At 39.0% G+C, this 128,876-nt stretch overlaps 5 protein-coding genes across 8 annotated transcripts; 2 read left to right on the forward strand and 3 right to left on the reverse strand.

The window, feature by feature from the left end:
* Window positions 1-5,571: 5,571 nt before the first annotated feature.
* Window positions 5,572-18,195, reverse strand: LOC309878806 (acyl-CoA (8-3)-desaturase-like; the record flags this gene model as incomplete). Its single annotated transcript, XM_082761760.1, has 12 exons — window positions 5,572-5,623; window positions 6,425-6,550; window positions 6,744-6,823; window positions 7,992-8,088; window positions 8,596-8,693; window positions 9,683-9,759; window positions 10,163-10,220; window positions 12,023-12,151; window positions 12,342-12,443; window positions 13,378-13,575; window positions 14,054-14,164; window positions 17,977-18,195. The coding sequence occupies 12 exons, from the start codon at window positions 18,193-18,195 to the stop codon at window positions 5,572-5,574; spliced, it is 1,347 nt and encodes a 448-aa protein (XP_082617886.1).
* Window positions 18,196-22,476: 4,281 nt separating this feature from the next.
* Window positions 22,477-36,322, reverse strand: ZDHHC13 (zDHHC palmitoyltransferase 13). 2 transcript variants are annotated; one of them, XM_082762443.1, is made up of 17 exons: window positions 36,279-36,322; window positions 35,579-35,721; window positions 35,063-35,185; window positions 34,517-34,594; window positions 33,273-33,417; window positions 31,934-31,998; window positions 31,227-31,389; window positions 30,114-30,239; window positions 29,642-29,775; window positions 28,835-28,938; window positions 27,991-28,112; window positions 26,877-26,939; window positions 26,409-26,502; window positions 25,885-25,968; window positions 24,718-24,875; window positions 23,517-23,614; window positions 22,477-22,924 (listed from the first exon to the last, which is right to left on the reverse strand). In XM_082762443.1, the coding sequence occupies exons 1-17, from the start codon at window positions 36,300-36,302 to the stop codon at window positions 22,789-22,791; spliced, it is 1,860 nt and encodes a 619-aa protein (XP_082618569.1). In that variant the 5' UTR covers window positions 36,303-36,322; the 3' UTR covers window positions 22,477-22,788. The 2 variants fall into 2 exon arrangements, with proteins under 2 accessions (XP_082618569.1, XP_082618570.1); XM_082762444.1 differs by lacking the exon at window positions 36,279-36,322 and adding an exon at window positions 36,110-36,214.
* A 9,092-nt stretch (window positions 36,323-45,414) lies between these two features.
* On the reverse strand, window positions 45,415-53,340 carry DHCR7 (7-dehydrocholesterol reductase). Its single transcript, XM_082760424.1, has 8 exons — window positions 53,288-53,340; window positions 51,918-52,020; window positions 50,813-51,035; window positions 49,840-49,930; window positions 48,931-49,144; window positions 48,322-48,526; window positions 47,327-47,458; window positions 45,415-46,771 (listed from the first exon to the last, which is right to left on the reverse strand). Exons 2-8 carry the CDS (start codon window positions 52,010-52,012, stop codon window positions 46,307-46,309), a joined length of 1,425 nt encoding a protein of 474 aa, XP_082616550.1. The 5' UTR covers window positions 52,013-52,020; window positions 53,288-53,340; the 3' UTR covers window positions 45,415-46,306.
* A 1,163-nt stretch (window positions 53,341-54,503) lies between these two features.
* NADSYN1 (NAD synthetase 1) lies at window positions 54,504-74,611 on the forward strand. 3 transcript variants are annotated; one of them, XM_082762233.1, is made up of 21 exons: window positions 54,504-54,591; window positions 54,710-54,770; window positions 55,286-55,402; window positions 56,373-56,426; window positions 56,845-56,934; window positions 58,142-58,193; window positions 58,552-58,640; window positions 60,610-60,727; window positions 62,093-62,224; window positions 63,010-63,084; window positions 63,252-63,376; window positions 63,533-63,581; window positions 64,260-64,362; window positions 64,986-65,154; window positions 65,524-65,659; window positions 67,280-67,386; window positions 68,137-68,268; window positions 68,703-68,772; window positions 69,489-69,617; window positions 70,272-70,448; window positions 73,273-74,610. In XM_082762233.1, the coding sequence occupies exons 1-21, from the start codon at window positions 54,507-54,509 to the stop codon at window positions 73,327-73,329; spliced, it is 2,127 nt and encodes a 708-aa protein (XP_082618359.1). In that variant the 5' UTR covers window positions 54,504-54,506; the 3' UTR covers window positions 73,330-74,610. The 3 variants fall into 3 exon arrangements, with proteins under 3 accessions (XP_082618359.1, XP_082618360.1, XP_082618361.1); XM_082762234.1 differs by lacking the exons at window positions 54,504-54,591; window positions 54,710-54,770 and adding an exon at window positions 55,703-55,745 and having other exon boundaries at window positions 55,287-55,402; window positions 73,273-74,611; XM_082762235.1 differs by lacking the exons at window positions 54,504-54,591; window positions 54,710-54,770; window positions 55,286-55,402 and adding an exon at window positions 55,812-55,871 and having other exon boundaries at window positions 73,273-74,611.
* Window positions 74,612-75,693: 1,082 nt separating this feature from the next.
* TPCN2 (two pore segment channel 2) lies at window positions 75,694-104,124 on the forward strand. The gene is made up of 25 exons (XM_082760608.1): window positions 75,694-75,854; window positions 77,558-77,622; window positions 78,736-78,812; window positions 79,255-79,432; window positions 80,091-80,207; window positions 81,268-81,374; window positions 82,308-82,380; window positions 85,480-85,579; window positions 85,897-85,962; window positions 86,653-86,717; window positions 89,937-90,034; window positions 90,345-90,426; window positions 91,614-91,700; window positions 92,288-92,407; window positions 92,750-92,809; window positions 92,919-93,047; window positions 93,693-93,742; window positions 95,220-95,319; window positions 96,220-96,291; window positions 98,990-99,063; window positions 99,427-99,517; window positions 99,643-99,725; window positions 100,619-100,700; window positions 102,327-102,412; window positions 103,128-104,124. The coding sequence occupies exons 1-25, from the start codon at window positions 75,782-75,784 to the stop codon at window positions 103,204-103,206; spliced, it is 2,214 nt and encodes a 737-aa protein (XP_082616734.1). The 5' UTR covers window positions 75,694-75,781; the 3' UTR covers window positions 103,207-104,124.
* The last annotated feature ends 24,752 nt before the right edge of the window (window positions 104,125-128,876 follow it).

Here is a 128,876-nt window from a genome sequence, read left to right on the forward strand (position 1 = left end):
TACACTCTCTTCACTCTTCCCTTTCTGGCTAATGTACCTGTAGAATACCTTCCTGTTATTCTTTGCATATTGAACTTTGCCAAGTTCAGCTACATCTGTGCCTTGGTTTTCCTGATCCCATCCCTGTACTCTTCCCAGGACATATGTCCCTGCTCCCACTGCTTATGCGTTTCCTTCTTACACTTCAGTTTGACCAGTAGGTGATTACTCAGCCATACTGGTTTCCTGTCTTCTCTGCTTGATTTGTTGCACGTTGGAACCGATACCTCTTGTGCTCTATGAAAAGTGTCCTTAAAGAGCTGCCATCAGTTAATTTATCTCTAAGGACAATTTCCCAGGGAATATCATCCACTAGTTCTTTAAACTACTGAAAGTTTGCTATCCTAAAATTCAGGATCCTGACTCTTTGCCAGGCCCATATCTCTCAAGGTTACACACTCCACCCATGGAGTAATCACTGCAGCCCAGCCTGCATCTAATCTTGATCTCTTTAATCAGTTCACCTGATGGTGATCACCAGGTCCAGTAATACTTCTCCTCTGGCTGTTGCATGACATATCACACAAAAAGCCAAATCATCACTCTAGCATCTTCCCCACTTTATTCCCCTGTGTCCATGTGACCACTTGCACTCAAAAGTTCGTTAGAAAGCTCCTTCCTGGCTCTTGATTTTGCTGCAAACAGGCAAAGCTGTCATATTCAGTACCAAACACATTGTTGAGAACCAGGGAATTAGCAAGTTGGCTTCGTTCAGCCTCTACTCCAGCTTTTACATTTCAGAGTCTACCAGGTAGTTGACAGAATGAGCACTGTGTAAGAGTGGAAGCACTAAGACATCACATACCAGTTTCCAGCTGGCTCTTACAGCAGTATCATAAAAGTTGCCACTTTCTATTGCACAAGCATCTGTAGTCTTTTCAACAATTTCATTGTTTCTCAGTCAGAGTTTGTCTGACTTCTGCATACAAGTATCCAGCCTCTAGTACTCAAGGCACATTGTTGTCTTATTTTAGGTGGCAGTAATGACCACAGAGGGGGAACAGAGCACTTTCATCATTTTAAAATGCTTTGTTCTGGCCCCAGAGACATATCACCAATCTTCTCAAACTCTACAGCATATGCACAAGGCATGTTCCTTAAGAGCAATTTCCTCAAGAAGGATGTCAAGAAACAGCATCAGAACAATTGACTTAGGCTTGGCACACCATTTTCTCGCACCTGGTTGAGACTGAAGCAAGAACAGGCTCAGAAGTACAACTTAACGGTGCCTAAGGTAATGGTTTAGATATTATATCAATCTTGTTCTTGCAATTATCACTAAACATTGTATCTGAGATTTAGAAAGGACAACTAAAATGGGGATAGAACTCCTACTCAAGGAGTAAGCTGAGAACCCAGCAAGAAACCCCCTAAATTAGAGGCCAGCTCTGTCACTCTTGAATTCTTTTTAGCACTGTGGTACAACTTCCAAGGAGAGAGGAACACGACACCACCCAGACCGCAGGTAGGAGAGGGGTGGGCATCATAGCTTTGAATCCCTTTGGCTAGGGAGAGAATTGAACCTAGGCAATTCTTGTGGCATAGCAACTGCATATTGGTTCACACATAACCACTCTCATGAAAAAGTGGAGAAACACCTCTTTTATCCATTTTAGAAAGAAAACAAACATACACATTATTTGAAAAGCACAGAATGTCAAGGTTGTTTCAAGCATGCCTATGGGATTAGGCCCCTCAGGCAATATGGCAGAGAGGAAAAACTAATATGCTCCACCCTTAAGTGGATGATAAGAGGAAAATTGCTTGGTGAGACACTTCTGTACATGCACAGAAGTATAACTCAGCATTTGAAGAGCTTTAGAATAACAGCAGAACCTACTGAGCCAGATACAAGCAACACTTGAAGATATTTTAGGTGGGAGACTAGGACATAGCTCCATATGGCATCCAACTTTATTGGAAAAGTTGTCTATTTCTTGTTGATTGCCCCATAACAGATATTTATTATATATACTTTGTGACTTCCTTCATGTCAAAGTTGTCCTCCAGTCAATTATTTAAGAGTTTATGAAATAACACTGAAGAACTCCAGTAATATTTTGCAAGGGCAGGTGGAAAGAGGAGTCAATGAACAAGTCTAATATGGGACTATTTTTTTCCTTTGGAAGAGAGAGGTCAGGGCTTTCATTTTTTATTTTTTCCCCCCCTCAAAAGTCTCTGGACTCCATAGTTTCAGTTATTCAGGAGGGCAACACCTTGAAACAAACATTTTTGTTTAACAACAAATCAAATAACTACGAATTTAAATCTACCAGAAATGACTGGAATAAGGCAAAGAAACTTTGAGGATGCAGAAACAGTGGGGTGTACAAGCTGAACTCTGTCAGGCTTTTAGTTCCCATTATTTCAATTAAACTTTGAAACCCTATGAGAATCTGGGAATAGGATTGTTGTATAACAAAAAGCACACTACATAACCTGCATGACACATCATATTTAAATGAGCACAATTCATTTCCTAACAAATGTGTCACGTTTCTTTGGCTCTACAGTTCTTGCAACCCTCCTTGCTGTTAGAGCCCTCTGAAGGCTGATATTTGTTTACTGTATAACAGGGTGGCCATCATTGACTTGTGGGGAAAGGATCCTCTGAGATACCCCTGGGAATCTGACAATTTTGGTGTATCTGTATAAGAAAAAACAGTACTAGCAAAATCTTAGCATAAACTCATGAAGAAAGCAGTATTCTGCAAACTGCTTCCCCGATTTCCTTCCTTCTTCGAGGCATTCCAGATTACACACAGTGCCTTTCGGGGAACATTAAGTTTATGAAGAACTTTGAATGCCAAACTAAGTGGCTTGCCAACTGCTCACCAGGAATTGCCCCAAACTCCTGAAGTTTGTGAACTATGTTAGAACTAGGCAAAGCTACACCAGCTTCATGCATGTTAATAGCCTTTACGAAACAGGTAAAGAGCGAAATCAATATTGACACAGAGCCCACTACAGGATCAGTTAAGGAGACAAATATTTTAATTAAAAGGAGGTTGCAAGACTGACTCAATCAATTAATACATTCAGACAAGTAGAACACTACCAAAATGAAATGAATAATCACATTGATTCAGAGACTGAAATGAGGAAGAACTGTTTTGTGCCAGTCTTGTCTTTAGAGAATTTCAGCAGGACCCAAGATCACCACGGCTTTTAAGTCTCACTAGTAATACAGCATAGGGATCCTTAATACTTAAATTACCTTCACCAGGACGTGCATTTTATGATGTCTTCATATTTTAACAAGTAGAGGAGGCACAGAAACCCCTGCATTCATCTTAAGACGTTGCTATCTCTTAAACACTTCTTATAAAATGTTACTGCTGTTACACATAACTGTGGATAACTGACCTAGGCTTTAGAAAAACAGAATTATTTTAGGTAGTAGTTAAAAGGGATTTTCAAATTACACTCAAAGCAGTTTCTGAGTAACTGTATGTTTTAATCTAAATCCTTTTCAATGATATCTGTTGGCTATTTTTAGGAAATAAACAAATGAGTGCTATTAGTACCTGCACACGCAAGTTGTAAATAAATAAAAAAAGCGGAAATGTTCTTAAAAAAAAAGTCCAAACTCCTTCTGCTTTTTCCTCTTGGAATCTTTAACTTATGGACTTGGTAATATTTGTCACTTAGAAGAACACTGACATTGTCTGTAGCTTGTAATGCATACAATTTGTTCCTCAATGGGTTGCAGATGTGTCTGCTTGTCCACAGTGATATTTCACTTTAAGGTCTTTTATGTTTTCCTCTTCTGAGTGGTTAGTCCACTGAGAACCTGAGGCACAGAGTTCTGGATTTGAATGGCAGAAGAGAAGAATTCCTTTTCTTCCACTTGGTCTTTGCTCTTGCAGGTATGTTGTCTACTTATTTGGCATTACAGACTGCATTCACAGTTTTAGGTCAGTTAGGTAAATACACTACAGTACAGGTTCTTCTAGTGTGGCTCAGTTGTCTCATAATAGACTATATTTGTTATAATTCATTTTAGAAAGTGACATCATTCAATAGTTCCTTTGCAAGGTCAGCAAGAATAATCAGAGGTCATATGCTCTTTCTAAAGCAGATATGAGCAATCTAAAAATCATGAGGTAATTAATTGTTATTCTTAGATTTCTTTTTCCCTTTATTCTAGCTTTTCCAAATAACCATGTCATCATTGCTCAGCTGTTATTGCCTTCTTTTTGTTTTTGTCCTGCTACTAACTGATGTCCACCTCTGTTCTTTCATACATCCTCTATTTTGTCTCAGCTCTAGACCTACTGTGCCTTCCACACAGGTTGTCATTAAGCATTCCACTAGCAGAAAATGCACAGGACCATACGTAGGGAGGGGCTAGGTCCTTCTTGGGGCCAAGCAGCTAAGTACAGGGTACAAAACCTGTTTTGTTTGGAAGTTTGGAAGGGAGAGATGAGCTGGTTCCTGGAGATGCTGAAGTAGAGGAAAGTTTTGTGAGAACCAGAGAGGCCTGCATGGAATGAGAGTTTGATTTACAGGTATGATTTAATTGTTTTTTCTGGATACAGGAAACTTAGTTGCCTAACAGCCTAGGTATGCAGATTCCCATATGTCCTTGAAATCACTTGGAAATAAGTATTTTGATAAAAATTAATACATATAAAAGTCAATAAAAGCAAATATAGGACCCTATATAACCTTGTTACCTGGAACCACTCCTCAATGCCTAGGTTCCTGAGTCTCATGCAGAGCTGGTCTACTGAAATTAAGTTTTAGAAGTAGTCTAACATCAGCAAAAATGTATAAAGCATCAAATCAGAAAGCTAATCAGACAGCACAGTCACCACTCAATTAAATACATGTATTTATACATATAAATAATACATACTATACAGACTTTTTGGACTGTATTTGAACTAGCTATTTTAGGTGTGAAACTTAGCATCCAGTTATCTACTTCCCTATGCAATCCATGAGCAGTACAATTTATAACACTAAATTTCACTAGTTAGAACAAGTAGTGCACATATGATCACTAGTGCTGGCAACATACCCCGGACCATCTTGTTTTTTGTATACCTATTTTATCTGTTCTAGAACATCCTCTAAAGATCATCCCTAATGTGTTCTGACTTCCTGCAGTTTGATTTGTCCTATCCATTTTCACTGAGCCACTAAGCCAAAACCACTATGAATTTCCATTTAAATTTTCCCATAAGCAAGAAGCTGGGCGGCTTTTATCCCCCACCTACACAGTAAATTGGCCAAGCTGATTCAAGAGCTACTTCTCCCAAATTTAAATAGCTACTTCAACATGACTCTGAATGCTGAGTTTGAGAGCAGTACAAAATAGAAATATTGTGGTTCAGAAAAAAAAAAAAAAAAAAAAAAAAAAAAAAAAAAGGTATCTTTAATCCATTCCCCACCCCTTTCTTTCTGAAAGTAGCTTTGCCCAGCTCCCAGGTTCCTATGCCAAAAGCCACAGACACTCTGTTTGTCTGCACTGACTCTTTGCAGCAGCTGTCTGGTGAAGAGGTTCCCTCTGAGAGCTGCCAGTTTCTATCCATGCAGATAGGCTTCAAGCCAGTGTTCCCCAGACTCCTTCAGTGAGCTGCCAGAAGAGAAATTAAAACACAACACTTACGGAGAAGCACTATTCGGCTTCAGGGAGACAAATTGCAAACAGTAGCAGTTCGGAGGGGAAGAATATACTTGCTAAAGGAATTAAGATGGTTTGAAATGGGGAAAACATGGAAAAATAGATTAAAATTGCATTGAGAGACTTCTTCTAGAAACAGGAGAACTGGGAAGAATATAGTTATTACAACATATGAGTGGAATAAGCTGTGTCAGAGACAGCAGCAGTGCCTGGAAAGGCTCTAATATACTGTGCCTGAGCTAACAAAGCAGAATCTGGGCTCTGGATAACACCAGACATTTCTCCTGTTCCTGACAGGTGGCATATGCAGCAAGGTGTGGTGGAAGGGGAGCTCAAACAATTCCTTCCTATTAAGGGAGTATCTCTCCTGGCTTCCCTGAGTGGGCTTGACAGTTTTAATCCCAGGCATTATGCTAAATACCTAGCAAACATTTTTAAACAGAATAAAAAAGCACATGACATATACATGGAATGTTGTTTCCTTAACAGAAACAGCACTTCTATATGTAAGGATGCCTGTACCACGGCTGAGGGCTGAAACATTGTATGATTGGACCTAATACTGGGCATTCTCTCAATGAGATCATGGCCTCTCTCTTCATCTTATCAGCTGAAGTTAAAAGTGCTTTAAGGAAAAAATAAATATGTTTGATCACTCCACGGATATCAATTTAAAATGGTTGCTTATGTGCACGTCCCTCACTTGCATGCTATTACAGAGCAAAACTCTTGTGTTAGTTAATTGATACTTACTGCAAAATATCTACAAAGGCTCCAAGTAAAGTCTTGCTTTTATACTCAATGCCATGCTTGTCACAAAGGGCTTTCACAAGAGGAGCTGCTTTCCAGTAGTTATGTCGAGGCATTGTGGGGAAAAGGCTGCAGAATTGAATAAGATACAGCTATTGTAGGGCTTAGCTTGCACCATGCCCTGGTCACACTGTTCAAAGCACTTCCCAGCCATCCCCCAAAATGAGAGCAAAGGATCTTCTGATGAATATGGTTTCACGTGAGACTACAAGACTTTTATCACTTCTAAGTGCCCCATATTATTCCCACTAATCATACTCACTGGTGTTCAATTTGAAAGTTCAAGTGCCCAGTGAACCAGTCATTGAACAGAGATTGGTTCACATTGCACGTTGCATGGAGCTGGGAGGAAAAGAGACATGATTTAGCTATAATATTATTTTTCTGAAAATCCAGATAATTGAACCCCAGCAATCATTTCCCATCCTTATCTAGCATAAAAGGCAACTCAGTGTCAGGGATCATTACCTTCATTGCCCTTAAGAATTAAAGAAAGTCTAGATTGAAATGGATCATTAAGATATAGGTTAATTTGGTTCTTGGCTCAGGAATAGCTTCTTCACTGACATGCACATAGGCCTGAATGTGATTCTTTTAAGAGCTTCTCCTCGCTTCTTTCATTTGGATAGAAAGAAAAGATGCCTAAGAAGAAGAAACAAAAAACACTCTTCTGGACTCCTCCAACTCGTACAAGTGGAATCAAATTGAAAAATATGAGGACAAAATCTGTGTACACATGGCAGATGAGCTTCTTCTCCAATAACTTACACATCTTCAGTCTGAAATCTGCACCTGAGCTCTTCAGTTAAGAATCCCTTTGGCATCAATGGAGAAAAATAGAAATTTCTGTGGTGCCATTACTCTGATCTGTTTTAGATGTATATTTCAGGGCAAGATGAATCATGCTGTAGAAATGCTCATTTTCTTCAATTAATGTTACAAGTATTCAGATGTAGACATTCAGGACAGGTCAGATGAATACCAATCTTTGTCTTTTCCCCTTATTGTATGCTTAAAACCCATTCTGTGGGATTATACTGCTTTAAGCAGCATAGATGCCTTGTATAAATAAGTTGTATTTACATACTCATTTTTATCAGACCTAAATTTTGTCAGATTTATCTGCAGAAGACCTGTTACCTGCATATTCAAAAATAAAAGGTATCTAATTACAGTTTGCTTCTCTTTAGCTGGCCTAAAAAGATTGATTCAAAGTTCTGTCACTGTCAGCACTTTTTCATGATGTTACCAAAGGGAAAAGTGTTGTGAAAGATGTGTCAAAAGCATTCAGTGGGGGGGGGGGAAAGATGTTTCTTAAATCTATATGTCCTATTTTCCATCTTAAGAGTTTGAAAGTTTTTGACTACTACAGAAATATACAGCTGAATGCAGAAAACAGCAATGACAAACTTCATTAAGAAAGCATTAATGTTAGCTATGAGAAGAACAATATTATCTTTGTCCTATAATTCAGAACAGATCGAGTTTCCAGAAGAAAGGAGATTCTCACCTGAGTAGATACCCAGTCTTTGTTCTTATCATAATCAATGTTCATTGGAATGTGATTCATCTGCGAGACCCAAATAAACCACGTACTCTCTAGATACCTGACCAGATAAACACAGGGACACATTTATAGTACCTCTAATCCCATCCAAACTTGTCATTAAAATACAGTTAGGCAACTGACACAAAAGGGCCAGGGAGGAGGGTGGGGGGGAGAAGCTTGCCTTCCACTGGCAGTTACTAAGAAGGCCCCAAAAATCAGTTGCCTGAAAATACTTATCTATCTAGCCTCTTAGGTCTTGTCTTATGTAACAGGGCACTTATACATAATTCAGTATTTTCTGTTCCCTTCCTTTCCCTCCTCTTAGGAGTTGCCTCCCAACTTTTGAGAGCTACTAAATCTGTAGTTGCAGACGGCCCTGAGCAGCCTTCCCTCCACCTCCAATTTGTAGTGTTTTTCTTGGCTCACTATTTGTTTCTGTGAAAAAATACAATTTCGTGAAGCCTGACTAGTATGCATAGTATGACTAAGGTTTATTGATTTCCATTCGTGCTCATTATTATTTACTGATATTAGTTGTGGGGACTTTGGGTATGCTGTGTGTTACCTGGACATCCAGTAATACACCATGAAATTGCTAAATCCCATTAAAGGAACATACATGAGACAAACTCGGATGTTGAAAGACACAACCAATAACAGTTCCTGTATTAAAAGAAAAAAAAAAAAGTCTTTGTTGAGGAAGTCCCTCTGTCCCTCCAATTCCTCCTCTTCTCTTCACTTGAACTGCAGCATTAAATACATTCTTTGTGCAATCAAGAAGTAACATCATCATTCTGCCTCCTGAGTGTATCCCCGAAATATTCCCATATCCCCCACTTTACCATCAGTAACTAAACACCAGCAAACAGACCTGTAATCCCACTCTATCTAGGTCTGATAACTTTCTGCTATCTTTTATTCTGCTGCAGAAAGCCTCAACCCAAAAAGTCACTCCAGACTTGTTGAGAGAGTGGCATTCCTGCTGCAGCAAGTCTCATATCAGCCTTTTCTACCCCAGACCCCACAGTCACCTCAGCTGAAGGGTGATGTAGCCGCATAGCAGTGTTGTAGGTCAACACTAAGGGGCAGCTAAGCACCACACAGCCCCTTGCTCACTCCCAGTAGATGGGGTAAGAGGAAAGGAAGAATAAAAGCAAGAAAACTTGTATGTAGAGATAAATATTGCTTAATATATGAAGAATTGGTAGACAGAAAAAATACAACACAAAGCAAGTGATGCAAAAACAATCACTCGCTATCTCCTACAGGTAGCCTGACATCCAGCCTGTTCCCAAGCAAAAGATGGCTAAGCCTCTAAGCCCCTTCTTCTCCCTTTTATTGCTGAGCATAACATTTTATGGCATGGAATATCTCTTTGGTTAGTTTGGGTGATCTGCCTGGTTATCTTGCACTAGTCACTGGTGGGTGTGGGGGGATGAGGGGCAGATTGAGAAACAGAGAAATCCCTGATGCTGTGCAGAAGCTGTTTAGCCATAGCTAAAAATGTTAGTGTGTTATCAGCATTTTTGTCACAAATCTAAAACACAGTACTACATGATCTGCTATGAAGAAAATTAACTCCATCCCAATCAAATACAGTACAAGTGGCAACATTGGTTGAAAGATTTCTAGTCAGTGCAAGCAGTGCTTACCAACCACTTTTTCCTCTTGATTGCGAAGTAGAATATAGACAGCTGGAAGAAGGGTACAAGGGCAAGTGGGGCCAGTACTGAAGGAAAGAATGAAAGCAGAAAATCTTTTATAACACTCTATCATAAATCTTACAGAAAGCCTTTTTTCTTTCACTGCAAAGAAGGATCTTTCTCCCATTTATGCTAACCTTTCTGTTCCTATATAATCTGTTCCTCTTCTCATTCCAGCATCCATCACCTCTTCTTTTCTTTCCCATCCAGTTTTCTTTCCCATCCCTTTCTTCCTCACACCTGATTAACCCTTTTATGGTACTCAACATCACATAATCAGGGGCAGTTACTCCTTACATGAAGTGTCCTTAATGTGATTATCCCTGAAGCTGTGACTTTAATGGGAGTATCTTTAATTTTGGGAAGGAAATGCAGGTGTGATAATTGGGTGGGGTTCCTACAGCACTCCAAGAAAGCAGAAATACTCACAGATGAAATATTTATGCTGATAATTGTAAGGCATGAACTTCTTCTTTTTTTTTCCAAGCTGGGAAAAAAAAAAAAAAAAGACATAAAAGACATTGTAGTGGGCTAGTTTGAGAACTGAGACACTTCATGAGATATTCCTTATTCCTGTATAACAAACTTATTTAACATACCACTTAAATCTGCCTAATCCTACCTCTCTTATTGAAAAGCAGGTACTGAACTCCCAAAGCAGTACCTCAGCAGGAGAGAAACAGATTTCATCTGAGCCTCTACATTCAGATATCAATACATGCAGATATCAGAACACAGCAATTTTTTTAGGAAGAGTTCCAAAACTCATGATAGGATAGAAAAATACTCAAAAATAACAAAAATGCTCAGAAGGCATTTGAACTTTGCAAGGGAAGTTTTTGGTGATGGTGATGAACGTCCCAGGTTTTTGAGTGGTAAAGAAGATAGTGGTCAGAAAATACATAAGAATTAGGATGTTATCCTATAATGACTAAAATAATTTCTACAAGATCCAAGTAGTAAATACTCCATAAAGGCATCTGCCTTTTTGTCGAATACTTTAACTTCATGAAACAGCAAAGAGATTAAATATTTGTATAGCATAAGTACTTCTACTGCTTAACAGTGTTTTTTCTTCCACTATTCACACAAAAGGCTTCTTGACATCATCTGCAATTTTTGTGCTCCTTATTCTTTGAAGGACAAAATAATGAGGTAGAGCAAACTATTTCCATAGCTCCCCTGTTACTGAGAAAAAAAAAAAACAAAAATATTTACACTAGATCCAAGCAACTGAAACCAACCAAATTGAACTCAATTAAACCACTGAAATCCATTTTGCCCATCCACAGCGTCTGACTCATTTCTGTTAAAAGCAGAAAGAGATGAGAACTAATTTCCTACACTTTCATTCTAGATACTGCATGTTCATGCTAATATACAGCCATGAGAGATCTTTCAGAAGATAACTGACTAAATTCTTCCAGGTTTCAGCTAACAGTTTTCTATGAATAAATACTTTGTATAAGCTCTCTTCCCAGGAGCCTGTCTGAGACAGTGGAGCTGGAATTTTCTACATGCATTGGAGAACTGCAATTTCTTTGCTTATTACTAGCCGAAGGAGAAAGACACATAATTTAAAGAGGATGTTTTAAGTTTAGCTAACCAAGAGGTCCTTTCTTCACCCTGTGAGTAAACAGAATTGCTGGGAAAGAAAAGATAAAGAGACCTTATTTATCCTAATGATATCTCAAATCACAGGAATGAGGGGGAGCAGTGTTCATGTTTTTAATTTTTATGAAAGTAAAAAATTTATTATTAAGAAAGAATTTGCTATAGTGGTGCAAAGCAGCTCCCACAACCAAAAAGACCACCACAAGGGAACATCTGACTATCTACAATATCACTGACAACATCTAACAATAATCAAGTGGACTGATTCATTCTTTGGAAGTGTTTCAAGGTGCTTACCATACTCTTCTAGCAACATAGAGAACTTAAGTACTGATTTTAAGACTTTACTTCCCAGGACCTAGTGCCTAAGCACCATGATAACCAGGTCTGAGGTAGGTGCTTAAGTTAGATACATCAAACTGGAACCTTGGCATGAAGGATAGACCAACAGATAGAACGGATAGACCATGAGACTGTCAGACCTTCAAACATTTTGGAAATTATCACAGGTTTAGGCAGAAAGTGACAATCCATGTTTTTATCCATGTTTTTAATCCATGTTTTTATACTTCAGTCTATAGCTTTCTGTCTTTAAAATCTTTTATGGCATAGTCTTTTTGACTATTTGCTTCTCCAGGCTATAACTTAGCATTGTCCAGATTCCCCCACGCTCACCTCCACTGAGAGTGTCTTTCCCAAGCTGAACAAGAGAGGGTGCATATTGAGATCAGGGTCTTTGCGGAAGCAGTTGGGCTTGGCATGGTGCTGGTTGTGGAGATGATTCCACCAGCTAGCAGGTAACCCCTGCAGGAAAAGTCAAAGACCAGGAATTCAAATTCAAACAGTATCAGCAATTCCATCACTATTTATTCACCTGTTATTGAATGTTGCACTGCACTTTCCTCACAAGTAGTGCTGCCTGAAAGCAGGGACACTCCCATTCATTGCTTCGACCAGATTAGCCCCAGAGAATATTCCCACAGTGAGGCAATACCTTCAGAACATTTATCACAATGATCTGCAGCAGACGATTCCATTTAGGCTTCCTGAAGACAGAGCAGTGTCCCAGATCATGTTGGAACCAGCCCATCTGGATCTAGAAGACAATAGGATAACCAGAGAAACTGAATCACAGCAGTGTTGTATTAATTTGCTCATGGGAGCCTCTGTAACTCCACAGCGTTGGTTCATCTCCCTTCTGCTTTGAGGAAGAAACACCACTTGCAGTCTTATCTGCTCAGTGCTGAGAACTTCCTTTCTGGCCACTGTCCATCAAAGCTGCTCAATGCCAGATATGGATTTTATTGTAGCAGCAAAGCAACATTACAATTAATTACATTACAAATAATTACATTAATATGGCTGTTACAGCATATGCATATGACTACCGTTGCAAATATATACAATTTACAAGTAACCATCTAGAAAGTGTAAGACTTTCTAAATCCAGAGCTTCCACTCATTTCATGAATGGATGGACAAACAGAGGGTTTCAGCACTACTAAGGAAGTCTTGCTTTCCTCTCACCCTCCAACTTCTCTCACCCAAGGGCCATAGAGTCCTGTTTCCTCCTTTCCCACTCTGACCCTGGCATGTTTCATGCCTTTCTATGAATTGAATTAGTTTAGTAATCCAGCAGAAAACTCTTCAGGGCTAGCAAGTGGAGTCAGCTCCTGAAGGACCCAACAAACACCAGAGCCATCAGACAATAAGCAGAACATGGAGCCGGAAGAGGAACTGGGAATGAATGCTGCCTCTTCTCTCTAGTGTGAGTGATTAGATCAGCTCATCTCATCTTGTGAAACTGCCAGCTCAACCTCACAGCACCCCACCAGCCATGGTGAGCAGCTTGTCAGCAAACCTAGACTTGCTTGAAGCAATGAAAATTGTGATGTAGAACATGGCTGTTGTCTTCAGACAGCTTATTAGATCTAAGAGGAGGCAATAAAGTGATGACTGGAATCTATTTCATTCTCTCCATCTTGAATAAATGACATATCTGCGCTGATGAACTGCTGTCAGTGTTTTACCTGAGCAATGGTGAAGAATGCCATGCCAACAAGGAAGGGCACTAAGGATATCCCAAAGTACCAGATCATGAGCCAGGATGCAATGTCCAATACCAGGAGGTGAAGAAAAATCATGAAGAAAAAGGTGTAATTTGGCTTCAGAAGTCCCATCTTCTCAATAGTGCAGCGCAGCTCACGGAAGTCCTCTAGAAGTGATTTCTGTGGGTAAAGTGAGTATTAATGGACTAGCTACTTTAAAAACATAATGCAGCAGACACAGGAATCCCAGAGTAGCAATGGAACTCAGTGGAGATCTCTACCAGAAGGGTCTCTGCACAAGAATGAGCACGAGATCAATAGATATCAGCTTTGCTTTGGAATTGGAAAACAAGTTGCTGACGGGCTCTGTTAGTGAGACATCAGAGTAGGAAGAACCGAGAAGACTTTGGCCATTTGTCACACCCAGGTGTGGATCTAGCTTTTCTGGAATAGCGCTGCATGTTTCCATGCGTGACTACTGGCAGCTACCTCCCCACCACCCAGCCTATGGCGCTGTGTCAGTTATGCCGTTTCAGAAATTATATCTGCTAGTCTGCTAGTCCTCTTTTTTTTTTTTTTTTTTTTTTTTTTTCTTTTCAGTTTCTCCTCCCCTCCTGAACCGCAATCCATTCCCACAGCTAGATTCTAGGACACTCACTTTTTTATTAGACTCAAAGCTGGGTTGATCTGGTGCCAGCTCCCCGATCAGCAGCGATTTCAAGTATTTTCTCACCAGAGCCTTGTCACTGTGAAATGCTATAAAGGCATCCTGATAAATACACAAACAAATGCAATAAGAAAAGTATACTGTTAAATGCCAGATGCTAAGCTTTTTTTTTTTTTTTTTTTTTTTTCCCCAGATCAGTGATATAATACATGATCCTGATTTCATTATTTTTTTTTTTCAGAGACCTTCAGATAGTTGTTCCTTTAGTTCCTTGCCATCAACAGGAGCTAGGTCCAAGTAAGCTGGAAAAGTTTCAAGAAACTAGATGGCATAAAATCATCTGGGTGAGGCTGGTAATAAGCATGAACATGTTTGATGAAAAACTATTTGCAGAGGGAACATGCTCTTTCATCTGTTAGTTTCAACACAGTCCTTCCTTAGAAGGCTTCAGCCAGCAGCCCTGCCCTATGGATAGGACTCAGGAATATGAAAACACATCAGTGAATGATGTGTCTCTTTGCCATGCTTAGAATACAATGATGTTTTTGAAATCCTGTCTTTATTACACTAGGGCCAAATGAAATGTATGCTGAAGTTCCATACACAGCAGGAATAACTGGTTATCTCTTACAGTTCCTTCTTTTCAGGATAATTGATATCCTGGGCAATTGAATTACACCAGTGACGCCAACTGATCTGTTCAAGAACCATTCGTAGTACCAGTTTCAAAATAAAATATAAAATATAGAATATTAATTAAAAAAAAAAAAAAATCACAGGAAACTCCAAACAAACCACTGCTCTTCTGTAACTCATCTCCTCAGTGAATGTTCTGGAAGAAAAGTGAAGACACTGACTGCACTCCTTTATCTTCCAGAAAGAGTAGCTACAGCAAAACCCTCAGTGTCTGACCACCCATGCTCATGCTTATTTTAGCTTTGATAATAAACGGGGGTGGTTGGTTAGTCAGGACAAAAACAAATCTGCACACTTCTGGACAAGAATAGGATTTCCCTCATGCAGTCATTCCTCTTGACTCTCTATTCACATAAGGTCCATCTTTGAGCATTATAGTCTAGAAGTCAGAGAAAAGTGACGTTTTGAACCAATGAGCTTTCAACAGACACCTAGTGGCCCTTTGTCAAGTTGAATAATCAGAAACCCTGTCCAGACCCATAGGTCTGGGGAAATCTTTCTGTTGTTTTTGTGCTCTTCATCCTGCAGTTTTTTGTATGTTTTTATGTAGGTTCCTCTTCCCAGGAATTCTAAAACTGAATAAAGCATTAAATATCTATACGGGAGCTTAAAAAAGGTGCCAGAGGCCTTTTATGTATAAGCTCCTATACACAATTTCATTATTACAGATCTGTATCAGAGAAATTAAAGTTTTTCTATCCTGCAACATGTTGTTTATCCTCTTTGCTCTTGGGTTCTGATTAACATCTTATGAGAGGTTAACTTTTAGGAAATCATTGGCAAGGCACCTGACCCCCAACATTTGACATCCACGTAATGCTCTGCAAAGCATATTGTCTATACATGCAAAGTAATGCATATAGTGGAAGATAATTCTCACCATGTATATAAGATTATGAACTGTATTGGTCAACAGTACTTGGTAAAAAAATAAATAAATAAAAACCCTGGACTTTAGGCAATGTCATATACTAGATGAACTGTTGAGACATTTCCAGTCCTACTTTTATGTAGAAGTGTATATTTCTCAGAATATATGAACAATGGATTCAGTAGCATTTTAAAAACAAAGATAATAATAAAGTTTAGCTGAATAAAAAAAATCAAAAACATGACAGAATGTCATCAAAATTAATAAATCCATGGTGCTGGATGACTGCATGTAGTTCTGGTCCTTCTGTCTTCAAAACAGTGTAGTATAACTATACACAGGCAACAAAGATGGTGAGAGTTCTGGAACAGATTTCTTACTGGAAGACTACCTTGGAAAAGAGGTAACAGGTTAAAGAGTTTTCAAAATCATGAGTAGCATTGAGAAAAGAATGGAAATATATTCACAATTTCAAAACATAAAATGATCAGGAATAGGGTTTAAAATGTACGAAAGTGAGGCACAATGAGGAAAAAACAGATTGTACTATTGTCACAAGAAATACCACAAGATCAAGGGTCATTCTTTGAACTCATTCGTACCAGAAAAATTCACTGTTGATAACACCTATGTGTGTCTATAAAGCATGATAATCTAAACACAGTCTTGAGCTAGAGGTCCCTAGCAGTGGTGGCTGTAAAAGCTGGGAGCGCACAGCTTGGGGAAAAAAGCATTCTAAGTATTCCGTATTCCTAAGGGTGTATTCCTATTGCAAAAGTCCAGTAAAGGAAACAGCAGGAGACAGCAACAGGGATCACTAAAGCGGCTTGGTCTGTTTCGTCTTATGTTCTTAAGTCTGACAGCCTCAACGTTTGTCCCTATTGCTGCAGCAAGCTCATTACAGCATGGCACAAAACATCAGCTGGAAGGGTTATGTACATTTAAAATTGGCATAGTAATCTTTAAAAACACAGTTTTTGTGGAAAGAAAGACTTTTAGCATGGGCAGCATGCTTAACTCTTTTTAAAGACTATATGGAGTTGGTACACAAATTTTACTTGAAAAGAATGACAGAGAAGATTACAGGCTGGTTAGAGAGGTGACAGAGGCTGGTGGGCAAGATTGGTGCCCCTTCTTCAGCCAGCTTTTGATGCAGTACTGTTGGCAACCTCACATCATCCTATACAGATGCTTGACAGTGGACAAACAACCTTCCTTTTAGATCAATGCTGTATCTGGCAGCCTGTGAACCTACCAGAGCTAGAGAAAAAAAAAAAACAAAGGAGACCCAGAAGTTTTTCTTCATTTAAGAACAGTAAGTATTTTTCTGCCTCATATTCAGCTAGGGTGAAAGGAATGATTTTTGAGTAATAACTGCTCTGATCCATTTTGGTCTATGAATTAGGAAATACTATCCTATTTTACAAACTGAAAACTGATGAATAATCAGCTTTCTTGAGTTAGAAAGTCTTTCATGATGAGAAAAAAATCTGGGTTCCCATACTGTAAATTTATGTCCTAATCCTGGTCATGCTTCTAATGCGCATATGACAATTCAGAAATTCAGTATCAACTTTTAGCAAATAGTCTAATTAAAATTTGTTATTTCTGTCAGTGAACAATAAATTAGAGAAATCCTGTAAATCAAAGGCTTTTGAAAATAATTCTGGAAAATCTACTTTCAGATAATTATTTGTAGATTTTTTTTCCTCATCTTATGCAGTCAAATGTCATTCTATTGATTTCTTGGTCATTTTTCCTGTATTTTACTTTTTTTTCTCCATCCTTTGAAATAGACATTTCGTCAAGACTCTGTTTTCCATCACCCACCAGTATAAAAAAAATGTCCTTCCCTTGATGACCTGCTTTTCTCACTCCATTGCCCCCCCTCAAATTAATTTCTCTTTATGCTTGAATATTACCTCCTCCTTATTCACCACCTTCCTCTCTCTTTGAATTTCACTTGCTTATGCCATATCAACACTGCTCAGAGTCCACAGTGAGCATACCACCTCCCACCCTCTTCCCGTTCACACCGCTGCAACAGGAACACTTTTCAGGCACCTGGAAGACAGCCTGCCTGATCATGCCTGGTGGCAAGGCAACGTGTACAGCTATGTGCTGTTTTACATCAGCAGGTAATGCACCCAAAGAGCTTTACAATTTGCATAGCTAGTAACTCTGACCTTGAGGGTAACCAGAATGGTATTTTTACAGACAGCACAGACATATCCACTACATTATCTGACCAAGCACAATGCCAACCAGCCCAGGTGTTCTCTGCTGCAGTCCCACCATGCCATCCTGCAATGGCACCACCTTTCTCCACTGTCACCCTACATCTTACCGTCGCATCTTGCCCAGCATAGTGGCTAATAACTCGGCTGCCTCCAGGGTGCAGTTTGGAAAACGTGCTGACATCGTAAACATTCCTGTCAATCACCAGCCACTGCTGCTGACTTTGGCCACGGCCATTGTGGATTTTGATCTCTTCCCAAGTGAGATGCTGTGGAAAGGCTGAAATGGGTTTTGCCTCCTTTTCAGTGGAGCCAGTTTGTGGAGCCATCTGCGCAGCCAGATGTACATTCAGCACTGAGATTAACTAGTCTAAGCTTTGCCACACTGCATCCAGACAGGTGAACCATGCCAGCCTACCCGTTATACAGTCCCACTGGTAACCACTCCCCATGCTTCTAGGGCTGGTAATTCCCCACCCCTCCATAGCTCCCTCCTCTTTCATGTTCGCACCAAACTCTGACACACCCTTAAATAAAAGCTGTTTCTTCTTGCCCTTTCTTAGTTGCCATTGGAAGATCTAATTACTCATAAGACCTGTAGGCTACATCATGGAAGACAAATATACGTAAGCAGAAACCTTTTAGGAAGATAATGTAGGAGTCTGTTATTCAGTTAAATGAGATGGCAATATAACAAATATATATATATTAATGACCTCCTTCATAGAGCATTAGGAACTGGATAAAGTAAACTCTTAACTTCTTTCCATAGTGCTTATTGAACATGGGGTTAGTCATAAGAGAAATCTGAGGAAGACTGTTGGCTGCTCTTCTGCAGGAAATATTCTCTGACCTTCTCAGAAAACTGAAGCACTATCAGCAGCCTGTAATGCTTGAATTCGTCATTAATGTCAATAAATCCTACATTTACCAGATTTACTGTGGAGCTTCATAATGCCATAGCCAAAATATACGGCTGTAAAGGAGCCTGTGTGGTGAGCCAAATGTTACCACTAAATATGTCTGTTAACACACCTCATTCAACTGTAACTGTTATGTTAGCTTGCAAATTAACACCACTTTGTATACAATTGTTCTCAGGGTGTCCTGAGAATATATATTGTGTATACTTCAGTTACTCAAGCATCTCATTATTCAAATAATTCATAAGTAAACAACAGATACTGGGGTTGAGACTAAACAACTCCTAACACCAAGTCTGTCTGTAGATTTGGAGTTTCTAAAACTTGGGCTGCAGGGTGTGCCCGAGTCTTCTGTCGGTGTCTGACAGCAGCAGCAGGGGGTATGCCTGTGGGAAGTGTGCCCTGGTTGAAGAATTGCTTGGCCTGGTAGCGGAGCTTTGGGAGGAGGTGAGTAGGCTGAGGAGCATCAGGGAGTCAGAAAGGGAAATTGACTGGTGGACACATACTCTACCCTCCCTGAGACAGGCTTGTGAGCTTGCCACAGCACAAGTGTCTCCTGCTACACAGAATACAAAAGTTCCCTCACCCTGCCAGGCAGTAGCAGGGGACCTAGGACAAGGGGGGGAATGGAAGCAGGCTCCTGCTTGGGGTGGTAGGCAAGCCCTCTCCCTGCCCACCTCACCTTCCCATCTACCCTTATATAACAGCTATGAGGCTCTAGAACATGACAGTCAAAATAATGATGTAGACGAAAGCCCATCCCAGTTGGAGAGGATGCCTAAGGCAAGGCAACCTACGCCCCGCATCACTACATCTGTCAAGAAAGAACAAAGGGTTATCGTCATGGGGGACTCCCTTCTGAAAGGGATAGAGGACCCAATATGCCAACTGGACCCAACCCACAGGGAATTCTCTTACGTTCCTGGGGCTCGGGTGAGAGACATTGCCAGGAAAGTCACTCAACTGGTACAGCCCACCAACTACTAGCTGCTACTGATTTTTCAGGCTGGTAACGACGAGGCAGCAAGGAGAAGTCCAAGAGCGATCAAAAGGGGCTTTAGGGCTTTGGGGAGACAAGTTAAAGGTTCAGGGGCACAAGTTGTGTTTGCCTCTGTCCTTCCAGCAGGGGGGAATCAATGTTGACAGGCAGACTCATCACATTAATGTGTGGCTTCGGGACTGGTGCAACTGGCAGAACTTTGGGCTTTTTGGTCGTGGGAAGGTCTACATGACACCGGGCCTGCTGGCACCAGATAGGATACACCCCTCTCAGAGGGGGAAAAGGATTTTTGCTCAGGAGTTAGCAGGGCTGATAGATAGGGCTTTAAACTAGAGTCAAAGGGGAAAAGGGATAAAACCAGGCACGCCAGCGATAAGCTAAGGAGTCTATTGCAGACCACCTGGCCAGGATGACTCCAGAGGGTCTTGTGGGGAACGTGGTAATTGGCGGCCATCTTGGTCATAGTGACCATGAAGCGATTGAGTTTAAAATTTTTGGCGACAGAAGGAAAACTGCCACCAAAACTTCAGCCCTGGGTATGGGGAGAAGAGACTTTAGGCTGCTCAAGGAGCTAGTTAGCAAGGTCCCCTGAGAAACTGCTTTTGAAGGTGCTGACATCCATCAGTGCTGGCCAGTCTTTAAGTCAGTGCCTCCTAAAAGCACAGGATCATCAGTTCACAGATTTGTGTTAATTACATGAGCTAAGCAACTCTATTTTCCATGCTATAAACAGGGCACATGTGACTGGAGAGCCCTCTGCAGGATGTTGAAGAGAACACTTTCCCTACAACCACCCTATCTACTCCCCCAGTAACCACTGTTGACACACTAAACAATTCTTAAAAGGTGTTTTTTTGTTTGTTTGTTTTTCAATTATACTACAAAACCCTGTTTTTTGTTGTTGTTTGCTTGTTTTTTAAATAGGCATTCATAAGTGAAAGCTTCATCCACTCTTGGTGGGGTGGGGACTGTCTCACATTGAGTTTCCAAACCAGTGTGGCATACGTAGTCACCAAGTACATGAAGAGTGCCACAACTATTTTTTTCCTTTCATTATTGTCTGAATTTCCATGCATATACAGCAAGGAGATAGACTGGCCTGGTAGCAGGATTTGGTCATAAAAAGAGGATTAGATTTCAGATCAGCAAAGCACCCCAGAGAACTCAGATTTATCTGTTTTACCTTCAATGCCCATTTGGTGAGAGTAAGCACACACAGGACTGAACTTAGCTATGTCAGTTAGCTCGAAGTGTGGTCTGTGTTTCTCAAAACATAGATACTTGCCTACTGAGACCTCAAATACGCAGCTGTTAGCACACATGAAAACATTCCCATTATTTACCCTCTCCTTCTTTTTCAGTTTGCTACACAAAAAATTCCAGTCCCAAAGGAATTAGTTTTGGTGGCCTCACTCAAGCGAAAAAGAAAGAATGTAAAAGAGTAGTGGATGCAACAGACAGTCTGCTGTTGATATCAGCAGATAATAGTTGTCAAGTAAAACAAAAACATCACAGATTGCTAATAAACTTGGGCATTTGCTTAATATTCTCCACCTTGCAGCTTGCAAGTTTGTATCTTAAGAAATTCTTAGAATAGCCTAAAAAAACCTTACTGATAAAATTAGATTTATGTTTACTTTAGAGCAAATAAAGACAAAAACTTCTGTGCAAGGAACATTATTGCTTCTTAAACTACTATTTAGCACAGTTTAGACTGAATTTTGAAAGACTCAGCAAACTGTCCCATTAAGACTGAGATACCTTATGGATCAGAGTTGTAAAGGTCAGAATGTTCTGACTTAGGCCAGTTTCCTAGTGGTGTTTTGAACATTTTGACATTATTTGTATTATGGCAAAGGAGATGTTACTCACTTTGAGACAATTAAAAAGTAACTCTCACTCAAAGGCAGCCATTTCTGAAGAAATAGCAAGTTTTCTTAGAATACAGTGTTGTCAATTTTGTTACTGTATGTTTTCAAGATACAATAAAATACTCGTATTGCTTCACATTTTTTGTTTACTTCAGTTTGCTTGTGCTTTATGCCCCAAGATGTCAGATCAATGCATTTCACTGAGATTAATTAAGCCCTTCATTTCATAACTGCAAGAGTTCTGTCTTGTTACTTTACATTGTCAGTTCCAGACAGTATTTAAGTTTCATTTTCTGATCTTGATCTGTTCCTCTGCTAGTTTTCATTTTAACTGTTTTGACCTCTATTCCAACGCACTGCCCAGCCTGCAACTCTGGACTGGCCTTTGCATCCTGGGCACATGACTGCACGATAAGCATAGATTTATGTATGCGGTTGAGAATAGCTCCCTGTTATATACACTGGTATTTTCAATCATCTACTTATTCATTTTCATAAACTAGCAAGGCATATATACATGCAAAACACAAGGCAAACAGGCTTTTTCTTATAGCTTTGTGCTTACCTGTTCTTAAACTCTATTGGTCACACATCCCCTGAATCTATTTTAGTTGTAAAATATACTCAAAAGCATAGTGGTTTTTTTTTTGTTTTTTTTTTTTTTTAAACACGTAAACCCACTGAATACAGAGTTCTAATATGTTTGATTTTTTTTGTTCCTTTTTTTTTTTTTATCAACATAAGATAACCAATAAAATTAGAGGGTGAGTGTTATATTGAATTTTTAAACATGAACTCTCATCTTAGTTTTCAAATGTAATTTTTGTTTATTATCTGCAAAAGAACACGAAGTGTATCAACATGGTTTTGAAGTTTTGCCATAAAAACTTTACTTTAAAAATATATTTAGTGTCATCACATGAAATTTCAAACAGTTTAAGCTCATACTAAATGTGGGAACACAGTGATTGTTCCATATTCAAACCTGCTGTAGCCTACGCAAAATAGGTTTAATATTGAAAACAACAGAAACAAAAACAAGCAGCTTTCAGAACAATGTGTAAAAATTAGAAAATACCCAGTTTTATTTATTGTTCAGTTCAGCAGTTTTAAAGATCGAGCAAAACTTCATACAGAATGAACATTTTTCTCCTTTACCAGATGAAAAAGTTTGTACTGCTTGGTCCAGTCAACTATGTTGGGTTTGAACATACCAAAGCACGTACACTGAAAGAAGTCTGCAAGATTCTGAAAGCATCCGAGACTGAAAATGAGAGAAACATCCATTAATAAACCTAACAAAAGATGACTGTGGACATCAAATTTATGCATTCACTATTAAGCAGTACTCTTAAGGTATAAAGCTATCAACAAGTACAGCTCTAGGCAAAGAAACATAAGAGTTCTCTGTTCAGCATTATTCCCCTGTTGAACTTTTTCAACATGTATTACATATAAGTTCAACTCAAATACTTAAAATCAGTAAGATCTTATCTGCTAACACACAAGGGATTACAAAGTTCTGATATAACAGTGAAATCTTGGCACTAATTTCTTTATTGAGCCAAATATTGCATGACAAGTCAGAAAGGCGACAGTACCTTAATACTCTCTCTGGATCTCCAGAACAGACATCAAGAGTGGTATCTTGAACAAATTCAAGAACAATTTGCTCCCCACCCCCAAGTAGTTTCTGCTAGTTAGAGCTGATTTTGGCACAACCTCTGTAACTCCTAACAGGCACGACTACCATGACCATAGACTAGTTTTTTTGTTTGTTTGTTTTTTACATACTAGTGAAACAAATCAGTGCTATATAGATACATGCCTAAAACACCCTATTCATTAATACTCACTTGTATGAAGTTCTCCTGAGTGAAACAGGATGCTTAGAAGATTTGCTCTGCATCAGTAGGTTCATTCTCTCATGTGAGGTCAGTCCCAAGAAGGCAATCTTACAGAAAGGAAAAAAAGAAGTGGACATCATAAATTCAAATTCTGGTCTTACAAAAAAATACTATTGAAAGTGGAGGGAAGAGAAGTTGGCCATATCTAACAAATATCTACTGCCATAGTAAAGGACTTTGGATAAAACAGAATCCAGAAAGCTGTAATATCAATACTTCCACTGAGAAATCAAGCTTAAATGGGATGACCATAATGATTACACTTTTATACAAATGTCTGTAGAAGTTTAAGATCTATAGCAGTTAAGCACGTACATCTCCTCAGGTTTTGTCTATATTCTACCACAGAAATTGTTAGGAAAAGATCCTCCAGAAAAGACAAAGATAAAATAGTCAGAAGTCAATGATAACTTACTCATTTTCTTGATTCCATGTCTTGTTTCAATGAATTTCACAAACCTCTTTTTTTTTTTTCCCGCATTTTTCCTTACCAATTCCCTTCTCTTTATTTTTTTTTTCTGACGACATAATCTTATAAGACCCTTATAAATGGCAGCAAAATTGCTTTGCTGCATGACATACTAAGCATCATAAAGAACAACTTACAAATAACTGTGTACAAAACACAATACATCGTTGTAAATATCCTACCTAGATTTTTTTTCCCCCCCCACAAGAAAAAAAATGTTATTTTTCCCCTCAGTTCCTTGGACATTATAGCAATCAAGCAGCACACGTTTACAATTGTGTATTTTTTCTTGTACACTGCTGAGCTCTGTCATATAGTTTTCAACTGTGAGATCGAGTTTTCATGCTGTTGTGAGGCAGTAACTCCAGTTCTGTTAGTTAATGAAGTTTCTTGCCTTTAAACATGCCTTTTTGTAGGTTTGGAATTTTTGATGAGTAGTGAAACCAAAATTCAGTTATAGGAATGATTTTCAGACTGTGATCCTACTTTTAACAGGGGAACGATAAGTATACAAGTATCCATGAAACTTAATGGACTGTTCTGGGATTTAAGATAAGCACCTAGATGTGGCATAAATCAGAGAAGTAAAGCAGGTACAAAGCTTTTATGGGAGCAGGACACCTAGAAGTTTTCATTTGGTAACTTGTTAAGAAAGGAACATAAAATAAAGCAAAATAATACCTGGTAAAGTTGAATAGTTAGCCACAATGAAGTCCATGCAATATGGAAACAGGCTAGCATGAAGATGTAGGACACCCAAGGAGAGCAATATGTTATCTGTGTCACGTATGTCCATGCTCCATCTTGATGGTAACTTGTTGAGCAGTGGTTTGACCAATCTGACAAGACACATTATCAGTTAATTACCTTTTTAACATAAGCCACTTAAAAACAGAACAAAAATATATTTGCACAGAATATTATATAACCACATGCTCTAGAAATACCATTTCCTCACTTAAAAAACACCCACAGTGTTATGTGACTGCTTGCTAGTCTTGCTGCGTAATCTTCCTATTATACGTCCATAATACAAGGAAGGAACACTCAAGGCATTAGCTAGATTTTTGTTTTGTTCTTATTTTGAAGTAAACTAGTAATACTGAAGTAAGTTATTACCTCTTATTATCAAGCCTTCTGAAATTTTACTGCATGATTGTTTGTAATTTTAGGACAAGAATTTATCATTTACCTTAAACACTATCATCAACAAAAGAAGACATGATTGTGAAAATGACAAGAAAGAAGTTTTTGCTATGTGAACTTATCCTCAGGAATTACATTATAAGGGCTCTCCACATCTCCAGAATTCTTTTTTTTTTTTTTCCCCCAATTTCTCAGGGATACATTTTGGATTATTAATGAGATATGTAATTCTCTTTTCAAAATTATCACAACACTAAAAACAAAATGAAGCTTTAGCAAATGTTCAACATAGCTATTTCCAAACAACAACAACAAAGCCTTTGTAATAATATATTTACAAACTTTTTTTCAATTGCAGGAAGGGGTATACAGACTAGAATCTGTATCCTGACCCTCTTCAGCACAGCTTGCCTATGTTATCTCTAACAAAAATGGTCTCTGATATTGTATCTTTGAAAAATGGACAATCCCACTAGGGCTATATCTTAACACAACACAAACGTAACAGACATTTGATCAAAGATTCCAATGTCCTGACTTATTTTCATTTAGAAAGAGAAAATGATCACTGATGAAATTTGGTATCATCTTATGTTATTTCTGCAGGTATAATTACACTAGACAGAAATAAAGTGTTGAAAAATAATGACTATATGCACAGGTCCCTGAAAGCTAAATTAAAATAAACTCATTGATACATACACAGAAGACTTCCATAGAGCAGCCAGACACTGGTCATAGCTAGGAACAACAGGAACAATAGGTAATAATGATGGTTCCCCATGCCTGTATTTGAGGCAAGGAAAAAAAAAAAAAAAGCATGACATTTTAAAATTTTGCATTACTTGTAATTTCTCCTTAACTTAATGGGAATAAGAAGAATCTACACCATTTCCTATTATTACCTTATTTCCTATACTCAAGTTTGACAAGGTTGACCTCTTTCTCAACTTTCTCTTGTAAGCGATCCCAATTTATATAACAAAATTAGCTCTAATAAAGTCAACCAGTCTCTACCCCGCTCCTTTAATCATTTTACTTGTCTTTCTCTCTGTCATTTAAGTAATTTTTCCCTGGCGCTTATTAGTAACCCCTTCACATTAGTAACCCCTTCAATATCAACTGTGTACTCTCTTATCTGTTCGCTTTCTAAGGAGATAAACATTTTAAAATGTTGCAGAGATAACACATGGAATTTTCAGATTTGATAAAACAAATACTCTCACCTATGCACTGCCCAATGCACAGAGAATGCTGATCATATCTGGCTACACAGGAATCACAAGCAAGACAATGCACAGATCTCAAAGGCTTCCTTACCTAGTTGAACACGAAAGAAAGGAATACAGTCATTACAAATGCACCTATTTTACTCAAGGTTTGCAGCTTCATCCGAAGAGCACTGTCATATATGGTAACTATTACTACGTAACGGGCTTCACAACACAGATAAGAATTATGCATCTTAATTTTACCAAAAAGAAAAAACCAGCAGAAATAAAACTATTTTATCAAGAATACAGTCCAAGGATCTCAAAACTTAGTGACCATAAGAGGAGAAAAGGAATCTAAGTAACATAGACAAGACAAGGCATATCATACTTGCATTACAAGAAGTGAGGGAAAAAACAATATTGTAGTGTTGAGTAAAAAACAGGCTAGAAAAAGAAAAGAAATATCAAGGCTTCACTTACAAGACAAGATGTGCAAAATGTTCTGAAGTCCAAGCATCCTGCTTCCGCAAGAGCTACAATGTTCTGAAAGACAAAGTTTGTGCTTGTATTTGGATTGCATTTTATGGAGAATCTTTGAAGATTTTTTACTTTAGGCCTTTTGCAGTTATTCAGTATTTTGAGAACCAAGCACTTGCTACTCAGGGACAAGATAAGTTCCGTGACAAACAGAGCAGCAAAGACTAATGCAACTTTATTCCTGTAGCTCTATGTTGCCAAAATTAATAAATAAACTGGATGAAATACTCTTATGAAATTAGATGGTATTAAGGCACAAGGTACGTCTCATCGTCAGCTAGATGTTAAAGAGAGGAGGAGAGCTGCTATGTTTAGTCTTCCTTTATCAGTACTAGATAGCTAGTACTGCTATAGCCCCGTGGCAACAATATTGACAAAGTTAAAATTGCCGTTTATTCTCCTTGTCAGTGTGAAGAAATGCAATCACATGGAGAACAAAGAGAGATCACAAACAAAATGTTGTTCATAATCAATAGGCTAAGGGACCAAACAATCAATGTTCTATGGACTGGTTGGCCATCTCTTTTTGCCTTTCTAAAATACAACTAGAAAATAGCACATAGTTCACATGAAACTTAAACATAAAGATTTAATCATTATACACATCTTGAGAGCATGTGACAATTTAAACCATTTCTAGCCTTTAGTATGTTTTATGAGCATAGACAATTGTAGAAAAGCACTGTGAGTACCTCTTGCTAACATTAGACAACTGGAATGGAAACCTTACAGAAGTTTTATTTATTAAGTGAAGTTCTATATGAGTTTATATCATTGGTAACATCAGTGATATGAATCTGTGTGCTTGGCTGAAGCTCACAATTCAACGAGAAGATGGAGGCAAGGAAATCATGGCAGAACGAACAAGATATGGAAATAATCAGTAGTAAGAGGAATTATCTACAACCTACACTGTTTGATGATGGAGCTAAAAATTCTTAAAGAATATCTTACTGCTTTCAAATTTAAAAAAGATACAGTTGATGACAAAAAATCAACCAGAAGGGAACGCACAGTGTAGCATGCTAGTCCTTCCACTTATTTTACAGTCACCTACCTCTTTTTTCTCTTTTTCTGAAGACTTAATATACCCAGGATCAGTTCTCCAAGTTTTATAGAAATAATAAAGAAAACCCACCAAGCTGACCATGACAGCGATTTCAGAAATGGTATTGGTTGTATGTATTATTCAGGTTAAGGAATATATTCTTACACACTACAATATCCCCTGTCATCCTCTCTAGCAGAGTACAGACTTTTGCCTTTGAATATATAGCAGATATAAAATGAATTCAGTTTATTTTTTCCACTCTGAATACTTTTTCTTTTTTTTTTTGCATACCTGATTAGTATTAAGATTCCAGCAGCTGTGAGAACTGACTGCTGCACAACCCCCTAAGTTGTCAAACATGCTCTTATTCAGAGAGCTTTGAGTCTTGCCCTCTATTTTTTTCCTCCGCAGTTAAAACAATTGAATAAATTCAGATAGACAAATGCAACTTCCGTCATCCTAGAACTATCTTTGTCACTCCAAAGACACACACTGAAAAACAACTTCTGGAGTAATTGAACATCTACTGGGAAACCTTTCTTCATAAGTATACCAGAAAATCCCAAATCCAAACCAGCTTTTCTAGTCTAATTGGACATTTTTCATCCTGATTTTCCCCTTTACTAAATATCTGCTAGAAATAAAAGAAGATACATACTTTTAGTCCATATACAACTTTCATTTAAGCTTGAAGTTATTTAACCCCAGCCCAATGTAAGAAAACCAATCTTACCAGACATTAACAGTCATGTGGAATTATTTGGGACTGCTCGTTACTATTTGCATGACTAGATTTAGATTTACTAGGAAGTGTAAGGAAAGTTCTATTGAATTTCTCCAGCAAAAAGGATATCAGGCAGAAACAAGAAAAACCAGGTCACAGACATCCAGAAGACTGAACTTAGCAACAGTGCTGTGGGAAGATACCTTAGATTCTTGAGGCCCACAAACTGCCTGAAAGAATATGAAAAGAAAGCAGTGTTCGTCTTTAATTTGTTTAAAAACTTAACTTAGTGGAGTATACGTTTATCATCAGTTTTGTTATTTTTAAAAAATTTCACTCAGCATACTTTAAGCCCCTCTTAAAGCAATCAAAAATTGCCACTCAAAGGCATTCTTTAGCCAGATACATAACAGGGTTAAAAATGCAAAAATAAACTGAAGAGTGCTCTGTTCCAGCCTAATATTATATATCTGAACTGCTGATGCACTGGGTGAAAAGAACTTTCTCTATTTACAGACTAATAATATTGCCATTTCAATGAATACTGACTGTTGTGGTGTGATGACCACTGCAGGAAACAGGAAGCCTGTGCAACAACTTAGGATATCACTGTGAGGTGTGGGGAGCAGGGAGGGAAGGAATGGCTCATTAAAACTCATGCTGGATCACAAATACAGAGGGAAAAGTTGAAATAAAGCACATTTCTAAGTGCCATGAATGGTTATCCTAGCATCTACCAGGCGTAGAACTTCAGTAACACTCTATCATTTAAAATAGCTAACAGACTGCACCTTTGTTTTTACTCACATCTCTCAGTAATGAGAAACTATGACTTTGCACACCAGACATTCCATTTCAAGATCATTCTGAAAAGTACATATAAATATATATGGTATCTAGAAAAAGTAAATACAGAGAGATAAATGCACAAACCTCACAAACAGAGCCGTCCCGAGCAGCAGGAAGAGAAGCAGACATCCTTTCAAAAGCCAAGAATCAGAACTTAGGTTCATTACGTATCCTATGGCCCACACCAATGTCAAGGAAGACGCCACCAGCAGGAACAGCTATTAAGATGACTATTGTTAAAATATGACAAAGTATTCAAGCAGGATTTACTTCAGGAGCATTCAGATAATATAATAACAAGTGCTGAGACTCAAGGTAGGTAAGACAAAGCGACAAACCAATACACTGGGGGAAGACAGGAGGGGGGGGGAACAACAGGGGAAAGAGAAGATCCACATCTATACCACAACTAAGTACTTCTTTAGAATTTTGTTTTTGTGTGTCTTATTTTGGAAGCTTTCAAAGATCCACAAGAGCTCTCAGAAAATAATTTTCATGTATCCTGAGCACAGAATGCTGTAGCTTTATTTCCATCAATTATAACTCACGAAATTACCTCATATTTCTCCATTATTCTCAGTAACCTGCTATTTCTTCTGCTTCTCATTCTTTCTTCTTCTGTTAACATATAGACTATGAAGCGATTCTGAGTCTGAATTGCAAGGTCAAGCGGTGTCTCTCCCTTTAACAACAAAGTTTATTTGGTTACATACTTCACAGGTAAATGCTTTCCTTTGTAACAAATAATAAATAAATTTAGCAAAAACCAAGAACAACTCAGTAGTTGCTTCCTCCAAACCCCTTTTTTCTTTAAGGCAAGGGTAGGGTAAATTCAGAGTTTGGTAGCTATAAAGACTGATACTTTCAACCAGACTGCATCCATTTGAATTACCTTTGCACTCTCTCTGCTAACCTGAAATGCTAAACTGTCAGCTAAAGTATGACATGCTTTCTGAAAGGGAAAGTTTGTTGTTTACGTTAACTTCTTAAAAATCAAACAGCAACATTCTAAGAGTCACACGCAAAAAAGTAGCAGATGGAAAAGCTGCATAGCTTAATACACCAACCCTGAGTAACTACACTATACAAATATCCATACAGGAGATATATATATATATCTACACACGTATAATTTCAACATTTATACTTCTTGGTATCAGTTTTTACAAATATTAGGACTAAGATTTTTACATGACTAGCAATTTTGACTTGCACCTACAAACAGGGATGGACAAACTTCAATATTTTCAGGATGACATATTCATCCTTTTAAAGTCTTTACAAGTCTCAGTGAATACAAAGACACTTATTTTTGAAAAAACTGACAAAAAGCATTACTCATAACAATGTTTTAAAACAGAGAACAGCTGAATAAAATAAAATAAAAAAATAAAAAAATCTGCAAATGACGCAATTATTATGCTCAGAGTGATCAAAAGAATTAGCTGTTCATTAAATGAATATCGCAAAGAATCTCAGCATTCACACTTTGTGCCACACCACAGAAGTGCTCATTCCTCTTGGCTTCCCAAGTAAGGATGCTTTTCTTATTCACCTCCACGTTCAAGAGAATATCCAAAAGGGACAGGGCTCACGTATTTCTTCATGTTCCTTTTATGCATTCATGCCACATGGGCAAAAGAAACTAAAATAATGCAAGAAATTGTACCTTGACATTTTTTATGTCCATGCTAGCACCAGCTTCCAGCAATAGATCCACTGCACTAATATTTCCTGATGTTATTGCCCAATGCAGAGCAGTGTTCTTCTGAACATTGTCAACAGCGTTGAGAGAAGGGTTAAACTTCAGTAGAAACTTTGTGGGTTCTTGTCTAGGTGGAATAAAGTTAAACAGAAAATGATCTGTACTGGAGAGAAAACTCTTGAACACCTTGTAAAAAATAAATCACAGCTCAGATCTGTGAAGTAACAGCAGATACTCTGTCTCTCAACAAGCTCATCAATAATAGATCCAAGTTTAGAACTGGGGACTCGGACTCAAGATTTTTCTCTGGACTTTTAACAGACACGAGCTATACACACAGATTTTATCTTTCTACATTTTGTATAAGCTTGCATCTCCATCACAGATACTAAGTGCACTTACTGTGAACACTTTCATTTACTTTCATTTCTAGGAAAGCACAATGATGTATGTTGCAGCTGAACCAACCACAAACCTAAACTTCTTCAAGGTTGCTTTTTGTCCTTCTTTGCTATACCTAGTTAGCAACTTCATAATTTCTCATCTCTTAAATACTGCTTATTTTGTACAAGCAAAAGAGAAAGGAATGTCACTAAACATTTTCAGAAGACTCAGGATAGTGCCCAGAAAGAGGTGAGCGACAGGTTCTTTTTAAATTGTTCACTACTTACCCCATCACTTTTTGTGCTGATAACATCAAAGGTGTTTGTCCATTGAAGTCTGTTGTATCTATGTTCTAAGTGTAAGAAGAAGATAACAAGAGAGTATCACTGATCTCAGTAAACACTTAGATTGTCAGATTCTGAGCTACACAGCTGACTTAGCTACACTGCAGAAGCGGAAAGAAACCAAAATATACCAGCCAAGAAGCCAACGCTCATTTAAATAAATTTTCTTCCTTCCATGGGTCTTGCATGTCATTCATTTCAGGATATGCTGAGTGTCCACTACAGATACTTTAAAAGGAATCATGTGGATATCATTCCTTTAATTAACTGTATTTCTTGTCCTCTCTTCAGCAAAAATACCATAAATAGAGTTTACTTTGGGAAGCAACATTAACTATGATCCTTGTGTAAACAGAGGTGCATAACAGAATGTCTAAGTACATAAAACTGGTTTATTAATAGAACATAAAATGATTACACATTACACATAATTAGAGATCTACCTCGTATTAGCGAATCTTTTCCCTTCTCTTTCACAACAAAAGTTTCCTTCTCTCCTGCATCCACCCATCATCGCATTTGAGTAGATTTAGTTATGTTTTGTAAGCACTTGGATTTTTTAATAGAACATAAACTTTCATAAGTTTGTGATGTATACCATCTATATCTACATTCCAGAAGTTGGTTTGCTATTTAAGAGAGCTCTACGAGAAAGAAAATAAACTCACCAAATGTTTAAATCTTATCAGATGGTGTTTTGAAAAAAAACACTCTTGATCATAAAAGCACTCTCCTGTCAATTTTATTAGCAAATTGTTACAGCAGTCATCAATTCTGCCTACTTCAGGTATAAGCTAAGCAGATGTGAAGTGGGTATGACACAAAATGTATTAATCAGACTATGTGTGACTTTTTTTAATGGAAATTTCTGTATTCTGTATATTATGCATGCTTCAACTGATGGCCAATTGCAGATGTTACTAGGTACAAGTCTGTAATCAAAGAGTAGATGCTTCATGATGTACTTCATAAAATATTTTTTTTATCGGTTTTAAAAGCCAGTTGTTATTTACACAGCATCACACATGTTGCTGAGCTTTAACAACTCTGAATTGTACAAGGATGACAAGACGACTAGAAGGCATTAATTTTTTTTATTTTTTTTTTTTTTAAATAAGTTTCTCTGAACATATGGCCCAGGGAAATACTTGCCAAATATCTGCTTGTCATATAGGAAACAGAACAGTAAATTCTGCAATATATCTATAAAGCACAAGCAGTTACTCCTAACTAGAAAACAATTCTTGAGACATCAACAATTGTTGGGACATCAACAACATACCTGGCCCTTTGATATGAGGTAAGCTATAATGGGCATGTGTTGAAACAGCACTGCTAAATGAATGCTAGTGAATCCTTCCCCATCAATAAGACTGGGATCTGCTCCACATTTCAACAATAATATGACCATGGGCAGGTGTCCTTGTCTGTAACGATAGATGAAATGAAACTATAGTAATGACAAAAAAAAAAAAAAAAGTAAATCTTAATGAAAGCCTTGCCTAGATACCCTGAAAAAAATAATTTCAGAATCTTGTATTTTTATTCATGAGACATTTTTTAAAAACTAAGGTTTATACCAGAAGATTAAATGTTTATTTCCATAAGTTAATTTATGGCAAACTGGCAATTTAACATACAGTGTTTATTCTGCAGTAGTTTCTCCCATTAGCAGTCAATTTCATAAAAAGCCTCTTTGTTCAGGAGAATATGAAACCCAGAGAAAAGCAATATTCTTCCAGTATGAGCATTTGCATTTAGTTATTCTAGAAGCAGTACTTAAGGTGAACTGTTTCCCAAAAGAGAAGTGCATCGTTCTTTTGATCATTTTATTCAAGTCCTGTCCTAGAAGCCAGTATGATTTTACTCCACACAAGTGCTAACAGTTATTGCTGCTCAGAAAGAGGTACTTCATGTTTGCAGTGGCAGCTATAAGAAGCCCAAGAAAAAATCCTGGCACTGCTGGGGGAAAAGGCCAAAGGAATCTATGTGCTGCTGAGCAATGTGGCATCATAATTTGGCTCTGCTGCTGCATGCTACTACTTTAAGTCCAGGACTGGAAGCATGGAGTCTTACAGGTGCACACCAAGTTAATTTAGGGCAGAAGCTAAAACAACTGAAAGCAAATTAACTAGACATGACAAAGTCTGTCAAAGACCATGTTTCCAGACTTAAACTATGCCCTAATAGGCATCAAAAGCTAACTTCCATGAAGGAACAATATTAAGTCTTCTTTGCCTAGTAAGGCAGCACCTAAGAGGCCAAGGCTAAAAAGCATTGCTCTTGAGAAAATTCAAAATGCAAGTCTGACTGAAATCCATGGATACACACATAACTCAACTTTGTGGCCTGCAAAGTTGCCAAGAATCAGAGAACACATTTCAGCATAGTTATGGACGTGCTATGAAATTCTGTACACATGAATAAAGGAAAAACAGCACAGATTTAGGATGACCACTTCTGTCCTACACAAAACGCTACTCTTAACACTAGCGGATTTACAATGAGGAGTGGCAAGCAGCATACCTAATAGCCCAGTGCAGGGGAGTTGAATTCAGATCTCCACCTAGCTGATCGACTACTGCACCTTTGGAAATATAGTATCTGTATAACAGCAATAAAATAAGATTAAGAAGAGACATAAAGCATTAGAACACTATACTAAGAATAATATAGCTGTAGTAGTAAATAGCTTATAATGAAATTTTCACTAGAAAAGCAAACAAGCAAAAATATTTTGGCAGTGAATGATGCTACTTTGAGAAGTTATTTAAGAAAAAAACTATGGTAATTAGCAAGACACTTACGAAGTCAGCTTTAATCTTTCTTAAACAAAACAAATGTGGGAAAATCTAATGATTTCATGTACTACATAATTTTACATACAAAAAAAACCACGGTAACTATATTTCAGTGACATTTTCACAAACGTAATTGGGTTAAAATTTGAATTTTATGCTTTTCTACTTAAGCAGCACACTCCCTTTGTTTTCAAGTGCAATAGCAACAAAGCAATCATTACTAACACTAGCATAATACTTGAGTTACTTTCACAGGGTCTCTAGAGCTTACTTAACCAGCTCCTGTCTGTTGTTTATCGCTGCCCAGTGAAGAAGAGTCACATTTTCTTTGTCTGGTTGTCGAACATCGTATCCTGCTTCTACCAGTTCTTTGCATCGCTCCAAAATTCCATACCTTAAAAGAGAAAAACAAGTATTTACTTATTTCTGAAATATCCTCCAAATTAAAGAGTGTCACATGCACAAAAAAGTAAATCACAATAAGCCTCATCCAATGGTTCCTACGTGAACAAATTCCACTTTGTATTCAACGGAAATCATGCAAAAATAAGTTGGTCTGAGCCTTGATATGTAGAATTTTCTACCAAACAAAACAGACTTGAACGAGATTATCATTGTTCATGATAAAAATATTTATAATAGTATACTTAAATGATTTATCTTCTTTCACTAGAGATAGGTGATGGAACCCTAATATTTATTTTCATTTTTAAAATACCCAGCATAGCTTACATGGGAGGAACACCTGTCTATTTCAGCATCTTGCAGACACAGAAGGTACACTTACTGTGTAGCCTTTACAATATCAAACGAGCTCGGGTCCTCAACAATCGGATGTGATCCTGGTAGCACCGGCAGATCTTTCTCGCTGTGGATGCTATGACAGCTGTGCATATGAGGTCGATGAGGCCCATGACAATGGTTTTTACACTGTTGGTTAACAAAATATGTATCAATAAGTATTAATTAGAAGGGGGATACCATCCCTCCCTCCTTACAAGTAGAGGCACACATTGGACTTGCGAAGTCACGTTAATGCAAATAAGGAAGTAGATTTAGAGCAACTGAAACATAAAACCACCTGACAAGAGGCTAATCTTTCTTCTCAGCACTGAGATACGGGAGGACAGCGCTAAGTTCTCCGAGACAAAAATTACAAAGGCGCTGATGTCCCTGCAGAACCAGCTCCCCACAGCACACCCTGACCGCAGACAGCTGCTCGCCCACAGCCCAGGCTTTCACACCAGCTGCCACAAGCTCCGTCCTCAAGCCTTGAAACACGAGAAGCGCCCCGGGAGCCCCCCAGACAGAGGCGCACTCCCACGAGCCCGTTGCGAGGGACCAGGGAACTCCCCCCCGTGGCGCCCAACGCGGCTCCCCGAGGCCAGCAGCCAGCGGGACGCCCCAGCCCCGGGACCGTGCCGAGCCGGCTCCGGGGCACCCGCGGCCGGGCCCCGCCACCCTCCCGTCCCCGCGGCTCCCCTCACCGCCGGGCCAGCCCCGCCGGCCATCCTCCCGGCCCCAGCTCCGCGCCCGCCGCTTCCTGCTTCCTGGTTACCGGCGCCCGGGGCGGGGCCGGGCCGGGCCGCGGCGGTACCGGGGGGACGGCTCCGTTCGGGGCAGTGCCGGGGCCTGCGGAGCCCCACGGCCGAGCTCGGGCTCCGCCGCTCCGCCCGGTGCCGCCCCGGGTGGCGGCCATGTGGTGGCACCGCTGCTGGGGTCGGGCACGGGGAGGCTTGGGGGCAGTGGGACCGTGTCAGACATGGGTTAGATGATCTTGGAGGTCTTTTCCAACCTAACGATTCTATGGTTTATTTATTGCTATCTCCATCTCTGTGTCCCTAAGCACCATGTTCAACCTTTCCTTAAACACCCCCAGGGGCGGTGACTCCACCACCTCCCTGGGCAACCCGTCCCAGTGCCTGGCTGTTCTTTCTGAGCAGAAACGTCTCCTCATTATCAACCTGAACCTCCCCTGGCACAACTTGGGGCCATTCCCTCTAGTCCTATCACAAGTTATCTGCGAGAAGAGGCCGACCCCCAGCTCCCCACACCTTCCTTTCAGGCAGTTGCAGAGAACAATGAGGTCTCCCCTGAGCCTCCTCCAGACCAAACACCCCCAGTTCCCTCAGCTGCTCCTCACAGGACTTGTGTCCAGGCCCTGCACCAGCTTCAGAGCCCTAAATAAATAAAACTGTGCCCCGTTTATGACTGTCCATGAACTGGTTAAAGCACTATCTCTGTTCAGGTAGAAAAAGAGGAAGATTAAGCTGTCCTACCCCAACCCACTGACAGCAGGGGCAGAGTACGGCTTCAAGCAATCATAAATCCAACCTCTAACCAGCGAGCACCTGCTGTTGCCACAAGGACATTCCTTCCCCAGGTCTGTGTGTGCAGTTTCCCCAACTATTTTTAAGGAAAAAAGTTTCTGTTTTGTACAGTCACAATAAGCCTTTCATTTATTATTAGAACAACATCTAAATATTTCATTTTAAAACCTCAGTACTCAGCAAATGACCAAAAGAATTTATCAGCTATCTTGAGAGAATCCAAAATACTTGTCAGTTAACAGAGCAGAAGATGCCCTAGTTGCTTCCTGCTTCCTCTCCCTTTTTGACCCAAGGAAAATCTCCAGCTCAGTGCAGCATCAGCAGACGGAGACCTAAATAAGTTAGTAGGGGTATGTGCAGGGATTTCTGATCTAAAACGAGAAAGCCTGCTCTGGATTCTCATACCTGCTTTCAGCTTGGTATTGCTGCCCTGGCAGAGGGATGATTCTTCATTAAGTTCTCTAAGACGTTCATGTCCTATTAGTAAATTTGCCAGCTACCAAAATTTCTGAGGCATGCAAGCCCAACTGAGAAAAGGGAAAACTTCAGCAAGAAAACAAACAAACACACAAACACAACTCAAATGCAGGTGTTTTGTTGCTCTTTATTAGAAATAAAAATGAAAAATCTTCACCATCCTGCAGTCTTTAGGCTTCCCAGTTCTCATGCTGGAAACCCTAACAAGGCTTCCCCAAAATCACCATAATACTGTAAAGAGAAAAATGCTGGTAGCTTACAGATAGAGGGGCTATCAAAATGCTATATACCCATGATATTGCCATTTTACTAACAGATGATGGTGCCTTCCACATTATATAAACTTCAGCTGAGATTTTCAAACATTTTAAATACATTACTAAGCTGTTTAATGAGATAGGTAAACATTGCTCAGAGCACACCTCCTATATACCTTGCTATTATTTGCTTTTCCTGTTCTTTCTACCTTCTGAACTTACTGTCTCTAAGGCTTCTTCCTTCTACCTTCCCCCTTACTTTTTCCTTCTCCAGGTCCAGCCTCCCTCACAGCTTCATGTGCTGTCTTGAAGAAAACAGACAGCTATGTTAGGATTCACATAAACAGAAAAGAAGGATCCGAATACCACATTCAGGAATCGTGATGCTCACAAGCGTGGTGTATCAATACAGTAGTAAGCTATTCCCCATCAAGCAGTTTTTGTGCCTGTTCTGTGCTTGCTCTTGCAAAAGCTGCCAGTGTAAAGTCATGCACAGACACCTACATTGCCCTGAGAATCAAGTTCCTCAAGCCTGTGAGGGTGCCAGCTGAGTCACACTATTGCAAAATGCATCTCTATTTGTACTCCACATTTAGCACTGGAATATCCTGAATTGCACAGTTTAGGCCTGTAAGTTTACTGAATGGAAGGAATTAAGCGTTCCCCCCTCCACTATCAGAGATTATTTGCTTAGATGTTTTTTGTGTCTTGATCTCTACATTCCTGTTAATTTTGGGGTGTTAAAATATTTCAAAAATTATCTGCCATGTAACATTCAAATCACCAAAGAAAGAATAACTGATGTTGACTAAATTAGATCAAACTGTAAATGTGCTTGTGAGTTTTTCAGTTAAAGCTAGTACATTTAGGAAGATGTTGTGAATGCTGTTGGCATCTGCTGTTTTCCATGGTTACCAACATGGGAGTGAAAAACAGAAAGCTAATGCAAACAAGCAGAGAAGACTTCTTCCACCAGAATATGTAGAATGAGTCCACAAAAAAATAATTTCTGAACACAGCTATCAAAGGCTACTCACAGTATACACTACTGCTACTTGCTTTCATAGTGTTATTGTGAAAGGACAAATGTGGTCGATGCTAGCCTACAAGTTAGGCAAGATGCTGCAGAATGAATGTGAAATCAAATTCCAGTTGACATGTTAATATAGATTATTCCTTCCATATGCACAACTGCCACATAAATAGATACCAAAGTAGCTTTACTTCATCAATACTCAGAGCTTTAATTTAGTTTGGTATCACAAAATATTTTATGATTTCAATACAGAAATCATGATGGGGAAGATTAGGAAGAAATAGTCGCGTGTTAGCCCTAGGATAGCACAAAGATTTGGTAAGCATTTCAGTACCTCGCTATGTAATGGATCCCAAAACTGCAAAAATAAAACTGAAGAATTTGCCAGTTTGGCATGCAAGAAGTTAGCATTTGTAAAAACAGAAGTTAATACAGATAATACTCTGTCTATCTGAGATTATTAATGAACCTCAAAGCCCTTGATTTTATGGTATTGTATGACAATACATCTGTTGGTAGCAGTAATTACGGTAGTACAGTGGCAATTTTCAGTTAGATATCTTTTAGTTTTTGTTACCTGAGGCCCTCACCTCTACAATCTTTTCATATAAAAGCCTTCCAGAAATAGGAAAAATGAATGCTTTCCTTCTGTTGTATCTATAACTGGCTTTACAAAAGAAGCCATGTTTGACCTTACTGAAATCTAGAGCAAAGCTCCTAGCAGAAGGCAAGATTTGGTTCTTAGAGAGCAGACAGGCAAATTGTCACTTAAAACTAAATATTATCTTTACTGTAGTTGTGTATTTTGGAACATACAGTAGCAAGCACTTCTTCTTTCCTTTTAAATTAGCCTGTATTTTCTCTGACAACATACAGGGATGAACTAAGTTTAAACAAAGGCGTTGCTGAGCTACTGTGGACAGTAAGTCGAGCCAGAACTTAACAGCTTTATATTCTTTCTACACAGTGCCAAGCTGTGCTGTTAATGCTGCACTGTTAATACAGCTCATGTATATATAACTTGGTGAACAAATTTGCTCAAGAACTCAAGTGTTTGCATGACTAAGAACAACTTTCAGTTGTTCACAATATTTAAGAGAGTGAAAGACTTAAAGCAAGTGCATTTTCTTCACAAGTCCTAAAACAATCATTCTCCCTCACAGAGGACCTTTTACAAGTGACTGTGCCTGTGATGAGTGCCATCTTGATTAGATAACCAGTAAAGAGATACGTAGGCGTTCAGCAGCTTTCAAATAGCATTTTGCATTCACTTCACTGGGTAAATGACAGAAAACTGTGTGTAAGAATGCTATTTAATCAGATCAAATTGTATGAAAATTGCAATTTAAATAGTGAAATGCTTTTTGGTTACGGCAAAACATTATGCTTTCTAAATTATTATTGATGCTGCTTATTACTTTTGATGTTGCTTTATGGAACAGTACAAGCAATAAACTTTTGCACATAAACGTCTTGTCTAAGGAAAAAAATAGAGGGCAGATGGTTTCTGGTAATAATCTGAATGCTATTTCCTTACTTTCTCTCTTCTAAATTCCTTTTTTTTTTTTTTTTTTTTTTTAATTCTGCTGTCCAAGGAGTTTTTATGGAGCCGCAGAAATAAAACCACAAAGACCTACCAACAGAAGGATCATTTAAATTCTTCCTCCCTTTACACCACCTAAAATAAAATCATCAGCTGTCAGCGTGCTGTCTGAATTTTAACTAATAAAACCATCTTTCAAGAGAAAGAAGTGTCTTTTATTACTATTATTATTATTTTTTTTAAAGGTTGGGGAAGTCCCAATCTGATGAATGTTTTCGTCTAGAAAACAAGAGAACTCAGTGGACAAGGCACCTCTTTTCTATGCTCTCCTTAGGAAACAAGTAGGCACAATGTTGTCCAAAGAGATCCAAGAAAAAGAAAAGTCCTAACCACATCATACAAATTAGTTACTCTCTAAGTCAAGTACTTACACACTGTGCAAAAAAAAATGTCATTGTCCTGTTGGACTGCTTCTGTCCTACTTCCTGGCATGCTAAGTTTGCCTGTAGGTCAAAGAAGGACATATTCAAACTTAATAAACCTATCTGTTATATGAGTTCATTCACATAACCAGGCTGTAAATATCCTGGACTTAAAGTTCCTAAAATATTACCTTCCAAAGGAAGATACTTAACAGAAAAATTGGGTAATTCAAGTACAACGCTTAAGAACACTCATAAAAGAATGATTCGGTTTCAGTCCTTTCAGCATTTGAGTGTTTTCAGTATTCAGAGAATTGAGGCTTTTTCATATTAGGGAAGTCCGCATTAATAATGCTGCCATGTAGTATAAGATCAAATTCAACAGTAATAAATTCTAGTCCACATCAATGTCAAAATTATATCCTAAAGTTCTGTGCTCTAATCACAGCAGCATGAATTCACATCACATAGTCAGTCTCTTTGAATTTACAGCTGATGGCTGATAATGCAAAATGGAAGTTTCAGAGTGCCAGTGTAAGGAGTATGCTCAGACAGTTGTCCTGAAAGCAGTTACCTTTCTGCACTGTAACAGAACCACAACCTTCTTGCTAGCTACCACAGCTCTCTTAAATGTTTCCCCAAGCACCCATACTCCTAACAAACAGGTACACAAAACATACATAAGAGCTACAACTGTAGTTTAACTTAAAGTTTTGAACAAATTGTACACTTCTTAATCTAGGTTTACTAAACTGGATCAGAGTTCTACCTAGTTCAGTAACCTGCTTGACAAAAAAGGCTTCAGAAGTTAACTCATGTATTACTTAACTGTGAATTAATCAACTCTTCTATAATTCTTTTGAACCAATATAAAGATTTGTTTTAAAATCTTTGTTAAAATGTTAACTTGAATAAGTTAACTAACTCTTACAACTTCTTGTTACCATGAAGTAAATTTACATGTGTAATTTCGAAAAAAAAATTCCTTTTTCATTTCATGCACATTTTCAAGCTTTTTTTCCCACCTGTATTCACTGAAGCAGAAAAGTATGATATTCCATTTTTATTTTCAATTGCACATCACTTTTAACCTACAGTGAAGATAGTGCAATATTTCAGTTAGCCCAGTGCAGGTGTGGCTTAAAGGCAGCATGTGATGTGAATTTACACTGGTAATTCAGAACAGAAGAGATTTTGTGGCTGCCACCATGAGGCAACAGCATGTATTGCTATTGTCTGAATAAAGCTGGAACTGAATAATCAAGTTTCCTTATATTCTATACACAACACTTTTGACAAGTCACTGGGTTGTACAAAGTTATGGATTTTAAAAAGGTGCTTACAAGTTTAAAGCCTTAAAGCATTACGTATGCTACAGTCCAACACTGAAATGTGTCAGCATTCTTGCAGGCTGCATTATAATAAAACTGAACTGCAACTTTGCATGAAGAGTTATAAATTAAAAGTATTTCTGAACCCAGGTCTCCGCCTTTCGGAATAAGGAAGGTTATCGTACTGCAGTGCCATCTAGTGACAAGATTTTTTAAATGTGGGAAGGCATCCTCCCGCTCCACATGTGTTGGAGTTCCCCCACTCCCTGCCATCTGCAGATCAGATACTTACGGCCTACAGGAGCAATCCAATCCACTAGAAGGTTGTGATTTTTTCCCCCGCTTAGATCTATGGCAATCTGGAACTTGCTCAGCCTGTTGCACCCTCCTCATTGGCTTTTGTTATTTTTCTTCCTGCAGTAGTCCAAGCAAAGTAAATACATTAAAGTACCATGTTTGTATTTTCTTTACTGCTCCAAGTAACTATCAGAAGCTTTTGTTGTATTTTTCCATTAGTTTTAAAAGGAGTTTAATGAATATCATTTTTACAAATATTGTAAATTTTAAATTTCCAACATTTTACAGACATATGCTCTAAAAATTTGATAGGTAGTATTAACAGCATTGTATGAAATAGCAGAACAAAGTTAATCTAACACATGCCCACAAGTTCTCCAAAGTAAAATACATATTGACATACTTTTTGGCATTCTGGAGGAAAGAAATTTAAAAATACCTATAATGCAAGATGTGGCAGACATCACCCTATCTGATAACGAACAAGTCAATAGTCTTTTAAAATGATTCAGCTTTAAAGGTTTAAATCAGTTAAATACTGCTTAGAGCATTGCTTACATATTATGGCAGCATGAAGCCTACAGACTAATTTTTTTAATGTTTCTGCAAGTATCATTTATTTGTAAGAAATGCAAATCTGAATGGAATTAGTACTCTTTTCTAGCCAGATGCCCTATTAAACATAGTCCTGTTAAACATACAGACTGAATCAATACAAACAGTATTGCCACACAGATGGAACATAAATGAAGATCTGTATGGACAGCATGAAAGCCTGAAGAACCAGAATCTGTCATCCTTACAACAAATAGGATGTGAGTTTTATGCAGTGATGGCCCCTTGATTGAAAAACCTTGCAACTAATTGCTTCCTACTATGAGTTTCACAATCTGGACAACAACAAATTCTCACATGCAGCAGCTGGGTTATCTACAGGGCAAAGCCTTCTCATCAGCGGCAGCAAATTCCGCATCAAATACACAGATAAAAATCTTTCCATGCTCCACTGTCAGACTGTGCAGAAAAATCTTTGACAAATATTACATATAACAGAAATTGCTTTAGAGAATCATATGAATGCATAATACTCTAGTTATTCACAGTACTACCCTTTCTCTTCAAATTTCCTCAATTTTATTTTTAAAATGCTGATGCTTTTATTGGTCTAAATCGGGCAATTTCTTCTACTAATCTGGGATTTATCAGTGAGAAGAGCATCCTATGCTGTGCAAGGCTAGTGTGATTTCTGTACAAGGCTACTGTGATTTAGAGCCCAGATTATCTTGCAATATTTAAATAGCCTTGGCATTAACAGCAATTTGTCAGTACAACTTCCAAGGTTACTCAAGAAAATGATACAAGTACTTGTTCTTAGGCAAGTTGAGAAAAGAAACTCATCTAATTACTCCAGGAAAATCTGGGTCAGCCTAAAGCTATGAGGTACTAGCAACTGTTGGGGTCCAACAGCCCTAGAATCCCACACTCTTCCCTTCCTCTGAAAATTGTACTCTCAAATCAACTCTATTACAAGCACCACCCCTTGTTAAACTGTTAAGGTTTATGTACGATGTTAAGATTTATATACAATGTACGATTTAAGTAAAGACACTTACTACTGATTTTTTTTTCTTTCAGTATTTGCATTCAAATGTTCTACCACAGCAAAACATTTGTTGTCAGTGAGCACGCCATTATTACAGCCATTATTCCTCCTCCCAAGGCACCATATTGAATTGGCTACTGCATCAAGAACAAGCATGCAGGTACAAAGATCATCAAAAGGACCATTAAATTGGGACAGTCTACTTCCCCTGAACAGAAAAGGTTTCCAGACACAGTTGCAATATTTTGTAGCAGGTGATACCCAACAGAGATTCTGCTTTTTATTTCCAAAGGACAAGGAAGTGGTGTTGTCCCCTCCAAACTGGACGTTCAAATGAGAACAGGAGCTGTAGGAAGATGACCTACAATGAATGACCTTTGAAGTTCAGAACAAACTATAAACTATATAAATTCTTATTTCACTGTATTACTTATGCAAAATGCTAACAGCCCTTAAAGCAACACACGTCTTAGTATACCTACCTACATGATAGAGACCAGCACAGAACTGTGCAGACAGAAGGATCTAACTTTGTCTGTTTAACCTTCAAATGTAAATAGGAACACTTCTATGACATTTACTACTGCCAGTTGCATCATCAGTCCATTGTGCTTAAATACAGATTTCAAGCAGTATTTGACAATTTAAAGCCATGAAGTCTTTAACCAGCCATTACAAAACCAGCTTTTTTACTCCATGGGAATTCTTTGGGATTTGAGTAGTTGTCAGATACAGCTACTCACAGCTCCATGAAACACACTGTCATGGAGTACTGAAACATGTTACCCCCCAAAATAATAAAATAGTTATGAGGCCTACAGATAGTAGGTGCCAAATAATGATAGTTAGTCTTCTCCAAGAAGGCATCTCTCCATCTCTATTCATCACTGGTACATCCAGCCCTGAAACAAAGCCAAACTTTGTGATGCATTTGTTCTCTAGGTCTGCAGAGCCTGTTTTTCACCTAGCAAAAGGTGATATTCTTCCCGTCAGGGAATGCTGCAATAGTATTAACACATACTCACCAACGCATCACATTCAAATCTGCCATGAAGATCAGCATATCCAGCAACTTCTACAAGAAGCCAGTACTTAGTTATCTACTTACTGTAAAAACTAATTGTATATTTGTGAACATGACTACTAAGCTCATTACAGGAGGCACAGCTGGCATTCTGATCCCTCTTAATATTTTTTCTTTATGCACCCTTGAATTTGCTCCTTGGGTTGTATTCTTTGAATAGCTGCTTTGGAATACTATAAGTTGGAAAGGTAACTATGTAACAAGGAAAGAAACAGCTGAAATAAAAATTAGAAGTTTTTTGTTTTTTTTTTAATTGAAACCACACATTTATTTCTTAAACTATTACAAATGTTATTTTAGGCAAAAATGACAGAAAGTTTTCTACCCACACTAAAGTAGTCAATGTATGATTAGTATCTTAATCAAGAAAGTTTGTGTTCAGTATCAAGACAATACCCAGCTGGTCATGGACCATGTTTGTCTGGTGCTGTAGACTACTGTAATTAGCCTACTGCAATTAATGTAGCTATACCAATTTATACCAGCTTTCACAAATATTTGTGAATCAAAGTATATCAGTCTTCCAAAAAAAAAAAAAAAAAAAAAAAAAAAAAGGCTTATGATAAGCCTCAGTATTTCCCACGTTCAACCCTTAAAAATTGATGAGTAATAAAGCCTCCTTCAGGGAATTAGTAATTACAGGTTACGACTGTCACAAGCAACCACATCATAAAATTTCTTTCATAAACTGAACACACAGTTCTTTTGCTCCTCTCCTAATTCATTGACAGCTGGTTCCAAAAACCTTGGTGCTCTGAAGGGTAAGGCCTCCTCCCAGCACTGGAGAGATTTCAGGAATGCAATGCATTCAGTGCATGCAACTTCTCTTCAAGTCCAAGTTAATTTAAAGAAAGAAAAAATAAAAAAACAGTTCCAGGTGAAAGTCTTTTTTTTTTTTTTTTTAATACAAATATATCTAAAAAGGCCATTTCAGTGCCTTATTTCATTTACTTTAAAGTCTGCCTGCTTACTAGAAGCATGTTCCTTCATTACATCAAGGAATATTCTCCAGACACCTTTTCTTTTCCCAAGCATTATTAAGCGTCCTTCCCAAAATAATTTTTGTTAGTTTAACTATACAGATCGACTCTTTTTGTGTCAAAAATTTTTTGCTTCCCCAGATTCTGTGTTAGCCTTAAAATACTCCTGGTATAAGCCGGTAAGGCACTGCAGCAGTGTAGAGCTTCCAGTCCTTCCCATATTTGCTGAAACAACGGTGTTCATCCCTAATGCAACGGTGAGTCAACAGAATAGTCATATAAATGATGTAGAAATAGGGCAAGATGTGTTCAAACCCACAAGCCAGGCAGTAGGCCAAGGAGCCCATCAAATCTCCTGTGTAGTTAAAATGGCGTGCCCAGCCCCAAAATCCTGAGGTCATCAGCTTGCTGTAGTACTTGGTCCCATCCACAGACATGTAGGAGCACTCAATGTATTCTGGCTTCTTCCCCCATATCCTGCAGTTGCCGTTTGTACGACGGAAGAGATCTTTCTGGTGGTTCGTCGTTCTGAAGATATAATAGCCAATCAAGCCCAACATCAAGACCCCTATGGCACTGGCTGTGCTGAGCTGCACAGGGTGGTAAACCAAATATAAACCCTGGGGAGCAGAAAAGAGACAATCAGTACTGCACTTTAAAACATTTTTAGGATGCCAGACTAATTCCTCGACATCCAGTGACCGAAAATGGAAGGGAAAAAAAGTACCAGTAAAACTATGGAATATTTTCAGAAAATATTTTCTGCTTCCTACATTGCCTCTGTCTCTCTTTCCAAAATTGCATGTCACAGGACAAACAAGAATAAGGGAGAAGTCGTGAAGATGCACACTAAATGAGATAGGGGAAAATAAAACGACACACGTAAAAACACCCAACATCCAGGAGTACAGAAAGGGCCTGAAAGGATTTAGAAAAAAAATATACAGACACTGTCAGAAAGGGGTACAAAAGATGGAGAGCAAAAGAAAAGACGTCAATTCCATGCAGGGACAGTAAGCTCTACTACAAGTGTATTGTTATAAGACTATTACAATGGTTAGTTAGCATTCAAACCATCAAGAAAGAAATTAAAATACAAATCATTCTGCTGGGAAGAGTAGTTTTGGAAGGTTTCCTTCCTTTTAGCCCAAACATCTGTTGTATCACATTTTTACCTGCAAAGTGTAGAGGTAAGGCAACCAAACACAGTCTCCCCAGCCCAAGTACCATCCAAAATGATCATGGCAGATATCAATCGTTTTCAAATACCAGGCTTCATTCCAGAAGAAGTCCAAAACATAAATACCCTGAAACAGAATGATTCTACTTTAATAACACAGCACTGTCACCTGTCATCCTGTCTACCAGTGTCAACCTACTCTTTTGTCTTACAACAAAATCTCAAAGCTGATGTGTTTTCATTTTAACACTTCAAAAAATAGAGGCATTGAGAGGAACATATCAGCAGAGATCTATAATACATCTGTATAGCTAAAGCAATAATAAGTAATACAAAGCAGTATTAACATAAATTAGCACATGGAGAATAGCTGCATTACTTAAGGACATACACTTAGGAAACACACTTGCATTTTATTGCTCCTGCCTCTCAGAGAGTAGGAACAGAGCTTCTGTTAAGCAGCCTTCCATTTATGCATATTAATAAATTCAAACTACTAGTTGTGTTTATTACTTTGGGGACTCCTCAGGAGAAAACATAGCACTGAGTGCCTATTTTCAGGTGTTGGAGACATTTGCATTTCTGCATGTCCTGAGGAAAACAAATAAATAACTAACGTAAAGCTCTGCACTCAAAAAAAAACCTGCCCCAGTTGTGCTCTAACTAAAGCCACAGAACCCTGTCATTGTTCCCCCTGGTCTGAAGATCAAGCTAGAGCATAGGCTCAGAAAAATCTCTCTTAATTTAAGCCTATATCGAAATCTGCTGGCACAGACATAAGTATGCCAGTGGTAGCACACTGGATTATTCACAGTGACATGCTGAATGAATGAAAGCGTCCAAAGAAGCAAGTTCCAATGCATCAGTACCAAGTGACATTGTTCAGGCCAGGAAGAATAATTTAAGTTTGCTTTCAATGCAAGAACTTTTTCCTACTTTAACACTATTTTATTTCCAAATTGGTATCTTGTTTTCCTCCTCCAAATTTACCTGAAGGACATTGACAAGGATCATGGAGTTGGTTACTTGGCCATACAGCTCCTGTTGTTTAGCAGCATAGGAAAGGTTAATCAGAGTCCAGGCTACAATGCCAGGGCGCCCATTGAAGAACAGCTTGAAATCAAACCACTTTCCTATTCGAGGGTTAAATTCAATCCCCATCATGTAGTCGTAAAAGAAGTTGCCAGTGAATTTGCTAGAAAGCATGAGATTAAAAATTTATATTGTTATAATACACATGGTTAGTATTCTGACTATACATTTCAGATAATTTCCTAAGCGGCCTGATATAACAATAATAAAAATCATAAGACCATGTAATGCAATATAAGGTAACAATTGATCAAAATAAAGTATTACAGTACAAGAGATAAATTGTAGCTTCATAAGCATTGTGTTTAAACTTGCTATCACTTTTCAGGAGTCCAACTATAACTTTGTTTGCTAGACATAATTTAGACACATGCATCTGTGATACCAAGGATGGCACAGTCACACGACATGCAGCATGAAACATAACGGGTGGTGCATGTCTTCAAGAATCAGTTCGACATTACTATATGTCTGATTTCCTTGTATGCTCTTATTAAGACAACATACCAGTCTTTAGCATTAGTAGGGAAAAAGTAGCCTTTTATCATTGCGAATGTGGAAACTACATATCCCAGGATGTTGGCACACCATAGGAGAGGAATCCAATTGTCAAAAATGATGGTAGGCGAGAACCAGTGGAAGTAATAGGCATTGGCAAACCAAAGTACATGGGTTATGATCCAAGCCTGGAGTCCATTGATTTCATACTTATTTACTACACCTAAAGTAGGGAAGAAAGAAATCAATATTACTGATGTTACATTAGTACAGTTATTAATAAGGATATGTACACAATAGCCAGGAGGTCAATAGCTCATGAAGTGACCTACTCTGCTTACCTTCCTTGAATGTCACCCTCCGAGTTAAGTATCTTGCAGCACTTTTCTGAGTTTCATTAGATTCTGCTGCAACTTGTAGGCTAAGCTTTTTCTTAACTCTCTTCACAAAAGGATGGATTTATAATCTCACCTACAATCAGCCAAGCTCTCAAGTTATCCTCTGTCACGCTTAGCCCACATCACACATTCTGCTCAAGTCTTGCAGGTTAACTTGGCTCAAATAGGCGTGACTGCATTGTTAGATTCTAGTGATAGTCTGATAATTTTGGTGCTTTAAATCAACGGCAATCTGTATTTTTCCACTTCTGATACTGTGCTTGCTGTATTTTACTTAAGCATGAACTGATCAGCTAATTACGTGATAAATAGCTTTTTAGGAGAAAGAAGTTCTGTAATTTATTCTAAAAGAAGATAAATATTGCTCTGTTTTATTGTTTGAAATAAGCATATCGAAAGTGAAAACATTTATGTCCATGTTTCCTGCAGGTATATACAGATTGCTAAGAACTCCGTACAGAAATGCTATCATTTAAAAAGAGTGTGATTATGTTGTGGTACATCCCAAGGAATAACATACCAGCAGGAGTGACAGCACCTTCTTGTACACCTCCTACATATCCAGGAAGAAACTTGTGGCAGAAGTCAGGAACAAACATATACAAAATCACCTAGAAGTGACAGAATATATTAACCCAAAAAAATTCATACACTTACCAAAGATAACAGTCAGTTTCAATTAAGTATTAGATAAGCAAATATTATTAGATTAGCTGTTGTGATTTTAGACCAGTAATATGCCCAAGCTACAGAACAATTTTAAAGACAGCTTTCATATATGGTGGTAAGCCTTTTTTGGTGGGGAGGGAGGACTGTTTCTAGTTAGATTTGGGTCCTTATCCTTTAATTTTAAAACATTATACTTAAGTAACTTTCCAATTTGGAAAACAATAGCAGTAGTTTGCTAAATTTGAAGATATTTTACAAAAAAAAAAAATCACTAATAAACATTCATTTAGAGTTTGTCTATAGAAAAATACATCCCTTCTGCAGTTAGTTTATGATAATACTTATTGTGTGTTAATTTAAAGTTAATCAGTATTTTTGTTATATGGCTGGTTTATCTTAACCACATCATCTTAGACTCTTGTAGAGGTCATTTATCTAAAACATCTTAATTTATATTGTATGAAATACTTGTATCACAGAGTTATCTGTGAGAACAAGCAATACTGAGATTTATTTCGTTTCATTTCCCTGTCCTGACTCACTGCCGCACACAATGATTTAGCATAGTATTATATGAGACTCAAGAGAAAGAACACCACTTGTGAGGCAGCCTTCTTTCACCATAAGATCAGAATTGGTATCCTGAGTGCTTAAAACCCATATAATCTTAGTAACTCCCAAATTTTTCATCTGACAGACTATTTTGCCATTACGTAAAAAAAAAAATACAGTATTCCATTTAGTTCCATCCTTCTTTCATCTGATGGACAGATACATGCTTGTACGCACACACGCTACAACTAGTTTGTAATTCAATAATATACCTGGAAAGCAACCCAAATAATATAGATGCCAGCAGCTGTGTAGGTCAGTGTAGGAGTCTTGTTCCAGATGTCAGACAGATGTTTATTCCCCATGAGCAAGTCAATGAGCGGATCAGTCAGAGAGCACTGGTACTGGTCACAGGACATTATGAAATAATACACGATAAGTGGTGCAAACATGAGAAGGAAAAGGATGCTTGCCAAGGAAAACCAGTCTACCTCCCTGTAATCCAAAACAGAACATTTTTTTTTCAGCTTTCAGTTATGACAGCAGTTCTGATTAAGTCAAGCAATTTTAGTCTAAAAAGACCACTGAAAACTAACTGGATGAAAATGGAAAATATTTTTAGAGCACATATGTTTCTTTGGGTCAAACAGTGACAGGAAGTTTAGCACGTTACATACTTTACCACAAAGCGTTATAAACCTAAGCTGGTTAATCAGAGCAACAGAACAGATAACATCTCTCCTCCAAAAAGGACGCTATTATTACAGTCTTCACATGTTTGATGGCAATCACGGGTACTACTGGTATTCAGTTGGAGGTGGTAATAGAATCACAATACTCTGCAAAGCTTGGAAACACAGAGGACATAGACCCTGAACAGCCAGAAACTGAACATGTTCCAGAACCACTGTCTGTGGTAAGAAACTGTATGGACACCTGCTGCTGTTTTCAGCTACAGTATGGTACTCCACTGATACTTGAACCACACTCTGACAACAGGAATATGAGCCATAAACCTTGCTGCTGCTGAAGGCATCAGCTAGTAGTACCATAGATAGATGCCTGTTTTCCAAATTACAGCAAATATTTTGTTTGAAGAAACTACAAATTTCACCGAGTATTATGGTTTGTTTTTCATTTTGCAAGAAGGGTTGTATTTTAACCCAAGCCACCTGGCAAGCTCCATATTTAAAAACCTTGAGGAACTCTTCTTTGGCACCTGTTACTACAACTCATTAACCAGGAGCTTTCAATGTTAGGTCAATGCACCCATCTTTTAAAAACAGAATAAAGATTAAAAAGAATGTAACGTCTGTAAAAGTACGTAAGAATCAATTTGAAATACAGTGACTAATTAGAGTCATCAACTTCTCTCACCATGCTCTTCCCCACTGGACTTGAGAAGCTTGAGTATCATTTTGGATGTTTTTGTGGTTTCGTTCTTTAGAGTTTTTCTCCTTGTGGGCTGCCATGGTGTTCTCTGTGAGAGAAAATATTGATATTATTCCAGCTTGTACTCACTAGGTCTTTTGGCTCTACTGAAAAGAAATACAAGTTACTAAAAATAATTAAATAGCTTTCAATTACAAGAAGTTTGGGAGTGAAGAAGAGGAAAGAAAAAAAAGAAAAGAAAAAAAACAGAAAACTTTCCTAAATCCTTCTGTCCTGTCCTGGCCTCATCCCCAAGGCCCTGCCTGGCCACCCCAGGTCTGTGTGACGCTGGTTCCCTTCACCAGGCCGGACCCTGACCTTCATCCCTTGGCTGATGGCCTGGCCCGGCCTTGGCCCAGCTGCATCACCACAGCCTTGCCTGGCAATCACTGAACATGGCCCTGACCTACTGACTGACTTCCCTCGGTTATCACAAGTGCTAACCGCCACCTAACGCTTCAGCAGAGACATTTAAAATACTGTCAGAGTATTTTAGACATTTGGCTGAGATGCGAGCCAGAGGTTGCCTCATTCCAGGTGTTAAGTGCTTCCATGACAAGGCTTCTCACGCTAGTAACACACCCATCAAGAGACAATGCTACCGAACGTGTTCAAGAGAAAGCAGACAGAGGAGAGCTACTGTGTTGATATTAGTTTGGTCCAGTTAGCGGTGCCTGTTTTGCTTTATGATAGTAATTTTGCCAGGACAGAAAGGCTCTTAACCAGGAAGCATCAGTCAGCAGGACGTTGGCTGGATGAAGCCTGTGAAGTTATTCAACTCAGCCCCGTGCTGAGAGCTGGGCCAGCTCAGAGCAGGCTGCCAGGGCATTGCCCAGTTAAGTTTTGCGTATTTCCAAGGATTCCCCATGATCTATCAGTCCTGCTGAGGAAGCAGGCCTCGTCTCCGAGCCAGGAAACAAACCCTAGGCTGAGGCTTTTCGTGGCAGTTCGATCTGTTCGGGGCTCCCAAGCACCCAGCGGCCCGGTTACCCTGCAGGGCTGGGTTTTGAGCACCGCTCTGCCTGCCGAGCACCCGCAGAGCCCCTGCCAGCAGCTGGGGGTTGGTGCAAGCCCCCCGGATCCACCATTAACCCCCCAGACAGCGCAGGAGCACGGCGACCACCCCGCTCCCGAAGCCGCCAGCGGCTAGAGGAGGACGAGCAGCCTCCAGCCAGGCTGCAGGGGGCACGCACGCCTTCCCCCCGCTTACAGCGCGGCTGCCATCGAGGTTCTCCTTCCTACACCACCGCCTGAGCCTACCCCAGCCCGAGGCTCCTGCCCCCCTTCCCACACCCCTGCCCCCCGCGGGCACCCACCTGCGGGCGGCTGCCGGAGCCCCCTCTCCCCGCCTGGCCTCGCCGAGCCGAGCCGAGCCGAGCCCCCCAAGGCGCTTCGGATCCCCCCCGCCCAGCTAGGTCCCGCCCCCTCCCCGCCCCGCCGGCCAATCGGCGCCGCGCTCCCGCCCGCCCCGCGCCACCCCATTGGCGGAGCGCGCTCAACCCATGGGCCGAGCGGCGGCCCCGGCGGGGTCCCGCTGCCGGCACCACCCGCGGCCGCCCCGCCTCGGGGCCCCGGCCGCCTGGAAGGCAGCAGGGCAGTGGTGGCCCCGTCACTGGGGCTTTCCACAGCCCAGCACTGAAATCCCGCAGTGTAACCACCCCTGTGCCCCTCTGCTCCTCAAGGCACTGCTCCTCGCCCTCACGCAGCATTTGCCGTGCAGCCTGCAGGATGCGATCCCTCCCCACAGCCACGGGCTGACGTGCTGTGCTGTGTGCGGGTGTTGTGCTGTGTGAGGGTGCTGGTGGCTGAAGCTTGAGCTCCCAAAGTAGCAGCCACAGACCCTGAGTGCACCCTGGGTGACTGAGTTCATGGCTGCTCCAGTCAGTGCCTCCAATAGCGCAGGCACACTGTGAGCAGCGGTGGCCCCGAAGGCCAGATTTGGCCATCATGTAGGAGGGACCACTACAAAGAACAAGGATGTTGAACGAAAGGGACCTGATGCCCCAGGAGACAATTTAGTACAGGATAATGTTAGGAAGCGTCCCATCGATAAGGCCAAACGCAGAACGGGTTGAGCCCTAAGGAACCCTGCGGGGCATTGTGCCCTGAAGCTGCTTTGGTGCCGCATGCGGTCAGACAGCTCCCAGACCTCTGTGTCCTGCTCCGTGTTACCCCCATCGCCTTCAGCACTCCCAGTCTGACCCAGGTTCGGCAGACACCTCTCAGAGGGTGCTAAAATAAAGGCCGAGCCTGCCAAAATGGCCGAGGCGGGGTAAGGAGGCGCAAGGGGAAGGCCCACGGGGGGAGCTGCACCCGGGATCGTGGCAGCAGGTCGCAGCCAGACCGGGATTAAGGCCAGGGCAGGGAGCTTCTCGCGTCCCGCCGCAGGCAGCACCCCTCATTAGCTAATTAGCCCTCAGCGCCCCGGGCTTTGGCAGCGGGCACCCCTCATTTGCTCGGCCAGAGCCCCCCCCCCAGGCACGGCCCCTCAGTCCCAGCCCCTGAGGCGGGGCCCGGCGCTGCGGCGGCGGCGCCATGGGGCGGGCGGTGCGGCTGGCAGCCTGCGCCCTCAACCAGTGGGCGCTGGATTTTGAGGGCAACGCGGGGAGGATCCTCAAAAGTGAGCCTTGAGGGGTCCCGGGGGGATCCCCTCTGCCTGGTTTGGGGTCCTGGGGAGGCCGGGCAGGGTTAGGGTTAGGGTCCCGACTGCTGCTTGAGCATGCTCCTTTCTTTTCCAGGTATTGAAATCGCAAAGGGCAAAGGAGCCAGATACAGGCTTGGTCCTGAGCTCGAAATTTGGTAGGAGCGCTGCGGTTATTAGCTGATTGGGGTTAAGAAACGGCAATAATTAAGTACTAAAAATGGTTAAGAAAACATGTAGTAGTCTAATGTTTAAACTGGCGTTAAAAACACGTGGCTGTCAGTGCAAACAGACACATTGCAGGTGCAAGCAAAGTATTGCAAAACCTGTCTTAAAAACTTACCTTATACCAATATTTGTTGGCTTATTTCAGCGAGCTTTCCTCATGGTGCCTGCAGTACTTTGAGTTCTGCCTATGCGCAGGCTGCTGCTTTAGCAAGGAATATCCCAGCAGCACCGAGGAATTTTAAACAGCCTTCAATGCTGATGCGCACAGCGCTGCATCTTCGTGTTCTCTATAAACTGCATATACAGTGAGATGTTTCATGTCTGGAGTAGTTCTGGTCCCACAGTTCTGTTACTGATAAATTTATGTCTGTATTATATATATATAATTATTTATATAATTTATAATTTTATATCTGCCTGACAATTTATTTCTTTTTCTACACAGCGGTTATGGCTGCTCAGATCACTATTATGAGTCTGATACACTCCTGCACTCATTTCAAGTTCTGGCAAAGCTTTTGGAGTCTCCAGTTACTCAAGATATTATCTGTGATGTGGGAATGTAAGTCTTGTATAAGCAGGATTAAGCGCTACCTCTTTTGAGAATGCGGTCTATGTTGCGTAAACAAATGTCTCTGGATAATGAGGATTTTGCAGCAAACTTGTAAGCACATCTTAGGAGCCATACTACTTTTCATTCTAATTTGCACCAGTAGGATCGCAACATATAAGGTGTTTTTTTTCTGATGTAATCCTTTCAAAATGCTTTTTTTTTTTTTTTTTTTTTTCACTTGGGGGGCAGAGGAGTGAGATTCCTGGTGGCTGGGCTCTTCAAGAGAGAAGTAAAATTTTTTTTTCTCAGGAACCTAAATGGCTGGGCCCTACTGTCATGGACAAGGTTTTGGGTAAGACCTTGTATTATATGTAAAAAAAAAAAAAAAAAGGGCTTTATAAATTGACTTGTCTTTCAGGAATGTCACGGCTCATGTACCTTGCTTTAACTGACAGCTGTCTTCACAGACAACGTACATGTATGTCATAATCATTTTGATGTTCAAATAAACGTAAAAAATAAACATTGTAAGTTATGTGCTGTGAGTGAGCTGTGATATTTTGTAATTGTAAAAGTAACACATGTGCATACCTGTTTCTTGGTATCGAATGCGTAAAGCTACCTTTTATTTACTTTGGACCAGCCTGGTAGTATCGTAGTCGGTCAGGTTTGCCCAGCCAATGGCATTGGGGTCTGCTGGTGTTTCTCAGGCACACCAGTAATATCCGGTAATCATTGGTAATATCTGAAACTGACAGAAAACCAAAGAGTTTTGTAAACAACTTTTCTAATATAAACATTAGAAACTACATATATTGTGTTATTTAATTCCCTTGAGTGATACAATATAGATTTGTCTTAACATAGTTTTTGTGTATTGAAGGAGATTGTGTAGCTTTTTTCTTTTTTTTTTCTTTTTCTTAAATTTAATCTGATAACGTTGGTTAGCCACTGGTAATTTTTCTTCTTATTTTTGCAGGCCTGTTATGCACAAAAATGTTCGCTACAATTGTCGAGTGATCTTCTTAAATAAGTAAGTAGTTCTTTACATGTTTTGTGAGTCAGAACATTAGCGTAACGTTTCAGAGACCTGTTTGGCCTTCTAGTAAGATTCTTTAGTGCTATGTAAGGGGATGGTGTTGTCCTCCTATCTCTTAAATTTTAGAGAGATGACTTAATGTTTTGCATCATCTGTTTTTCCTTTCTGACCCTGTAGAATCTAAATTTCCACTGTTTTTTGAAACACTTTTTGAAGAGCCCAGAAAGAAAACTTTTACGTCTACAGACAGAAATGTTTAAATAAATAAATAAATAAATAAATGTTGTTTACTGTACGTCACACTAGAAAAAATCAGTGAGTTGATTTTCATCAATGTTCTTATTTAGTCTTATGTGCTTGCACATCAGGTCTTAATTCACCCTTTCTGTTTTGTTTTAATTTATATTTTAAGAAAAATCCTTCTGATTAGACCGAAAATATCACTGGCAAATGCAGGAAACTATAGAGAACTTAGATGGTTTACACCATGGAGCAAAGCAAGGTAGGTTGGCTACTGTTTAACTGCGTTTAAGAAACACAGCTTGCCATTTGCAGCTGCAGCAGAAGGATTGAAAAATATTGCAGTACATCAGCTACAGGGTGAACATCAAAACAAAAGTCAGTAGAGCTATGTAATTGCAACTTAGTTAAAAAGCTTATTAAACATAAACAAACTCTGAATTGCTGAGCTCGCAAGAAAAGTGTGGCTGAATGATCCTGCCACCAGTGTAGTGCTCTCTTTCCTTTTGTATGCTTTCATAGGCAGGTCAGGACTGGAGGAGCGTATGTTTATCTGCTTGATTGCATCCTGTTCAATATTAAACAGGAGAATGGTGTAGAACGAATGAGCTCAGCTAGAATTTCATGACTGCAAGGGAAGGACGCTACCTTACGTACCTTATGAAGCAGGGAAATATGCTTGGTACACGTCTCTGGTACTGTTCGCTCATCCTGCAGTCAAAGAATGGTTATAACTTGATGGTCTTAGTAAAATACTTCTGAGAGTTCCTGCATATCTGTCCTCTTAATCCCAGTCAATTCTGGATGAGCTTCAAGTTATTTCTGGAGTAGCACTGCAAAAGGGAATTTTTTATTTCAAATTTGACTTACCTGGTGTGTTCTTTATCGGTCTAGTTTATAACTAGAAGGGAGCAAGCATGAAAGCTGCGTACCCCTAACATTCACCATATATTACCATGTTAAGTAGAGGTTATTTCCACTGCTGTGTGACCTCTTAACTCTTGGAGGGTGACATAATTACTCGTGTTAATTCACTTTAAGCATTCTTCATGCCTGTTTCTCTGCAGAATCAGGATGTCTCCCTTAAAGTTTTTTTCTACTGAAGAAGTCCACCTCAGGCTTCAGCCTGAAGACATGCTGTTTTAATACTTGATTATTAATTGGAAAATACAGAAGCAAGACTTACGAAGCCAGAAATAGACAACCCTGTACAGTTATGAAATCTTAAGCTTTATAAAATTCTGTTTTCATGTTCACCATGAATTTCTGAAGCAAAACAGGTTGTTGTTAATTTTAATCTTAACATTTGCATTTTTTAATATATATTTTTTTTTACATACCCGGTACTGTACAACTTCAGTGCAATTTCTTTACTCACAGTTAGGAGATGACACAGTGTGGATGTTAGAATCAGTTGTTATGCTATGCTTTACGTGACCATGTATTCACAGTTTATAAACCTGCTTTAGGCACGTGGAGGAGTATTTTCTACCAAGGATAATTCAGGAAGTGACAGGGCAGGTAAGTTCTTAATGGAGTCTTTTCTTTTTAACTTTGCTATCTTCATAACTCAGCCATCTAAATGCAGGGAATTTGTGGCATGAAACAATAGAGCACCAAATTATTCTGTCAGTCATGTTGCAAATTCAGATATTTCAATAATAGTTCTCAGATTAAATGAAAACATAATTTAACCTAATTGGTGTAAGTATTTAGCAGCAAAACATGGAAGGCTTAAATTTGCCTCAGTTGTTTATATGTACAGTGAATATTCAGTTCTGTTTTTTTAAGGTTTGTTGGTAACTTTCTGATTTTGACGAGATAGATTCTTCCATTCCATTTAAGTACGGATGTTGTTTTGTTTTCTTTTTTCTCTTAGGACACTGTTCCTTTTGGGGATGCAGTGCTAGCAACCAAAGATACCTGTCTAGGGACGGAAATATGTGAAGAGCTCTGGGCGCCAAACAGGTAAAGCAAAAGAAGAAATGGAAAGTAAACTAAAGCATACCTTGGACCTTCCTGAAAGAAGTGTTTCTGTAAAGAATCTGCTTGTTATTCTATGTAGTATATCTCTCAGAAAGCACCAATAAGCTAAATATAATGAGGAACAAGAAATACATCATGGGAAAAGTTTCAGTAAAAGGGGCTCAAATTATTTGATGCTTGTCTCCATATAAAACCTTTTCACTGTTATCTGCTATGTGCCTTGTGCATTGCAGTTCTGGAATTTCTGCTGGTAGAATGTGTCAGCTTTGTCCAGAAACTGAGGACTGTATTTACAACAAAAACATTTCAATAAGGTTTTCTGTATCTTTCAAGAAGTTGGATAGGTACCACAACAGGTCTGTATGTGGGTCAGTTACACTCCTGAAAATGACAGGGCGAGTCATTATCCTGTTGGAATTGCTTGGACACAAATGAAGAGCTCCCATTTCTTTCGTCAGGTTCAGAGAATCCAGCTAATTTTCACGATGAAGGCTGTGTTCCCAATGATAACCCTTGCAAGGCTACTATTCTATATATTCCAGTGGATTGAATAGCTGTAGAGGGAAGTGAGTAATTAGTGACCAGTAATAGACCAATGAGCCTTTGTTTCTATGAAACATTGATCAGCTGGAGAAATGGAAAGTTTTGAGGATGAAATGGGAGATCTTCTCATTCTGTTGGGATATAGTAAGCATTAAAAACCTCAGCATGGCTGAGATAGAGAATATCATTTGAAATACTGAGCCATGTTTTAAGGTGTTCCTTTCTTTCAGTGCTCTGTATGAAGCTTAACCTGCTTTGAAAAAGCAGTATTGCTGACTCTCTGGGTCTTGGGAAACATTGGGAGTGGTAGGCACAATGAAGAAGAACTTAGTTATTTCAGTCTACTGCTCCTCTTAGTGTAAATATCAGATTATGTTCTTTCCCAAGTGGAAGATAGGTGGGATAAGCCATCCTTTCATGATTTTATTTGGCATGCAGGCCGAATTTCTGGAGTATTGGTTTTGCCAGTAATTATAATCCCATATTATATCATTTACTATTCACAGTCTCAAAAAATTGGGAGTACTAGAGTTTTTTTTTTTTCATTTTCTTAGACAAGTAGAGCCTTGTTATAATGGACAAGCTAGAGCTTAGGTTCTTGGATCGCTTAGGCTTCCATCACTTTGAGATGCATCTGTTTACCTATTAGCTTAATCCTTCTCTATTTTTTAAACCATCATCATACAAGGCAGAAGGAAACAACTAAAGGTCATTAACAGGAAGCAAAGTCTAGTGCCCTTAAGTAATAGTTCCTGGTTTTACTTTAGTTCCTGCTACAATTTTAAGTTCTTCCCAAAGACAAAGAAGAACGTATTTACAAAGTTTAGACCCGGGAATGGAGAGGAAAAAAAAAAAAAGAAGTGGTTGCATGAAAGCTGTTGTAGTTAATGTGGAATAAATAAAATGTTCCAGATGTCTTTACAAATCCTTCAACTCAAGTAATTCATTTCCTTGTAACTGCAGGTGTGGTATGTTATATACAAAGATACTATGTTTTTTGTTTTTTTTTTTCTATTTCTTTTTTTTTTTTTGACATTTGAAAAAGAGAGAAACAGTAAAAGTTAGGTCATTTCATAGGGTCTTGGTGCTGCCCTTTCAGACCAAGACTGTCTTGTTTTCTTTCTTTGTGACCCAGACTTCTATGGAATAAAGTAGAAGGCATTTTATTTAGAATACAATTAGCAAAACCCCACCTGCCCACTGCAACCACTACTGGTCTTTGACAAGAATCAAGCTATGCAGGAAAACAGATGTTTTTGTGAGCTCTAGCTTTGTTTGAGCTAAGACCTGGAGAAAACTGGCAATGACATAAATGTTTTTGGTGATGGTGGTTTTAAATGATACCTGCAATATTCCCAGCTGCATGTGATTGCCAACTCAGTTTTTTTTCTGCCTTCTGATTTGACAGCCCTCATATTGAAATGGGACTTGATGGTGTGGAAATTTTCACTAATTCTTCAGGGAGTCACCATGTGCTGCGGAAGGCGCATACCCGGGTGGATTTGGTGAATTCTGCTACAGCAAAGGTATACTTAAGGCATGAGCTTAATGACCTTGACAGACCTTGTTACTTGGGTGTTTTGAAGTGTTTTTTTTTTTTTTTTAAATGTTTGTTTGTTTGTTGGCCTGTGATTACCTTCCCTCCAGCTGCTGGGATTCTGTACTTCTTTGGGGAGCCCTGCTGTAGGTAATGCTCTAATGCTGGAGGCTATTTGGTTACAGATCAGCTCTGTATGATCTGCGGAGCAGGAAAGCAGAAGAAATGCTATTTAGTATTTGCTTGGGAATATGGGAGAAACAAATGTATGCATGTGCACATGTGAGGAACGCGCTAAGAAGGAACTTGGCACAGGAACTCATAGTTCTGCATTGGCATACCAACTATATAATCTTATTTTCCACACACCTCTATAAAGGAGAGTCAGAATACCTTAAAGCAGTTTATTTTCTTCCAGCTCTGGAGGTTTGTTGCAAAAATGCAATTGATGTTCTTTATCTTAATTCCATTAAACTGTGAAGATAAAATATTGTACTAGTATAGGAGACAGAAAATAGTAGTTATTCAGAGTAACTGACTGCTCTGTAATTGGAAGCATGAAATGTTGAATCTACTGCGTACAGAGAAGCAACTGGCTTGAAAGGGCATAGTTGAACATGCATTTTCCATGCAGGACAAACTACTAGTGGCTCTGCTTGTTCCCTGTAGTTATCTGTGCCTCAGCAGTCTCCCTCCATGTGCTTTATGTACTGAACTGATGGCTTGTTACCAGCATGTAATTCAGTCAGTGTAGGGCGATGTTTTCGTTTGTCATTTCCATAAATTCACAGTTCCTTTTTTGATCTTCGTTCACAAAGCAAAATTCTCTTGGAGAAATATTGGTAACTGTCTCAGGAAGGGAAAATAGAAATCTGTCTTTAAACTTAGCCATTACTTTTCCTGTCATCGTCATACTTAAAATTTATTTTGGTTTTCGACATTGAAAATTCTGCCTATTTTAAAGAGAAGCGATCCAAACACAGCTTCTGCCATTATTTTCCCTCTTCTGTCAATCTCTCCATGAACTTAGCATTTCAGTTTTGAAATGTAGCCCTCTCCGTTTGGGCTAAGGGTATGACTCTTCAAGCTAGTAACAGGAGATGTGTTTTCCAACAGCAAGAAGGGGATAGAGTTAATGTACTACATTTACTTACGTTATTATATGTTTCTGTTGTATGTATAGTGTGTAAAGTACTTTTTCAAATGGAAAAAAACAAGGGTCTAAGCCCTAAGTCGTTCCCATCTTAGAGAAGGATTATGAGAAGGACTTGAATAGTGGAAAAAGTTTGTTTAAAATTGTCAGGTACTACATTCTGAAATAAGTTTTTTGTCTGTTTGCTTGTTTTCTTCTCAGAATGGTGGAATATATATTTTATCTAACCAGAAGGGCTGTGATGGTGATCGTCTGTATTATGATGGCTGTGCCATGATTTCTATGAATGGAGAGACAATCGCACAAGGATCTCAATTTTCACTCGATGATGTGGTAATACATTCAACCTATAGATAACTGTTACAGCTGAAGCTAGTGGAGCTATGGTTATGCTCAAGACTTTTCAGAAAATCTACTGATACTAGGTCTATGTCTCATAGACTAAAAATATGTTTTTACGGTGTTATTCAATGGGGTCAAAGGCTTTTTCCTCATTAAATTGCCTTGATCTGCAGTAGCTGTCCTGGTTTTGCGAGCAAGGAAGAGCTGTCACAGTGTAGCAACTTAATATAAGTATTTGAGAATATAATCACCATGTTTAGGAGAGGCTCTCTTAATTTATATTATTTATTCAAACAAATAAGTGTGAAGACTGCAGTGTTCTAATTCTGACCTGCCTTGGTAAACAAAAGGTTGGATAGGTTGATCGTTATTTAAAAGCCCCCTTTCTCGGTAATTTGTCATCACAGCTGTAGGTTTCATCACTTTTTGTGTCATGCTCATCTCTTTACCCAGTATGCTTCTTGACTTTTCCTCTAGTTCTTTGCTGCAACTGATGGTGAACTCATTGTTCAGCCGTCTGATAAGTGCTATGTATTTGTTGTGGTTTATGAGCATCCTAGAGTACTCAGTGAATTGAGTCAGCTGTTCTCATTTTGTTATATAAGTAAATCTACTGAGACAGAGATGAATTGTAAAGCGAGCAGAAAGATCTGTATTGGAAAAAGTTTTACATGCGTTTTTCTTCCCTAGCACTTTTTTTTGTTTGAGTCCAGTCGTGTCAAGCATTTTTTATCAGTCTATGTGGAATCAATCTAATACTGAGAGCCTCTCCACAGGAGGTGCTTGTTGCCACACTGGACTTGGAGGATGTTCGAAGTTACAGAGCAGAGATTTCATCTCGTAATTTAGCGGTAAGAATTCTTTACACAGATCAATTGTAAACTCTGCCAAGTTTGAATAGTTATTGAATTTAAAAGCTGTTTGCATGTGTTGATGTTTCAGTGTTCTACAGATCTGTTGTATGGGTTTATGCTTCATTAAAATTTATGTCTGCCAACTCTTCTGTATTTTTGCGTAGGCAAGTAAAGTGAATCCCTATCCTAGGATAAAAGTGAATTTTGCTCTGTCATGTTCTGATGATGTAGCTGTACCTGTTTGTATGCCAATCCAGTGGAGACATCATAGTCCTGAAGAGGAGATCTGGTAAGCACACATTGAACTGATTACATGATAAAAAGTTTAAAACTAATGGAGATAAATACAATTTCTTTACATTTAACTAAAGACAGTCTCTCATTGGGGGAGTTGCAAGTTATCATCCCATAACACGCTTGGACTGATGATATTCTGTGATTTCAGCCTTGGTCCTGCATGTTGGCTCTGGGACTACTTAAGGCGCAGCAAACAGGTAAGAAATGTTTTTTTTGTTCTTTGTCATAGCCTATGCACCTTCTTCTGTGGTATAGGGACAGTACAGATTGCTGTCCTGTGCTGCTGCTAATGCAGACTGATGTCGCTAGTTCATGGTGCAAGGTTAGATCTCACTGGTAGCTCATTTAGACTTGAAACATGTATGGCGTGACTTTAGTATGCTCTGCAGACCTCTTCCTTCAGAGTCGTGCTTTCTTTGAAAGCAATAGTCAAACATACCTCATTAAATGAGATTTCTTTTGCTTTGGAACACTATTTTTCAGTAAGAAAAATATTTTTAATGGCATAGGAGGGTGTTTAGAATAAGCAGAGTGACAAGAATTAGTAGTTCAGTTCAATGGTAAATTACATATGAAAACTTTGGTCCTAGTTATGAGCTCTTCTGTATTGCTAGAATATAGCAATAAGACAGACTGACAATTTTTATATCCAGAGGGTTTACATTGACTCCTTGTTTGGATTTTTCCAGTTGGTAAGAGTTGAAGGGGATTTGCTAGATCTGTGGGATTTTTATTTTTTTTGTTTGTTTGTTTTCCTGCTCAACATAACAGATTGAACGGTGCATATGTAATTTACTAGAGTGTGTCTCTGAATGGTGAAATACATGTTTTTCTGACTTTGTATTTTTGAATTTCTTCCTTGCTTTGTTTTCAAGGCGGGATTTCTTCTACCTCTTAGTGGTGGAATTGACAGCTCTGCTACAGCATGCATAGTGTACTCTATGTGTCACCAGGTTTGCCTGGCAGTCAAGAATGGAAGTAAGTAGATACACGTGTCTGGTTAGCCATATTTATTAATGATTAAGGACAAATTAATATTAGTTAGGTGCAATAGATGCAAGGGTTCATTAATAGTAGAATTTTGCCCAGCTTTAATGGTGTCTTTTGCATCTCTTCAGAAATTCCAGAAAAACAGGTTCAGATTTCAGGTTCTTTGAATTGGCTTAATAGCTTTCATTCAGGGTTTAAGAACTGGGTGTGAAACTCAGACCGGTTTCTGTCTAAAGTATTGTTCAAGATGTTGGCTGATGTAGTTTTGGGATTCCATTTTGAGAATTCTTTCCTTTATTAAATTCAGCACTGCAGAACACGGCTGGGCATGGTTCAAGCCCTTTGTATATGTGGAATCATGTTTCTGTGGAGCTTCTTTAAGGCATAGAACAAAAGGATTTAATATTTCCTTGCTCAAAATTAGAAGCAAAACCAGGATTTATTTTTTAATATATGAAAACATGTTTGGAGAGTTAGATGAAGTTACCTTATTTGTGAGGGTCAGTGTAAAGCTTAATTGGAATACAAGAAACATAAAAGATATTTGCATACCCTGGATAGTAGGATGACAACAATTTTTACTCATTTTATTTATTTTCCTTTGTCCTCAGATGCAGAGGTGCTGGCTGATACACGCAAGATTGTGCATGATGAGACCTATGTCCCTGAGGATCCTCGAGAATTTTGCAAGCGTATCTTTACCACTTGCTACATGGCTAGTGAGAACTCCTCCCAGGACACTTGCAACAGGGCTAAACTTCTGGCTGAGCAAATAGGCAGGTAGAGATTGGGAAGAAATAGGAAAAAAACCCTCATCTTCTGGAAAAGACTTGCATATAAAGCTTTCAAAGTCTAAAATGGCAAAAGTAGGAGAGGAATACTAAATGTGTGTAAGAAGGATATTATTACACATATTATTTAAGTGTGTAAATGTGAGGCATGCTTGGAATCATTTGGTGAAGAACATAAAAATTTGGAAACAGACTCTGGAAAATGTTATGTTTTCTTAAGGTTCTTCATACCAGATCTGAGTTAGTAGCAGTCTTAAAACATCATTTTATGGATGTGTGTATTTGTTTTAAGAACTTTAATGTTTTTTATGTAGTCGGACTGTGCTAGCTGAGTCACTTCTGTTTGAATTCTTGTCAGCTATCACATCAACCTGAACATAGATGCGGCTGTGAAAGCTATTGTGGGAATTTTCAGCATGGTGACAGGTCGAACTCCCTGTTTTTCTGTCTATGGAGGGAGCAGCAGAGAAAATCTGGCACTCCAGAATGTGCAGGTGTGTTTCACAAAGGCTTTGTTTAAAATAGTACAAAATGGTAAAGTAGCACTGGGGCCCTTCCTTTCAATTGCTGTGAAGATCTGAACACATCGTGATACATTCCTGAAGATTTATGGGCTTCCACTAAATGCTTGTCTGCAGCGGAAATCTACAATCCCATATAACTTGGAAGATAATTGTTGCTTGTGATTCTTAAAACCTCATGGGATGGTCAGGAAGAAATAGTACATGCCTGTATCCCATTAAAAGCAGTAGTCCAGATGGTGTTTAGAAAAGTGGCAGAAAGTCACCAGGTCAGGAAAATGAGCAGCAAAGTGTTTTCATAGATGAGTCTTGAGCTAGTAGGATTGTGGCAGGGCAAGACTTAAAAACTTTGCTGATATACACTAAACTTAACTCTGGTTAACAGTACCAGCCTGTAACAGGCACTGCGTGAGATGTCAGGCTTACGTATTCCAATTCCTGGACCTTCTCAGTTTTAGAAGGTAGATGATATGAATGTGCTTAAATAGCTTATAAAATGGCTTATAAAAACGTGGCTCAAATACATATTTCTACTTAAACTTTTTCATTGTGACAGAACAGATCAGTGCTGTACTTGGGTACTGCTGCTTCACATATTATGTAGAAGCACAAAAAACATAGCTGTCAAGTGATTTCCAAATAGCTCTTCTAGTCCCTGGCTACAGATGTACCTTTCATTGTCTTGATAGTTTTCTTTTGGGCCTGTTCTTAAAAGCTTCCAATCGAAGCAGGTAGTCAGCTTTAACTCTGGCTAAATGTTGATTATCTTGTTTGATAGTATTTCTTTCTTTTATTCTTATTTTTTATTCTTATTTTTTATTCTTATTTTTTATTCTTATTTTTTATTCTTATTTTTTATTCTTATTTTTTATTCTTATTTTTTATTCTTATTTTTTATTCTTATTTTTTATTCTTATTTTTTATTCTTATTTTTTATTCTTATTTTTTATTCTTATTTTTTATTCTTATTTTTTATTTTTAGCCAAGGATGTGATTTTTTCTTCCCCCGTTATTACTTGATAACTCCATCAGTCTTCTCAGGAAAAAAACATTGCACCTTTTATCATTTTTTTGGCAATGGCATAGGCTTGGTGACAAAAGAATGTGGTGAATTGCTTAACATCACACACAGCTGTAGCTAGAGCTGGAGGTTGAATTTATGTCTGTGTTCAGTATTGTTACGTTCCTTGGAAAATATGAGTTTTGGAGTGGGGACAGAAATGGAACTTCTTAGAAATTTTGCATAAATGTGGTTAGTCTAACAATCTATAAGAAGGTGTGTTAGATGGTTTATCTGCGTATTTTATCCCTCTTGGATGCTTATCAGCGCTTGCAGGAATCACAACTACTTCCCATTCTACAATTCAGAGTAGAATAAACTTGCCCAGTCACATTTGTGGCACTAGCCAATACTGGATCTAGCTTTCCCAAGTGCATGTTCAACATCCCCTCCACAAGACAGTCCTTGCAGCAGCAATTAGCCCTCTCACATTTTGTTCTTTATGGGTTTGTTTAGAGAATTGTTAATTAGATATGATTGGAGAGAGATTACTTTGCTTTGTTAATTAATTTTTTTTTCATTTTGCTTTGTAGGCTCGAGTAAGAATGGTCCTTTCCTACCTGTTTGCTCAGCTGACACTTTGGACTCGTGGGATGCCAGGGGGACTTCTGGTGCTAGGATCAGCCAATGTGGATGAAAGGTTGGTAAAAATTAGAAATCAAAAACCAGGTGAACTGGGAACAGGTCAGTGCAGTTCTTTAGCTCTACCAAATCGCAGTGTACGCTGTTACCTCAGAAGAGGTAAAAAGCTGAGAGTACACAGATAGCAGTGAAAAGAATGATAACAGTTGAATCAACCTGAATGGCAAAACTGTGTATTTTTCAGTTTACAACCAAAGTATTGTAGTTTTCCAACGAACGACTATTACTTCCTCAGCAGGTCTGTTATTTGTTATATTTTCAATTCATCAATTTGTAATTAAGTTGTGAACTTTTGAATTGAAAAATCGACTTCATAAATGTGGAGTACTGTCATTAGAGCTGGCTGTTGGAAGATAAAGATCCTGGGACTCATAATGTCAAAAGTTTGGAGAGTAGCGTGCATTGATTCTAGGAGTTCGGGATATTATTATTATTATTATTATTTTGAATGGTCAGGACAGTATTTTAATTGTTTTTTCACCTAATATATTACCTTAGTGTGGGTATTTTAGTAGTGCTTCATAACTGTTTAAGATATCATCTTCCTTCTCCTGTCAATTTCATGGCTTCAGGATAGCTCTGGTTCATCTGCACACCTGTTTGTCCTTTATGTATAAACATGCTAACAGTATGCAGTCTGTTTGTCCCTGTCTTCATACCACATATGTAATCTATCTAATATAAACTGTTGTATAGCATACTAATGTTACATTCTTATTTGTTATGTAAAATTTCTTCTCTTGCTCAGTCTCCGAGGTTACTTAACAAAGTATGATTGTTCAAGTGCCGATATCAATCCCATTGGTGGAATCAGCAAGACTGATTTGAAGAACTTCATACAATACTGTATTGAAAACTTTCAGCTCACAGCCCTCAGAAGGTGAGTAGTGAAGCAGTGATGTTTGGTGTCTATACTACATATTGTGGATTTTTAAAAATTTTTTATTTATTAACAGAGCTAAGTTGCAGTAATTTTGCAAATGCTAATAAAGAAAAGGTTTCTGCCCATCCCTGTTTTTAGATTATTGTGCATACTTACAGAAGACCAATCTAAGTGGCTGGGTGCCACAAGTCTTAGGAGTTACTGTATACAAACATTTGTGTTGTTTAAAACCACTGAGGAAACTGAACAGATGTTTTATGTTTTGGGTATAGGCATTGTTTTATAAACCTGAAACAGCTTTCAAGTACCACTTCTCAGGGCTATCTAGTCAGCTGCTTATGCTCTGAAGAAAGTTTGAATAAAGCACGTGATTTTTAACAAACCAGACTAATGAGACTGGGTAAAATTTACTTTTCTTCTTCCTCTTACAGTATCATGGCAGCTCCACCTACTGCGGAGTTAGAGCCCCTGGTGGATGGACAAGTGTCTCAAACTGATGAGGTAATGGGCAGTGACTTTAAAATGCTCTGGTAAGCTTTATCCCCAGCCTTGGTTTTTGTCCAAAAAATATTGTTTGCTGTTCTATGTATCCATGTGTATCAATGAGTGTGTCAGAAAATGTCTAAGATATTGACCAGGCACTAACCAGTGTCTTGCACCAGCGTTATCTGTGTTGACAGCAGTCTACAAAAGAGGAAGTCAATATTTTTTTGTTCATTTGTTTTTTGTTTGTTTTGTTTGTTTGTTGTTTGTTTTGTTTTGTTTTTTAATCACTCTGTTGTGGACACTTGGAAGTATGTGTGTTCTGAAATTTTCCAAAATTTTGTTTATTTTAGAGTTTCTAAATATCAAAAGAGCGAAGGGTTGCTTATTTAGAATTTCATGTCTTTCCTTGTTTTGACCTATCTTACTGATATATACTGTACTGAAGCTATCTAGAACAGAAAATGAACAGATCTTCCTCTGGAAAGGAATGCTTTCACTAGCCAAATAAACTGTATTCCTTTTAAGAATTTCAAATATCCCATTTCAGAGAGATCCCAGTTCTTTTCTTCTTTGTGTAATATTGCTCTTCTCTTGTTTGTTTGGTTTTTTGATCATTGGCAATTTAATTTTAGTGTTTCTTTGATTAAACTGGGTTATTGTAATTGGTCATAAGACTATTAAATACAACTTGCATGGTTAAGATTTTCTGTGGTTCCTGTGTGTGATTGCAGGCAGATATGGGGATGACATATGCGGAGCTCTCCATCTATGGCAAATTGAGAAAGATTGCAAAGGCTGGACCGTACAGTATGTTTTGTAAGCTGATTAATATGTGGAAGGAAATTTGTACTCCAAGAGAGGTAATGCACAAAATAAAAATCAAATTGTTTAATGTCTTTGCCAATATAGAGTGTGTTTGGAGAATGTTCAAGTAGAGTTCCTCTTACCTGAAGGGGTGGTTTAATTACTCTCTTGTGTTTAGAGATATTACACAGTTGTAAGAGTACACTGGAAAAACTGTTGTGGCTTTCCTAAATTAATGTAGTTTGTTGTTTGTGTTAGAAATTGTTAGAACTGTAATTGGGTAATTTGAAAACAATTACTTAAGAACGGTACCTTCAGGGGAAAATTATTCCCTGAAATATATGTGGCTAACTGCTCTTGAAGCCTTGCTTTGAAAGAGTATCTACTTTGCTGTCATTAGGTTTTTACCTTTCTTGGGCATAAAGGAAAATGTTCAGTACCTGAATCACAGAGGCTAGTGATTATTGTTAGGTTTCTTAAGAGGCACTTTGCTACTGGTAAATGTTAGAGACAGAGACCAAGGTGGTGTCTGAAAATGGTCTGAAATACCTCTTGTAATAGAGTCATCCAGAGTGATTCCTACTGATAGTGGTAGGTAATTTACGTGTGTCTTAATGGTGGGAAATGGGTGTGTAAAGCCAGAATGTATGTAAGGTTTTAAATACTAAGATGCTTTAGCTGACTGAAAGCTATATTCTTTTGTACACCAGGTGGCATCAAAGGTTAAGCATTTCTTCAGGATGTACTCGGTGAACAGACATAAAATGACCACCCTCACTCCTTCCTACCATGCTGAAAACTACAGTCCAGATGACAACCGGTTTGATTTGAGGCCTTTCCTTTATAACACCAGCTGGTCCTGGCAATTTAGGTGTATAGATAAACAGGTAAATGTCCTCGGTCTCGTGTATGGTTTTATATGCAAAGCTCTCTCAATGGGACAAGCGCAGTTCCAGTGAATCTCCAGCAGAGACAACTAACACTTAGGATAACAGAAATCTCTTTGATTGCTTTTTTCATATAATTCTCTGGTTTTAATGTGATTTTTTTCTCCCATTGTTTAGTATGCTTGCCATGCTGCTAGCAAGGCAAGAGGAGAAGAAAAAAAAAGATGAATTTGTGTATTAAGGCTAGAAACTTCTACGTTACGCCTATATTCATGAAGTACTGTGATAATACAGAAAGCAAGCTTACGTATTTTGGTTTCAGTTCAGGACCTGTCTGAAGGGATCTGTTTAATTGCAGGATTAAGACAACCTGCATGTGTGTGGGGGGAAAACCAGTGAGAGGCAGCAATTCATTGTAAATCCCACCTGCTTCTACAACAGTATCTCCTTTGAACCTTTAAGTCAGTTAACTCACGAATATGTTTGCTCAAATACTGCAGAAGTATAGTGCTTAGTTTGAGCACTGCGAGGTGTGGAGGGGCTCAAGCAGCTATTGTAACTGTAATCTGCTTATCTCTTTGTAGTTTTCAGTCACACCTCTGACGTAGTTGTAATGCGTTTATTTTATGGCAAAAGTATTGCGCTGAAGAATTCTAGCACCTTGAAGTTTTCCCTGCCAGAGATTTTGCACCTCTGTTGCTTTTAAGAACATGTTTATATAAGTAATAAAATATTAATTACCTCGTCTGTGAAATGCCAGACATGCTGTAATAGCATTTTACTACCTTGAAACCTCGGATAAAAGCTACCATGTGCAGCATTTTTGTAGGTCTGTATATTTTTTTCTATAATTCTGGAGTCTTTCCCACTGAAGTTCAGGAAAAAGAGTTCTTTTGGCCTTAGTGCAAGTTGAGTAAAATATTTTTTGAAGGGTCTGGACCAACCTGTAATTACTTAATGCTTACAAAAAATGGGATTAAGATCTTTTAATGATTCAGGATAGTGCTACAGTCTTTAGCTCGATTTGTATGTAGTAGCAGTTGTGCTTGCAAGAGTATCAGCCATTGCAATCTATTCTTGAAAATTAGGAGTCAAGTTTGGGGAATAATCTGTTATCTGGGCAGCAGTATTTCAGAAGTAACTTGAACTGATAACTCGTTATTATGAATAGCCTTTTGCAAGGCTGGAAAATAATGACTTGCAGTAATGAGTCAAATCTGTACTATTCATGAAAGGGAATGCTGTCAGAGTTTCCACTTATTATGCATATTCAGCACAACTGTACTTCTGAAGAGAATTGCTCCAGGACAATGTCTCACTGGTAATTGTGCTTAATCTGCACTTACGGTGTTTGTTTTTTTTATATGTTTGTATAGTAGCAGGACTGTGAAAACATGGCAAACTCTGAATGACATGGTTCTGCCAGAAAACATCTTTATTTAGGCAATACCAGGTTTTCCTGTAAGAGTCATTCTAGCGCATGTGGTCATTTGTGAATGGAAGCTGGTTTGAATGCTAACACCAGAGAAATCTGTTGGATATGTGGAAAATACTTTTCTACTTGTGTTTCATGGGGTAATCAAGTCACTCTACTTAAAGTGCAAAATTTCCTCTGTATTTATTGTAGAAGGAACAGTGGAAAGACAAGGAGGTTTAGATGTCAATGTTTGCTGGGAATTACCAGATCGGCCCTTGGAGTCCTAATGCCAGTCAGCTCTGCTTAGCTGAAGGCTCCACCTGGGTGAGGAAATTTCTAGCAGTTTAGATCAACCCTTGGAGCTGCAGTGGCACTGTCTGTAGTTTCTAGTATCAAATTATGGCTGGGTAAAGGTTATGTGGCCAGATCATGTACTGCAACAATTTCTAATAGTCAAAATATTCATTGAGGTTTTAATAGGTGGCAAAATTAGACCAAACAGTGACATAGCTCAGAAGGAGGCTGACACAACCATCCCCAAAGATGAGCTATCTGCAGTCTGTCTTCTGATTTATTCTTTTTTCCCAGTGCTTACTGGTCACACCACAAGAATAGCCACATTTGCTCAATCCAAAATGTCTACCAGCTTGAGTAAGTGTGACCTTTTCACAACCAGCAGCTGATATTGAGGGAAGAACATAAGAATAGTGTATTTATAGTATAATTTCCCACCCCTATATCTCTCCATAGATTTTGGGAACATAAAACTGAGCTTTCCAGAGCTGAAGAAAACATGCAGACTATCATGTTTAATTGTTGCTGTTGTGCTATCCCCCATGAGCTTGTGGAATCCTTTCTGAAACTATTTATATTGTTAACCTTAACAATAGCGTCGCTAAACATAATGTGATTTCTCTTCTTAAGTCTCAGGAACAGTGAAGGTCAGTCTTACAAGGATGCGTGCATGTGCATGAGAAGCATTTTCTTGTGTTCATTTTTTTCCCAGTTTCTGTTAAGGGCAGGGTTCCAGCTTATGGCCTGATCTGATATGACAGCTGTCACTGAAAGGGACAGACTTGCTTCCCTTTCTATTTATCCAGACTTCTCCTGAGGTGGCTTGGGTACTTGTCTTACTCCTTTGTCAGCCAATGAAGAAAACTAGAAACGGATGAGAGCAAGCAGCTGGGGACAATTGAGAGGGTGGGCTGGGAGAAAGTTTGGCTTTCTCTTCTGACTGCAACTAACAGAGCCTGTTCTGCTGTGTTGTCCCTTGGAGTTTATCCCACTGTCACTTCCTGATAAATCTGGGCTCTACACTGACTTGTGATGGAAGTCAGAAAATACAGGAGATGTTAAATGCAACTTAATTTAATTATACTATTGAATCTGTTTCTTTTTAACTTACAGGTGTCTGATCTGGAAAAAAAGGAAGAAATTTCTGTAGTCAAAGATGTCGAAGACTGATTTGTTCTCTTGTTTGATGCTGGTAATTAATTTGGTAAATGATGTTCAAAACTAGAGTATACTGTGATGATGAGTACTGATGACCCAAACAACAGTTGAAATTACCATTGTAAATGGTATTTATAATCAAGTCCTTTTTCTTTTTCTTTTTTTTTTTTTTTAATTGACTCTGGTTTATTCCCAATACACTTAAACCCTAGTTTGTCTAAAGAATCATTCATTGAGGATTTTCAGTAGCTACTTCAATTGATTGAAAATATTTGGATAAGCCCATCAAATATAAATGCACGGGAGTCTTGTGAAAGTGTATACGCATACAGATATTGATTGGTTCTAATGACTTGGATATGATTTTTAGCAATACTCAACTGAAAGAACAAACCATGACGGTTCTGGCATGTGTTGTTGGGGGGGGAATCATTTTATTTTTCAATAAACTAGTAATTTTACAGTAATTTACTCAGTTCTTATTTTACGTGGCTTTTATGTATCTAGCATTAGCTATGTAGACTGTCCCAGTGTTTGAGTAGCTGTGTAAGGATTAATTGAGCAAGGTAGCGGAAGCATGTCCAACTTGAAGCATATTGGTAACGTCCTTATTAATGGCATCCAATCTAGAGTTCAGCTTTTTGTTTTGCATTTACTTGCTGTGTAACTAGTGGCAATTCATTTCAAAATCTCTGATTTAATTTCCTCAGAGGAGTAATACCAACTTTGCACAAATGTTCAAGGACTGTTTAATGGTTACCACTCTTTTTCAGCTGGACTTTAAGGATTTTGAATTAAGTTGTCATGGTGTCAGACATTTTTTAATGTGTAAGAGTAACTCAATTTACCTGAAATAAAAAATGTTTTCTGGCTCATGGTATGTTGAAAAGAAAACACAAGTTTGCTATTCACACTACTGCTATTCCTACTTGTTCAGGTGCTGACTGGCCAGGAACTGAGTGATGTCTGTTGTCAATGACTATGCAGTCAGTGAGTGGTTCGACTTGCCTACATAATCATTTTACTGTTGGAATCAAGTTTGCTGGGTGTAAAACATCTGGAAGTGGAGTGGGTGTTGCAGAAGGAAGTATAAAGTGAGCTTTGAGTTTAGTTAGTGTTACCATCCTCTCACCTACTGCTTCCAAAAAGTTATTTTAACTTCACAACTTCATTAATCTTTTTAATGGTCCAGAGCTATGGAAAAATAAAGGAACAAGCCTATCCTTGCACCATTTTTTATGTGAGTCCCTTTTCTGTTCATTTAATGTCTGGCCATTTCCTTTGCTTTTTTTTTTTTTCCCCATTGGATTTGAAAGATGTGTTTTTAATAGAGGAAATTAAAAATGAATTTGTGAGGCTTTGGGCAAACAATGCTGTAACTGCTACAGCAGGGGAGGTTAGACCAAGCTAGACTTCTGTTAAAATAGCTGTGCATTGTGTTAATGGAAAATGTCTGGTAAATGTCATGTTCTCCACCGTTGTTTTCCACATTTCAGAGAGACAGGAGAGTTGATTCATGTGGAGTTAAAGATGTTGCATTGTTTTTGGTAGGGTTATTATATGGTACTGGTTTAAATACATCACTAACTTACCTCATTGGACACAGATGAAGGAAAATGGATACATGAAGGAAAATCCCAGCTCGGATTCACCTTCCAGTAGTTGGGCGTTTCCAGTTCTTTAAGCTGGAGTTAAGGGGTGGCTTTTGAACAGAAGTTCAGGAGCCTCTTGCACATCCCAAGTCTTGCTTGCTTTCTTCCTCAAGCTGTCGCTTCCCTCCCTAGCCAGCCAGACACAGCAGGAAACGGTTTCTTTCCAGTCAGCAATAGCACAAGCAGTAGGCTGTTTCTGTGCCCCCTGGCCCTGTGGTTACCCTGAGCGTTTCAGGCAGCCAGCAGAAGGACACCAAGTTCCCTAGGCAGTGGCACTCAGGCCGGTTGTGCAAATGGCACTTCACCTCCTTCTGGCCGCGCTGACAGGCGCCTGCAGCAGCCCTGCCATGCCTGCCTTGAGCAGGGCTGGCCCTTCCCCTCTGCCTCCTCTACCCCAGCCCTGCACGGGGGTGAAGCCGATGAGAACTGGCCCGCTTTTACCACCGCTTTCCGCTCGGGGTGTGAAGGGGAAGTAGCGGCTGGCGCCCTGGCAGCCGCAGGGCGATGAGGATCGCACCGCATCGCCCCTTTCCCCCTCAGGCTGCCCCTGTCAGGGGGAGGCGGCGCCCGCCCCTTCCTCCCTTCCCGCCCTCTTCTCCCTCAGCCCGGGGGCGGCGGGCTCGGGGCGGTGCCGCCGGGCTGCGGCCGCCACAACGGGGCCGTGCCGTGCCCGAAGGGGCCGTGCCGTGCCGAGGCTCCTCCCTGAGGCGCCGGTCACAAGCGGCGGGGGCGGCCGCGCCGCTGCTGCCCCGTCCCGCCCCGTCCCGGTGGCGGAGCGCAGCCCAGCCCCAGCCCAGCCCAGGTCGCCGCTGATGGAGGCGGGAGCCGGCGCCGAGACGGAGCCGCTGCTGCCCCCGCGGAGCTGGCTCCGGGGAGCCGAGGAGGGTGAGCGGGGGGCGAGGGGCGGCCGGGGCGGTGGGAGCGTGGCTGTGGAGCCCCCCTGAGGGCTGCTCCTGTGGGGGCTTCTCCTGTGGGGCCGCCCCGCGCTGCCCTCAGCCGCGCTGTGACTCAGCGCCGCTCGCCGGCACCGAGGGCTGGCAGGATGGGTCAAGCGCCCGTCCGGGCAGCCAGCGCGGAGAATGACCTTTTAACAAATAAATAATTCGGGAACTGCCCCAAAGTCATCGCTTCTTGGGAGTTTCCGCGCGTTAGGGCGAAGAGAGGTCGCTCGGCTCCTGCCCTTCTGAAACCCTTGGGGTCAGCGCTGAACTTGCAGCGTCTGCTTCACAAACGCGGAGCTTCTGCTGTGCCTCGTACCCGTGAACTAATGCTGTGCCTTTAAACAACTTTATTCGTATCTCCCTGCCGCGGCGGGGCTCCAGCAGGATAAAATCTGCCTGCACGTGACAGCAGGAACCTTGCTCGCCGCCGTCTATGTGCCATTTCCCTCACATCCCGGGTTGAGTCGCAAGCGGTACAAAAGCCTGGCTTGTGCTCGCATAAGCGGTGACACTTGGAAGCTGTCTGCAGAAAGTGATGCTGCTGAATCATGTGGAACATAATTGTCAGGGACCCAAAGCAGCGGTGCTGCTGGCGCTGCTCGATGAGCAGCACGGGGAGCGCACGGGACCGAGGCGTCCTGTGGGGTCCCTGGCCTGGCACAAATTGCCCCTTCAGCCTCACCCCCTCCTTGGGAAGGTGACACCAGCAGTGTTTTTTTGTTTGTAGCCCCCTAATCTTTCTCTGAAGGAGACTCTTCCTCATAAGTTGGCTTTAACTGCCTGTCTTGTTGGGTTAATTGTCAGGTTAGTTATTCACAGGTCATAAATCAAGCGAATGCAAGCGATTGACCTTTATTCTTAACTTTGTGCATGTCTTCATATAGACTTAGGAATGGGTTTTGAAACGTCACATGGAAACTAATTTGCAATATTTTATTTCACTTTGTGTACTTTTACCTCTTTCTGTGTCTTGAACTCTGATCTGTTAGCTATGGTAATAACAACTCTTGGGACTTTTTTTTTTTTCTTTTTAAAGGACTTATTTCTGTTCTCTTCTGACAAATTTCTGTTGGCTTTGGAGAGAACGATATCAATCTAAACCTTAGTACATTTAACAAACAAAATAAGAGTCTAGAATGCCAGTTGCTCATATTTCCAGCTTGGATCCCCGCTTTATCAAAGAATAATATTGTTAAAGCTCCATTAAATAGAAATAGATCTTTGCTGTCTCATTTAGGGCTGATTTTCTTGAGACTAAGACTGATGAGGATGTAAGGTCGTAAAATACAACGCACGCTACTTAAGATTTCTCTCTGTATAAAAATTATCCCAGCCTCGTGCTAGTTATTTATTTACTAGCGTAATGTAGCTACTTAAGCTAAATGGAAGAGCGAACCTTTTTGCAAAATAAAGGTAAATGATGCGCTTTGAAATTATCATTACTATTAATTTAATGCCCAACGCTGCCAAACGTGGCAGGAGTTGTCTTTCCGTATTTTCTCAGCGTGTGTGTGTTTATGCAGTGCTGTTTATTGTGAGAACCGTGGCTGCGCAGCTTCTGTTCACTCAGGTTAACTGTTAACTAAGCAGGCTGCGGGTCTTATCCAAAATGCAGCAAGTAATTCTTGTTTCTTTTTAACGTTATAGCTACTGGATCGGATAATGACCTTTATATAAACCAAGCCGTAGTGTTTATAGAAGACGCGATACAGGTAAATACAACTTGTTTGTTAGCTTTTCGTGCTGGGTATTTGTTATGTGTTCTGCGAGCTTCCAAGTTGTTTTTTTTTTTGTTGTTCAGGCAAGTTCCACATAACATTGTCTTGTTTTACAAAGCTAAATCAGAATATCAGATTCCTGTGGTATGCAAGTTTCAGTGAATGTCTGCCTGGACTGTGCATGTTTTTGCACAGGGTATTTGTGCAGAACTAGTGTCTTCTTAAGTTTGTCAAAGCAGATGCCGATTATGTTGATTTGTGGGTGGGTGTGCTTTGTTTTTTAATAAAGCCCTTACTGCTAAGAGCAAGTATCAGGGCAAACCCTGTTATTTGCATCTAAATCTGGTTACAAAGCTTGAGAGTTGGCAAAGCTTGAGGTTGGCTTTAAGCAAGAAGCTGGAACTTTAGCTGAGCTTTCTGCCTGTGCAAGTCTCCATTTTTGTCTGTCTGTCACAGCATACTTCTGAATTTTCTTGCCTTCCTGTTATTAGTCACGGGCAGTGTGAATGCTCGAGGACAGTTTTGCAGCCCTTTTTCTTTTGGTTGGGAGATTTCAGGAGTTCAGATATATTGAATGCATGCACACCCTTCTGACACTTACTACTTGGAGGAGGCAGAGTAAGAGCAGCCCGGGGGCGCTGTGGAGGTTGAGGTCTTCTGTTTCCAGAATTAAATTGTTTGCATCTTATGGCTTTTTGGAGGGGCAAGACAAAAGAAGATCCATGAATGGAAGGAATGCAAGAGAGGTGAACCAAAAGTCTGGGCCTCTTTAACAATAATTCAGTGCCTACTGTTCTATATAATTACGTAAATATGTAATGAGGATAATGCTTGCTTCAGATAACTGTCACGCTGATTGTTTATCCGATCAAATGTGCAATCTTTAGATTAAGGAAAACTTCAGTAGAATCTTTCCCATTGCACATATGTGGGCTATAGCTAAGGTGCACTCATTAGTGAGTGTCATTTTAATAATAACTTGTACAATAATTTCTTTATCTTATTGTCCAACTGGATTTGTCTCGAGCCTTGTTGATTAGAGCTTGGTTTATTTTTGCAAGACCACGTGTAATATTTGAATTATCCTTTTTTGCTTTCTCCCTACAGTATCGATCTATAAACCACCGTGTGGACTCTAAATCCCTGTGGCTTTATAGGTGGTATTATTCAAGAATTTGTCAATGGTGAGAACTTGTTATTCTTATTGCTTTTTAGTTTAGGACTATAATTTTTGTGTTTATGTCTTATTTTTATTAAATAATTAGATAATTGTGCACTTATTCTTAAGAACTTACGGTAGGAAGCAAGTGGGTGACTACACGTGGACATGGTAGAAGTGGAAAGCAACAAGGCATACAAAAAGTTTTCTAAATGTCTATTTCTAACTGTATTATATATTAATAAGATTGTTGTCAGTTTCAAAATGACACCACATAAGGTTGTTTGGTTGTCATCAGTAGTTATTGTAAAGCAGACAACATCGTGCTAATTAAGTGCTGTGTTATGGTGTAACCAATTTGAGTTAAAGATGATTTCATAAAACTTGATTTTCTTGTAAGAAAATTGTTTGACTGTAAATATTTTGTTATTCATTTTGTTTATTTTTGTTCATCTCTACCCAAACAGCATTTTGAGCTTGACCATTACTATAATCCTGGCTTTGGCTTTCATTGAAAGGCCTTCTTCGCTTACTATCACATCAGATGTACGATACCGCCTTCCTGCCTGGGAGCCTCCATGTGGCCTAACAGAAAGCATTGAGCTGCTTTGCTTCCTCGTGTTCATGATTGATGTGTCTGTGAAGGTGAGCATTGCTTTTCTCTGCCACTGAATGAAATGCTACGTGTGCTGGGCAGCTGAGTAGGTTTAGTCAGTGTTGCTTTTATATTTTGGGAGAAAGGTTGGAGAAGTGTTATTCAAATCTTGTATTTTTCACAATGAGATTGCTTGCAGAGTTGAAGTCCCTCTTTTAGGAGAAATTACTGCAGCTTTAGCGAAAAACTTTTTGTTTGTTTGTTTTTTAATAGAAAATGTATGGCTACTTCCCTAAGAAATATAAACTCTTATTTGTGTGGAATAAGTAAAATTCATTTTACTAGGAATACAATGGCTTTTGCTTGGTTGCTTGTTTTAGGCCGTAAAAATTGGCATGTATAATAACCAAACAGAACTGTTCTTCGGATCCTTCTTTCTGGAAGATCTTTTTGCGGTTACTAAATGGACTTTTTTCTTGCATGCAAAGAATTCTTCCCACATGGTCTGCATTCACCTCTCTCTTCTCTTGATGTTTTTTAATTATTATAGAAAAATTCTCTGATCAACGTGGGTTTCAGGGAACTCTTTATGAGCACTGCTGTAGAACTATGGATACTTGAAAAACACTTGGTGCTGACTTTATCAGGGTATGGGAATTTATTGTTAAAATAAGTTGTTGTTTTTCTTCTTCTCCCTCTTCCCTTCAGAGTTACTTAGTTGGATGGGAAGAGTTTTGGAAAAATAGATGGCTGATGGCTTATATCCTGACATTAATTGTTTCCCTTACTGACTGGGTTGTATCGCTGAGTTTCGTTTGCACAGAGGTAAGAACTGCTTGCTGCTTTCTGCAGAAACCATCAACAACACAGCTGTGGGGAGAGGCAGAGGAGGAGAAGCTGCTGAGGGATACTGATCAGGGCATGTGTTACTCCTGGGAACTGTTGACCAGGATGAGACCAAGTAACAAAGAGGTCATCCTAAAATGTTGAAAGAATGTATTATTTAAGCCTATACACATTTTTGTTCAAGATAGCTAGATATTTATATCCTTTTCATTTATTCAAACAAAATAAATATAATATGGCTGAAGTAAGTTAACTGTCAAGGCTAAAGATTGTGCGTTTGTTGGAAATGTGCCTTAGAAGAAGTAATTCTAAAATCTTTGGACATAGTACTGGACAAGTAGCTTGAACAGCAGGTTACAATACCAAGGGGTGGATTTTTGCTGTCGTGTGGTGCTGAGAAGACTGATGCTAAAATGGAAGATGCTGAAATACTTGAAGTAGCAGGCAAGTCAGAAATAACTTGAAGACTGGAAAGTGTCTTGAATGCACAAATCAAGTAGATTCCTTGCTTTAGGTTATGTTAAGGAAAATCAGGACAATCACCTACGTGAGTTTTGTCAGAGGCAGGGAAGGCTGTGTAATAAGCAGACCCTGTAATAAAATAAAAAACAGAAAAAAACCTGAACACTGAAATCATTTGCTTTCAAAATGTGTATCTATTTCTATTGAAAATAGCTTGCTCTTGATACTCACTCTTGAAGTGGGTATCCACTTGGCAGAAAATAGGAAAATGCTATCTCTCGACCTTCTTGTTACGTAAAGTTAAATTGTTTATAATTAATGGTCTGGTGAGGCTACTGAAACTTCAGTGTGTATTTTTAAAGCAATCTATCATTCTTTCAACTTAAGATTTATAAAGTCTTCTTTGTGCCTTTTCTAACACCAGAGGGACAGATTCAGCTTCTGAGCACAGCCTTTTTGTGTTACACTGTTGATTTTTGTTGATGTGCATAATTTTTTGACAAGCCTACATTAAAAATGTTTGTGGTACAAGTCTTATGGGAACTCAACATCTGATCCCTTGTTTTGTTTTTTGCAGACTGTGAGAATAAGAAGAATTCTTCGTCCTTTCTTTCTCCTTCAGAATTCTTCAATGATGAAGAAAACATTAAAAAGTATCAACAGCACATTGCCTGAAATGGCAAGGTAGGTAATAGCATAGAAAACATCCTTGCAGAGCAAGCATGTCGTTACTGTTGGTATTCTGGGGTGTGACATCTGAGCAGCTTTCTTCTTGAGGCCTTAGGAAAGTGGTTGGTGAGATCTGATAGTGATGGATGGAAAGTTGTGGTAACTTCTTGGCCCCTTTAGTCTGTAAAATTTCTCTAGAAGGCATGTGATGTGACTGTGTGTGTGACATACAAGGTCTGATTGAGTGGAGTTCTTTTATTCTGTGTACGTTGTGTACAGCCCTTTTGGAAGAGTTATGGGTACTTGCCTCCCAGTCATGAGTGCCCCACAACAAGATACTTTTGTATCTATAAAGCATACTATGCTTTTTTTTTTTTTTTTTAGAGTGCTTTACTTCACGTTTTTAATTTCAAAATGGTTTTAGCAAAATATATGTTAGATCTTATCATTAGAAATGTTGAACTGGAAATGCCATTGGTGAAACGGCAACCAGACAGCATGATGCTTCTTGAGAGCGCTCTTCCTGTTCGCATAGGTTGTGTTACATACAGCTTACAGATCTTGCTGTCCTTGCCTGTTACTTCTCACACAGGGCATCCTGGAAAGTCAAAGGCCTATGCAAACCAAGGTGTTATATTTGTATCCTCTGATCAAAATGTGGTTCTAACTTTAGACAAAAAAAAAAAGAGATGTTAAACTCTCATTGACCTCAGAACTGTTCAAGCTAATGCTGTTGTGTCCTGAAGAAGTGATTCTTCTGAATCAAAGCTTAGATGATCTGTTATCTCCATGTAGTTTTAAAAAATATGCCACGTAAAAAGACAAGAATTTTTTACATGGCATTTAAAAATATCCTTGTCTTTTTACATGGCATTTTTTTTACATTTTTAACAAGAGATGTTAATAATAAAAATGATATTAATGCCTATGATCTGTTCTTTCCAATAGCGTTGTTCTCCTACTAGCTGTTCATCTGTCTCTCTTTACCATGTTTGCCATGCTGCTGTTTGCTCGAACAAAGGTAACCAATTATATTTGTGCATTGATAGATCTCTGCTTTTTTTCTTACTCGTGTTGCTGCGTGTCTAGTTTTCTAATCAAACTGGTGAAACTTGTTTCCCCAGGAAAGGTCATTTTACCTCATCAGACTCACTGGGATGAGTTTAAAGTCTGTTTAGAGAGATTTAAGGTCTTAATAGTACCCTTGTGTAGTTCTGCTTATGTAAGTGTGCATTAGAAGGCTCTTAGTGTAGTGTTAAAATCTCATCATCTTTAGTGCAAATTTTATTTCTCCAGACTTCACTTTGTTTCTGAAATGATAACACACTTTACAACTCCACAACTGCAACTTTGCACTTTGCCATATTATTTTATTAGTTTAGCTCTGTGGCTCAGAGCAAGGTTAGATGGTTCCATGCTAAATGTGGTTGATATCTTTATTTTTTTATGGTCCCACATATTATTGGTATTGATGCTGTTACCACAGGTGAGAAGTTTCAAGTCTGCTTATACAAGCAGCTTCTTACTACAATTCTCCAATTTGGTCCTTTGAGTTACTTTTTCTGCTTTTGTTGAAAGTGCCTATATTGTTTTGTGTCCAAAGCTGTTAATCTTGGTGCTTTTTTGTTTGTATGGTCACTCACTACTTTTTTTTTTCCTTTCCCTATCTAGCTTTTTGCTAAGTTTACTTTCTTCCATGTTTTCATATCTTATCTACTGTACTGGTATCCCTGGCATTGCCTTGGTAGGTTTTTGCCTGTATTTCTCTGATGTTTTGGCTTTTGATCTTTGTTTCTTCCTATGTCTTTTTTCTCTTCCTGCTTCCCAAAAGCAGATTTGAAATTTTGTGGTTAAAATCACTTTTGTGTTCCAATGCTCTTGGTGTGTTCTTTCTCCTAACCTTCCTGTATCTTAATGTATCATACTCAGGTTTCATGTTCTTTATTTTTTAGGGCCTTCCATAAATGTATTTGTATGATCACTAAGACTTGTGCACTTCTTTCAGTAATCTTAGTCCTTTCCTTAGTCAGTCTTGAACCTAAGTTCCTGCTGCAATTTGTACTTAGCTTGCCTCTAGTCTTCCTTATGGTCAGGAAATTCCTTAAATTCTTGTTATAGAATATCTGTAATTACAAGCAGAGCTCTACTTTTCCCTTTTTTTTTAGTTGCAATCAGTATATCCAGCATTATCTTTCTATGTCACATCTAATTTCCATTATAAGCTTTCCCAGCGGATGGAAATGTATTTAATGTACCTGTATCAGTCAATTTTATACATTTAGGTGAAAAATAACAACCTAGAGATCCTTTTTTTTTTTTTTTTTTCCTTTTTTGATTTTCTGGCTTGATACCCATACAAACTAATTGTATCTAACAAGGCAAAAGACTCAAAGGATGTTCTAGAAGTACATTCAGTAATAAAATTGATGCCTCTAGATTTATGCGTTTTTTTTTGTTTGTTTGTTTGTTTTACATATTTCTCCTAGAGGTACAGTTTGCCAGTCTTCTCAGCAGATTTTGTCTGTTTACTCTCTACTACAGGATTCATGTTTGTATTGCTTGTACTCTGCATATTTTTTTTAGCTGTCAGTACTTGTTGGGAAAAAAAATGTGTATTATCCACATTGTGCCTCCCAGTGTGTCTTTGATTGAAATCCCTGATGCTATCACGGCTTCAGCAGATCAGCTGATGTTTTCCACTGAGCCACAAAATACTTCTGAAGACTGTAGTCACCAGAGTAATTGCAAATATTTTTTGGGTGCTGTAGCACTGATCTTGGTTTTTTTTTTTTTCTTTCTTTTTTTTTTTCTTTCCCAAGATGTTTAAGCTCTGTGTGATGTTTTCATTGATACCATACAAAGCATTTTGAATCATGTCCTAATCTTTTTTCAAGGCAGATCAATTATGTTTTCTGTGTGCCTAATAACTCCTGTAATGTGTACTAATTCTGGTCATTTTGTATCATTTTATGTTGTGTGCTGTTTGTTGTGTATATCTTTTATTTCCTGTAAAATAAGAGAAAATGAGGGCTGTCCTTGCACTTGTACTTTAAGTACGTCTTCATGTACTTTATTGAAGAAGAACCTAAAACTGTGTTCTGTGCAGACCTTGAGCTGACCGTAATCAAACATGATCTGCCACGAACGTGAAGGAATGACTGGAGAGAAAGGGGAACACTTGCTTTCCAGTTAGTGCTAGTAACTTTGTGCAAACAACTAATATGGACAATGTTGAAAATTTTCCATTCAGAATTCAGAGGGAAAGTGAGAGAGGTGAGAGAGACATTTCATGTTTAGTGAGTATGTAGGAGCTTCGGGTGCTTGAGCATAGCTCGAGCTAGGCAAGAGTCTTCTGTAACACGGAGGTTAAAGCAGTTCTTCATAACTGAGGAGGCCGTGGAGTCACCTGGGTGTTGCTATCCCTGTTTTGTTTCTATCCTTTGGTATAGACAGGGTTTGTTTTAGTATTGTATCCTCAAATTGTGTTATACTTCTGGACTCATCCTGGAGTGGAAAATCAGGAGTCATTCGTTCTCTGCCTATGCTGAGGTACAGCATTGTCTAGCTGGACTAAAAAGCAAGCAGTTCCTGATCTATGCACAATTTTTATGCAGACTGAGATTGAATATGGGATTAGTCTGTGTGATTTATTTTATTTTGGGGGCCGGGAGGAGGGGTTGGAGGTTAAGGGATGTCAAGTTTAGGGAGTTCTTTTAGCTCCAGTACCCCCCCCCAGTATTTCTTTCAGGCTAAAATGTGATGCTTTATCTATCAGTCAAGGGTGGCTTTAGATTCCTGTACTGCCTTCTTGTGACTCTGTTGTCCTTCCTGCATTTGAGATGTTAGATGTGACCTCTGTATTGAGCCTCCTGTGTCTGTTTTAGCTTGCTGTTCTTTCTTATGTATTTTATTTCCTGTTAAGAAGTGAAACAATTGCACTGTATTCCTACACGTTGTCCTAGTTTTTATGCTTGCCTTACGTTTTTTCACATGGTAGATTTGACTGTGTGCATAATAAATTGATAAGTGAGAGAATATCTGTATATTTTTATTTTCTTGGTAAGACAGTTTTGGTGATTCTTCATGTTTCTCTGGTAACAATGAGCATCTCTTTGACTAGGATGGCCAGCAGGATAAGGAATGGTTGGGATATTTTCGGAATTTGCCTGATTCACTGACATCACTGCTGGTCCTGCTAACTACAGCAAATAATCCTGATGGTAAGCAATGTGTTTTGGAAATAGTTCTTGTCTGTATTTTCAGTGAATCATGGCATATCTTCAGGCTACCGTAACTGTTCTTTCAGCAAATAGTTCTTAGTACACCCAGAGGAAGAGGAAGGTTCTGTAAGATTTTTTTTTGTGCCTTAAGTAGCAGGATTTTTCTATTTCCCATAATGTAATTTGTGTTATCTATATGCAGCTCTGAAGTCGAGCAATATAAGAGCTTTTAATGTTTACCAAAAAATTGAGACGTCTCTGCTTTATTTCTCTCAAGCATAAAATTCATAAATGTTTTTTTGTTAAATCTATTACAGTTATGATTCCAGCGTATTCTAAGAACCGAGCTTATTCAATCTTCTTCATACTCTTCACTGTATTAGGTAAGTTGATGTGTTTCTTCGTTAATTTAAATGCACTGTAACTTTAGCACCTGTGCATACCAGCTAAGAAGTTTTATTTTTCTAGAGGTTTTATCACAAAGTTCTTTTTTTTTTTTTTTTTTTTTTTTTTTTTTTTTTTTTTTTTTTTACTTTTTTGCCTTTCTTCCAGTTACAACGTAGTGTCTTGCAAGATAAATTTCAGGGAAGGAACTTAAATGGTTTGTTTTTAGTAACAAATATAGGAGAACAAATATGTGACTTTGTATTCAATGTTAAACTTTATTTTTAGAAAACAAATTGAAGAAAATATTCTTTTGAATTCAGGCCTATGATTTATTATGTATGTTGAAACTTCTTTTCAGTGTTTACGTGATATGCACTGAAATCTCTTCATTCTTAAGAGGGAAAAAATGTGTTAAGCTTGTGAATCTTACATTTGTTAATGTGTTTGAAAAATAATAGCTACTTCTGGTTTATGGAGTATGCTTGAAATGTATCTTTTTGGTGGCTATCCAAGGCTTTTTTGTTGTTTCAGGGGAGAGAAACATTTATATACTGTGTTGTACTTTGTAAAATGTGGAAATGCTTAGATTTAAATAGTCAGCAACCTAAAATCAGAGAAACACAATGCGTCTTGAGAAGCGGAAATGTATTCCAATAATTCCCATTGATTTTTTTTTTCTTCGATAGGTAACTTATTTCTGATGAACTTGCTTACAGCAATAATATATAACCAGTTTCGAGGATACCTTCTGGTGAGTAAAACATTCCCCACTTCTGTGTTCTATCACAACCTTAGCACTGTGAAATCCTGAGTGTTTATAGTTTTAACTGTGTATTAAGTCAGTATGCCAATCCGGGTTGTAGATCCATTTTTAACATACTAAAGGCTCTTTAAACACCTGTGTTTTTACCTGTACGAGCTGTTGTAGCTTGATCATTTTATGAGTAAATCACCAGTTTGTATACTTCTGTGTGTTCTGTAGATGTGCAACTTTGACTATCACATGAAGAAAAAACAACACTTAAAAAACTGAATGAGGACAATTAACAAGTAACTTAAACTTGTTCTCCATGTAGAAAACCTGCAGTACTATTTTAATAGCTATTGTTGCAATTCCTATCACTTAATTTCTCTAAGTAGGACAGGATGAGAAGCCTTCAATAAAAACAAATGGCTGATTAAAACATGTCCTCATTTAGTATTTTTACTACCACCTTACTGTGGGTGGATGTGAAATTAGAATGACTGGGGCAGTCTCTTGCTTCTCAGAGGTGGATTTGAGGTTGGTGATTGACTTGTACCAGAAGCAGCTGCCGGTAGGCTGTGTGTAGATACCTGGCCTTTTGAACTAAGATGTCAGAGGCATCTGGATAGGCACCTAACCTGTTCCTTGTAAAAACCTTAATTTTACTGGGGTACCTGGTGTAAGTTGAAATGGTTTTCAAACCACTGAATTACTGTAAGACTTGGATTCTCTGGAGATGTTTACGCAGTAGAAGACAAGGAACTACTAATCTTTGTTGCTTAAACTTCCTTCCTTTCTTTTTGTGTTATGAGCTAAAACCAAATTGCTTTCTGGTGTAGTAGTTATTCCTGTTGGTACTCAGCTTACACTCCATGTGATGCCAGAGTCATCAGTGCAGTACTTCAGTGTGCTTCTAGAAGATGCCTGATCATACGCAGTGCTTCCCTTTTTGTTTAATAGGAATCTGATGTGTGGTGTAATGACCTTTTTTTGACCCATGTATCTACTATATCAGAGAAGTAAAAGGTGACGAAGTAAATGTAGTTGTGCAAGGAACATGCAGTCTGTGGTGGTGGTTAAACTTGATGCTAAAAGTTTTTTTTTTTTCTCGTGTATTAACAAGGACTCGATGACCTTGAGGTCTCTTCCAACCTAGAAAATTCTGTGATTCTGTGATTCCTTTGCTGCATTATGAGCACCAGTTTTGTCTCCAGCTGGCAGCGTAGTCTGGATTTCCCTAGCAGGAAAGGTTGTAAGCTCTTTTGTTTTCTGTATGAGATAGAGGAGCTATACAGTCTGGGAGGAATTGTAATGAGCTAAGGCAAGAGTATTTTAAAAAGCAGGGACAACATAAATCAAATTAAAGGTGATCTCTGCTACTTCCAATATAATGTTCTTCCTACAAGAGGATGAATTCTGTGAATTTCCTAGTGCTGTTTGAAAAACATGTAGCTGACTGGAGAGGTGGGGAAGGAAGAGGCTGCGTGGGTGCAGCTGGAGATTTCCAGAACTGAGTTTGTCACCAGCAATGAATGTAAACATGCAAGGTGCACCACAGTTACTTAGCAGTTAATACATGTAGTAGATTAATACAATTAACACAGTGCTAGGCTAACTAGCTTATCACGCTGATGGTATGTGACTGAATTTTCGGTCAGGCAATCATCAGTCAAACGGGGAGCTCTCAGGCTCTGCTCCTCAACAGGATCTTGCTGAGGTACCATCTTCTGATTTTGTTTTGTGTTTTTTCTTTTTTCTTTTCTTTTTTTTTTTTTTTTTTTTTTTTAACTTTGGCTTTATAATTTTCAAGGTGATTTTTTTTTTCTCTCAAGTCTTTGCTTACTATTAGTGCTTCAGTTTTACGACCTCCATTTTTGTTTTTGTTATTGTCGTTGTTTTGGTTTTTACTTTTCTGCTGCATATTTCAAGCAACTTCACAGCCCAACAGCAATATTTTTGGTAAACCTGACTCAATGTAGTGGCTGTGCTACACAAAAGCACTGGTCTGATAGCTAAACCCCTGGGCTGTAGTTTAAGGGTAGAATAAACAGCAGTTCCTTGTTACGTGCAATCCACCTTGTCTTTTCTCACGCCTGCTGTTTCCTGTAGGTTTGGTGGGGGGTAACCACCAAACCACCTTGGCTTTGTGTATGACTCCCCTGTAAGTCATTTACATACAGACCTATAGTACTTTCCTTCCCTTAGAGGCGCAAAGACTGGAGCTGAGGGCTTGAGGAAAAAGTGAAATAGTAGTTGCTCTAGGTAAAGGTCCAGAGAGAAGGTAAAGTTTGTTACGTAGTAAGTCATAAACAATATTACACAGAAGGAATGGCCTCCACCCCACAGTGGGAGAGGCATTTTATATGTAATGTGTGCAAAGAATTTTTGTATTTTTCTTTTTTCCTGCTCTACCTGTTTCTTCCCTTTTTTCTCCATTTTCTTCTTGCCCATGGGAGAACATGTCATAATCTGACTCCCCAAAAACTAGTTAATAGGGATTTTGATGGTGATTGCAATGAAAAATTGAAGCACAAAAAAAACCGTGGATCTGACTTCCTTCTCTTTGGTAGGCTGTCCGACAGTGGCATGAATTTCTGTGAATACTTGAGCTCTACAGTTGCCATTGTCTCCAGAATAAGCAAGTGCCTGTGCAGGCAAGAATTAAAAATAAATCATGATCTGGATGTTTACTTGAACTCTAGATATTTGTCTGCTTGGTTCCTTCCTTCTTTCACAGAGCTCTTGTAAGGAGTGAGAGCTGGAAGGTCTCTTCTAGTCTCTAATCACGATTTGGGTGGGGATGTGTGTGTGTACCAGAGGATCGGTATAGTATCTGACCATGGGATGTAGAACTGCTGGGGGTGCTGGGTATTTCTGCTGGTCCCCAAGACCTTCTGGTATGCATGGGCTTTACTGATTTCAGCCTTTGACTCTTAGCAGTATTTCCTTTAAACTGTGGGAGTGCCTGTCTGGTTGCACCTGGTGTCTGAACAACTAAATATAGTGGCTGATGATGGGGACTTTGTTAGGAGGAGAAAGAAAACAGTTTTGTGACTTCATGGAAGCAATTTTATTTGAACAGATACGGACTTTACTGAATCTTGCCGTGGATTTTGTCTAAGGACTAGGCAAACAGTTTACGCGTCACATTTATATTATCTAATTGGTTTTCCTTTAAACCAGTATAAGTAAATTGTCTCCTTTTGTGGTGTGTTTACTGTACAGAAATCAGTTCAGTCCTCCCTCTTCAGGAGACGGCTAGGAATCCGGGCTGCATTTGAAGTGCTTTCTTCCCTGAAAGAGGCTCCTGCTAATGCAGAACAGTAAGTGAAGGAGATTGAAACTGTCATTCACCTTGCAGAAAAAAGCAGGTTTCTGTTCCTCTTGTTTAATATATTAACTGAGGACCCCTTTTTGAAGAAAATGACACTTTTGCTTATCTTTTCATTTTATTATTGATTCAAGTGAGTATTTATAACCTGTTGTTAGGGATTTTTATGGGGTCTGTTTCCTTTTTATTTCTGTGTTTCCAAAAATAAATAAAAAAAAAAAAATAAAACAACCATCTGCCATCAAGATAGCTATCTGTTTCAGGGCCCATCCTCTAAGCACATCCTGTCTTCTTTTAAATAGGTCGTACGTCAGTGCTGGGGCCTTGTTTCAAGTGCTGCAGAAAGTTGAAATGGATTCTCGCTGCAAGCAAGCAATCATGAGGGTAGGAGCTTTAAAACTTTGGTGGCCAGGAAATGTCTGATGGGACAGCTGTGAAAACTGAAATGCTTTTAGTCTCAGAACTGATTTAGGAGCAGTAGCTTTCAGCTCAGCTGCTTGTATGCTGCTTTCTTGCTGCCTGAGCAGAGGCACAGCTCAGTGTCTGTTTGTGTGTTGGTCTTTGCCTACAGAGTTTTTGTTCCAATGATTTCTCCTTAATATTGCTGCTACTTTGGTTACTGTGAAGAGGAAGGCATCTGCCTGTAGGTAGTGTAGGGTAATGAAGACTTTCTTTGTTTTACAAAGCCGTAGTTGTCAGAGGACAGAGAAATTGTCTCTGACAGGAGGTTGAAGTTGCAGGAGTTAACAGTATGGTATGAGACTATTATCCAAAAGTAATGTTGCTTTTTAAGAACAAAATTGCAGCAGGTTTTGGAAGTACATATGGTATGAACTTCTGCCAAGAGAAAGTGATAGTTAAGAGCTGATGGTAGTAACGTGCCAGCAGCTGGTTGGCTCCAGTTTGAAGGTTGGAAGTGGAATGAGGAAGTGTACGTGTGTTGCTTCCCATTGTTGTCTGGGATAGGGGTTGCATAAACAGAGTAGCCTGCAAAAAAAACACCATGCTCTCCACTTATGTCAAGCTGTCCACTGCATTATTTAAGTACGCAAATCCAAGTTCTAGTTAGTGGTGTGTCTTTTTTTTTTTTTTTTTTTTTTTCTTTTTTTGTTGTTGCTGTGTGTGCTGCAGTTGCAGTTAGCATTTAGCATGCTATGGGAGGGTCTTCTTCATTTTACAATTTGTAAAAATAATTCCATCTTTCCAGGTAGTCATTTCTGCAGAATGATGATAACTAACATACCTTCATTCTTAGGATCTCTGCAGAATAGAAGAACTAAATGAGACTAAGTATCCAAGTATCATTAGAGCAAGTATTCTAAGTATCGTTAGAGCATGCTTCTTCTTAAGAAGCTTGTGATCCCAGAGAGGGAAAACAGAAAGGGTGAAACAAATCCCAGTCATTTAACAGGTTAGAATTAAAACAAAAGATATCTAAGCTCACTCTAATACCTTGTGGTTCACAAGGTTACAGCTGTATTCCTAGGCTTTTGAGATAGTCTGAGAGTGCTCGTGTGTTCTGAAGATGCATCTAATGCAGGTGTTGACCTGACTTTCTCTTTCATGTGAAGTCACTCAAAATATGGTCCGGTGACCATCTGTCTGCTGCCCAGTTCCAGAAGCTCTTTGAAGAACTAGACAAAGATGCCATTAAGCAAGTATGTACCTTACAATTATTTATCAATACTAAAAGTGATTGTGGTTTTGAACAAAAATAAGTGATAGTATTATGCTAGGTGTAGAATTAAATACATTTTACAGTTCTGTGAACACAGGGAATGATCAGGTGTTGTTGATTTTAAGTTGTTTGTAGATTGCTCTATCAGCCACAAATGGCATTGCTTTGGGGAGCTTTTGCAGCATTAGTTTGGGATTGCCAGGTAGTGTTAAATATATGAAATGCCTGGTTGTTTTCACAGCATTTTTAACCTTCTTGGGCAGACAAAATAGGTGAGGGCTGTATTTATGTTTATTTTGTTTAGTAGGAAGGTTAATTACGATGGAACAAGGAAGAAGAGTTAAGCTTCCAGCATAGACTTTCTGAAAAAAGTGCTCTTGAGAAACATGTATGTCTGTAGTAAATCCTTTTTTGATGAAATGCAAGGGATTTGTCATGCCGTGACAGCCCTATATTAAAACAATGCATCTCCACCATATGTTCATGTTCACAGAGTAAAAAATAGATTCAAAGACGTTTCTCTAGACCACGAAATATCAGAAAATACTTTTGTGTTTGGCTTTTCAGCATCCTCCCAGTCCAGAGTACCAATCCCATTTTATGCAGCAAGTGCAGTTTGCCTTTGGCCATCCTTACTTTGGGTACTTGGGGAATGTGGTAGCCCTTGCAAACATTATTTCTATCTGCGTAAGTAAGATTATTTATTTTTTCGTGCTGAAAAATCAGTTCTGTTTTTTGTTCTTTTCATCTCTGTTGTAATAACCACTTTCTGTGGTAGGTATCCGTGTTTTGCTTGCTTTAGTCGTGTATAGTCTTAGGAGAGAATACTCCTTGGTTAAGGACTATATTCTGGCCTGAAGTTAATGAATATATTCTAAGCTGCTTGAAAAGATCTGTGTAAAGTTTAAGGTATCTGTGTTTTTATCTGTGTTTAAGATCTGTGTAAAGTATGTCCTGTTCTTATGCTAAAAAATCTGTTTTGTGCAGCAGTAAAGCAGTGGATTCATAAAAGATTCCTTGTCTTTTAAGGTGGTTTTGGTGATGGATGCTGATAAGCAGCCTTCTGAAAGAGATGACTTCTTCTTGGGGGTAAGATATGACAGTATTCCTATTTTATTTTATTTTATTTTATTTTATTTTGCTGTTCTCTGATGCATTTAATTCTAACCATTTTTCTTATTTGGGGGTGGTGGTGAAGGCTATCAACTGCTTCTTCATCCTGTACTATCTGCTGGAAATGTTGCTGAAAATCTTGGCGATGGGCTTGAAAAGATACTTATCATACCCAAGCAATAGGTTTGACGGACTTCTGACTGCAATTCTGCTGGTAAGATATTTTTTTTTGGTTGGTTGTTTTTGTTTTCAACTTCTGTGTTCCTGGATTCAGTGTCTAGGATGATGAGGAGGTGCAAGAGCTAGCAGAATTGTTCTTTATTCAGCACTGTTTCATGTGCTGAGTTAAACAGCTTGAGCCAGTATTGTGGTTTTCATGGGCATGAAGGTTTTGGTAGTGAATGGTACTCTTTGTGTCCCTTTTTTGGAGGTAGGTTTTTTGAAATCAATGGAAAAGTTAAAAAGGATAATTAACAATAAATCTTAATGTTATGTGGAAACATTGAGCTCTTAAAGTTATCACATGAGGAACTCTGTTACGTAGCTAAGCATCACTTTTTAATAAGAAAGTGGCAGAAGGTTATTATTATTGTTTGGTAAAGGCCTGAAACTGGTATGGCAGAAGAGGTCAAATTCACTGTTTGTGTAATTCATTCAATATCCTTGTATGTATCACCATTAGATTACTTTGGAGGAATTTCTAGTCAAAAATATGTCAATTTCAGAGCTTAAAACTGAGTCAAATTAGTGTTTTAAAGCTCTCAAAAACGTTTCCTGTCAAGAAATGTAAGTAATTTTTAAAACTTAAAATTTACAAAGTTAAACAGCTTTGACTTTTCTTCCCTTCTCCTATCTAAAGGTTTTGGAGATCGCAACTTTCGCAGAGTATGGATTTCCTCATCCTGGTTGGTATGTAATCTCCTTGAACTGTTGCAATTTCTTGAGAATTTAGGGTGGGTCAGGGGAATACACACATGCATTCATGCACACTTATGTTATGCTATAATTGTCCATACGTTTCCAAACCTAGGAGAAGTTCTTGCTATTACCATCACCAAAGGCTAGGCAAAATGGATAGGTGAAAGAAAGTTATTTAATCTCTTCATAAATCTTAAGAGTTCTGCTTCTGTGCTTTGAGAGAAGGATGTGTTTGTTACTTGTAATCTGATCTAAAATAACATCTTAGCAGACCTATGCTTTTGAAAGGTGCAGAAAGAGGAATTTGATACAACATACAGAACCAGCTACTAACCTCATGTTTCAATATCAGACTGTCCATAAGCCCAATTATATGAACTGCTAAACAACTAGCAAATCCCCTTTTACCCTACCCTGTACATTAAAGACTGAGTTTTATTTCATTCTGTAAAGTTTAGTATGAAAAATCCCATAGATTTTTAAACTGTTAATCTGTACTAGAAATAAAATAGCAAGTAAAAGTATCTTGATTTTCCTAAATTCAGACAGTTCTTGGATTATTATCTTAACCTTTTTTCATCATCAAAGCCACTAAAGTAATCATTTCTACTTTTAAAATGTGTGAACTGCAGACACACCAGAAGAGGAAAGCAAAGGACTTTTGGAGGACTTTGTGAATCTTACTTTTTCTGGGGGGGGACTTAAAACACATTTTGATACTTTCTCTTCATACGAGCTCACTCCTAAAATGCTGACTCTCCCTAATTTTTCAGGATATTTGTTATGTTGTAAATAAAGATAACTTCTGTCATTACACTAGGTCCTTTATAAAGAGACCAGGTGGAGTAACAGCTAACAGTGCGTTTATTGTTGAACACTTTTTTCCCATCACTCAAAAGCATTGCCATAGGGATGTTAATTGCTAACAATTTAATGTCATTGACCCCCATTGTCTTCATGGTTGATAAGTGCTTCTTTACATCTAGTGTGAGCTGCCCTTGTTTCAGCATAGGCTTATTATCCCTTGCCCTCTTACTGTGCACCATTGAACAGCCTTGCTTCTGTCTTCTTGGGGACCTCTCTGTACTTAATAGAAGGATGTCACTAGATTGCTCTGAAGCAGTCTTTTCTCAGGCTGAGCAAGCCTAGTTCCTGAAACTATAGTGGCAGGGCAGGTGCACCAGTCCCTGGCCATATATTGTTGGCCCTCTGCTGATCTAGCTGTAGTTTATCTCTTTCTTGTACTGGTAATCCCAAAAGTGGGTGCACTGTTTTAGTTGGTCATAGGTTGTAAAAGTGTTTATATGAGGAAATAAAATTCTTTTTCTTTCCAAAACAAATCTTAATATGGCACAGATATTAAGCAGAAGCTGGGGGGAATTTGCAGTTATCTGTAGCTCAGTAGCTTTAATTGTCTTTCTGACATGAGCTGTTTCTTTGATTTATTGTTTTCTTTCATCTTCCCTAGGAGACCTGAGTTCATGGGCTTGTTATCGCTGTGGGACATGGTTCGATTGGTGAACATGCTAATTGTGTTCAGGTTCCTGCGGATCATTCCTAATATGAAGGTGTTTGCTTACTCTTCCACATTTCTGATATCTTTGTTAGTCAAATTATAAATCTTATTAAAGCCTCTTGTAATGTTGTGTACTAACTTGCGATTCTTTCCCACCTGAGTAGGCACAATACCTCACAAACTCTCTTTAGGTTGTTTTCTCCATTGAAAAGCCAGGGAAGTTCTGTTGATGTCATTGCAGTTGATGTTAGGATTCTAAAGTGGGTAGAGAAACATCCAGAAATACTTGCATAACTTACATAAGGCTTCAGTCTGAACTAGGTGACTGGATGTGAAGTCCTTGAAGAACTTCATACTCAGGAGGTGATGGGCTTGCTCTCACCGGATACTGCCAGACAGTTAGTCCAGTAAAGGGTTTTTTTGGAATTAATCCCTTTTTCACTTTCTAGTTTTGCGTATTTATACCAGTGTACCTATTTTTGAATCTGAAATCAGTTGAAGTTGTTTGTTATAATCCCATGCTTAGACTTGCTTGAACACTAAGTCCAAATTGCAATCAGGAGAAGGACTTGTATCTTAATAAATATCCACCTGGTGTAATTTCTGTGGAAAGTATAAAATAGACATGCTTCCTGTTCAATCCATATCAATCACCCTGAAGTTATAGGGGCACTTACATTGTTATTTTCCCTGTTCTGATCTTTATATATAGCCCTTTAGGTCGTGGGAGCCTAATTGTACCTGAAAGTTAGCATGATGGCTGCATATGAAAAAGAGTACGTCACTGTTCATTTTAAGTATCTCATGTAGATATCACTGTATAAAAGACTATTGTCATTTAGACATATTTCCCTTTCCTGATCAGTATTTGTTTATCCTTTTAGTAAAGATAATTTGATAAAGATTATGAACGGGGTGAATGTAATGCATATCAAATTCTGCTTTGTTTTAGTTCATGGCTTTGGTTGTTACTACATTGCTGGATCTGGTAAAAAACTTGAGAGCCTTTGCAGGAATCCTCGTGGTAAGTCATAAAGCAAGACTGATGAACACATACCACTTATTATACCGCTGTCTGTAAGACAGGAAATGACAAAGTAAACCAGGGTCTTTGGATGACAATTCCTATGAACCATAATATTTCACCATCATCAACTAATTCTGTAGAGCATGTCTTGCAACGACGTAACAAACTACTGTTTTGTTATGGCCAGCATGCAGTGACTGTGCCTCAATTACCAGTTTCCTCCAGGAGTGCCTTTAAAAGGTTATTGAAACTTGTCTAAAGTACTTGTCTGAGGCTGGAAATTCTGCTTTCAAAGAAAAACTCATATGTTTCTAAAGTGGCCTCTCTTTCCTTGCTTACGTTAAATTAAATAGCAAAGCAACTTTAAAATTGTTCTCAGTTGAGAAAGTCTTAAGATGGCTGGCGTGTTTGGACATGAGGTTTTGTGAAAGTCCCTGCCATCGTGTTCAAAGTGTGTTAAATGTGTACAACATACACTCTGTAAATGGATGATTCAAGGATGTATCACAGTGTGTGATGCTGATTACATAAAGTCTACATTTCCTAACTCTTGAGTTTCTGGATTTGCAGCTGTGTCTTCCTGACAGAGCAAATGAGTGGGTGTCTTTATTTCATGTTGTTTTTATTTTTTAAAATACCTTAATTTGAAATAATGGTTAAAAGAGCAAGGTTTTGCTGTGTATTAGGTGTTGTCCGAGAAGTTGTTCTAATATATCAAAACAAAAACTGACTTAGCATACAATTTATCCAGAATATCTGGTTTTTGTCTTTACTAATCTGCTTGTATTTGTAGGGGAGGGACCTTAGATTGTGGCCTGGAGAGGTTTATGTTGCAATTTGAAATAAAAATAAACATGCTGTAGGGAACTACTGAGAAAACTGAGAAATACTTTGGGAGTGCGCAAACCAGGACATTAGTTTTCACAGGTGAAAATAGGAGTCTCTGGGTTCTTCGGAGCCTAAATACCAGTCTTGCATACGATCAAGCTTGCATAGGACCGGCTTCAGTGTAATGGGAGACTTTTGGTGGTTGTTGGAAATAAATAAATTCCCATGTCTTTCCAAAGCAACTGTAGAAAACGCTGCCCTGCCTTATGGTTGCTCAATGTAATGAGCAGTCTAAAGGCTGCCTGTACTCCTGGTAACTTTGTGATTTCTTGATGAAGTGAGTACACCATGCTAAAGGAGCACACATTTGCTTGTCACCCCAGTCACAGGCTGCTAGGGTTGCTTGGTGGCTAGGCTGGGGAGGCAGTGATTGACGTTTGCTACTGCTGAATGTGACAGAGTCCGTATGTCAAAGCCCTGGGAGAGAGCACTCATCAGGTGAGCTCCCTTTGTGCTTTACAGTAGGACCCCAAAGCTGTGCTGCTACTGGCGTGGCTGTACCTGAACTATAGAATTCTGCTGGAGGCTCCTTGCAGTCCTGACAGACATAGCTAAGATGGCAGGAGCCTGCAGAAATAGGCTTCAGTTTTAGTTTAGACATGATGCTGTAGTGTTTCAGAATGGTGTCCCTACTCATTCATGTAAGATATAATGCTTGTGAAACGTCATCTGCGGATTGTCCTTTGTGCTGGGAGTGTCAACTGCAGTTTTGCACCAGTTGTGGGGCAACTCTGCAACAGCATTTGCCACTTGCTTTTACTTAAGGCTGAGTAGAAGCTGTCACTGAGCTTTCTACCATAGTCAAGTCCCACTCCATGACCTGCTGATGCAAAAGATCTTTCCGAATTTTAGCCTTGAACATATGTTGATAAAGTAATATAGCTTGTTAGCTAATATGTTAGGCAGTACATCTGTTGAGATGTAATACCTTTGTCATAGAATAAAATCGACTTTATTGCAAGGGCAGATGCCCCATCTTCTGGCAGGTTGTGGAATGGCAGCTTCAACTTACTCCAGTAGCATTTAAAATGCTGGGATTCACAGATCAGATCGGTCTCTTCCTTTCTTCCCAGACCTTCTTGGGGCTGTCTTCTAGCAAAATACAGAAAAGTGACTAATGACACTTCAATCTCATCAAACACTGATCTTGTCTCAGGCTGTCCTGGAACAAATGGTTCCTTACTCAGAGAAGTATAGATTATTTCTAGAACAAGCTTTTTAGGTCACTTTGCAAATTTTAGTAGTAGGTAACTGTGTAAGACTGCGAAAACCTTCTTTTTAAAAAGAGGTTTGTGTTTTCCTAACAAGTGCAGTTCTTGGACTGCAGTTCCAAAATCATTTAATTATGAAACCTTGGCTTTTAGATTAATAGATTAATATAACATTTTAGAAGAGTTGCTGATGTAATATTGGCTTTTTTTTGTCCTTATGTTAGGTTTTGTAAAAGGTGATTTTCAATGAATCTAACAAAAAGCTCCCCAAATACTTAGGTTATTCCTTGTACATTTAGGTACTGTTTTTCTTTCTTTCTTTCTTTTTTTTTTTTTTTCTGAAAGGTCATAAATTAAATTGATGTAATGCATTTTAACAATGGAAAGTTAAATAGAATATTAAAAAAGTAAGAGCAAGCAATTAAAAAAACAAAAAACAGACATTAAGAAGTATTTTAACTTCAATAGGTTTGGGCATTGTTCATGACCAGAATCTTTTACTTGTGGTACTAAGGTGAATTCCATGTTTAATTGCATTGTTTGCCTATTTAGTGACAGAAATATTCAAAACTAATACTTAAATACATTTCTTCCAGGTGGTTTTCTATGCATTTGCTATAACTGGCATAATGCTGTTTCAAGGTGCTGTGGTTCCTATGGGAAATACCAGGTAACATTCTAAACATCACTATTCAGATAGTACTCTGATTTTCAAAAGCATCTGCAACTCCATGCCTCTGAGCTGTTTCTGTGTCTTTTTTTTTTTTTTTTTTTCCTTCTTGCTCTTGAAGCTGGCCTTACTTAATTTTCAATCACACAGGCTTTTTTCATTTGCTACCCTTTCAGTCTTCTTCTTGGTGTGTTGAAATTGCCAGTGTGCTTATCTGTAGCTTGAAATTTTAACCTGCTGTAGCTTTAACGATTCCCCTTGTTTTCTGCGCATATGAGGTACTTAACTTTAATCACGGGAATCTTGTTTTTTGAGGTATAGTATGTAGAAAGCTGTGCTCATACCAGACCAATTCTCTTGTAGTGTTGTCAATACGACATATAATAATGGCACTCTGCAGTGTGGGACCTATGAACAGCTGGAATATTGGCCGAACAACTTTGATGACTTTGCTGTGAGTCTGATCATAGGTGGAATCCAAACCTCTTTCCCTCTGTGCCTGTCCCTTTCCCTCATTTTCTGAGGCTTTTTAACATGCGATGTAGCAACTCAATTTCTGTTTTACTTGTGTTATTTCAGGCAGCAGTGGTGACCCTCTGGGATGTGATGGTAGTGAACAACTGGCAAGTCTTTCTGGAAGCGTTCTCAAGATACTCAAGTCCGTAAGTAGCTGTAATAATGCCAATATGGAGCCATATAAATCTAGTTTATAAAGTAAATGAACAAGAATTATACACGTAGTACAATTCCTAGAAGCTAGACATGTAGCTAACCTTTCTTCTCTTTCTAAATACCATTTTAGAAGGTATTCGAAGCTGGTTTGGTAGCCGTCTTGCTCCAAAAAAGTGTGAATTGCTTAAGTGAATTTTAAGCAGGTTTGCAACATGCTTTAGGTAGGTGGGTGGCTCTCACTGTAGAGCCAGTCTCACAGAAGAGATGTAAGTGAATCACTGTAAGATATTCTGGGTTGCTTCTGCATTTTCCCTGGAGGTAAATAATGTTTAGTAGACTTAGAACCTAGAGCATATCTTTCATTTGCATCCCATTATGTTTTGGGAATGTTTGAATTAACTGGATGGGTTCTAAGTTAAGCTGTTTCACTGATGTTTGGCTGGTGAAATCTTAATGCAGTAAACCTGGGAAATTTGCTGTTTGACTTCTGTGGAGTCCTGATTTCATGATTTCCATGTCTTGAATCTAGCAGTTTGAATCAAACAGAAGGAAGTGGTTCTTCACCCAGCATGTAGTTAAGGTGTGGAATTCTTCAACAGGCTGTTGTCTGTGATAAATGTTTAATGTGGTCTGGTGAAGACTGGACAAGTTGTGAAAGAAATCCTTTGGGATCTGCAATGAACGGAAGCTACCACTAGCTCAAGAAATCTCTGAACTGCAAATGGTTAGAGATTGGGAGAGCTCTGAGGGGGTAGACTTTTAGATATCTCGTCATGTTCTTGATCTTTTTTCATGTTCTTCCACTTTTGACCACTCAAAGGACACTAGCCTAGATGGATCTTCTTCTTCTACTTTACTTATTGTCTGTTAATCTGATCTGCAGGTGGGCCAAGATCTATTTTGTGGCCTGGTGGTTGATCTCATCTGTCATCTGGGTTAATCTCTTCGTAGCTTTACTTCTAGAGGTAAGAAAGCATGTTTATTTGGTATTGGATCCTGATAGCAGGTTCTGCTCTGTATGGGAAATAGGAAGAACCCAGGAAACTTTCTGGGAAATGCAGGTTGGTTTTGTGTGTTTGCTTAATCTTTTTCCCTATCTCCTTCTCTCAGATGTTGAGGAAACATTTTCTTTTTCCCTGAAAATTGTTTTTTTTTGTTTTTTTGTTTTTTTAACTTTGTGACAAATCTAGTCGCATTTCACTGGGCATATACATTTTTTTGTGTCAGCTAACTCACCGTAAAGATGTGTTATATTTAAAAATATTTTAGAAATGCTTCTCTTGTACTTTAATATTGTTAGCATTTTAGCATTTAACTTCAGCTTTAGTTACCCAAGCTGCAAGTATTTTTTGCATTTGTTTTGTCAGCAAATGAAGCTATTTAAGCTTTACATTTCTGTTTTATTTGGTGGTCCTTTGTCTCTTTCCACCTCCCAGTTTGGATTATTACCCAGTTCCACACTGGAAGAGTGGAACTGATTATTTTGAAGAGGTTGTTGTTTACAGCTTCTTTTAAAATGCCATGGAAATGTAGGTACCTAGCTAATGCCATGATGAACGTGTAGTTTCACTGGTCTCTTGTGTCTCTGTGCTTCTCTTGAAAGTTTAATTGTCTTTTGAGCTTTTTGATGGTGAAGGCAACAAGGGAACATTAATTGTAACGATCTAATCCATGTTAATCATATAAGCCTTGCATAAGTAATGGCAGAAAATGAACATCTTTAGAGGACTTCACCCCATCTTAAAACCAATGAAAATTTCTCTTCTGGAGATGTGGTGGAGTTGTTGTTGCTTTTTGATTGCACAGATAACTAAAATGTGCTGCTTTATGTGGAATGGTAACTAGATCAATTTAGGTGAGATGAGTCTCATGCTAAGCTTCAGTCCTACCCCTGGGCATGTTAGGAAAGACTTTCAGTTCTGACAGGAGGCCAGTCCCATAAAGTTTTCTGTATGCTTGCTTCTGAAGGGCTCTGGACAGAGTTTGTTGTAAGAGCAAAGACAGAGCATACTGGAGCCAGAGGGGATATCACTAGGATGTCACTATTTTTCTCTTTTATTTTTTCTTCCCTAAGCTGTCTGCCTGCACCTAGGTATTGATTCATACAATTAAAAGTAGATTGGGGAGGATGAAAAAAACAGAAGCTGAGTTTTGTGAGTCCTGGACTAAGAATATGTTTATATTGTTTTTTTTTTTTGTTTTTTTTTTGTTTTTTTAAAGTGGAAAAACTTCAAAGCAGGTGAACTCTTTTGGGTAGTTCACACAGTTATCCTGCGGAGGCAGTCCTTGCTAGGCATAGAAAGCAACAGGGTTATTTTTTAGTTCTGCTGTTCTTTCAGTGTGATGAGGAAGTTATTCCAAAAAAAAAAAAAAAGTTATTCCATTCCTGAACAACAGATTTGAATAGTGACCCACAGCCAATAAATATGCTGATGTGCTGATGACTAAAATTACTGCCAATAAATAAAACCTGCCACTGTTTAAAGCAGTCCCCCCTCCCCACCTCCCAATGTCTTGATCTGACATAACCTCTTTACTGATGTCAGTAGAAATAGCCTTTAATTTTTCTTTCTGTCTCTTTTATGTTCCAGAACTTTATCCACAAGTGGGACCGTCGCTGTCATCGGGAGTCTCTCTCAGATATTGAATATCAGAGGACAGTTGAACTAATGTTCAGGTGAGTTAAACTAGGCTTAATAATCTACTTAATGTTTTTTTTTTTGTTGTTCATCTCTTAGTGTGCTGGTTGCAAGAGGGTAAAATGCTTGTCTCTTATTTCCTCTGTCAGAAGCAAACTGCTTCATCTGTTACCTCAGAGAAACTCAGATTATGCTTTGGTTAGGCTTCCTTTAAGCTGCCTTGTTATACTTAATCTTTATATGCTTCCTGCCAATAGCATCATGGGTGAAGAGGTGTTGGAAGTGTGTGTGTGGAGGGGGCTGTGCTGAGAGGTAGAAGAAAAGGGAAGATGAGGAAAGTGATGCAAATTCTTGGCTTATGAAATTGTGGGTGGTGAGTTGATACTTGATGATCAAGCACACGTAGAACTTCTGGTGCACTTTGGATATTCAATAGTAGCATTGGGAACATGTTCTCATTGGGGAGATCTTTCAGGAAAACAAATTTACTGACCTTCAGTTGTATTGTACTGTGTGCAGGAAATTGTTTCCCTGCTCCTTATGGGAAAACAGCTGCTGGTTTCCATGACACATCTGCAAAGGATGGATCACTTGCAAGTAGATGCATCTTTAGGGAGCATCAACTTTATTGTAATTTTAATTCCTCGTTTCAAGAATGAAATGAGCACATGCTGCATCTCTGTGTGCATTGCAAAAACAAATGCTGAGAACTTCCCTTTGCTGTCCCTAACAACTCATGCTTTTTCTTTGTAGAGATGTTTTGGAAGAACCTACAGAGGAAGAGCTGATGGAAAAACTGCACCAGCATCCACACCTGCACTTATGTAGGTGACTGATGGGAAGGACTGATTTATTTAGACCTCTGTTTTCTTGAGGTTGTTAGCTGGAAGAAACTGGATAGATTTTCTGTGAGGTGCTGTTAGGAGAGGCTTGCAGGACAGTATGTAAGGTTTTGCTTGGTAATTCTTTGAAGAAAGAAATTTTTTTATTGTTAGTTAGTATCTTTTTTTTTTTCTTTTTTTTTAAGATATTTGAATCTTTGCTATTTTGACTTGGTTTTAAGTTGCAATTTTAGAGGAATATTGCAGCTATTATTTTTATAAACTGTTAGTACCAGAAAATTTTATTTTCTTTTTTAAGATGGCTAAGTGTTAAAATGACAGTGCACTTTAAAACATGAACTTTTTAACCACTAAGCCTGCTACTTTGAAAAGCACAAGAAAATAGAGCTGCCTTTTATGGTAGAGGATTGTGGTGAGTGCCCTGCAATTCAGGAATGGATTAGGCAGGGCCAGAACAAAATCCATCACCTTTCCATAGAGAAACACTATTTTTCTGAAATGTGACACAAACCTATCTCTCTAAATTTACAGGAGTTATTCACTTTAGAACACAAATTAACTTTATATAATCACAGGGAGTGTTTACTTCAAACCTCTTTCTTTGTTTTTGATCTAGGGCTCATGCTGGTTGCACCGTGCTGGTAACATTGGGCATTTGTGGTTTTCAGTGTGATAAAACCCAGCTCTCCTTTAGAGGAGATATCCTCTCATGTTGCTTTTTAGTGAACTCTTCCTTTATCTTCCTTCCAAGCCCTGTTCCTCACTGTATTGTATTCCGTGAAAAAGGTGAGGGGAATGAACTTTGGCCAGAAGGTAGCATCACAATCACTGCAAGTCTCCCACTTAAAGGGAGGGGGGAAAAAAAGGCTGAATGGGATAATCAAAGCTTTTAGCAGTTCAGCTTTTGAGTCTAGGGAATTGAAAGTGCTCAGCCAGTGTTCCAATATCATGTTCTTTTGTGGCTTTGTGGCCACGTGCAGTATACCTGAGTGGTACTTTTTATGTGAATAACTTTGTCAACAAATCTAAATTTGAGAAATAACAGTAAGTTATGTCTGCATGCTTTTCATTAGCCCTTAGTATTCCTCTAAAAAAGGTGTTTGTTTGAATCTTTGTCATGTAACTAGGAAATCACTATGAAGAATATAATCAATTCCAACTAAAATTACTATATGTGAAAATGAAACTACCCTTTGGGGTGCTGAATTTTCACTGAGACACTTGTCACTGAAATAGACATTGCTGTGATTCTCCGCACTGACACAGGCGTGGGGAAGGTAAATGATAATATAGCTCTTTATAAATTTATGAATTACCAGGTCTTTTTTAGGTAACAAAACATTTTAGGAAAGTGCCAAGCTCCATCTTATTTACTTTTTCCCTCTCTTGCTTTCCCTCTCTTGTTTTGTTACTAGTCTTTTCTTAGTTTCGTCTCCCTAATGCAGGAAACAATCTGGGATAATGGTGCAGTTGAGCTCAAAAGCGTATTTCTGTATTGTTGTCTCATTGTTTAGAAGATATGTGGTGGTTCTTGTCTGTGTCTTTATCTGCTATTAATTTTCCTTGTGCTTTGGAACAAAATACGTCTTCTAGTTTGCATATGTGTAGCACAAATCTGAACTGAGCGCTGAGACACTCAGCCATCTTTCTACACTTCTGTCATCTTGCATCTGAAGCCATGCTCTTGTTTTGTGTTCACTTTCTTTCCTCTGATCTGTAATCCACTCATTAACTCAGCTGCACAGGTTTCAGTGGCATTACCGTATTTATTTTCTGCCACGAGCTTAGAACACACATCATAGCAAGTAGATAAAAGTATCAGAACACTTCTTTTTTTTTTTCTTTAAGGATAGTTTCCACATGTTTTACGATTAAATGAAGCTAAAAGACCAATTTATTGGCACTGTTAATGGAGTTCAAATACTCTGCTTACTTTTTCACTCTTTTTTTGTTTTCCACTTTTCTAAGTACTTTGAGAAGCCACTTTACCTCATCAAAAAAGTAAGTAGGTGGCCAGTTCCTGACTGCCCACAAGCTTTTTTCTTTTTTCTATTTCTTAAGCTTTTTCTTTGACCATTACATTTTACATTCCACTACAGTCTACCAAAGCAACATGACTTGGTGTGGGTTTATCAAAAACATCGTAACTGTCTCCACTATGCAGTTTTCACATCTGGACAAAAGGGAGTAGTCTTAGTCTTGTTCTTGTTTCACTTGTGTGTAATAGATGGGAAGTGTAACTAGAAGTTAATATAAAATCGTGGTATGTAAAGGCAGTTGTACTGGAAGATGTAACTAACTGCAAGTCTTGCACAAAAAATGTATAAATAATGAAAATGAATGTATGTAACTGGGTAAAATTTGAGGTTTGTATTATTAAAAAACAAGTTTCTTCTTAAAAATATGAAGACAATTGAGGTGTTACAGTGATTCCTGTGTTGTGTTTTTTCGTTTTTTTTTTTTTTTTTTTTTCTTTTTTTCCCTCACCTTTCTGCTACCAATTTACCTTGTGTTCAGTACCTATTATCATTTTTAGTTGAAGGTTGGGCTCGTGAAAGAGGTTACATGCAGGTAGGACACAACTGCTTGATTTCAAAATGCAGAACCTAAAATATGCTGCTCGGTTATCTCCACCTCTAGAGGCATGTGGTGTCATCTTTAGGTACCTGAGATGCTTAGTTTTAAAGACGAAACTTCTTTGGAACTGAGTGAGGATGTTGGGGAGTTTGGTTTCCGTATGTATTTCAGTCTTTGCATCTGCAAACTGGATTTATTCTTTTGAATCAGGTTCTGTTTTTTTAAGAACAAAAAAAAAAATCTATTCTTGGTCAAACTAAAGGCTTTCTTAAGTTTGCTAATGTCTCTGGCAATGGCTTAGGTGGAACATATGAGAGCCAAAGCAAATAGAAGGTGATCTTGCCTTATTAAATTGTGCTCAGATTTTGCTAGCTTCTGAAGGAGGGCTTTAATAACCAGACTGTTGGCTAATTTGAGATTCCTTAGATGTAATTTTTCTTCCTCATCTGCTATTACTTAAAGATTTTAGGAGTGAAGAGAGAGAGGAGAGAAAATTCAAGTGTTCTAAATTCTTTCAGTAGAAACACAAAAACAACCTCACAAGGACACTTAACTGTGATGAAATTTTAAAAACTCATCTCTATCAGACCTGTAAATAGGGCAGCCGGAGTGATTTTAGTAACTGTGTAGAAGTTGCAGACAAAGGAAAAGACACCCTCCTATGTTTCAAGGGATTTTGTGAGCAGAGTATGTGATGTCTGCTTTCTTAGCCTCTTTGTTGCATTATTCTTGTACATCTCTTATCAAATTTTAGGGAATGTTGCTTTTTCATCTCTCTAACATTTTTTTAACCTGCAGAAAAGTATAGGGACGTAGCAAGCTATCAGGAAACGGATGGGGAGTATTGATTAATTATGTATGAAATGTAAGGTAAAGGTATCTCGTAGCTTGTTAGGTAGTTTCTTTTCACCTGTCAATATGCCATGGGCAGTAGCAACTGTGCGTAGTGTTACCGTGACTTCTGCTATTGCTTAACATTCCTTTAGTCAGATGAAGTCATTTAAGTTTTCCATGTGTCTTGACTTTTTATTAAAATAAAAATAGGCATCTGCTTTTTTTTATGCAGGTGTTGATTTTTCTTTCCCTAGATTTCTGTCTAAATAAAAGCCCTTCCAACTGAGGGGAGTTTTACACAGGTCAAGTAGTTTTGACTTAATTTGCAGTCTTTTAAATGCTTGGAGGCATTTATTATGTGAACTTTGGGTAGAAATTAGTTGGGGGGGGGGGGTAAAACTTGGTTTCTATTTCAACTTTAAACACTGTACAAGATACAGTTCAAAATGGCCTTGATAACCTAGAGGAGATTACCAAAAACTATTGCTATAAAATTTAATAAAGATAGGCTATTACGTTTTAGATGTACAAAACGTAGAAGTAAAAAAAGGGGACCAAGTGGTAAGAGGACAAATCTTGATGGTTTCAGATATGTTACAGACTAAACAGCATCTGAAAGAGGTCAAAAGGAAATTACTTTGGTATTCCAGTTTGAACTGCCATTCCAGTTTTGGGCCCCACACTTTAAAATGAACAGGATGGGGGAGCCATTTGCTACAGGACAGTAACAGAGGTTATGAGAGATTTGGAAGCTGTGTGTTGGGAGGAATTTTGAAGGAAATGACTTGCTCAGGAAAATGAGATAGGTAGATTGTTTTTAAACAGCATTTAAGTATATAAATGTTTTGAGAGGGACGATCGTTTATGTCGTGTAATCTCTGTGTGCTGACTCTAGGACAAGTCATAATTCAGACTTCATCAGAAAGAGTTGCTAGATAAGAGGAGAAGCTTCCTAACTCTGAGCACTGAAATTTCCCCTTCACTGGAGGGCCTTGTAGGAAAGGGTTTGTCACCTGCTACAGCTTTGTCTGGATGTTTGTGAACCTGCCCCAGCTTGGTGATGCTTCAGCTGGTCCCTGAGATCCTGTCCCGCCTACCTCTCAGTGATTTCACTGGAAGGAATTCCCATGGCTGTAACAAACCCTGCTTTTGTTGCTTAGAGCATGTGCTGTTGGTTCTAGCTAATGGCTTACAAATGTTTACAGTATACAAGTTTTTTACAAGTAGGGAGAGCAAAAAATAAGCACCTTCAGCCTCCTGTAGCCAAGCAGTAAGATAAAATTTAGTTGTATGTGCTATGTCACTAATGTTCAACTGTACTTCCCTCAGTCACCCATCATCTCCCCATAACAGTGCAGTTTTCCCCATTTTTTTTCCCTTTAATCTTGTTTCTACATCTCTCACCTCTTTGGACGAGAGAAAGAATGTGCCGCCCTTCTATAACAGTTCATGCATTTGCTTATTGGCAAGCCAAGCAGATGAGATGACTGTTTGTCTTTCCTGTGGTTGGAACACTTAATGTAGGCACTCTCCTCTACTTGCTACCAGTTGTCACAAAATGCATGAGACTTTTTTTGTTGTTGTTGTTTTTTAACACATTAGGTCTTTTGTCAAATATGGTTTGGTGAATGAGTTAAAAAATTATCAGGGGACTCATGTTCTATGTGATTCTTACAATGAAGCAGCTAGCAAATCTTAACAAAAAGTAAAGCTGGATTGTTGGGAATTATGTTAATTAAAAATGGCACGATGTTTCACTGGATCCAGGGTGACTTGGGATCAGAATACTGTCATTGAGAACTGAGCACTTGTGCTCTTTTTCTCCCCGGCAGAGGCTTTCTGAGACTGAAGTGTGCTCAGCATTAGTAGTCTGTAGAATGTGGGAAAATTTCTCAGAACTGTGAACTGGGCTTTCCTGTATTCATCCTCCAGGGGGATACCATTGCCTTTTTTTTTTTTTTTTTTTTTTTTTTTTTTAAGATAAAGTAGATCATGATCTATCTAAATAATGGAGGTAAGGTAATGGTAAATCTGTTGCAGGAGTAAACACCAGCTCCTCAGACTTCTTTATTCACAAACCTCATGTTTTGTTCTATTCTTAAATCTTTTTCTGTGTTTATAGAAGCACTACTTTCCCTGCATACAAGGAGAGAGAATGTTCAGGAAAAGGCTTCAAGGCTAAGATGGTGCTCTTCAAATACTAGCTATGTAGAGATATGAACAGCAAACTACTGGGTGAACTACCTGTAGTTAACTCCCATAAAGAATATGAAAACAATTTCAAGAATGTGTATAAAATGGAATCACAAGGGATACTAAGTATGCTTGTGTTTTTAAAATGTCTTAGTGGACTAAAATTGTTGCAATTTTGGAGGAAAAACTGGTGTTACCTCTGTTAGTTACCTCTGTTTTACACATCTTTGTTTTCCAAAGGTAGCAAAATGATGTTTTGCCATGAATTACCACTTTTATCTACTAAAAGAGAAAATACAAGCATCCGTCCTGATTTCTAATTCTAGCTATTCATGTAGTTTATTTGCAATGATGTTCATATCCAATCTTATACTTACTTTTTTTTTCCACGGTAATTGTATAAAAATGGCTTGCTGATTTTAAGTTTTTGACCTTCAAACTGTAAGTTGAAGCTAATTGCAGCTTGTCCTTTTCTTTAATGCTAAACATTCCTTATAACAGGCTCGGTCATCTTTTTTCCATTAAGCTAGTTGAGCAGGTGTTGTCTTTGTTCTGTAAGGATACTTTCATGGCCCCCATCATTGCATTACTTGAGTGCTTCCCAAGTACTTTACTGAAAACATCCTGTTGGGATAGGAAAATATTGCTATCCTTATTTTACAGATGATCAGCTGAGATATTTGGTCATCTGCCCACAGCCAAGCTTGAAATCCGTGGGAGAGTTAAGAATAAAACCTGGAGTCCCTGCTCACTGCCTTTGCTAACAGACAATGCTGCCTTTTTTCTTTGCAACAGCTGTGAACTTAAGGTGTATGTTTATAAGATGATGTTGACGTTTCCATGTCAATTGGTTTAGTTTTGCTACTGCCTGTTCTTGTATGTAACACTTTTATTTACTTTGTTTTAAAACTGCAGAAAAATCCTGGAACCTCTAAACTTCTAACTATACTTACTTCCCATCTTACCTAAAAAAAAGGAGGATTATCACTGATCTGCCATCTGATTAACAAATATTTAGTAGAAATGATCTAAGGCTGGCCCATATGCTGGAAGTTTAGTGAATGTAAGTAATCTACAAAATTCTAGTAACTAAGGTGCTACTGTAGTTGTATAAAAAGACAAGGGGGGGAAAAAAAAAGACGACTATCCTTACATAGCATTTATTTGACAACTCCGGTTCTCACTGCTGTCAGGCCTGGAACTCACTTCAGGAATGCTTAGTTTTTCCTTAGCATCATCTCCTTTCATACGGCCTGCATCTTTCAAAGAGATAAAAATGAATGGTCCGACTTCTCAGAGCTGGTGAGTGCCTGCAACAGCATATTGAATTTTGAAAGCTATGTCCAATTACCCTGGATTACCTCACTAACAAAGGATCATGAGCATTTGAGAGGATGGAAATTGATGTCAAAATAGAAAATGGAGTACATTTTTAACACCAAAGTCTATTGTATAACAGGTGTGCATGTCTGTAATGTGAAACACAATCTCTAATATGGCTACAGGTTGCTGGGCTGGATGCAGAAATCAGAGTCAAATTATAAGGATTATGTTACACAGGCTGTCACATCAGGTAAGCATATAAACCCCTTCTGGTCTTAAAGTTAGGATTATTGTGCAGGATTCTGGCTAAAATCAGACTGGGTTCTATTAGCTTCCAGAAAAGAACTATGGCTTTGTGTGTGATGTAAAACTGTAACACTATAGCATTGAACTGGGTAATGGTAGTATAACAACGGTCTCATACAGTGAGCATCCAATTGAGGTGAACTGGAAAGCCAGTCTAACCCGTATTATTTTATGATGTTATGTCTCCTTCTTGCGTTTAGGAATGAATTGGTTCCACACGCAGTGAGTTGAGCTGTTGCCAGTACTCTTTTTATTAAGTAATGATCTTAGAAAGTAAAGCTTAAGTCTTTAATGTGGCTTCCCTTACCTGTTTAATGCCAGTGAGAATAATCTTGTATTTCAGCAAAACTACGAGTGCTTATTTTCCAGCATCCTGGATAATTGGTAGTTTCTCTGAAAAGACTTGAACAATTATTTGCTGTAGAAAAATGACTCTAAAGAAAGAACTTCTCTGTAAAATCAAAGGTGAAGGTGTTAAACCCAGACAATAAAACTTAGATCAAAGTAGCCAGCGGAAAGGGCTGTAAGAAGAGCAGATTGTCTTTTAAGCTTCACTGTGTTGTGCAGGGTGTTACCTCTCCCTTCTTCTAATCAGATTTCATGAAGAAAGCAAAGCTATTCTTTTCCAATGTAATTCAATCAGAGCCCTCAGCTAGATCAGCAGGAAAAGCACCTGCCTTTCTTGCTTTAGATTTGGTAGATAGACCTCAGTTTTTGATAGCAGTTAGTTAATCCATAACCCAAGCATGTGCCCACAGCAACACCTGCCATGCAGGTGAGCTTTTGGTCTTGTTAATGTATAAATATAGTATGGATTTTTGTATTAAACTCGCACACTTGCGCACCCAATAGTGATCGTCATAAGTAGGAGAATTTAATAAAATGAGATCATAAATGTCTAATGTACTTTTTGTTGGGCAATAAAATTGCCCACATGTTGTAATTGAGGTCTGAAGTTAACTTGCTTGCTGGGGCCTCTCTAGGGTAGATTACAATGACTAATAGAGCACATGAAAAAAATGTTTTTCGTGCTCTGCTTTTTCTCCCTTTTTGTCCACTAGCCTTTCTTCCTTAGCTCTATCTTGGGTTGGTGCCCATTGTAATATCTACTGCCATCAAACTCAGTACTTTAATATTAGGCACACATTTGAAACATCTGCATGACCGAGACCCTCCACAGTGACTTTTAAGCTTTTGTCTCTGATGTTTTCCAAAGTTCTTGGTTCTCTTCTAGTCTCCTGAGTGATCCTGATATAGTCCTCCAGAGGTCTGTAAAGCAGGCTCCTGTACTTTCTAATTTTGCAGATATTGGAACGTGAAGTGTGGGTTGAAGGCTTGATTTCAGGCATAAGTTTTCTAAAACTGACCTACATTGCATATAAGTGGCCACTGTGAAATTTAGGTGTGGAGGACCTTATATTCAGTTGTGCCCTGAAGTTCCCTGCGTGTGATGTCCTGGTTTGTACAGAGCAGGGTGTTACCTGACTTCACAGGTGTTTGGGGAGGGCCACATCTACTTAGTAAAGGAAGGGCAGGGTGGAGTTAAATCCCACATAGATAAGATGGTGGTGAAGAAAAAGGGTTGTGATCCATCAGTGTATGGAAGAATCCCATTGAGAGGAAGGGAATTTCAGTTCTTTAAGATAGAGTACACAAACATTGTCCAGGATATGTTATGTTACACTTGAGTTTTCTGTGGCTGGCAGCAGGTTAGTGTGCGAAAAGACTTACCAGAAAACAGCTAACACTTTACAGAACATTTTACTGTATCATTTTACAGAACAAACTCTTGATGGAGCTTTTGCAAGGATCATGTCAGGTACCTCATTGTTACGGTTGCATTCTATCCCCTTCACGTTTACAGTAGTTTGTGTCCTTGAGACTGTCGAGGAGTGCTGTGGTGCCCCATGGCTTTTCCTGACACTGCTTTTTGGTGACCTTTAGTGACTGTTACACAGTTTCACTTTCAGATTGAGGTAAATACCTTCCCATAGAAGGGGTGCTTTGACTATTATATTATTAGATCTGGTTGTCTGTCTTACACCTTGCGATGCTGATCAAACTCAGGTCAGGTATGTGTAAAATGCTGTCATTTGAATTTGGAAGTACCTTACTGCAGAAGTGAGCTTCCAGTGGGGGTAGCAGCACCAGAGTCCTCTGATTAACACAGTCTGCTCTGCCATATATGCCTCAAGTCATGTTACAGGATTACAGTCACAACACTGCGCAATACTTGCTGGTTAATTGCAACTTAAAAATGAATGCTCCTGTTGAAGATTGTAGTAGGTCAGACCCAGTGCTCTAGCAACACTTCTGGAATGCATTTTAAAAATGAATACAAATGGTATTTGTTTGCTGTTGAACAAATAAAAGGATTACAATAGGAAAGGACAAGTTAACAGCCAGTTTGTGACCCATCACAGAAAGCACTGGAGAGTCACAGAGTCTGCCCTGTGAGCTTAATGGGGCTTGCACTCTCTCTTACAGTCAAAATAGATGAAAGGAAGAAAGCAAGGAAAAAACACTTTCCAGAGAGAGGCTGAAACAAAAAGACTTTGGGCACAAGGAATTATCTCAGGAGTGGGAACTGAACCCAAATCCCAAATTCAACACTTCGTTACCTTCAACGGACCATTCTTCACAGTAAGTTTGCCCCTAAGTTATAATTTTGGTCGTTGACAAAGTGTCTGTGCTACAGTGGTGGGTTTCTTTCCAGCAGTTCTCCCACCTTTTCTTGTGAGGATGTTCTCATTACATTGATTGCCTCATCAGTTACCATGCTTTATGTGGTCTGTTGACATTGCTTAAGAAGGAAACTGTGCAGAGCTCATCTCCAGAGCTTCCCAGTCACAAACTGGTGCTTCATGGGAGCAGCAGATATGGAGAGCAGGAGTTTTCCTTTCAGGTGCTATAATCTCACCTTGAGACACATACTTTCAGAGGCTGGCAGGCTTCAGGTAGCAGGATGCTGGTGTGAGTGCATCTGAATGCTGGAAAGCCTAGGAAATGCAGCCAAGTAGCAGGGCAGCTTGGCTTCATTTCCCTACCCAGGGGAGAGGCAGGAACCCAAGACAGTATTTTTTCCTGGAAGCAGAAGCAGGTGCCCGTCACCTTCAGTGAGATGGAGAGGAGAGGCCAGCTGTGGGTAGGAGAATGTGGAAGTTGGAGAGCCCTCATTGAAACTGTGTGAAAGGATGTGTAAGAATATAGACGTTGGAGAGGTGTACAGAGGACCTAAGGCCTGCCTTTGTGAGTTCATGCCAGGTGTGTATTTGTAAGCTGAGTTTCAATCCTAGCTATTAGAGAAAATGAAGAAGCATGGAGAAAGTGAGAAGACATTAAAAATCAGAGGACAATTTAAAAAAAAAAAAAATCGAACTCTCATGATTCTGTTGTGCCCTTTCCCTCTCTCCTCCCCTTCTTTTCTTTTTTATTAGTTTTGACATACTGTTTTTCTTATTTTGAGGGTATGGTGGTATCTATTTATTTATTAAATCTCTAGTTGCAGTTTTTGCCAGCAGAGGGAGTTGAAGACCCCCTTTTAGACTTGGACCATGCAGGTTGGGCTGCAGCCCTTTTGGGTGCATTTGATGGAACATTCTCAGCACAGTTAAATGCTGGGGCCTGCATTAAGGGGTTGGAATACCATCAGGTGGGCTTTGCTGGTTGGTTGGTTTTAATGGAGAAATCTGGGAAGATGTGTTTTGAGGCAGTGAATTATCAATGCTAAACATCTGTTTGTCCCAAAATGTTTGTGCATGCCTGTTTGAATGCTTCTTCTTGTGCTTGGGGTATGAAAATAAAATGAAACTCCTCACCACTTGGTAAATTCAATTTCATTGTCCTATTTGAATAAAATACTGGTGTATAGGTAAACTGCAGATGCATTTCAAAACAATCTCCGATCTTTGAGAATCCCAGAGGTGGACAAAAAATTTTGAAACTAACTTCTAAAGTTTAACACAGTGATCAATTTTTCTTTTGGACAGTTCTAGGGAAAGAATTGTTCTTTAAGTTTTCAGTGCATACACCAGGACCCATATGTTCTGGTGACAGGGACATTCTGCTGTATCTTACATGCCAAAACAAGAATAATAACGATACATGTGAAAATAAATCAGGCACTGCTGGGCTTCCTTTAGATGTGTAATTGTGGTTCCTCTGTCTTTTGACCATAAATCTCTCAGCTGAGCATTCATCCATTGAGCAGTCAGGGTCTTTTATAGCATCTCAAGCTGATAACTGAAATATAAACCACATTTTAAAGTAATTTGTTGTATAAATTGGCTTTGCAAACCTCAAATTCTACTGATTGGAGCAGATACCCCTGTTACAGTTCTAGCAGCATGGACAAATTCTTCAGAACTGAGCAGCTTGTTCTTGTGGCTAAATACGTACTGACAAAATTTCTTTGCTAGTTTCTAGAATTTCTTTAAACCAGCATTCTGTGACTGTTTATTTTCATTATGAGAAAAGCTGTAGTGTTTATAAACACTTGAAGGCTTTTCAAATAATAATTATAGGTGGGATGAATCTGTAGATGCAAGTAAGGGTTCCACTGTTTCACTTAAACCTGGTGGGCTACTGCTTATGTTTATATACCATTGCAAACTTAATTTAGATGTAGTAGTAAGGTCTAAAACAAGTTGTGCTTTGTAAAGAAACTGAAGAAAGGAACTAAACAGTGCCTGAGTGAAAACAGTGAGGGGAATCAGCGTGTCTGGCATTGACATAATACTGCGAAATCAATGCTTTGATCAACTATAAAGCATAACAGCTACGTGAAAGGTTTGCTGTGGTTAGCTGGCATTATCTCTTGTGCAAAGCAAAGTACATTGTAAACCAGTAAAAATTAACTGCCAGAGCACAATGATGTTTTTGTGACTGGGAATTCAATAAAATTATGCTTTTGTTGGCAGAATGATAAAAAGAATGGGGTCCATTTGCATACAGGTGAAGAGGGACAGTGATGTCCCATGTTCCTCAAAGTCTGAGGCACCACAGGTATGTGAAGTGCTTCAGCTCGAAGTGCTGCCTTTAATTAAACTTTTTTTTTTTTTTTTTTTTTAACCTGTGTGGTTATCAAGTGGATGGAAATGGGCAATACCAAGATAAGTCATTGGGTGGCAGCAGAGCATTTACCACTTACTGTGGCATTCCAACAAAAGAAAGGACCATGCATAGTTCTGCTTAATTTTCATGTAGGTATCTGAAAACAAATCTTGCACTCTGAAACACTGTCTCAGAATACTTATGATGAGAGAGCTCTCTGAGACAGGAGATTTCCCTTCTGAAGAGTGTTAGCGTGTGTGTATATATTTATATAAGGTGTTTGTGTTTAAGCATATGTGTACGTGTGCACATAAAAAACTGTGTCTCTGTGTGACCTCCGCCAGTTTTAGCTCAGTGATAGAGTAGCGAGGAGCTTTAATGTGATTACTACAACTACCAGCTCTCAAATTAGATCCCATATCCCTGACAGTTCAAGCTTGTTCCTAAGATGTATAGCTCGGTGCTGCTGTGAGTGAAGCCATGTCATAGTTCTTAATTATTTTTCTGTTAGGAGGAACTAAGTGTTTCTGTGAATGTGGCCAGCGATGGCTAGTTAACCAAAACTGCCAATGCTTTTATTAGTCATGTCTAGCTTTTTGTAAGAAAAGCATGAGAAGTAGGACAGTTAATATTTATTATCCTTTAGGTAGGAGTGCACCTCTGTGTTTATTCGACAATTTAAATATTAGGTCTCTCTTTTGGCTGAAGGATGTGGATGGTGCTTCAAGGACTTTGAAAATACTGTTTTCTTTTGGAACTAGAGAGTAAGTTATTCTTTGTGTATTTTTCCATTTCAGTGAAGGGATCAGATGTTCGTTTTCGCTTGTTTTGTCTTCTACTTTAACATCAGCCCTGAAGAGGGCTGATTCTGTACACCTCACGGTGTAGTTAGTGCAAAGGGATGTTCCATGACCTTAAGGAGGACACATCAAACGTAGCATGCATTGGTACAAACATACATGTTTCCTTTTCCTCGTACACATTATGAAGTTACAGGCAGCTACAGGAAGATCAGGTTATTCTTTTCTTTAGTTCTGCTCACCCATTCCGAGCAAGCAGGCACTTAACCAATGTAACTGTGCAGCTAAAGCAGTTTTGAATACACAGTATGACCAGTAGCAAGTAGTTTGTAACCCATGCATGCTCAGCACCCTGGCCAATAATCTCTGCTTGCTTTCCACTCTAGCACTACACAATAAGTGGGTCTTGCAATGAGGCAAGGAGGTCAACTCTTGCAAACCCGAAGCAGAAAATAAATTCCACAATTTGTCTTCAAGTGCATCCTGGTTTGATCCTTTGTGATGAAGACCTGCTGCTGTGTGTCTGTGCCTCTGTGTTGAGGAAGCAGAAGGCACAGGGAGGCAGAGGAAGCACAGATGTTTCAGGTGATCTCAACTGTATGGTAACACAGAGAAGGGCTAGTCTGAGGCATCGGCACTGATTTGTTAGGCCAAAACAAACTCCTCTCTAAGTAATGTCATAACACGCTTTCTGTGAAAAAATGTAAGATACGGTATCACTTGCAGAACAAATTAAGGTGGAAGTTACAGCCCAAAGATATGCCTAGTGGAAGGCATAAAACCAAGAAGGGGGAAAGGTGATGAAGACAGTATGATGGCAGTGAGAACTTTTTGCTTGTATTTGGACCATATCTCATGAAGTTACTACATTTCAGGATATTCTCTTTGTCTGCAAATGATTTAGCTGTAATGAACTCACTTTTTTTTCCCCTGCCACTTTCTCATATTAGTTTAACTAGTTCTTTTGTTAACTGCTCGATCCACATGACTCCGGGCTTATTTGAATTTGCCTATACATGGGACAAGTGTCTACTCCATATGTTGTTTCTTTATTTACTTCCACACTCTGTGGTTAACTTCTGCAGAACATTAAGAAGTAGAGTGGAAATGATAGGAATTGTGGTACTGAGGGTCAAGCGTGCCAAGTCTTCCGATACCTCTCTTTGCCACTAATGTGCACACGTGCTAGGAATTGAGTCATCAGTGCAAATGTGTTGGGAGGAACAACACTGAGCTTTTTATCTGTAGATAATTTGTTTGGATGAAGCCACTTTGGGTTTATGTCAGACCGCGGGTGATTAAGTGAATTTGTGGTAGAAAATGAAGGTGACTAATGAGAGTTCTGTCAATTTTGGTCTGTAGTAGGTGCAGCAGATAATTTTTCTTTTACTTCTGAACAGACAACAGTTGTGGAGAGAAGTACCAGAAAATGTTAGAAAGCTATTTGCAATCCCTTATATATATAAGGGTTACGGTACTGATGCTTCACATCTTCCCAAGGCTGTGTGCTGCTTCTTTTTGAGGAATCAGCTCTCTAAATCTCGAACAACCCGAACAAGTTAATTGATTATTTTTTTATGAACAAATTGTTTTTCATTTTCTCCCCATTCAGGGGTTGTTCAACCTGACTGCAGAAAATACACCGTGCCTGTTGCCCTTTGCCTATTTTACATGCTGACAATAGAAAACCTTTCTTTTCCCACAAGTTTGCACTGACATTCTCATCTTCCCTAAGGGTAACTTCAAGAGGATGACCACCATTTCCTCTCAGTTAAGCTTCCCTATGTCAAAGATATTTGATCATTTCCAGTGGATGGAAAAGGGCAGTTGGTAATTGTATGTGTACCTCTGCAGGCTGTTGTGATCTCGTCTATTTTACGGCATCCCTTGAATTCAGTGAAAGTGCATCGGAACCCCCTGGGTGTCACAGGATGATTTTAGGTTCAGTACCTTGCATGTTTTAACTATTTTATCTAGAAAGCTTTGGACTGTAGTTAGGGAAATCTCTACACAAATTTTTGAGGAGAGGAAAGAGGTCACTGTCATTTTGAAGAATGCCAATGTCATGCATCAAAGCATTCATGGGGGCAATCTGGGATGAAATGCAGTCACTTTGAAGTGTCACTCTACATCTCAGTGTAGACAGCAGGGCAATGTATGTGTGACGATATGAGCCCTGTTGGCATCTGGTGGTTTCAGGTGCTTTGGTGTTCTAGTCTGTGTACTGTCCTCAGCGTGGAACTGATTTCCCAGGGAAACTGAAATGTAAAAATTGTAGAGTAGCTCAGTTTGAATTTACGCTGAACGAGCTGTAATGTTGGCAGGTAGTGGTATCGATGCCTCTGCGCATGGTAAGTAGCTGTCAGTAGTCCATGTGGTTGCGTTAATACTGCGAGTTCTGCTGCGATATAGCCTAGGACGTTTCAGATACAGTGGTCATAGCTGTCCAGAGAAGCATCTATGCTGCTCTTTCTTCAGCATTTTGGATGTTCTTGTTCAAGTTTTGACATATTACCCTCATTCAGTGGTAAATTGGGTTCTGAGATGACAAATCAGGTTTTTGTGCCTCTTTTACGGTGTACCACAGAGCTTTGGAATTTCATGTGGCCTTATATAAAAGCAAGTAAATGATTGTGCATTATTCATAAAATAATGTCTCCATCTTTTGTGTGTTTCCTCTCCATAAATTCACCAGCAGAGGGCTTTACTGCCTACTTACCTTACCTTAAATTCATGAGTACACTACTGAGACTTCCCTCCTGAAAGAACTGTTCCTGACAGGTTTTGACCATAGAACTAAAACACTCGGTGCTGTCTGAATGTGTGATGTATGCTGCATACCATCCTAAGCTAGGAGGTACATCCTATACATCCTTTCCACGTCTGAGTAATGTTCCTAGCAAAAACTTCAGATGTCACTTTTCAAGCAGTATGACATTTTGAAGCATTATTGTTTTACATCAGAGCTGCTGAGTGGATGCTTTTCTGTGAGGTGCAGTTTTAAGCTGGTTTAGATCTGCCTGATAGTTTCTGGTCTGCATGAGGGAGCTTACTAGGTAAGGTGGCTGTAAGGTCAATCTTGATCTGACGCTGATGTCTCTCTACAGCAGCTTTGGTTGACAACTCAGTGCATGCTCAGGAAAGTTCTGCTCTCCTTGTTGCATGCCCTACTGAGTTGGGTTAAAAACAGGACTTTGTATTCTGAGAACATAGCCAAAGGTGGAAACTTGAGCTTCATGGGAAAGTAAACAGATTCTTTTGGCATCTCAGAATGGGCTAGTTCCCGCAATAACCCAACACGTTTTTCCTAACGAGAAGACTGGGATTCAGAGTTCCTGCTCTTAAAAGTGGTAGAAATTCATTCACTACCATACAGAAATCGTGGTTGAGTTGCTTTTGAGCTGTTCTGCAGAAAATGGAATTATTTCTTGATTCTAAGTCCACTGAAGAGACTGAAAGATTTCCACTGGTTTCAGTGGCCTTTGGTCAGATACATGATGTATTATGAAAATAGCAAAGAATGTCGCTGTGGGTTTTTGACCCTAAAAGCAGATTGGCAGCATAGATATAACCTAGCTCTTCATGTTTTCCGAGTGCTTTGCTGTTAAGAAAATTACATAAAACATTATTATAAAATTTTCAGTTAAAAATATTTAGATGGACGTGTTCAGAGACCATTTTAATGGTTTTAAGAGTGTCTTCTTCCTGAGTCTTTTGGATTCTTCTATATCCAAATGTGATCTCTCAGGACCATTTTTGCCAATGGAATGTTTTCTTAATTGTATCCAGGCAGTTCAGTGCAGAGAAGGAGTGACTGTGAGCAGGAATAAATCACTGCTAAGTACCCTGAAAAGAAAAATGAGCAAGACTTGAATAAAAACAAATTTACCGCCATGACTTACTATTTCTGAGGTGCCTAGAGTAGAAGTGTGATCACATTTCTTGTTATAAGCCTTGTTTGAAATGAATGAATGTTTTTCAAAAGAATTAGTGACTTAGATTCTATACAATTCTGCATGCTTGTTGTATGCTTTCTAGAGTTCCTTTTGCAAAGATGGATAAATATGATTAATATCACTCTGTAAAGTATTTACCTAGGGCAAAAGCAGTTTCTTTCTATTCTCTGCTTTTTATGGTAGTGACTAGAGGCTGGTTAAGAGCAGGGCTATGTTGCATTAGACGCAGAACAGAAATGATCCCTGTCCCAGTGAAGCTGTAATTTAAAAAGACAGCATGAAGAAAGGGACGTTCGGAGAGGTAATAGTGTAATAAAATCATATTAATTTTAGCATTGTTCTTTTTTGAGATATTCTCTATTCTGGGAGAAGCTAAATGGATTGGCAAAGGGAAAGCAGCTGTCTGATCTGCAAAGGAGGTAAAGGATGATGGAATAAAGCTGAGATGAAGACCAAGGGTCTCCGAGAGGTCTCTCAGCATCAGTTGTCTTCTTTCCATTGCGAAGTGCACAGTGTTTTTGCACATCTATGTATATATGAACATACATGTTTAATAGCAGACTTCTGTCTGCATGCGCTTTACTAGTGGTTTCTCAGTGAGCATATCTGTATGAATATTCAGCAACATTCTTATCAATGTACTAGGTTTTTCTTTTTTTGTCCTGGGAAAAGCAGGACATACAGAATATCTGAGAAATGTATTTCTTGAAACTGGCTTCCCATAGCGTATAGTGCCTCTTCAGTGCTTCCTGTATTGTGTGTGCAAGGTGAGATACTGCCCCGATGGTAGCTGTGGCAATACCCCAGCATGATCAGTGCTGGAATGTTTGATGGTTTGAAAGAAAGTCCTGACTTAGTGAAAAGCAATAGCATACTTTGTGGCAGTGGTGATGACACAAGGATTATAAAGTTTGCTTGATATTTTTGTGTATCGTGGAGTTCAGCAACAAGTTCAGTTTCTGAGATCCCCAAATCCTTTTTAAAGCCATATATGTGTGTGTGTATATATATGCACTCTATATATACTATATATATATGTATATAGTGTCTCTGTCCTCAGAGGTGCAACATTTCCTGTACAAGGTTCATCGTTCCTAAATAAATGTAGGGTACAAGTGTTCATGTTGTCAGTAGCTCAAATGTGCTATAGCCTAACCTTCTCAAAACTTTGACTAATCTCCTTATTCATTGATGAGGAAAAAACAGGTAAGTTGGGAACTTCATTGAGTCTCAAAAACTAAAACACACAAGGGCTGTTCTCTTTGCAGTAAGTATTTCTGCTGAAGTGCTCAGATAAAAAAGTGAGGTCATGAAACACAGGATTTTTTTTCTTGCAGTTTGGAGGTGAGTTTGAAGTTATTTTTTCATTTAGTGAGGAAAGTTGATTATCATTAATAATGCAGCCTCTAATGTTTTGTTGTAATCTTATTTTAAGGAAATGTTTAAGCATTAAGCATTTTTCCCACAGCAGTAAAACAATGTACTTTTCCCTGCCAAAGATCACATTCACATATATCCTCCTCATTCCTGTAGCTGGAAGGTAAAGTTTGGAGTTTTTCCAGTAGCCCAGCTGCCAATTTGCCATCATTGATTATTATCAGGAGTTGTTTGACTGAGATGTCTGATGTATAGCAAAGTATGTTCTTGGCAGTGTGTGATGTATTAGCTGTTTCAGGTCTTGGGGTCCCACTGGTACTGCTTCATGGAAGGCTGCACTTCAGAACTGATTGTAGTTTGCTGAGAGAGAGCTCCTATGATGTAATTAAGTTGTAGTGCATCGATTAGGCAGCGTGTGTGTGATGGGAGAACTAGTTTGCTGGCACCCATACTATAAACAGAATACCTAATCCAATTCCTTGGCGTTCAGAAAGTTCAGCTATTGAATTCGGTGAGAGGAGGTGCATGCTCAGTGCGCTTTTGACTTAGTATCCAACTCCCAATGTCCCTGAAATGTTACCTTTTCTGTTAGGACAGGTATTAGGAGATCAAGAGTTGGATTCAGTATCATCCTCAGCATTAAGTGGGGAAAAATGAGGAAAAAAAATAATATATATATATATGGAGATCTTACTTCAGATGAAAAGAAATGCAATTTTTGTGAAGTGAAGGTATGTCATAGTATTTAGCCCCTTGGTTTGCTAGTAAGAGATGATCACAATTGTCACATCATGATAATGCAGGAGATGCTGCAAAGTCTCTGGATGCTGATTCTAATTAACTTCTGAAACCAAGTTTTAATCATGAATGAGAGTTTTTCTGTGACAAAGCACTTAAAGTCAGCATCACATTTGCATTAATGCCTTATTTAAGCACTGGAGCTAGCAAGCTAAGATACAAAAATCAGAAGGAATTTAAAAAAACAGTTGATCTTAGTATTTTATTATCAGTCTTTTGATTTAGCAATGCTTGTTTCACTTTGGGTTTTTCAGTTCTGCGTTGTTAGGATTACATATGCCATATGAGCATTTGTTTAAAGATCAATTTTTTTTATTGGGAGTAAAATAAAAACTGGAAATCTGTCTGTTATTCTAAGGCATTATAACAGCTTATTTGTACAAAGTTTAAATTTGGGGCCAAATTTGACTTGTGCTTTAAGACAATAATAACCTCAGAACCCTGCTAGTAAATGCTGGAGGTTTGTCAGTGCTCAAACGAGTTTGAAAACATTCGGGTTATTGGCCATACTTAGTTTTTACACTGGTGGAGTTTAGAATAGAATGTATGGGTCTGCACTGGAATTCCCTAAAAAGCTGAATGTTCATTACAAGGTGTGTATAACAGCTATCCTTATTGTTTGTAGCCGTCTTTGCTTTCTTAACACTTTCATAATCTATTAATCATTTATTAACCCTTTATAAACCATTTATAAATGTACCCTGAATAAAAAAGTGTGACCATTCATTTTTTTCCTCGAGTTGAATATTAAAGGCAAGTCCAAGGTCAAGATGAGCATAGGGAGGCTTTAGGGAGCTGGTATAGTTTATATTTTGGTCAGTCAGCTGAGGAACCACGTGGAACTAAAATTAGTAAAGTGTGTGCAGCGAAGAAAGTTCACACGGTGTAATACGCTGTGGGCAGTATTAGCGTTGATTTACCCAATCTGTTAATGGTGTGGGCTGTCCAGACCTTTGGAACATTCCTTAGCTCCTTATTTAATGTAGGAGGAATCATTTCTGAAATTAGCATATAAATTGTCCGGAGTCAGCAGCCCTTTAAAACACTGTTCTACCCTTGTGTCATGGCATAATCGCTGTTCTAAAAATCCCCAGTCAGGCACGCTATTGTGAAGAAGCTCTCAGCTTTAGGTTGCATACTGAGAAAAGGGCATAAAGCTAAGAAAATTCATTAAGTTTAAAATGGGGGAAATGGTCAGAATTTGGTTTGGTAAGTTGTATTTATTTAGTGATGTTAATAAGAGAAAGTGTATTATGATAGGGAAACATCTGGCAGGGTCTATTCATATAGAAGGCTTACACGTATGTAATTGAAACTGGAGGGTTTTCTCATTCTGACATTGTATTTGTTGTCTTTCCTTGGTCTTCCCATAACGTGTAAATACGCTGTGCCCTATGTTGTGTTCATCGAGGGCTCACCCCACCTGAGCCTTGCATGCGAACGAGTCCGCTTCTGGTACCGAGCAGCAGGCTGCTGCAGGGAGGAGGTGCGAGGAACCTGTCGGAGGCAAACCCTCTTCCCCAGCTCCTGTTTTTGCTGGCTCTTCGAGGTGCTGTGCTTGTTCGCAGCTCAGTTGCCAAGAGTAACATGCAGCGCCCTGATCTTGCTTATCGTTTGCAGAGAAAGATAATGGAGCACGTTTTCTGCTTGTGAATCGTGCAGGAATCAGGAACTCGCTTCTTAAAAAGAGCATATTTGTGTATGGAGGCAGAAAATAAATGAGGACACAGCGTGGTAGGTTCATTTGGCATGGATCTGAGATGACCACACTGAGCAGTGAAGCCAATAAAATCTTTGTACTACAAAATCATGTGTTCAGAACATGCCATGTACTTACAGAAAAACTATTCCAGGAATGTTGTTAGAGACTTTTATATGTTTATTTGGTACTTATTTTTCGTCTCCCTTGCTCCAAGAGCCAGGTGCTTTAATCGCAACAAAATCAACTGCCCAGGTCACAGAGAAATAGGGCTGGGAAATAATGTAGTTCCAGAAGCTCTTAAAAATCGTCTAAAATAGCATTTTTGTATGTAACTGAATAACAATTTTAAGTTGGGATATTTCCTTACTTCCTAAGGGTTAAATACGGAATTTGTTACTTAAAATGCTTTATTGAAAAGCTTTTTCCATTCCAGAAAGGGTTGGCTTGTGGCCAGGAAAGTCTCCAAGATACTGGATCTTTAATTGGTCCTGGTCTCCCAGTGTCTACCCTTATGTCACCCCAGTCTTCTGGGGATGGCAAGTGTTTCGGAAGAGGGGGGAAAGAGCTTTTATTGCAATAAATAGTGAAGGAGAAGTGTTGGAGAAAGAAAGAAAAATCCAAGGTCCCTTGAAACTAAATAAGTTGCTTAACTGATGTTAAAGTAAGGTATGAGAAGAGTTTCTTTGTGAACTCCTTCTCCCATCTTCTATTCGGTACCTTTAAAATTCTTTTGTATATGGGCAGCCCCAGTGAACTTCTGGTTGAGCTTATATTACTTTATATATGAGGATCTCAAAACTCATAGTAGTGTGTTTTTTGTTTATGATTTATTTTTTTTTTTTAAAGGCTCACAACTCCGAAGGCTAAACATAGGAGTTCTGATAGGTAGAGGATTACGTGCGGTGAGCAGGTGTTGTGTTCTGCCTTAGTGCTCTGCCTGGCACAGCGAGGCCTTGGCTGGGCTCTGTGGGCCACAAGCTCGACGCTAAACAAAAATCGCAATAGCAACGTGACAGTCTTCTCGCCAGAGCGAGCGATAGCAGTTATTTTGTGACTGTGAACTTAGCAACTGAAGAACTTCATTTATTTCACAGGCTGCACAGAGTGTCTGATCCAAAGATAACCATGTGCAAAAGTGTCAGAATGTTCTGGATGAATCAGAGCAGGCTGGTGTTCATGCAAACGTGAGCTTGACTGCCGTGCCTTTGGACAGGCACAGATTTAGCGAGGTGCTATGAAAAGTCTCAACACGCCTCTCTGCACACCTACCACACCTCTGCCAGAGCACTCCTGGGCCTCACTGGAGCGCTGCATCTGCCAAATTTGTGATGGTAAGTTGGGATTTTGACACAAGCTTCTCGGGGACCTGACTTGGGGTTATTTTCCTGACTGAGCTTGTGGCCCAAGTCAAACAAAACCCTATGACATGAAAAATGGCCGCCTTCACTACAGCAGTGCACCATGTTTCTGGGGCACAGAGTAAGGTTCATACAGTCGATGTGTCCTCAGGGCCACGTTTATATTTTTATTTTATTTTATTTTTGACAAGTCCCCAGTGGAAAAACATCTTTGAATTTTCTTATCCGTGGTTCTCTCTGACATTTTGTGGCTTGTGGTAAATGATGAATACTTTTTTTTTTATGTTTTTCTTTAAAAATATTTATGCTTCAGTGGCACTTTAAATGTTTGAAGGGGTCCCCCCCCACTCCCTTATTACTCAATTTAATTGGAATTATGGTGCCCATCAGAAATATTACTCCAAGGTGACCTGGAAATAATCATTTCCTTTCATCTATACCAAACATTTGTAGATCATTAAAATGTCACAAATAAAAAAGTCTTATTCACAAAGAAATGGCTTTATATGAGCACAATAAAATATGAGATTTCATTATATACAAAAAGGCTATGTTTTGTATTCGTGGTTCACAGAGCAAACGTCCAACACATGTGGAATGCATGGCAGGATGTAGGACCCTCTAAGGGTTGTATACAGATATATGAAGGGAAGGGGGGGGAGCACTTGTGGGTCTGAGGAAACGACCCCTTTCAGGAACAAATGGAGCATGTGCTCCGGGTCTCTGGGAGGATTTGTGCGGGGATCTTGCTTCCCATGTGTGCGCATTCCTCTGAATCAGACAGGTGTTAAAGTGAAATGGTGCCCAGAGGACGCAGCACCCTCCTATGCTATCAGCAGCCCAACCACATGACGGATCCGAGAGCAGCCAAGCACAACTGCTGAGGGGTTTGCCAAGGGGTTAGATGCTGAATGCTGAGAGGGAGGATCCTTGCCAGCTTGGCACCTTTAGGCCGTGTGGCTGCTCCTGGCATGGAGTCGTCCTTGTAACGTGCTGGGGAGAACGGAACCTGAAACTCTGTCTTAACAGTTCCTTGTGAATGAAGATAACTTATTGTTGTGCATATAAAATATCAGTTACCTTGCGAGTGCGTTTGGGCGGCTGCGCACAGTGTTGGCATCTGTCCATAGTCGCAGTGGTGAAATCGGAGGATCCCCTCCTGGCAGTCGAATTTGTTTGCTCCCCCCTCCCCTCCCACATTGCACTGGAAATGAGTAAGAGAAACTGTTTGGAAACAATTGACATCTGGGGAAAGATGTTCATTGGCTTCTGGGGCTTGAATCAGCCCCTGAGCTGGTGCCTTAGGAGTGGATTTAACCAGTGCTGTAATCTTTTGGCACCTGTTGCAGTTATTTTGGCAGTGGCATAGGACTGCTTTGATTGCACTGGGACTAGAGTAGTGAGCATATGTCTGATGCCCACCCCAGAAAGAGCAACTCAGTGCCCTTAATGCCTTTCCCATTGTTTTCCTTCCACTCCCTCTTATTCATCAAGCTGCTGTTAGTAATTATCATTACATGCAGACAAGCATCTATCAGCATCTCCAAAGCTAACAAATGAAGGACGAAGGAAGAGGAGAACAGGCATTAGGAGAGGTCTGTGTTGTTGTCAGAGTCCAGCTGCTTTTTGCATTTGATTCAGAATTGTTTATCTGGCCCTGAGTTTTAAGAAGTGTGGTAAACAAAGGACTCCAGGCAAAATGATACATGTCCTAGTGTCTGAGATGTAATCAGAAGAAGAGTATTTGGGTTTATAAATACGTTAAGCAAAATAACCAAATATGTATCTTCAAGAAGAGAATTCAGTGGACCCATTAAAGGAAGTCTCTGCCTACATGTCTCTGCACTGATTGTACATCTGTAAATGGCTGCCGTCCAGCAAAGCTCTTAAGTGCATGCTTAACTCTTAGCACGGCTTGGCTGCAGCAGTGTTACTAACTTTGGCATGTGAGCCTTTATGCATTTGGGGCATTCACATGCCTAGTATTAAGCACATGTTTGTGTGCCCTTCTGGGTAACTAACTCTTCCTTGTGCCCCACAGGCCTGCAGCCAGGAGTGAGTCCAGTTTCCACCTCTGTTTCCTGCTCCTGTAGAAGTTTTTGAGGAAGACAGTAGGGCCACATCATCTACAGCTCTTAGAATTTTACCCTTCATGTGGACATAGCTGAAATACAGAGGTACAGACTCCTGAATAATGTCATGAATCCTACCAATACTGCATGTACTTTACCTTCTCAAGTGCCTTAGAATCAGTCCAGGGACTCTCAAGCATCTCTAGAACATAGTCTGAGATCTGCTAATCAAAATGTGCTGTTCCCTTTTCTGAAGGGGACTGTAAGCCTCTGCAGTCACCAGGGCTGTTCATTAAGCTCTGATGGACAGACCCCATCCTTACACACTAAGTTATAGTGAGATGGTCCATTGAGGCCCCTGTTGTCGTAAATTAACGCATCTTAAATATATTAGCTGTACAGTCTGTGTAGAATTTAGCATTTTGTTGAAAATGACTCCTCAGGTAACCCCCGTGGCAGAGGCAGAAAGCATAGTGGCACGCTCAGGTACGCACACAATCCGTATTGCTGCACTGCAGTTGTGCGTGCTTGTACTGACGGACAGTCTGAGTGTTACAGGTGGTAAAATCTATCATTGCATTTGCTGCCTTGTGAAACGTCATTCTTGAGAGGTGGGGTTATTAGATTTGGAAAGAAAGCTCTGAAATCGTTACGGCAGTTTCTGGAATTACAACTCAGCTTTGTTAATCTAGAAGGATGAGAGGAGCTCAGGCTTCCTGCCTACTGACAGACTTCAAGCGAGAAAAATGTCGGCAAAGACAGCTTGCATGCTAAAGCTCTTAAATGATGAACAAGGAGAAATTAATTGAATATAACGTAGTAGTCACAGTTCATAGATCTCATTGGGTACTTCTTTAAAAAAAAAAAAAAATAATAATACTTGGTTTAAAAAAAAAAGCAAAAACAAAAATTCCATCCGTAACAAACAACTGTATTCATAAGTAAAGTCCAAGCAAGCTAACCCCAGCAAACTATTCTGGTGTGCACAGTTCAGAGTCCACTCAGATATTTTCCGGTCTCCCATCTGCACCAGAAAGTTGCTGGACAAGTAACTCGTTCTCTCCAGTAGTTTCTTGGTATGCCTGAGGTGAGGTTCCAAAAGAGAAATAGCTGGCAGGTTGCTGGGTTTTGTTTTATTTTTATTTTTTTACCCTCACCAAAACCTGTTTGTATTGCAGACATCTCTGGTCTTTGGTACTTGTAGTCATTTATTTTAAGAAAGTAAATTTCTTGGACTTAATAAAAAAAAAAAATCTAAATGGGAGAAAAATATCCTGTTGTGAGAAAGTTTCTTATCTGTTGCATTGAAATA

The sequence above is a fragment of the Aythya marila genome (genome assembly GCF_965140915.1).
Source record: "Aythya marila genome assembly, chromosome: 5".
NCBI lineage: Eukaryota > Metazoa > Chordata > Aves > Anseriformes > Anatidae > Aythya > Aythya marila.

What these genes read in the sequence shown, in the direction of transcription:
- ZDHHC13 (XM_082762443.1), bottom strand. Translation starts at nt 36,302, where the DNA reads ATGGCCGGCGGGGCTGGCCCGGCG. An exon ending in GATATTGTAAAGGCTACACA is followed by an intron (nt 35,186 to 35,578) that starts GTAAGTGTACCT and finishes TTCTCTTTTAAG; the next exon opens with GTATGGAATTTTGGAGCGAT. An exon ending in GTGCATTGGGCAGTGCATAG is followed by an intron (nt 25,969 to 26,408) that starts GTGAGAGTATTT and finishes CCTCAAATACAG; the next exon opens with GCATGGGGAACCATCATTAT.
- DHCR7 (XM_082760424.1), bottom strand. Translation starts at nt 52,012, where the DNA reads ATGGCAGCCCACAAGGAGAAAAACTCTAAAGAACGAAACCACAAAAAC. An exon ending in AGGTGCTGTCACTCCTGCTG is followed by an intron (nt 49,145 to 49,839) that starts GTATGTTATTCC and finishes TCCCTACTTTAG; the next exon opens with GTGTAGTAAATAAGTATGAA. An exon ending in CTTACCTCTACACTTTGCAG is followed by an intron (nt 46,772 to 47,326) that starts GTAAAAATGTGA and finishes TCTGCTCCCCAG; the next exon opens with GGTTTATATTTGGTTTACCA.
- NADSYN1 (XM_082762233.1), top strand. Translation starts at nt 54,507, where the DNA reads ATGGGGCGGGCGGTGCGGCTGGCAGCCTGCGCCCTCAACCAGTGGGCG. An exon ending in CGCGGGGAGGATCCTCAAAA is followed by an intron (nt 54,592 to 54,709) that starts GTGAGCCTTGAG and finishes TTTCTTTTCCAG; the next exon opens with GTATTGAAATCGCAAAGGGC. An exon ending in ATTATCTGTGATGTGGGAAT is followed by an intron (nt 55,403 to 56,372) that starts GTAAGTCTTGTA and finishes TTATTTTTGCAG; the next exon opens with GCCTGTTATGCACAAAAATG.
- TPCN2 (XM_082760608.1), top strand. Translation starts at nt 75,782, where the DNA reads ATGGAGGCGGGAGCCGGCGCCGAGACGGAGCCGCTGCTGCCCCCGCGG. An exon ending in TTATAGAAGACGCGATACAG is followed by an intron (nt 77,623 to 78,735) that starts GTAAATACAACT and finishes TTCTCCCTACAG; the next exon opens with TATCGATCTATAAACCACCG. An exon ending in TGATTGATGTGTCTGTGAAG is followed by an intron (nt 79,433 to 80,090) that starts GTGAGCATTGCT and finishes TCTTCCCTTCAG; the next exon opens with AGTTACTTAGTTGGATGGGA.